The sequence below is a fragment of the Peromyscus maniculatus genome, chromosome 11 (assembly GCF_049852395.1).
Source record: "Peromyscus maniculatus bairdii isolate BWxNUB_F1_BW_parent chromosome 11, HU_Pman_BW_mat_3.1, whole genome shotgun sequence".
Lineage (NCBI taxonomy): Eukaryota > Metazoa > Chordata > Mammalia > Rodentia > Cricetidae > Peromyscus > Peromyscus maniculatus.
Window position 1 is genome coordinate 81,611,139 of NC_134862.1, and position 141,168 is coordinate 81,752,306.

General features: G+C 48.0%; 5 protein-coding genes and 1 pseudogene across 8 annotated transcripts; 4 read left to right on the forward strand and 2 right to left on the reverse strand.

Moving 5' to 3' along the window:
• The first annotated feature begins 964 nt into the window (after positions 1-964).
• Igsf8 (immunoglobulin superfamily member 8) lies at positions 965-8,448 on the forward strand. 2 transcript variants are annotated; one of them, XM_042258633.2, is made up of 7 exons: positions 991-1,287; positions 4,724-5,101; positions 5,900-6,361; positions 6,641-7,048; positions 7,159-7,572; positions 7,859-7,989; positions 8,147-8,448. In XM_042258633.2, the coding sequence occupies exons 1-6, from the start codon at positions 1,212-1,214 to the stop codon at positions 7,972-7,974; spliced, it is 1,854 nt and encodes a 617-aa protein (XP_042114567.1). In that variant the 5' UTR covers positions 991-1,211; the 3' UTR covers positions 7,975-7,989; positions 8,147-8,448. The 2 variants fall into 2 exon arrangements, with proteins under 2 accessions (XP_076404099.1, XP_042114567.1); XM_076547984.1 differs by having other exon boundaries at positions 965-1,287; positions 7,859-8,448.
• Positions 8,449-9,078: 630 nt separating this feature from the next.
• Kcnj9 (potassium inwardly rectifying channel subfamily J member 9) lies at positions 9,079-32,561 on the reverse strand. 3 transcript variants are annotated; one of them, XM_076547986.1, is made up of 4 exons: positions 32,424-32,561; positions 16,534-16,633; positions 14,420-15,288; positions 9,079-11,895 (listed from the first exon to the last, which is right to left on the reverse strand). In XM_076547986.1, exons 3-4 carry the CDS (start codon positions 15,267-15,269, stop codon positions 11,564-11,566), a joined length of 1,182 nt encoding a protein of 393 aa, XP_076404101.1. In that variant the 5' UTR covers positions 15,270-15,288; positions 16,534-16,633; positions 32,424-32,561; the 3' UTR covers positions 9,079-11,563. The 3 variants fall into 3 exon arrangements, with proteins under 3 accessions (XP_076404101.1, XP_076404100.1, XP_042114568.1); XM_076547985.1 differs by lacking the exon at positions 32,424-32,561 and adding an exon at positions 17,655-18,082 and having other exon boundaries at positions 16,534-16,663; XM_042258634.2 differs by lacking the exon at positions 32,424-32,561 and adding an exon at positions 17,655-17,879.
• Positions 30,132-71,177, forward strand: Kcnj10 (potassium inwardly rectifying channel subfamily J member 10). The gene is made up of 3 exons (XM_076547987.1): positions 30,132-30,371; positions 60,263-66,567; positions 69,969-71,177. The coding sequence occupies exon 2, from the start codon at positions 60,263-60,265 to the stop codon at positions 61,400-61,402; it is 1,140 nt and encodes a 379-aa protein (XP_076404102.1). The 5' UTR covers positions 30,132-30,371; the 3' UTR covers positions 61,403-66,567; positions 69,969-71,177.
• Positions 67,977-71,177, forward strand: LOC143267828 (uncharacterized). The gene is made up of 2 exons (XM_076547988.1): positions 67,977-68,411; positions 69,237-71,177. The coding sequence occupies exons 1-2, from the start codon at positions 68,254-68,256 to the stop codon at positions 69,490-69,492; spliced, it is 414 nt and encodes a 137-aa protein (XP_076404103.1). The 5' UTR covers positions 67,977-68,253; the 3' UTR covers positions 69,493-71,177.
• Positions 71,178-73,618: 2,441 nt separating this feature from the next.
• Pigm (phosphatidylinositol glycan anchor biosynthesis class M) lies at positions 73,619-78,669 on the forward strand. Its single transcript, XM_042258636.2, has one exon. The coding sequence runs from the start codon at positions 73,799-73,801 to the stop codon at positions 75,068-75,070; it is 1,272 nt and encodes a 423-aa protein (XP_042114570.1). The 5' UTR covers positions 73,619-73,798; the 3' UTR covers positions 75,071-78,669.
• A 56,394-nt stretch (positions 78,670-135,063) lies between these two features.
• LOC102925941 (FK506-binding protein-like) lies at positions 135,064-136,111 on the reverse strand (annotated as a pseudogene).
• Positions 136,112-141,168: the final 5,057 nt, after the last annotated feature.

Below are 141,168 nucleotides of genomic sequence, written 5' to 3' on the forward strand. Positions count from 1 at the left end.
GTCAGCTCTGGCCTGGACTACTTTCTCTCTGTGTACCTCACTTTCCTTAACAGGGGCAGTAAGCGGAGGAGGGAACAGGGATAAAGGGAACTAGTTGGGTGTGGAGGTGAGGGACCTAGATGTATTCTGGGCCACTTCCCACTAATGGCCACTTCCACAGCCTTGGCTTTGCGGGCTGGCCTGTCCCTTCTTCCCATTCTGGCTCCACCCTTCCAACTCTCCGCCTTTTTCACAGTGGAGACACAGCACAAGAGACTCCTTCCCTTCTCCTACCTCCAGGCTAGCTCCACCCTTCCCAGCAGAGAGGTGTGTCCATATCGTCTCATTGCCGACTCCAATTGGTAGAAAGCAGTTTAATGCAAAAACAAAACACCTCCATAGTTACCGTGTGCAACCAACGTATGTGCCTGATCTCAGTTAATTATCACCGCAACTCTTGAGTGTTTACAATCTCTCTTCCGTATGTGGAGGGGGGAAACCGAGGATTGAGCCGAACAAGGATCATCCACCCAGCTAGGAAGTCTGGACGGCTAACCCACTTTCCTTTCGCTTTGCTTTCTAACCGGGTATTAGAACAGATTTCAGTGATCTTCCAGGGCCCCGATGCCCCTTGAGCCCAACCGCTTCACGTCCAGGAAGTCCTGGGTCCCGCCATGCCCACATAAGTCAGCAGCGTTTGCTGCCAGGACTCAGCGGCCCACATCACCCAACTGGATTCTGAGTGCGCAACCACAGTCACCCCATTATCCCCAGAGGGCCCTGCGAGCACCGATGCTCCCGGAAAGGCTGGCAGGTGCAGGGCGGGGTGCGCTCTGAGCGAGGGTGGGTAGGGACAGGAGAGCCTAGGTGCCGCCAGTTCGCCCAGCCTGCGGCCAGGGGCGGAGCCAACTGTCAGGGTCGAAGTCTGGCCGAGGCGGCGGCCAGGGGCGGGGCGGGGCGAGGCGAGGGGCGGGGCGGGCGTGTGGGCGGGGCCGGGCGGCGGGGCGCGGCGGGAATGGTCTCCCGAGCTGCGGAGGGCGGGAAGAGCGACGGGAGGAGGGGAAGAGGAGAGGAGGGGCGGGGAGTTGGCGGCTCCCGCTCAGCTGGGCTCTGCGCACCCACGCTTCACTGCTCCCGCTCTCTGCCCCCCACCCGGGCATGTGCCCCTCGCGGCCCTGGCCCCCCAGAGCCCACGCCGACCCCCGGAGCCTCCCCAGAGCCGCCTACGCAGGATGGGCGTCCCCAACCCCACGCCGCTGAGTTCGCCGCCGCCGTCGCTGCTGCTGCTGCTGCTGCTGCTAATGCTTGGTAAGCCTGGTGGTGGTCGCTGCGTCCCAGTCCCGGCCGGCCGGGTAGGTGCCTGATGTCGCGCATCCAGCCAGCGTTTTGGAGCTGATTGCATCCCTACTTCTCCGTCAGGCGTGTCTTGGGTCTCTCTGGGATCGGCGCCTCTCTTCCTTCTGCGGCCGCCTGCCCAGTCGGTTAAGGGGAGGGTGGTGACGCCCTAGGTTTAGGCCCCAGCTGGGGCATATTGGCGACCTACTGAGGTATCTCTTGAGACACCCCATTGGACCCACGGAGGCAGGCGCCACTTCCCAGCCTTTACACCCCAGGCCCTGGGGTCGTTGCGCCCAAATACTGTGACAATCTTCTAACCCCATTCTAGGCTCCGGGCCTGGCCTTGGGTGCCTGCTCTGCGTGGGCAGTGCCTGGCGGTCTTCATAATTGCCCCAGAGTTGGCTGGAAGCCCAGGGGCTGATTCTGCCCACGGTCTTTGAAGAAAGTCTCCCCTAACCGCCCCCCCCCCCCCCCCGCGCACCCCGCGCGCCCAACACACACATTTTAACATCCCTCCCTCATCTCTCTCTCCACCCTGGCCAGTCCCTCTTTGCCCTCCTTCCACTCTCCCAGACATTTGGCCGGTCGGTCGTCACACTCAGTTGGTCCCAACATCTTTGCCCCAGGAGAAACGAGGCTCCATGGAAACTGAACCTGAGATCTCCAAGTACCTAGGGTCTGCCGTGATCCGTGTTTATGATGGTGTGATCTGGGCCAACCTTGCATGGCTGGTGTGTGTGTGTGTGGGGATATGGGGAGGGTATACGTATGGGGAGGATTCTGGGGTGCTGTAGTCAAGGCAGAAGCCTGTGGCACCTCAACTAAACCTTCTCTGGCTTAGACCAAAACAGCATGGGTGTCAGAGTCTTGGGTTTCTGGGGCCAGGATGAAAACTCTCCTTGGGGAACAAGGCAGGAGGCAGAGAGTGATGCAGGGAAATGAAGCTCTGGGGCTTGGTTGCCTAGTGATTGCTTCTTTTCCCCAGTGGGCTTTATGGAGCAGGGATGAGCAGAGGGGAGGTCTGGAGGAGAGAGTCTTGCAGAGAGCCACGAGAGGCTGCTGGCATCCGGGCCTACCACATTCAGCACTGACATTCGCTACACAGATGAGGAAACTGAAATCTCTTGTTCCAGAGAGCATAGCTCATGAGGGTTGGGGCTAGGATTTGAACTCGGATCCGACTCCCAAATCAGGCCTTTGGATGTTAGAGAGGAGGTGGCTTGGTGAGAGAGAACCTTGGAGCAGCCTATTTCCCAAGGCTGTGGGGACAACTTTCCCATGGGGATCTCCAGGCATCATCAGCACTTGTGGAGCCAGGAAGGCGGGAGGGGGCCTTCTGAGCAGAGTCTGGGCAGCTGGGAAGGTGTCACCCTGGCTGTCTTCAACATCACCCTGATTATGAAATGTGCCTGGAGCACTGCGGGCCTGAGTCACACACTTCACTGGTTCAACGTCAGAACTGGACGCTCTTAGTTCTTAAAGGGAGAAACTGAGCCCCGGGAGAGGAAAGAATCGGTCCTGTGTTAGTTTCCTGATGCTAGCCTCTGCTTCAAGTGATGATCATGTGTTCTCTGAGTGACGTAGCCAGAGGAAGCATCAAGGAGTAAGGACTAGAGGGCAGGCTCTCAGGCGCCCGGGTATTTTTCCTCCAGTGCCAGTAGCAAGGCTGTGTGTGGACTTCCCCTGGGAGTCCAAATAACACAGCTTGGGAAACCGGGCCTCCCCCTGGAAATGTCTCAGTCTTCTTGGTTTTGTCCCTCTTCGGGGGTGTGTAGAGGCCCTCCAGAGATGGCAAGATCTTGGCCAAAACATCACACTCTATCCTACTTTTCTTATCTGGAAGAGACATGGTTCTCTCCTGAGCCAGTCCTTCCCTTCTGTGTTGGCTAGGAGAGCAAGTGGAAGGCTTTAGACTCAGGTCTGGGTTCAGATCCCAGCCCCAGCACTCCTGAGATGTGCTCTCCAGGGGAGTTACGTCATTTCTCTCATCGGTGAGATGACTGCCAGCCCTCCTTGCATTCTGGGGTTCTGTGGGCTTTTCTAGAAGTAGCTGTGGAATGGTGGAGAGAAGAAAGCCACCGAGGACTCCAACGTGTTGGGACTGTCTGTTGGAACAGGGATAGGGGTAAAAGGGGTGGAGAGAGAGAGAGAGGCGGGCAGGGTCTGCCGGTGCCTAGGGTCTCCTTACAGAAAGGGCGCCGATGTAAATGATGTGCAGCACGTGCAAATAATATGCAAATGAAAGCTTTTGTTGGGGAGGGGGGGGTGCGTGGTGCATCATCTGGACTAGCCAGAAGGTTGACAGACTCTGTGGCGGGGGGAGGGGATCTTCTGCCCCAGGCCAGGGCAGAGCCTGATTCTTGCCCCAGAAGCCGCAGCTGCCTGTGTAGCCCTGTGGGCTGGGAGAAGCAGTGAGCTCATGGCACAGCTGTAGCGGAGAGGGTATTGTGTGGTGAGAACTGACTAGGCCCGTGCCCTGTTCAGCATGGTGCCCCATCCAGCCTGGGCCACTGGCTCCATTGTCTAGCCCAGGTGACAGCTAAGCCGAGCAGCCGATCTGTAAGATTTTGCCAGGTCCCCGCCAGCAAAGGTCTCAGACTCCCTTAGCTAGAGGCTCCACCTGAGCACCCCCCCCCCACACAGGAATGGCAGGATGAGAGCGCTAAAGATCCAGTCGAGAACTGGGGAGTCAGGAGTCAGACATGCTTCTTATTTTAAATTGTGCATTTGAGGTGTGTGGGGGGGTGCGTGTGTGTGCATGGGCGCAAGTGCACATATATGCGTGTCCATGTAAAGGCCAGCGATTAACCTCAGGTGCCATTGCTCAGGAGCCATCCACTTTATTATTAGTAGTCAATTATTATTTTATATGTAGAGAGGGAGTGCATGTGTGTGTGTGTGGGGGGGTGTGTAGGTCAGAAGACAACTTTCAGGACTCCTCCGTTCTTTCCTGCCATGGTGTATTCTGGGGATCAAACTCAGGTTGTCTGGCTTGTGTGGCAACTGCTTTTACATACTGAGTCTTCCCACCAGCCACCATTCCAAGCTTTTTACGTGGTTGCGGGGAATTGAACTCAGAAAGCATTTTACTGGGCTGTCTCCCCGGCCTCCAGATGCACTCTTTGTCTACGTAGATGCTCTACCTCTAGTTAGCTAGAGATAGAGTGTTCCTGTGTTCTGAGGTGGATCTGGGCTTACGTTGACGCCTGAGATGCTGATGTCTCACGTTCCAGCGTCTCTTCCCTGTTCTCGTCTGTGTTTTATGGCCCAGCTCTGTTCTCCCTTTCCCTGTGTTTCCTTTTGCTTTACAGGCAGCTGTCGAGAATGGTGCTTATGGTACACGGGCATCAAATCAGGACCTGGTCTTTCTAAAAAACATTCCAATTCTTTCTGCCTTTCCCCACAGGAGTCAGGTGCAATGCCCGCCAGGTGCATGTCCCTAAGGGGCCTCTTTACCGTGTGGCCGGCACCTCTGTCTCTATCTCTTGCAACGTGAGTGCCTATGAGGGCCCTTCCCAACAAGACTTTGAGTGGTTCATGTACAGACCAGAGGCCCCAGCTACGTCACTGGGCATCATCAGCACCAAGGATAGCCGGTTCTCATATGCCGTGTTTGGGCCTCGGGTGGCTTCTGGAGACCTGCAGGTGCAGCGCCTGAAGGGAGATTCCGTAGTGCTCAAGATTGCTCGTCTGCAGGCCCAGGACTCTGGCTTTTATGAGTGCTACACCCCCTCTACGGATTCTCAGTACCTGGGCAACTACAGTGCCAAAGTGGAGCTGAGAGGTACTGGGCTCTGAGCTGGGTGGTGAGAGAGCCTCTCAGATTTAGATTTTCTTCTTCCTCTTCTCTACTTCCTCTTCCTTCTCCTCTACTTCCTCTTCTTTCCCCTCTACTTCCTCTTTCTCTACCCACCCACCCTCCAGTCCTGGAGACTGAACCTATAGTGTTGAGCGGTATACCAAGTGAAGTCTTCTACTAAGCTAGATCTCCTGTGCTGCTTTTTGAGATTGGCTCTCACCCTGTAGCCCAGGCTGGCCTGCAAAACCCTAGTCTTGGTTGGCCTGTCATTCGTGGAGGTTCTCCCACAATTCAGTGTGGCGCCCCGGTTAAAAACGCACAGCAGTCTTCCTGTGTCAGTCTCCTGTGCCGTCAAGACGACCTTTCCAGCACTTTTTCTTTTTCTTTCGTGGGGTCCGGATGCAGAGACTTTCCAAGTTGTCCACACTGGCCTGGAACTCGCTCTGTAGCCCAAGTGGGCCTTGAACTTGACCCTTCTGTCTTAGCATCCTGGGGAGCTGGGGTTATAGGCCGGCACCATCAGGTCCAGCCTCTTTAGAGAATTACTTTTTTTTTGAGTATTTAAAACGGGTCAATCCCAGACGTCAGAGTGGGTGTCAATAGGCTTGCTCTGTGAAATCCAGCAGGTATTTATTGAGCATCTTGGTATGCCCAGACTGGGGTTGGCACCCCTGAGTTCTCCAAGTCCTTGCCCTCCAGTAGGTAGTGGAGTAGGCCACACACACAGGACACAGTGGGGGCCGCCAGCTCCCGGCCCTCTCTCACTAAAGCCTTTCTCTCCAGTTCTTCCAGATGAGCTGCAGGTGTCTGCTGCCCCTCCAGGGCCCCGAGGCCGCCAGGCTGCAACCTCCCCCTCACGCCTGACAGTGCATGAGGGGCAGGAGCTGGCGCTGGGCTGCTTGGCTCAGACGAAAACGAAGAAGCACACACACCTGTCGGTGTCCTTCGGGAGAGCCGTTCCCGAGGCGCCAGTTGGGCGTGCCACTCTACAAGAAGTGGTGGGGCTGCGCTCCGACATGGCGGTGGAGGCTGGAGCCCCCTATGCCGAGAGGCTGGCTGCTGGGGAGCTGCGGCTGAGCAAGGAAGGAGCCGATCGCTACCGCATGGTGGTTGGGGGTGCCCAGGCCGCCGACTCGGGCACCTACCACTGCACTGCCGCCGAATGGATCCAGGATCCTGACGGCTCCTGGGTCCAGATCGCAGAGAAGAGGGCAGTCCTGGCCCATGTGGATGTGCAGACACTGTGTGAGTGTCACATGTCCCCCTAAGGGGGCATCAGGGGTGGTGCTACATGACCACTATCTGACTACAGAACTCTTCTTCCATGGAGCAATCTTCTAGACATTATTCACTCTCTATCCATGTCTCCACTGCTCAGAGATTGGATGTGGAGAGACAAGGGCTATGGGGAAGGGTGAAATTCAGGTCCTGGGGTGAGGGACAGAGAAAAGGCCTCTAAATTTTTGCCGAGAGGTGTAATAGATGGCATCCCCGTGACCCCTCCCTTCCCCTGCTGTATTTCAGCTAGCCAGCTGGCAGTGACTGTGGGACCAGGTGAACACCGGATTGGCCCAGGGGAACCCTTGGAACTGCTGTGCAATGTGTCCGGGGCACTGCCCCCACCAGGCCGCCATGCTGCGTACTCGGTGGGCTGGGAGATGGCTCCTGCAGGGGCTCCTGGGCCTGGCCGCCTGGTGGCCCAGCTGGACACCGAAGGGGTCGGCAGCCTGGGCCCTGGCTATGAGGGCCGGCACATTGCCATGGAGAAAGTGGCATCCAGAACCTACCGGCTACGACTGGAGGCTGCCAGGCCCGGGGACGCAGGCACCTACCGCTGCCTCGCCAAAGCCTACGTTCGAGGGTCCGGGACCCGGCTTCGTGAAGCAGCCAGTGCCAGGTCCCGGCCGCTCCCTGTGCATGTGAGGGAAGAAGGTGAGAGAGAGGTCGAGCCCTCGACAGGCTTCAGAGCTTGTAGAACTTATTTCCTGACTTCTTAGCCCCTGCGCCTTCACCCGGTAACCCCCTTGTCCTTTGCTCTGCAGGTGTGGTGCTGGAAGCCGTGGCATGGCTCGCAGGGGGCACCGTGTACCGGGGAGAGACCGCTTCCCTGTTATGCAACATCTCTGTGCGGGGCGGTCCCCCGGGGCTGCGACTAGCGGCCAGCTGGTGGGTGGAGAGGCCAGAGGAGGGCGAGTTAAGCCCTGGGCCAGCTCAGCTTGTGGGTGGGGTCGGTCAGGATGGTGTGGCAGAGCTGGGAGTCCGGCCTGGAGGGCGTCCTGTCAGCGTGGAGCTGGTGGGACCCAGAAGTCATCGGCTAAGACTGCACAGTCTGGGGCCTGACGATGAAGGCATATACCACTGCGCCCCAAGCGCCTGGGTGCGGCATGCTGATTATAGCTGGTACCAGGCGGGCAGCGCGCGCTCCGGGCCTGTCACAGTCTACCCCTACACGCACGGTAAGTGACAACCACCCCCCCACTCACCTGCTCCAGCTGCGTTGACCCACTTCCGTTTTCCTGTTTTCCCTGCTATCATCCACCCCCCCCATCCCTTTGCATGAAGAGCCCCAAGCTGACCTCAGTGCCAAGTGCGGTGGTTGTGGGTGGACTCTGTGGCGCTCTGTGAGTCTAGAAAACCTGCTGGGGAGAGTGCCAGAGACCTGTACGACAGACAGACAGACAGACAGACAGCGGGGCGGAGGACCACGGCACTCCCTGAGTAGAGCCGTCTTTTTTCCTCCAGCTCTGGACACCCTGTTCGTGCCCCTGTTGGCGGGTACAGGAGTCGCCCTAGTCACCGGCGCCAGTGTCCTCGCTACAATCACCTGCTGCTTTATGAAGAGGCTGCGGAAGCGGTGATCTGTAGCGCCCCAGGTGAGGGAAAGGGACCCCCAAACCTCCCCGTCTTCCTCAGGCTTCCCGTGTGCTCCACCTGGACGAGAAACAGCCAGCTCAGTCCTGCAGGATCGTGATGCAGGGTGAGGGCGGAAAGGGAGCCTGTTCCTCAGCCTGCTCCACATGCTCTCTCCAGTTCCTGCAGGTGTCAACTGTCTTCCAACCAGCGACAGCCCTCCTCCCGTTGCCTGGGTACCCTCTCCCTCCTCCGTCCAGCCCCTCCTTTAATTTATTTGACCTGTCCCTACCTAGAGTGGGAGATGTGCGCCCCCCACCCCCACCCCACATTCCCCACATCTTTCCTCGAGGTCTTCCTTCTGGTTCTCTGTTCTTGGTCTCACACTCATGCTGTAGGAAGGCCAGTTCCTGTCCTCCGACTAGTTGTTGTTGTTGTTTTTTTTTTCCTAAAATGTGAATAAACTGGTTTTATAAAATCCAGGCCTGGTTGTGTCTTTCCTTGCCATGAAGCTATAAAAGGCGGCGACTGGGGGCGGGGGGTGGTGGTGGGGAGGTTGCTGGGGGTTGACAACCTATTCTGGACAACCCAGGCCTCTCTTCCCACCATAAACACCATCTGTCCTTCGTGGGCCTTGCTACCCACCCACGGCAGGAGGGGATGCCCGGGTCCCATCTGTTGCCGAAAACGTGAGTGCCGAGCCAACTCCTAAGGGGCTTCTGTTTGGGACAAGGGACATGGGAAGCAAGGGTGAGTTCCAGCTGAGCTTGGCCCCTTTCACAGCCTCCGGGGACGGGGGATGAGTCTTCCTGAGCTCCCCAGACTGGGGCACACCCTCCTCCTCTCATTCTCCTGGTTGGGCTAGTCTTGGACCAGACTCCTCCCAGCAGGCCTTGGGGCCTCCCTGACCTTAATTATTCTCTGATGGCAGCAGAATAGGAGCCTCGGAATACAGCTGCCTACTTAGGGACCACAGCCGTCGGGAGGGCCTGTGTCCTCTGTGTACACAGAGCCGTTGCCCCGGCTTACACAGGCTGTACCGCCCTGCCTAAGGATTCTCTGGTCCCGAGAGTCTCGGCTGTTCTGTACTTCAAGTGGCATCCAGTCCACCCTTTTCATTTAGTAATTTAACATTTATTGAGCATTACGAGTTTGCCAAATATCTTTTTTTTTTTTTTTTTACAGAAAAGGAAACTGAGGCCCAGAGAAGTGATGTGTCTTACTGAGAGTCATAGAGGTAATTAGTGACAATCAGCGTTTGGCACTAGAACCCAGGTCAACTGACTGCCCTGGACAGCGGTGCCCTGAGTGGTGGCTTCTCAGCGACTTCCAGGAGCAGCTTCAACATCTCCATTCCAGTGCTCTGTATGAGGACGCCAGGCACCACCCCCTCTTGCGCAGACTCGACCCGTTTCCCCCTGAATTCCAACCCCGGCCACTCCCTGTGCTCAGAGTGTCTGTGGGGGACTGCAGCAGATATGTGTTCACGGACCTCATTTGTGAGAGAGACCCGGGTGGTCCTGAAACCTGAGTCCATTGTCACACTGAAGGGGAGAGGCAACAGCTGGCGTCCTCTGAGTGGACCTAAGCGGAGGTCCACTGGGAGGGAGGCGCAGTGCCCCCATTGGGTGCTGGCTTCTTAGCCTGGAACAGCAGACCTTTATTCGAGGGCAGGAGTGGGTGTAGCCAGGGCCAAGGTTTGAACCATCCCCATCAGAGGACGTGTTCATCTGGGCTACACTTAGTGCCCAGCCTCAAGTGCCTTGACTGACCTTCTGCTCCCCAATCTGCCATCGCCATCCCCTCATCACCCCAAGATGACTGGGGACAAGGCCAGGATGCAGCGGAGGTGGGTGGGGTGGGGGTATGTATCTCCAGGGTTCCCTGTCCCGGCGGGACAGATGGCGGGCGGCAGATACCCGGAAGTGTAAGCTCCGTTCTCTCCCCTAGTCGATGCTGCCTTGTCAGTCCTATTAGAGGGTTCGTCCTTTGTCATAAAAGCCCATTCAGCTTCAGCTCCCCACTGCCTCCTCAGGGGTCCCCCAAAGGCCTTCGAACTCTTTCCACCTGTCCCTGATGCCCTCTCATCTTCCCAGGTGCCACCTCAGTGTCACTGGCCAGTTACCACTGACGTTTCCGTTCTTGGACCCAAAGTTAAGCTCTTCGGCCTGGACCACGGTCCCTTTCCCCGACATTTTCCTTCTTGAGGTTCCTCGGCTTCCTTTCAGCTTCTCCTCCGCTTAGATGCCTCATCCAAGCATAGTCCCCAGACCAACAGGGTCAGCACGATCTGGGAACCTGTTAGATCTGGGAACTAGTCAGACGTGCAGATTTTTTTTTTTTTTTTTTTTTTTTTGTTTCCATCCCGGACCTACTGAGTCAGAATGTTGGGAGTGGGACCCAGCAATCTGTTTTAACAAGCCCTCCAGGTGAGTGACGCAAAGCTCTGTGACTGATGGTTCCCACCATTCCCCCTGCCTTACTCAGCCCTTAGCTTCCTGGTTGCTACTGCCATGTCACACCTGGCTCTAAGAGCTTGTGTGGGCTCCTAGCGTGAGCTCCTAGTGTGAGCCACACTGCCTTCAGTTGCTGTGGGGGGCGGGGATTTCTGACCTCCACCTGTGCTGCGTTCTTGTGTTAGGACCAGGTCTTTGGAATGCCACCCCTGATGCCCAACCACCATTTTGAATGAACCCCTGTCACTGTGCCCCAAGGATAAACTGCTTTCCCTAGGGATCAGGCTTCCCTCATAAAACCACTTATTAAGTCTCCCATGGCCTTTCTTCTGCTTCAGAATCGCTCTGTTTTCTTGCTTCCATAGCAGTGCCTGCAAGGTTTCACTCCACGGTCACAAAATAGTTGTCCCTGGGTCGCTCCTGGTCCTGCTCCAGGGCCCCTGCTCAGCATCTACCCCCATTGCTTGTCTGCCTGTCCCCTGAGGATTAAGGCTGTAGACACCTTTCTGAGCCTGTCGGAGTGGGACAGTGAAATTGGGGAGGGTCACATTTATGCCCTCCTCCACCCCGTTTCCTCTTCTCTGGCCCAGCGGTGGCCGCTTTGTCTAGACAGGTGCATCGCACATAGGGAGGCCAGCTGAGGAAGAGAGTGGGGGCAGCAATCCATCGGACACTCTACTCCCTAAGCCACGTCCCCTGGTTTAGCCACGTCCCCTGGCTTGAGGCTGCCTCTGTCTAGAAGAAGAGGGTACAGGCGGGTTTCGCACAAAGGCATGCTGCAGGTTAAGGCAGCACTAAGTTCACCAACTCTTGATTCATTTTGCCAGCCAAGCTATCCACTGGCTGCCTCTGTCTGCCCCACCTTCCCATTCAACCCCACGAGCCCGTCCTCGGTCCATCCGTCCACCCACGAACAGATGGGAAGGTCAAACACAGACAGACTGATAGGTTCTCTCGTTCCCGCCCTCTCTTCTCTTCAAGCCAGGGCTTCTTCCTTCGCTACTGGATCCTGGACTCAGTGAGCCTCTCCCAACTTTAAGCTATTCCTTGGGACATGGCCTGCCTCCTCCCTCTTCTCTCTCCACTTTCATGTTCCTGTGCCTAGCCCCCTGGTCTGCCACAGGGGTTTGGAGAAAACCAGTCACACCTTGGACTCACTCTCGGGGGGTGGTAGGCAGCCGTTCTGCTCCTTGTCAGCTCCATCTCCCCCACCTGCCCCCTCCCCCGCCCCCTCTTCCTCCACCTTCTCATCCAGCCTGCTGGGGATGGACCAGTAGAGATGGGCATCAAGGCGGGCTGCAGCTTCTGCCAACTCCCGGGCGCTGCATGAGGGCGTGGGTACTTCAAAGGTCTCGTGGAAGCTGGCATAGTCCACCTCGTAGAAGCCGTCCTCCAGGGTGAGCACAGACGTGAACCGGTGGCCCCACAGCACTTCGTCCACCAGGTAGGAGCTTCGAGCTTGGCATGTCATTCCTGCGGGGAGGGGGAGAGGTGTCAGTCAAAGGGATCCCAGCCTCCTTCCCTCTTCTGCCTCTTTACCCCGTAACCCTCTGCTTTTCCCAAGAGTCCCACCTCTCCTTGGTCGGCTCTCTTCTCCATTTGCTCTCTTTTTCTCTTTATTTCCCCCACTCTCCTTTGAGAAGCGTAACCTTAAAACTAACCTTAGGGATCATCTAGTCCAGCTTCCCACTTCCCACAGAGCCTCGACACCTCACCCCCAAAACAATGGGCAGCTGGCTGCATTGATTACCTCCCAGGATTGAAAGCCCACCACCTCGTTAGAAGTCCAGGCCTTTGTGTATTGCGTTGATTTGTGTTTCTGTGCATGGGTGTGTGTGCATATGTGCCACAGGATGTATGTGGAGGTCAGAGGGCAGCTTTGGGAGTCGGGTCACTCCACAATACGAGACCTGGGGATCTAACTGAGGTCCTCAGGCCTGGTGACAAGTGCCTTAGCTTGCTGAGCCATCCCACTGGCTCTGGGTTGTCTTTTATACAAAGTAAAACCTGTCCCCGAGGGTCTCTACCCCTTGGTTTCATGTCCTTCCCACCTGACACTCCCCTTCGGGCCTGTAAACACAGACCCAGGTCCCCTTAGAGCTCTTCCCCAGATTGAACTCATGACCGTTTCCCACTTGATCTGGCTTTCGAAAAGCTTACTGTCTTCATTGCAAATGAGAATGGCCAGGGAGGACCAGGTAAGGGTCCATCCGAAGTGTGCCGACGTTTCCAGTTGTGGCCTCCTCTTTGCATGAAAGAAGGCTCACCATCTCTCCTTCTGGCCAGGATGCTTTAGCGAAGTGGCCCGTGATTACATTACATAAACGCCTTTGGAAGCTGCATCACGTTGCTACAGCAAGCCTGTGAGCCTGTGGCCAACTCAAACCCCCAGTTCTTTCTCCACTAGAGGCTCTCCATGCTGCGCTTACATAAGTGATTTTTTTTTAAAGCCTAAATGTAGAATTTTATATTTATTCCCTTTAAATGTCATCATGTTGGGTTTTTTGGCTCATTATTCTTGCTTTTCAAAAGCAGTTTGAATCCCAAAATACTACCGTCCTTCCCAGCTTTATCTGGAGAAAAATCAAACAAGCTCCCACCGCCATGTCCTTTATACTGCCCTTCTCAGGTCCTGCCCTGGGTCTGTGTCCTGCCTTCCCTGTTGGGATTTTTTGCACCCTTCCCTCAGGGCAGATCATTTTGTTCCTACTTTAGAGTCTCCCCAAACGAATACCATCTCAGAAACAGAGGTGGGAAACCTTCACCAACCAGAGGCTGGTTGACATTGCAAGTCCGGCTCTGAGACTTCTTGGGGGACACTGGTATTCTTTGGCAAAGCTGGAATAAGACCTATCCAGTGAAGGTGGGAAAGCAGAGGCTCCCAGGGCCTCTGCAGAGAGAAGGCCCGAGAAGCAGAGTTGGGGCTGGGGGGGAGTAGGGGTGGGTGGGAGGTGGAGGAAAAAGTTCAAAAGGACCCTGTAAGAACACAGCCCAAGACAGTGTGAAAAAGGAGGGACAGCTGGAGAGACGGAGGGAGTCGTGAGGAAAGGGGAAGGGTTAGGACCAGCCTGGTCGGAGGGAAGGAGGAGTGGGAAGTGGGGAGTGGAGGGAGCTGAGTTGGTGATGGAACAGAGGTTGCTTCCGCAGAGGACCGGCAGCCAGCTTTCAAGGCTAGCTGCAGGGAGCAAGTGCGTCAGTAGCAGCGCCGCAGCTCCCCCTAGTGGCCCTTTGGTTCTCCGCCTGCATTTCCCTTACCCTCTTGGGTGGCTAGGACCTCCTAAAGGACCTGCTTTTTCTCTATTCTGGTCCCAAGCTCTTGACAGTGTAGGACTGAGTGAAGGTACTGAAATCACAGTTCCTTCTGGAAAGGGGCTAGAAATAGCAACATCAGGGGAAGTTAAGCGTGACAGATGGGGGTAACTGGGGCCGAAGTGAGACCAGTTCTCACCTCCCCACACCTGAGTTTGCCTCCTTGGGGAGTAACTCAGGTCAATCACATTCAAGGGCTCTGGATCTCTGGGCATCAAGAACTCTGCACTTAACCTTCATCCCAAGGCTACACCAGGAGACACTGAAGATAGACTTCCCGTGTTCAATCTAGGCTACGCTATTTATTGGCTGTGACAGAGGGGGCCTATGGGACCTTTCCTTGGGGCTACTCATTCTCTGAAAAGTGAGCACAGTCAAAAGTAACCTCCAGGGGAGCCTCGCTGAGAGTAAATGAATTCAGAGCTGTTGAGTGCTATTCAAAGTGACATACGTGTCAGGCCAGGGCCTCAAGCTAGCGTCATTTCATAGAACTCTTCCCAGCCTTTTCCTGACTCTGCAAAGTCACCCTGTCCATCCCGTTCATTTCTAGCCCTGCCCCAGCACCGCCACCACCCCCTCCGCCTGTCACCCTGCACTCCACTCTCTGTCCATCTTCCTGCACCTCCCCGGGCTGCTTTTCTTGCCCTTGTCCTGCATCAACCGCTCCCGTCCTCCAGCCTGCCCGCACCCGTGGCCTCCACCATGCCCTCGAGAATGACTACGATCTCGAAGTCGTCCCTCTCGAGGGCGCGGCGCGACGCCTCCCAGAAGGGGCTGGCGGCATCGATCTCGTGGCTGATGACGAGAGGCGAGACGAGGAAGAGGCGGTCGTCCCCGGTGTCGAAGCCCACGCTGAGGTCGGTCTGGTGCAGAGGGATGAACTCGCCCTCGAGCGTCTGGCGCGAGCGGATGAGCTTGGCGCGGATGGAGGCCTCCACGATGTGCGAGGATCGCAGGTCGCCCACGCGGAACATGAGGCAGAGGCGCCCGTCGCGCAGCGACACCACGGCGTGCGAGGAGAAGACCAGCGTGGCGGCCCGCTTGTTGGGCTGCGAGATCTTGACGAACATGCAGCCCACCATGAAGGCGTTCACCATGGAGCCCAGGATGGCCTGCAGCAGCAGCAGCACGATGCCCTCGGGGCACTGGTCGGTGATGACGCGGTGCCCGTAGCCGATGGTGGTCTCGGTCTCGATGGAGAAGAGGAAGGCGGCCACGAAGCCGTTGAGGTTGTTGACGCACGGCGTCCACGCCGTGTCCTCCAGGTGCTCCAGGTCGCCGCGGCCGTAGGCGATGAGCCACCAGATGGCGCCGAAGAAGAGCCAAGTGAGCGCGTAGGCGAGCACGAAGAAGAGCAGGCTGAGGCGCCACTGCAGGTCCACCAGCGTGGTGAACAGGTCGGTCAGGTAGCGGTAGGTCTCGCGCACGTTGCCCTGCTGCACGTTGCAGCGGCCGTCCTTCTCCACGTAGCGCTGGCGGCCGCGGCGCCGCGGCGGCTCCTCCGACACCGGAGAGAAAGCGGCATTCTCCTGCGCCATGGCGGCCGCAGCCGGAGTCCTGCGGGGGGGGGGGGGACTTAATAAAGGTGTAGCGAGTTGATGGATCCGCGCCCCCCGATCTCAGGGTCAGCGCAACGGCGGCGAGGAGCCCCTGAGCGAATCTCCCCTTCCTGGCTCTTGGCCTCAATTTTCCCCGCTAGTGGAATGGGAACAACCCTAACAGCCCACAAGCTCAGAAAGTTGGGGGGCCGGGAGGGCTGGAGAGGTGGCTCAAATGGCTCACGGGTTGCAGTTCCAGAGGCTCTCTGGCTCTGATTCCCAGCACCCACATGTGGGCTTCCAACCGGTTGTAATTCCAGTCTCTCGCCCTCTTCTGGCCTCCGAGGGTGATGCACAGACATACATAAGGGCAAAACACCCATAACACATAAAATACAAAATGAAGGTTAAGGAAAAGTTGTACGGATCACACAGTGTAATGAACACGAAGTGCAGCACAGAGTAAGTTCAAATGGATAGGAGGCGTTAGAGATCTCGATGTCAGAGATCTCGGTGTCACCACCTCAAGCCTGAGCGTGTGGCACTTCACAGGCAAGCCTGGACCAGGCCCCTGGGATTCTAAAACCGTAAGAGGTGGGCTCCTTGGCAGTTTCCTCTCTATGCAGAGCCCTCCCTGCCGTGAGGACTCACTCTTTCCCTTGCTTATATGCCTTCCCCCAGGACTCTTCTTCATCATCCTACCCAAAGACCCACCTGAAGACTGTTTTGAAGTTCACAACCAAGACTCTTCCTGAATCTCATGCTTTCCACCTTGTCCTACGACTTTTCTCCACCCCAGACTTACCACGGAGAAAGAAAATGCAAGCTATGCACAAGAAAAAAAATCTCCAACGTGCAAAGGTTGAACGTTCCCAACATTAGGAAATGGCAGTTCTGATTGCTTAACCGTGGTCACTGATGCTCTGGTATCAGCCCGTTTCTCCTGGGCTCTTTCCCAAAGGAGACGTGCCCAAAAGGGTTGGCAATAGGGGGGCTGGAGGCCATGTGAGATCAACTGCCCAGAGCAAGGATAAGGGAAGTACCAGGCCATCCAAGGTTACGCTAATCTAGCACGTTCCATCCTCTATACTTCCTAAGAGATAAGAAACCAGATCGAGTGAAACACGGAGCGCCCACATCCACCCCCTCCCAGTTTCCTGCTTTGCACTTACTACCTACCCTAACACCAGCCCACCCACAGCAGCCATATGTCCCCCGAGCCCACGTCCCAAGCAAAGCCCAGATTCCCAGCAAAAAAACCCACCTGATTTTGTTTCAAATTCTTCCCACTGAGACACACTCTGAGTTGCAGTCTTCCCTGAGAAATGGATGTCCAGAGTCCTTCCCTAGGCGCTTAGGGTCCCCTAAGAGATACGGACCGTATGAAGCAAAGTCTGTAGGACAAGGATTTAGGGATCATCAACCTTCCTTTCTCTTTTCTGGGATTTGTCGTCCCCTCCCATTCCAAGGGAACCTGGGGTGGAGGGAGGAGAGGCAGGGAGGCTGGGGGGGTGGGCAGGAATGTGACATAAGGTTCACAGATGGCTTAGGTGACCAATTCCTAGGGAGAAACTGCATGGATAGGTAACTACAAGCCCGACGTTCCAATTTTTTTAAATTTTGGAGAGAAGTGTTCTGCAGCTAGACCTTTGGAGGGTGTGTGTATGTTAAATAAAAGGCAAAAGGAGAAACCACAAAGAGATGGGTTGTCTCCCAAGGGCCCCCACACTTATTTTCCACTCGAGTCAGGAGACACGGCCCAGGAACACCTTGGCAGTGGCAGATTTGATCTTCCCCTCCCCCAACTTGCTTTCCCCTCTCTGCGGCTCAGGGTGTCCTCTGGAAGTGATCTGTAAGTACTCAGTGCCTCAGGACCCCAGGCCTCCTTCGTCCTAGCGTTAGCTTCAGGTGGGCTTCTAGACGTTCTTCTTAGGGTCTTAGTCATCTGACCTCCATCTGTGCCCAGAAATGGGGAAGGGCTCCCAGTGTCCGGTCATCCCCCAAACGCTGATTGCCCAGGGAACCTTCCGATTGTGTCCTGGCTCTTGTCATCCTGAGGAAGGGTCTCTTTTTCATGGGACAGGAAAGGTGTGCACTGTCCACTACCTGAAGAGTAAGGTCTTCATTTCTGCCTTTTCCCTCCAAATAACTACAGTTCTTCCAACCACAGTTCTTGGGCATGCTGTGACCCCTTTCAGTAAGATCCCGGAACCACATTTTCTTGGTGCTCTCTTCCTCCCCCTAGAGAGTGCTGGCCAGTACTGGGGGGCTTATCTTTTGGAAGGAGGTCTGTCGGGTGGACACTCCTTCAGGAACCAGCTCCACCCAAACCCCACTTGCCTTAGAAATCGGGGCCCAAACCCCAAGTCCCACAACTCAACTCACAGAGCCTGGAGAAGAGAGGAGCCGGCAGCAGAGACCCTTGGGGGTTGGTGCCCATGTCCCTGACACCATCTCCCCCCACACCATGGGTCCCCTCTGAGAGTGGGAGCCGCAGACAGGGCTGTTTCTCCTAAAGGTAGCGGCAGCTCAGACTAGGACTTGGTATCTGTGTCATCCCCACTTCCCAGGTTCCCCTGCTCCTCTCTCGTTTCCATGGCAACCAGTCTGGCTACAGCTCCACAGCGTCTCCCTCCCTTTCCCAGTCCTGGGTACCACTCTGGCTGATCCACACACGCCATAGCTATTTTTAGCCAAAGTCCCTCCTCCTGGACATTGAGAGTTGTCTCCTCACCCCTTTATAGGGGGAAACGCGGAGGAGGGGCAGGGGGAGACCTGGCATAAGGGTCCTTTTCTAAGAAGCTCCTCATTCTGGGACAATAGAGGCCTGGTGGTGTTGGGAATAAAACGTTTGGTTTCAGGGGGTCATCTGGGAGCTCACAGCTCATGATCCCCCGCAGGGACCGCTGGGTAAAGGTGCTGCCCTCACCAGCCTCACCACTACGGGCTCCATTTCTGAAGAGACCTCTGATGCAGAAAGCAGCGGCCAGAAGGGAAAGAGGTCTGTGGAGGTAGGGGCTAGGGGCAGGGTCAGAGAGGTTCCGCCGTTGTCACCGTTACACGCTGTGACTGAAGTCCCTCCACTTCGCCGAGCCATAGTTGTTGTCTGTCTCAGAGTGTGGGCATGGGCAAACACGCCTCTTCTGCCTGCGCCACATGCGGTGCCGACCAAATTAGGCAACGGAAAACAAGGGTTTTGAGATGTGTTTTGCTAACAGCAAAAAGTTGAGGAAACCCTCAACTGTCCCAAGGAGAGGAGAGTTTAGGCTAGCTCTCACTATCAATAGCCCTTTGCGACCCAAATGATACACACTGTGCTAGGTAGAGGTGATGATGAAATGAAGCGGTCTCTGCCCAGGAGCAGCTTATGACGTCATGGGAAGGAAAAAACACAGAATTGCATAGGGCTACTGCTGCATGCCGCTATTGCTAATCCACCAAGCATCAGCGCATTCAGTTGCTGCTATTGCTAATCCACCAAGCATCAGCTCATTCGATTCCCATGAGACAGTTATTTTTTTCTATTTATGGATGAGGAAAATGGAAAAAGTAGCTTATTAAATTCCAGAGTTGGACAGAGATAAGAGCCACACATCTTGTCACTGCCCTCAAGCTTTTCATTTAAAAGACTCGTGATAGTTTTTGTTAGGCATCCCCCACCCCCACCCCCCACCCTGCGCCCCCACAGCCCAGGTTGGTTTCAACTTCCTCAGTGTTGGCATTACAGGCAAGCACACAAAAGATGTTTTTCAGAGGGTAGTTTTAATTTTACAGCAAAAAGAAAAAAAAAATTAAGAGAGGAGCCTGGGGAGATGGTTCTGTCCGTAAAGTGCCCTACAGACGAGGACCTGAGTTTGGATCCTCAGCACCTGTGTGAAGAGCAGGGACCTGGTGGCAAGCACCTGTAATCCCGGCACGGGGAAGGTAGAGACAGGAGGATGCTCACTGGCCAGTTAGCCTCACTGAACTGGTGAGTTCCAGATATAAAGAGGGACTCTGCCTCAAAAAAAAAGCAAGGTGGAGAGTGATCTAGGAAGACACTGATTTCTGGCCTCTGTGTGTACACACATGTGTACATGCGCGCACACACAAAGATGTATGCACACAAAGAGTTCCCTGTGTCTTCTGCCTGGCATGTACATAAGCTTCCCCGCCTATCAGCATCCCCAGTGAGAATAGTGGCTTGGTTACAACCGACAAACCTTAATTGGCACAGCATGTTCACCAGCCTCTAGTTCACATTGGAGCTTTCTCATGGCGTAATTTCTCTTGCTGTAAGTCTGGAACAGTATATAAATGGCATGAATCCACCATTACAGTGGGGTGCGTTCCTCCATGCTCTGCTTAGTCATCCCGTTCTCCTGTTTGGCAATCTCTGATTTTTTTAACCGTTTCCATAGTTCTGCCTTTTCCAGAATGTCATGGAGTTGGAATCTTACAATACATAGCTCCTCAGACTGGCTTCTTTCATTTGTACATTTAAGGCTGTTCCATGTCTTTTTATAGCTCCATAACTCGTTTCTTTTTGATCCCGAGTAATAGTCTATTGCCAGGATGCTACCTACCTCAGTTCATTCGTCCATTCACCCACTGAAAGACATTTTGCTTCCAGTTTTTGTCCATTACAAATAAAGTTGCTATAAACATCTGTGTGCAGGACTTTTGTTTGGAAAAGTTTTTAGCTTGGGGGTGGTGGTAAATACCAAGGAGTATGGTTGCCATATCATAAGGGAAGAATATGTTTAGTTTTTCAGGTGACTGCCAAACCTTCTTCCAAAGTGACTGTGCCATTTTGCAGTTTCACTAGCAACACATCCTTTTCCTGTTGCTCTACATCCTTGCCAGCGTTTGGTACTGTCAGCTCCATCTTTACATCACCACGGGAATGTGATAACTGCGGCATTCGGTATAACAGGTTACTGCAAAGTCGTGGCAATCGGTATGTTTATGTGTGAGAATGTGCATGTAGATAGTGCTGCTACATAAAAAAAAGTAGAGCATAAGCTGGAGTTCAAGACCAACCTGGGCCACACATCATGTTCAAAGCCAGCCTTGGTTACCTGAAAACCTGTCTTTAAAGAAGGAAGGAAGAAAGGAAGGAAGGGGAAAGGAAATCAAGACATAAAATATCCATACTAGCTGATTATGGTTATATGAAAACAACTAAAAATGACTGATTAAAAATTAAGAAATGTGCTGGGTGGTGGTGGCACAGTCCTTAATCCCAGCACTTGGGAGGCAGAGGCAAGCAGATTTCTGTGAGTTCGAGGCCAGCCTGGTCTACAAATCGAGTTCCAGGACTACACAGAGAAACCCTGTCTTGAACTATGCCCCCCCCCAAAAAGGAAATGTTTTGGAGAAATAAAACAATTTCAATGTTAATTTCCCCCTGAGGATTTATTTATTCATTTACTTATTAACTGCACTGCTGTGGGTGGAACCCAGGGCCTTGTACATGCTAGGCAAGAACTGTGCCCCAGAACTACATCACTGTCCTTCAGCCACCAGCCCCAGGGAAATAAACCAAAGAGCGGTATATAAATTCAAGCTGGTATTATTACTATCTCAATATTGTTATGTGTGGGATGCTTTCGATGCATTCTCCTTAAGGTTTCAAGGTCACATAATTAGAAGAGTGGAAATAGAACTGCACATTAGAAGGCTAGAAGTTTCTGGAACACCCTGACAAACTATATCTGGTGTGTGGAGTCATATCAGCTTCAGAGGCAATGACTGGAGTTCAAATCCTACTCCATCTGGTAGTAGATACAAGACTTTGAACTTCATATTCTTTTTTCTCTTTCTTTTTTGTTTTCTTTTTCTCTTTCTTCTCCTCTCCCTTTTTCTTCTCCCTTCTTTCTTTTTTCTTCTTCTTCCAAAGTCTTGTTATGAATCCCTGACTGGCCTGGAACTCACTATCTAGTCCAGGCCAGCCTTGAACCTGTAGTTTCTCCTGCTTCTGCCTCTCTGGTTCTGGGATGACAGACATGGGCTACCGTGTTTAGAAAAAATGTTAGTTTTCTAAATCTAAGAGATGAGAATAACCATGTTGTATTAGTCATTTTTTTTTGCTGTCACAGAATAATGGAGCCAACTTAAAAGATGAAAAGTTAATTTTGTTCCCCAGTTTCAGAAGTTTCAGCCCAGGGTTGTTTGGCTCCATTTTTCTCTGGCCATATGAGACAGAGTGTCGTGGTAGGTAACAGGGAGAAATAAACCTTATGGAGACCAGAGAGGTGGGGGGTCGGGAGAGAGAAGAGAAGAAGGGGAACACAATGGAAAAGGAAAAAAGAAGAGAGGCCAGGAGAGAAAAAAAGAAGAGAGAGGAGGAAGGGGCGGCTTCTAGAGCAGAGGTTCTCACCCTGTGGGCTGCAACCCCTTGGGGGTAATAGCAGATATTTACATTGCAATTCATAGCAGTAGAATATTACAGTTATGGAGTAGCAATGAAATAATGCTTGGGGGTCACCGCAACACGAGAAACTGTGTTTAAGGGCCAAAGGATTAGGAAGGTTAAGAACCACTGCTTCTACAGCATGCCACTGGAAGCCTGCCTCCTCCAGGTAGCCTTCAATTCCTTATAGTCCGTTCAGGGTTATTCAATCAATGGGTTAATCCATCAATGAAGTCAGCTCCTTGTTCATGATCTAATGACTTCGCAATAGCACCACAAGCTGGGGCCCTAAAACTCCAATGCCTGGGGCTTTGGGAAGGCGCATTTCCTTAATAAGTAGAATCCACTTCTTAAGGATTGCTTACATAAAGGCTGACATATTGTGTTTTCCTCTTTCTTCCTCTTCTTTCCCCTTCACTGCCATTCTCCTCCTCCTCCTCCTCCTCTCCCTCCTCCTCCTTCTCCCCCCCCCCATATCCTCATCGTCTCAGGGGACTCCTGAGAACCCTGTCCTCTGTTCTGACATCACCCAGTGAGACCTGCAGGGGGCTCTCCTTGTTCACTGACCTCTCTCCAATCCTGTTGGCTGTTTCTTGTTGTTCCAAGTGGAAATATCAGGTTTTTGCCCGAGATTGGCATCAACAGCGCTGTTAAAGCCCCAGTCAACATCCCTGTCTCCTGGGCCTGGCCCTGTCACCTGAGCCTGGGGACTGCTAGCTTGCTCTTCTCTGCCCTGCCAAGTGGCTGCTCACGTTGGTTCCACTGTGCCAGGCGCTCAGAGAGAAGAAACCAAACCCCTGGGTAAGAACATGTTTGCATAGAGCTGGCCCCTTTTTCTAGAGGGACCGTCACAGAGCTGACAGTGCCCTTGGGTACTGTCCGCCAGCCCTCCGACTGCACGCTGGCTGTCCTGAGCCTACCTGACAGACAACAACACTCTCTCAGCTGGTTTCCAGATCCTCCAGGTCCTAGGCTTAACTTGTTAGGCTTAACCTCAATTCCTTGCTTATTGAACTTGAACTGAGGCAGGAGAAAAGACAGCTTCACAAGTCCCCAAGGTCCAGAAAAATAGGCAAGAGCCTAGATTTTATGTACCAAAAGAACAAAAGCAGTTCTGCAAGGAATCTAACCCGATACGTCGGTGGAGTTGTGATAAATGAAGATTGGAAATAGAGGACACTGGGGACAGGGAAGCCAGCTCCGGAGTCACACTGCTGGTCTATAAAGAACCTTGGTGTAGAGCTGGGGAGATAGTGCAGTGGGCAAAGTATTTTCGGAGCAAGCATGAGGACCTGAGTTTGGATCCACAGCACCTACATAGAAGTTGGGCATGACAGTGTATATCTATAGGCCAGGCACTGGCCTCTAACCTCTACATATGCCTGCATGGTGAAGGCTAACACACACACACACGCACGCACGCACGCACGCACGCACGCACGCACGCACGCACGCACATGCACATGCACACATGCACCCACACACCCACACTCACACACTTTGGTGTAAAATAGAAAAACAGCTCTCTCCAAATATCTCAGTTCTCGTGGGGAGCCTAAAGAAGAGGTAGGGTTGGAGTTTCGTTGTTGCTATTTTGAGGTGAGGGTAGGGACATTCCCTTCCTCTCCCCGACAGCTCTGAGGTTGGGTGCAAGGCGAGTGCAGTGCAGCCTTCCGCTCATGCTCACCCAGCTGCAGCTGCCTTTGCTGCCAGCTATGGGGTCAGCCAACGTGGGAAGCCTTCCTTGACCAAGATCATGAGATCATGAGACTTCCTGGGCAAAAGTGTGGGGATGGGGGAGGAAGAATGAAAGCGAAGGCAGGAGATGGTTGAGGATGTGAGTTTAGTGGAACAGGAAGGTCAAGCTAGTCCAAATAACAACTTGTATAAATTCAAGGGGGTCTCTGTGTGGCGATGCACGCTTTTAACCCCAGCACTTGAGAAGCATTGGCAGGTGGATCTCTATGAGTTTGAGGCCACCCTGGTCTGTACAGTGAGTTCCAGCTCAGCCAGAGCGACATAGCAAGACCTCATCTCTAAATAAATAAGCAAAGGTGGGTTTGGCCCTAGAAGAATCACACATCGGTTTATTTTGTCTGCCAGTCTATGGGGCTGGCTGGAGATAGACCAGGACTTCCACACCAGTATTCAGAGGTGGTCCAGGAGCAGCCCTCACTTTGCAGATGAGAAGAGGGTCTCAAGAAAAGAGTCAGGGCTGCCGGGCGGTGGTGGCGGCGCACGCCTTTAATCCCAGCACTTGGGAGTCAGAGCCAGGTGGATCTCTGTGAGTTCGAGGCCAGCCTGGTCTCCAAAGCGAGTTCTAGGAAAGACACAAAGCCACACAGAGAAACCCTGTCTCGAAAAACCAAAAAAAAAAAAAAAAAAAAAAAAAAGAAAAAAAAAAGAAAAAAAGAAAAAAAAGAAAAGAGTCAGGGCTAAGACCTAGCCTTCCCAATCCCAGGCTTCTGGTGGTTTCTTGACTTCTTGTTCCTTACCTCTCCACAGTGTATTTGGGTGTTAACAGAATTTTCATCAGTGGACCCAATTACAGAGGTACTAGATAAGCCTTATAGTTAAAGAATGTTTTCCCTTGCCCCTCCCCTTCCTCCCTTCCTCCCTCCCTCCCTCTCTACCTTCTATAACCCTTCTGTAATGTAATTAGTCATTCATAACACAAGTCTTAAAAACATTGGCTTGTGTATATTATACATACTTAAAGGTAGCAACTTACCTAAATAGTGACATGCTCTCCTCTGTGGCCTGTCATCCTGCTACAAGTTGCTCTACTTTGAGTGGAACTTGTTAATATTGTGGGACCTAGGCACAAACCTGTTCCTTGGAGTTGGAGTACCCGGGATTCACGTTCATGTCTCATTCTTTCTAGCCAGCTCAAAGCCTAGTCAAGTGCTGCCTGTCCCGAGGATCCACCTCACCTCTCAGGGCAAACTTCTTTGCCTTCCCTTCTTCCTCACTCACCTGCTCTTCCCATCAAAAGGCCCCTTGCCCCCATGCCCACTTGAGAATTCTCCTTCTGCAAAGGTCATCACACCTGTCCCTCTTTTGTGCTGAGGGGGGGACTGACCCAATTTTGAATGAGGTAAAAGAAGAAAGGAGGCCAATGGTGAGAGGATTAAGTTTGAACATGGCAAATGGATCCAAACAAGGAAGACACAGTTACTACGTGAGAGAAAATGAGGTCCTCAAGGAAAAGGAGTCCGCTGTCCTCTCGTATGGTCAACACTGAACATCATACTCCAGCAGACTTTTTTATACTGACATTTTGCCAAGAGCCATAACCTCTACCTGGGAAAATGAGGTTATGTTTAAATCATACAAGGTCTCGCTACTATTACTCTTTGACAAACTGTGGGGTCAAACAGGTGGATTTGAATACAAGATTTAACACTTCCTGGGCATATTACTGTATATAGGCCAGCCACCTAATGTCTTTTGACTCTGGGCTTTCCCATCTCATGATCTATCATATACAGTTAGGTGTGGTGATGCACACCTATAATCCCGGCATTTAGGAAGCCGAGGAAGGGGCATCTCAAGTTCCAGGCCAGCCTGGGCTATATAGTAAGACCCTGCCTCAAACAGAACAAATGGAAAGAAAACAAGCAAAATCCAATTTATTATGCACAGTGAGTAAACACCCAGAAGCACTAATTTGCTAAGCACTTATCACCAGTGATGCTGTTGTTTTTATAGTGTGTTCCAGGACTTCTCTTTTTCAAAAAGTTAAATATTAAAAACCGACGTGATCTAGGCAGAGAATATAGTTGCTAATAAAGCATGATTACTGAAGGATGGAAGCCCGATTTAAGTCACTCAGAATGAGACCATGACAGTACCAGGGAAGCGGCTTTTCTCAGAGCCCTGCAGCCCCATGGTTCTAGACTATCTAACCTTTTCCAACTGCCCAGTTCCATCCCACACCACCCTCACTCTGAGCTTCAGCAAATGACTGCTCTTCGCTCTCTCTATGGAAGGGGCTTATCCAGACAGTTTCTCTTCTTTAGGGTATCTGTTTTCTGTCCTGCCCTTTGGTTCTCTCTTTCCACCATCCCTTCAAAGGAGAACCCTAAATGTTAAGCAAAGGAGACTGGACTAGTAAGGTGTGTGTGTGTATGTGTGTGTGTGTGTGTGTGTGTGTGTGTGTGTGTGTGTGTGTGTACAAGGTCTTGCTATGTAGCCTTGGCTATGGCAGGCTTGCAACTGGTTATGTAAACCAGCCTTGAACTCCCAACGAGTCTCCTGCCTCTGCCTCCTGAGTGCTGAGATTAAAGGTGTGCACCACCATACCCCACTTTGTCCAAGGTTTCAGTTCTAGGGTTTATGCAGGACTTCTTTAATGGAAACAGTATGTTTCCTTTTGAGACTGGAGAGAAGGGCGAAGGATGAGTCAGGTCCTGGGCTAGTGGTAATCTTCATGATTCTGGCCATGGAAATGACAACTTGCATCCTAGAGAAGTATAACCAAGGGAGGCTTAACAGAGCTTGATGGCTGAATTGGCATGCCCAGACACATGGGACACAGGGCAAATATAAAGACCAACACTTATTGTCAGTTTTCAGTCTGCTTGGCAGGAGTTATACAGAAATAAGGAAGCTGTGGGTATTCCAACCTTGGTCAGGGAGGTTGGGGGGGAGGATGGGTTCAGTCTGGGGTCTGTCAAGTGAGGGTGGAAATCCCTTGCAGGTACTGGAATGGAAGTAGAGCTCCAGAGAGAATACAGGGCATACTAGAGATTTGTAGAACACTCAGGCTGTGTGGCCAAGAGTCAAGGAGCAAGATACAGAACGCAAGACCCAACCATGGGTGTTAGGTGTTAGGGGAGGACGCTGCTGTAGATTTGGATGTGAAGGGTCAGAGGAAGACAAGAGTAGAGTGGTGTTAGGCCAGGTTACATGAGCCTTCTGTTCTATGGTAAAGAATGTGGATTTTAGTTACATACAATTGCACTTCTTGAAGGTTTTGAAGCAGAAAGTGGCGAGTCAGAGTAGAGTTTTAGAGAGCAATATATTACTGATGTTTAATACTTTTTTAAAAGTTACAATCCCCCCCCCCGTGTGTGTGTGTGTGTGTGTGTGTGTGTGTGTGTGTGTGTGTGTGTGTGTGTGCCACAACACACACACACAGAGGTCAGAGGACCACTTTTGGTAGTTGCCTACCATGTGAGTACTGAGATTGCTCAGGTCATCAGATTTGGCAGCTCTGAGCCATCTTCCTGGCCTTAATTGTTTTTACTTATAGGAATTCATGAGCTGAAGGATTATTATTAGAGTGTAGGAAAGCTGGAGGGAATGAACCAGTTGGAGGGCTGCTGCAGTAGCCGCGCTGAGAGGTGCACTTGCTCCATACTACAGCAATGATAATGGCCTAGGGAGGCAGGGGACAGTGTCCAGCGGCTGAGAAAGGAAATGCTTTGGTCAGACAATGGACTGGGGGTAAGGAAGAGTAGAGTCTGGGATGACTGTTGTGGTTCTAGTTGGATGATGGTGACATATTCACTGTGGTTTGGAACAAAGAGGAGCACACCCGTGAGCAAGATGATTCCATCTGTGTTGTACTAAGTTTGAAATATATATTCAGGTGGATTAGAGTCATGGACACAGGGGTGGTGATTGATGCCAAATGCTTGGGTACCATTTTTTGGAAAACAATAAATTCATGATAAATGTCTTGTGGTGATTTCATAAACCAGGATGGTTCTTTGGCTTCTCTTCCCTGCATTTGTTCTCCATTTTATATTGTAGTCTGGGCTCAGCCTCCAAACCCTCTCCATCTCTGAATGTCAAGACTGTGGGCCCAGCTCAGTTGTCCAAGCTGGCCTTGAACTCTCTCTGTAGCTCAGGAAGGCTTTGAGGTTGTAACCCTTCTGCTCTAGCTTCCCAAGCAGCCAGCATTGCAGGCCTAACCCACCATGTTTTCAGACCATCTTCCTGTAGCCACTCATCTCTATGTGCTTAGGAGCAGAAGATATCAGATATTTGAAAAAGAAAAAAACAAACAAAGCAAAAATCAAGCAGGAAGATAGTTCCTGGCTCATTGCTTTGGCTCTGATTGTATTTTTCTCCTCTCTAAGCAAAAATCCTTAAAAGGGTGAATGTTAACATTTTCTCACTTTCTAATGCAGCACCTTGTAATCTGCTTCCCCCTTGGATCACTCTTCTGAAATTGCTCTCGATAGGCAGTGATGGCGCACGCCTTTAGTCCCAGCACTAGGGAGGCAGAGGCAGGTGGATCTCTGAGTTCAAGGCCAGCCTGGTCTACAGAGCGAGTTCCAGGACAGCCAGGGCTGCTCAGAGAAACCCTGTCTCGAAAAACCAAAACCAAACCAAAACAAGGAAGCAAGAAAGGAAGGAAGAAAGAAAGCATCTGCTCTCAAATGTCACCAATGACTTCTTTTTGTCAAACCCAACACTTCTTTCTGCGTTGACTGACACTGTCCTAAGTTCCTCTCTTTGTCCATTCTTCCTTGGTCCTTTGACATCCTGCTCTCTTAATCCATCCTTTGGTGGTCAACTGTGACTTTTTAGAAGCCTTTCTCCTTCTGGTCCTTGAATGTAAGTCTCTGCCACTCTTGGTCAGTCTGTCTGTCCACCATGCATGTTCCTAGCTGAGAACCGCCTTGCTGTCGTGGCTTCAGTGTCGCTTTGGCAGCAGCTGTCAACTGTTTCCTCTTCCCTCTGACCTCCGCCCACCCCTCCCGGCTCCTAACTCGCCATCTCTGCCTCAGTTACCTGTTTCTTCAACAGGCTGGCTGCTCCCTGGAATTCAGTGATCTCGTAGTTTTCCTGGTGTGTAGAACCCAGAACCAGTGTGATCCATGAAACCTTTCTTTCTCTTTGCTCACCGTGCCAGGTTGGTCCTTTGGAGTCTTTTTTTTCTCCTGGCCTTTTGACACCCTGGTCTATTTTCTATCTCACTTTTTGCTGAAACCATGTAGATGCAGGCTTTCTTCACGCCCACATTATTGTTAATACTCTGTCTAATCTACTCGCCTCTCATTTCTCCTCAGATTCAAACCAGCTTGCTCACGTGCAGATTAATCTTCCCAGCTTCTGTGTGTTTTTACCTCCTCTGTTTGAGAACTCTTGGTTGTTTTCCATGGTCTATAGAGACTCTGGGCTGACCATATTAACAACCATGTATTTACTCTGGGTCTTCCCCATACGTCTTGAACAAGCCTCACTTCTAAGAACTCATCTTTAGCCAGTCGTCTCCTTGGCCAATGAGGACTTCCTTGCCTGCTTCTCTGCTTTTTCCTCCCTCCCTCCCTCCCTCCCTCCCTCCCTCCCTCCCTCCCTCCCTCCCACCTCATATTCTTCTTTCTGTCTACCACTCAGCTATCCCCTCAGTCTCAAGGAAGGCTTTCCAAAAGGCACATTTATTCATCTTATGAATTTTAGAGAGTTGAGCTAAACTAAAATATACAATACATCGGCTTTTAACCCTGAATTTATATTAACATAGTAATTAACTAATGCTGGCTATTGATAAGTAGTTCAGTGTCTATTATGAATAAAAACGGGAAGTCATTATTTTCTTCTTTAATACATGCTATACACGAGGCAGTGGATACAAACCACTGAAAACACAGACTCGGGTAACGAGAGCAGTCTTGGGTGAGGGTACTCTAGTGTTATGGGATAGTTTGATGCTGTTTCCTGAGCCATTATGTACTCCTGTGTCCCCTCAGGACTTCACTTAGGCAGTTCCTCTGCCATAAGTGTCCTTCCTGCCACCTCCTAGGACCTGCGTCCCCTCTGGCCCCTAGGGCTTAAGTAAATGTTATCTCTTTCCTCGAACATTTTTGGGGAACCCCCTAAATAGAACGGACTTCCTCTCTTCTTCCACAGCTTTGGGTGTCTCCAACACTTTGCACTAGACTGCAAGCTTATTTTTCCTTCCAGATGCAGCTGCTGAGGGTGGAGATGGTTTTGGGCGCGCCTTTTGCACCCAGCACCGCACTCTCTAGACGGGCAACAGCAAATAACCTGGAAATTGTTACGGGATGCCAGAGCCCTGTAGCCCCAGGAGCCCAGGCCAAGTCTGCCAGTCCCGTCCCAGTCGCAGCCTGTCCTGAATTCATTTCCACCTCATTAACTGGGGCCCAGTCCCGCCCCCGCGGCCCTCGCCCTGGTTCCTCCATTCTGACACGGCCGCCTCGCTTTTCTCCTTTCTCTCTCTCCCCTGTCATCTTGCCAGCTCGGCTTCTATCGCTTCTCGTATCGTCTCCTCATCTCTCTTTCTCTGGGACTCTGTCTGGGTCTCTCTGTCTTTGGGTGTTTCTGCGCCCTAGTCAGTCTGGGTTTGCGCTTCCTAGCCCCCCTACGCCCCGCCCCTGGCCCAAATCTCTCCAATCCCCAGGCTCGGGCTAGGCGCTCCGCTCTGCCATTGGTCGGCGCCGAGCTCCCCCGCCCCCGCCCTCCCGGCCCCCGCCGGGCCCCTCCATTCACTCAAAGTTTGGCTCTGGCGCTGCAGAGGGAGGGGGCGGCCCGGCCCGGCCCAACTCTGCCCCCGGCCGGCCCGACCCCGGCCCCGGCCCCCGGACAAGCCCTTATCTGATCCCAGCTCGGGGTTTAAGAGTCTTGGCCCTGCCCGTCGCGCAGCTCCGCTCGTCACTCCTGCCCGCCCCATCTGTTCATCTGTCCGGCTGCCGGGTGGTCCATTCCTGCAGCATCTCCACCTCCGAGCCAAGGTAAGACTCTGGCCCTGATGAAGGAGCGCTGCCGCCCTGGCCGGGGTCCTATTCACTTAGAGACATCGGGGCCCTTTAGCCCTTTGGTCTTTAACCAAGGTTGACTGGCCTCAGCAGAGCAATCCGAGTCTCCCTCCTTCAGCCTTAGCCGTCACAAGTGGACTTTCCTGGGAAGGACCCCTCATCAAGGGTACTTTGCTTAGGCTAGTCACCTCAGGCCTTCCCTGCAAGAAAGGGGCTTCCGTGATGTCCCCGCTTCATCTGGCATACCAGCAGTTGCATGGGGCTCGTCCAGTTACTAGAATGATTATTAGACATAAGCCTGCACCCACCACACAGGCATACCGACACTGCTCCTGCTCCCAGTAGCAGCGACAGGTTACTCCTTCTCCCAGCCCTCCCCCTTACAGTGACACTCACATAGTGACTGACACTCATTGACGACGCTCTGATCAACAGTTTACACATGGGGAGGAAAACAAGCATTAGATCAGAAGACGCCGTCAGCCTGGTGTGCCAGGGACCCTTCTCTCTCCTCTTTCCCTTTTCTCTCCTTTCCATTCCAACTTGGTTCCCACTTCAAGACACCCCTCCCTACCGACACTCCTCAAATTGCCTCACAAGGAGAGAATTTCAGAAGGAGCAGGCTGTTTCTTCTGGAGTCAGAGGGTAGTTTAGGGGCCTATGAATTCAGCCTCCAGCGAGTTTCCCTTTCCCATTCTATCTCCCCCAACGGGGACTAACCAAGGGCACTCGTGTTAGGAAAGAACTGATTCTAGGGAGAGCTGAGGCCCAGGATGGTTAGAAGGTCAAAATAGGAAGAAGAAGAAAAAAAGGAGTGGGGTTAGGTCTTCTGGTATCCTGGGATTTCATTCCAGTAACTGAAGTGTCCTGGGGAGGCTGAGGATGACCAAGAGGTGAGGGTGTAAAGAAACAAAAACAGAGTTGGACCCAAAGGGGAGGCAAGCTTAAAGCCTGGTTAGGTTGCTTATCAACACAAACTCTGACCAGATTTCTGGCCAGACTGCCCTTGCTGTGGTGTTTGAGTTTTTTTTCTTTCCCTATGGAACAGACTGCTTTATGTAGTCTGAGAGGGCAGGAGATGGTGAAGGAAGGGTTGGGAGCCTCCTGTTTGGGATAACGTGGAAGGCATTGAGAGACTAGCGTCATGAGCTCCCAGTTACCGTGAGCTCAACTGAGTTTCATTGCGAACACGTTTCCCTGATCTCCAAGGAGTGTTGAATATGTTCCTGGAATGATGGCAATTCTGCCCTCTGCCAAAGGGTAGGGCTTGTCAGTTCCCCGGGGTGTAGACTGGGTATGGGGACCAAGTCTGGAAGGAACCAGGTGTCCTGGCTCATGGCTGGTTCTTCAGGAAGGAGGAAGAGGGGGAAGCGGGGAGAGAGACAGCATCATGCCAGGGGGAGGGTCCAGGGCTGGACCGAAGAGGCAGTAGGCTTGACCCAGGCAGTGCCAATCTCTCCACCCACCCGCCCAGCCTTTGGTGGTGGTGGCATGGGAGGGAGGGAAGGAGGGGGAGTTAGGGGTGATCTGGGCCAGTCCAGCCTCCCAACGCCCTTGCCAACCTGGGTCCTGAAAGGAACTGCTGTTTTCTGAGCCATCACCCCAGCCCCCATCCAGAGCCCAGAGCAGCCAAGTTGTCTCAGCGGATATCAAATGGCATGACTCCACTGACTGGGGGGTGGTTGGGGGGGGGTATGGACCCATTCCGTGTGTAGCCCTAATGCAGAATCCTACTGCTTTCCCTTACGCGGTGGGGGGAATAACATCTCTCCAACATGTACCCATACATCTTTGTGGGGGGTTTATCTATGTTTATGTAGAGGATTAGTTGGTATTCCCCAAGCTCTCTCTGTGGCTTCCACCTGCACTCTGCATGAGTGTGCTCATGTACACTCTCGCTTTGCTGGCTTGGGCTAGAAGGGAAGGTGATGGGGCAGAAGACCCAGGGACCTTCCTCCCCCTCTTTCCCCTAAGGGCTAGGGAGGCTGGGATGTTCAGATCTGGGTGGGTTCGTAGGCAGTTCTTTACCTTTGTGCTGGGACTGGTGGGGTAAAGAATTTCAAAGGCACTGGTGGTTGAGTTGTGTAGCAAGGTCCATTTCCGTGAAGGACATTTCCGGGCCTCCCGGGCTGGGTCTCTGCGCACAAGATGCAAAGACAGGGGGTTGAGGCGCGATGCACTGGTGCGGAGATATGAGCCCCTAAATTTTCCTGTAAAAAGTTATTTAGGATGGAAGAAAAGAAGAAGAAGGGGGGGGGAAGCAACTCCACTCTCCCTCCCTTCCCTGGCCTAGATTCTTCTCTTGCCTGACTAGTCAGTGCTACTGTCCAGACTGAGGCCAAGTTGTCCAGGACAGTAGCGAGGCCCTGGAAAGGGCAGAGAGAAGGAATAACATGAGGTACCCTGCTGAGATTAAACTGCAGGAAGACTGGCCAGAAAGGGGAGTTTTGGACTCCAAACGTCTTAGCACAGAATGAAGGGCAGTTGCCTAAGGTCACTCCCAACAGTGGGGGAGTTTTTGCATTCACCTCCATCACCTCAGTCTGAGGCCAAGGGCTTTTTCCCCTCCTCAGAGACTAGTGTCCATGTTGTCACTATTCTTCATAGAGAGAGTACGTCCTGGGTGGCCCCTCTCCTCCCTCCCCCCCCCCCAGAACCTTGAAAAGGCAAAGAGAGAAGGATTGTGGGAGCAAGCCTCCTGTGGGTGTCTGCCAGCCTGGAGCCCGGATTTGAGGTGGTGGGGAAGGGAGGGGCTGTCTTTGGAATGTGGGAGAGAAGTCAGAGCTCAGCTGTGTGGTCTGCAGAAGAAGCTTGGAGACGTGGGGGGGCTCGGGATGACTGGGTTAATACATGGCGCTTCTGTAGTTCTTCCAGTGGCAGAAAACCCAGGGAGAGAGTAGGTGCCAGAAGAGAAGAAGCCCCGTAAAAAGAAGGCATTTGAAATTATGACTGGGAAGGAAAAGGAAACACATTTCTGGAAGTTTAAAAAAAAAAAAATAGCTCCAGGGGTTGGAAAGACGACTCAATGGTTAAGAGTACTTGCTGCTCTTGCAGAGGACCTGGGTTCAGTTCCAGCACCCACATGGCAGCTCAAAGCCACCTGTAACTTCAATTCTAGGGGATCTGACACCCTCTTCTGGCCACCCGCACACATGGGTTGCATGCACTCACGTACATATGTGACATTCTCCCCACACCATGATAAGTAAAATAATTAAAAAAAAAAAAAAAGTCCCAACCAAAAAGCCCATCATTAAGCCTTCCGAAAGGAGCTGAGAAGTTCTGAAGTATAGGACTTATGTAACAACTGTCAAGAGGCTCCTCCTGGATGCCGGTGTGACCCTACCTCGCCACCTCTTCACTCTGAGAGATGTCACACACAGAGCAGAGCCTCGGAATCCCCCTTCCTGGGTTTAAGTCCTGGTTTTACCAGTTAGTAGCCACACAGCTTTCCTCATTCGTTTGTCGGGGCTAATAATAGTTGTGAGGATTACAAGAGTCAATATTTGTAAAGGATTTTGAAGGTGGGTAGCATGTAAAAGGTGTGGTGGCTATTAGCTTTCTCTAGCCTCTAAGCCTTTCTACTTTGCCATCTTTTACTGGCTCCTGGGACTGGCCCCAGCCCTCCATAGTGGTTTTCTGAGCCTTCATCCTAGATCTGGGAAGGCAGAAGAGTTATTGAGAAGTTAAACACAGGGTTCCTGTTTCATGCCATAAGACTGGCTCTTACCAGAAGCAGGGCCTTCATACCACAGCCCATTCTTCCCATGAAATTGGTGCCAAACAGATGTCCTGTCTTCAATTCAGACTCAGTAACTGTGATCTGTCAAGCACCCACCCCTTTTCCAGATAATCGCTCCTTCCTAGCAACTTCTGCTTTTTAGCCAAAGATGCAAGTTTCTACCCCCTACTAGATCTGGTGTAGCTCTATCTATCTTCATGTATTTCTTTTCCCACCCACGCATGGCTCTGTCTCCCCTCTCTTCTGTATGGTACATGCATGTGATCATGTGTGGATGTGGGTGCACTGATATTTGCAGGAGTGTAGAGGGCAGAGGCTGAGTTGTTGAGTGTCTTCCTCGGTCTTTGTCTGTCTCGTATTTGAAGCTAGGATCTCTCATTGAAGCTGGAGTTCATCAATTTGGCCAGACTGACTGGCCAGCAAGCCCCAAGGGTCTTTCTGTTCTCCCCAGTACTGGGATTATAGGCATGCTCCCTGTGCCTGGCTTTTATGTGGGTGCTGGGTGTCCAAACTCAGGTACTAATGCTTGGGTAGCAAGCCCTTTCCTGATTGAGCCATCTCCTCAGAACCTTGGGGTGGTGGTGGTTGCAGTGTGTGTGTGGGTGTCTTATGAAGCTTGCTGTGTTCAAGGATGACCTTGAACTTCTGATCCCATCTCCACCTCTTGAGTGTTAAGGTTATATAGTCTTTATCACCTCACCTCCCTCCAGGCCTGGTTTGATGTGGTGCCGAGGGTGGAACCCTGTGCTTTGTACATGCTGGATAAGCTCCCTACCAGCTGAGCTGCGTCCCTAGACTTCCTGCCTGTCTCTTGGTCTCTTCACTTCACATCTTTTCCTTCTCGGCTGGCTGAGGTGGCCTTCTCTGCGTCTGTCCGCTGATCAGCCTGTCAGTCTCGACAGCTTCGTTACTGATGATGGCCCCCATCACGGGACTTCCCTGACTCTGGCCTCTCTCCCTGATTCCTTCCCTTAGCTGCTCCATGTTTGGCGCTGTCATCACGGAGCAGTGGTTTTTATCTCGCCGCTTCCATTCCTGTTAGCACTAGAGGGACATTTCCAGTCACAGGATTCAAGCGACTTTCTGCTGAAACACCCCCCTCCTGAACCCCATCTCTTGTGTTTTCCAGGGTCTGACCCTGAGGGACACGTGCAAAGACAGTTAGTCCCCGAGTACACTCTTCCACCCACTCTTGGACATCAACAACCATTCCAAGGTCCACCTGCCTGAAAATTACCATACTCTTTTTTTTTTCCCTCTTCCTGTTCAACCATCTTGCTTTATCTTTTCGTCTTTGACTTTTCCCAGGATGCCTCATACATGGCAAATGTTAGAGGGGATATTCCATCTTTCTTACTTGCTAATAAGTTCCTCTAGGACAAGCCTATGACTCTATCTTATTGAGGACCACCTGAAGCAAGGGCAAGACTTCCCTCTTTGGTCCCAAGGATGCAAAAAGGCTCTGTCTATCTTGTATCTAGGCAGGACTCCGCTCATTTGGGATGAGTACCCTGATTTTAGAGATTTAAGTGTGTGAGACCCCATTCCCAACTCTCTAGGGAGCTTCAAGAATGATTCCTCATCGACCAGCCATTTCATCCTGGTGAGGACATCTTCACCTTGAGAGTAAAAGCCATGGATGCTTGGACTCCAGTTTCTTGTCCCATAAGCACTGTTGGTCCCTCAGAGGGAGGTCTGACTCCAGCTTGAAGCTGGGTTTGTCAGCTAGTGTCTGGGGTGGAAACAAAGCTAGAGGTCAGAGTCCAGTCTGGGACAGTCACATGGTCTTGTCCATACTTCTGAGCAGGGATGTCCAAGGTGAGACTGTGGGGACGCCACTCGGGGGGGGGGGGGTGTCAGCCTGGCCTCTCAGTGTTACATTCTCCTTAGAGTAGGCCCCTCAGCTCTTCTCTTCCCAGTCCTAACTCTGAGACCCAAGTACACACCTCACTCCATGTCTAAACCCTGGCTGATCCCATGATTTAAAAAGACACATAGGAAGCTTATAAAAAGTAAAGATGAGTGTCTAAGGCTGTCTAGAGCAGCAGCTCTCATTTTTTTCTTATCTCAGCATCCCTTTACATTGAAAATTTTCTGAGGACTCCAAAGAGCACTATTCGAGTGGGTTGTATCCATTGATATGCAGCATGTTAGAAATGAATGCTGAGGAGACTTAAGACCATTCATAATTAATTTAAAAACAATGATAACCTCATTGCTTGTTAATGTGAGGTTTTAAATGAAAATAGCTATGTTTTTTATAAAACAAAGGTTTAGTAAGAGTGACACTACCTTTTATCCACACAAATCTTTTTTAATGTCTAGCTCAGGAAAAATTAGTTGGTTCTTTCTGTTTGCTTCTGCATTTAGTATGTTGCAATATCACATGCCGTGTACCCCTGGGAAACCCCACTGATCACCCTTGAAATAATGAAAGTGGAAGAATAAATAATGCATTGTTAGCATTATGACAAGGTTTGACTTCAGAAAGCTTCTAAAAGCGCCTCCAGGAACCCCTGTGGGTCCCTAAGATATCTCTCCAGAACTGCCAGTTTGAGGAACTGCGGGGACATTTATAAAGGTGAGTATCTTGACTGGTGTCCCTCAGTGGGGTCTTCTCAATGTTTCCACTGGGCAGACAGGATGGGGGCAGTGGTTAGCCCATGTGGGGGCTCTGGGAGATGCTGCCTTTTGAGGTTGAATCTTAGCTCCTCTATCCACTAGCTGTGTGACCTTGGGCAAATGCTTAATATCCTTGCTTCTGTTTTCTCCTCTGTAAAATGGAGCATTTAAAAGGCATCTGCTGCCAGGCGTGGTGGTGCATGTCTTTAATGCTAGCATCCAGGAAGCTGGGCAGCAAGATCACAAGTTCAAGACCTGTCTGGGCTACACAGTGAATTCAGTCTGACCAACTTGGTGAAACACTGTCTCAAAATGAAAAGGGTAAATAAGGGCTGGGATATAGCTTACAGGCAGAGTACTTGTCAAGCATATACGAGACCCTAGGTTCACTTCCTACTATAGAGAATAAATAACTTAAGCATCTATTGTTTAGGATGCAGAGAATGACAGGACATTGGAAAAGTGCTTAGCATAGTACTTGGTACAAGTGCTTAGCACAGTGCTTGGTACTGGGAGCTGCTGCGTTCCAGCGTCTTGTCTCTGTATTCACTGCCTATCAGACGAAGAGGTGGTAAGGACCGGAAGTCGTCTTTCCGTGGTACAGAAGGCATCTCTTGGCTCAGAGAGCAAGTGACTCACGCAAGGCTGCAGGGCAAGTTGGGTTGTCTGGTCTTGAACCAGGGGTCTGATTTGGGCCTAGCCTTGTGTTCTCTCTACCACACCATGAGTTAGGCGTTAGTTTTCAAAGTGGAAGGTAACAGGTCTTACCCACCCACCCCCTTGGTAAGCTCAGGAGAAGTACCCGGGATAGAATGTGGGAGGGAGGACTTCCTAGTATCAATTGAGAAGAAAGAAGGCAAGCTGGGAAGACATTCTTACGCTTGAGATTTTTCTCTCTCTGTGTAAAGCATCCCCTACCCTCTCTTTGGGGGCTTGCTGGTCCAGGCTAGAGGAATTCTGGTTAAACTATACAGCAGTTCAGTGGGGACCCTTCCCCTGCATGCTGCCCGTAGTCTCTTGCCAGGTTCTTACCCTCTTCCTCAGAGCCCCTATCAACCCAGGCCTCTGAGACCTTGCCCTGCACCCTGCCCCAGGTCTAGTTGGTGTGTGCTGGGGGTGGGTTTGAAGTGGGAACAGGTGCACCCCCTTGGGAAGGGTAGCCTGGCTTGGCTTGCTGGTCATGTGGTTAATTCCCTTTAGCTGGGCGGCTGATATTACTTAGTGGGTTCAGACCGGCCTCCCCGGAAGATCCCAAAGGGCAGTGGCCCTTGTTCTCAGTCACCACACTTGCCTTCTCTGTCCCCACAGCTGCCCCAGCAGAGGTCTTATAAGAGGACAGCACTGGACTAGGGAGAGGGCTCCACAGGAAGAGGGCTTGCTGTGCGTGAGGCCCTGAGTTCAGATCTCCATCCCCCATGTAAGATCTGGGTGTTGCCTGCATCGGTGGAGACAGGGAGCTCCCTAAGATTTGAGGGCCAGCCAGCCTACCTGAGATAGCAAGCTCCAGCTTCACTGAGCGGCCTTGTCTCAAAAAAAATAAAGCTCTAGCAGAAGTCACGTGACATCAGCCTCGGGCCTCCACACTCCCAGTCACCTACCCACCCATGCAGAATCAGAGGGCAGGAGCCAAGGAAGCAGAAGACCAGAGGATTCCCCCCACCCCCCAAAATCTGAGCATCCTGAATTTCAGAGGTTCAGATCCCTCTGTTCATGAAGCCTGGCCATTCTGGCCCATGGCCTTCACCAGCTGTGGCTCTGAGCTTCGGCTTGGGACCTTGCTCTCGCATGCTGGTGTTCACGGTCCTACCCACAAAATTCCCTTGACTACATAGCAAAATAGAGGTAAGGGGTGGGTGGACTCAGGCTGCCCCGCATAGCCCCTCTCCCAACTCCCGTCCCCAAGGCCTTCCCTGTTCAGACTGTCCTTGGTCAGTGGCAGGTTTGGAGGCCCTGCGTCTTCCCCTGGCTCTTGGTCAGTGACCCCAGGGGAGCTGCTAGGGCTAAAATTGCCTCAGTCTCAGCCTTGCCCCACCCTGTCTCCCACTGCCAGCAGCCCCCCAGCTCCCGCCCCTGGCCTGTGGGACAGTGAGAGGGCTGAGGGGCTGGCTCTGCATACTAATGTCCGGCCCATTGTCAAAGCCCCTTTGTGTCCGAGAGCTCCATTGAGGCGGCTCTGGGGCGGGCACAATGGGGGCTCTGTCCCCAAGTTCCCCCAAACAGTCACCTGCTTTCAGAGCCTCCCCCAACCACCCCTCACCCGCCCCAGTGTCCGGAGAGCCCAGAGAGCATGCGGGGAGTGGACCCGGGGTGGGGGGGGAGAGAGTATGTGGGCAGTACGACACTCCCCCCACTTTGGGCAGGCTGGGGAGATGGACATTTGGCAGGGCTGACTGTGGAGGGCAAAGTGTGGACCACAGGGCTGGGGGTGGTCTGTGGAGGGAGTTGGAATGCAGGTCTGTGAGGCCCACGACAGGACAAGGCTACACACACAGCCTGCCCAGGCCTCCTTCTCTCTGCCCACAGCCTGGACCAGTGGCTGCCCAGCCCCTTCTTTATCCCAGCTCCTGGGCACATGGCTCATATATGCAGAGACACACAGGCACACACTCTCATCTATGCGGCCCCACACCCGCTCCAACCCCACACCCAAGCAGATGTGCCCAGAGAGAACATGCAGAGCCGGGCTCCCAGGCCACATGTCCACACCACCTTCGGTCAGCATGTATGCATGCATACCTCCTCTCTCCGCTTCACTCCTTTGCCTCCTGACCTCCTCCGGCGGTTGCTGGCACCTCGGTACCATCCCCCTCCCTGCCCCTCGCTGCCCTCTGCTGCTCTGACACAGGTTTTAACAAGTTTGCACTTGTCGCGACCTCAAGAATGTGGCCCTGGGGCGGGGAATGTCCTGCTGCCCCAGACTTTACCTGCTTATACGTTAACCATGGACACAGCCTCCGCCGAACCTTGAGTACAGCTTTCCTACCTCTACCCCAGCCGTGGAGGAGTGAGGTCAGTGGACCAGGACCCCATCCTGGCATTGAATCAAGTATGTATATATATGTGCACGTGGCTAGCTAACACACCTTGATCTGGTGCCGGCCCTGGGGGACTCTCTTTTGCATTTCCCCAGAACACTCCCCACATCCCAAGCCCTCGTGGCCCTGAGAAGTAGACGGGACAATTATCATTTTTTTCCAGCAAGACTGAGACCGTGAGATGAGGTGCCCAGGTAGCTGGTGACAAGGTGGGGGCTGGTCCCTTGCCTCAAGTTTTGTTGTTTGTTTTGTTTTATTTTTGTTTTGATACTGGCTGTTTCTGGCTCTACTCAGACCGTCCGTCCTCTGCTCCTATGGAATTTTACCATAGCTGTCTTTACTCACCTTTCTCAGAAAGTTGTGGGCATGGGAACAGGAGCAGAGAAACAGCAGGTAGAGGGACCTTCGCTAGGCTTCTGGGTGTAGAAAGGGTTTCGGAAGGTCACTTTGAGCAGGGTGCACCTACCTCTCTTCACTTCCTACGCTGTCGCTGCCGTGGGCCCTTCTCCTGCTGCTGACGCTGGGGAGCTGCCGAGATGAACTGCTCAGCTTCGCACCTGGGTTCAGAGCTGGAGACCACGTTGGCTGCCGAGTCTTCGTGGTACCCAGCTCTGCCCTTCCCGGCTCATATATCCCAATCTGTATAACTGTGCTGGGTGCCTGTGCCTTGGCTAGCGCTCTGATCTGGGGCGCCTTTCTAGTAGCTTGGAGTAGATGCCGTGAAGGGGGGGAAGAAAGAACCCCCCCACCCCCCCACACACACTCTGGGGACTTCAGGGCTGAGCTGACTTCAGAGGTGCACTGGGTCCTGGGAGGGTGGATGAGGTCCCAGTCGCGGGAGCTCCGGCAGAGAGCGAGCTGGTTAGTGAACACGGATCTCCCGGATGCTTCCCTTACATAAGAACTGCAGAGGAACGGCAGGATCCTTCCATTCCTATTTCTTCCTCTACTCCTGATGCTTCCCTCTGGCCGCGGGATTCAGCCTAAATCACCTTACCCACTGGTCTCTGGGCCTCATCCATGCCTCCTGGTTGTGTTCTTCTGCCTCGAAATGTCTTGTTTTGGTGAAAGAAACCTGCCCACAAGCCCTCCTGCTTACTGGAGCAATTAGTTGGGGGCCCAGCGCTCTGTGTGTGTGTGTGTGTGTGTGTGTGTGTGTGTGTGTGTGTGTGTGTGTGTGACACAATCAGACACCCTTCTCTGAATGCAGTTCTGTATCTTTCGGAGTCTGCATGACACCCTCACCACAACCCCATCCTTTTCAAGTGGAATGTGGTTAAAGAAATTGGGGGGAGCCGGGCGGTGGTGGCGCACGCCTTTAATCCCAGCACTCGGGAGGCAGAGCCAGGCGGATCTCTGTGAGTTCGAGGCCAGCCTGGGCTACCAAGTGAGCTCCAGGAAAGGCGCAAAGCTACACAGAGAAACCCTGTCTCGAAAAACCAAAAAAAAAAAAAAAGAAAAGAAATTGGTGGGGAGAGTTAGGAAGAAGTAGAGAGACTGCCTCCAGGGTGAAGGTGGACTTCCTGGGACTTCAGGCTGCTTTCTGCGTAGACAGAACAGTAGCCTTGAGAAGATGATGGAGCCGAGAGGACCTGTCCAGGAGGTGGCTCAGTTCCCTGAGTATGAGTAGAGTGCCCATGGATCTCCATCACCACCAAGGGTGTGAATAAGAATAAATTGCTTGCCACCTTAGTCCCGGCACTCAGGAGGCAGAGGCAGGTGGATCTCTGTGAGTTCGAGGCCAGCCTGGTCTACAGAGGAAGTTCCAGGACAGCCAGGGCTACACAGAGAAACTCTGTCTCCAAAAACAAAGAGAGAGAGAGAGAGAGAGAGAGAGAGAGAGAGAGAGAGAGAGAGAAGAAGAAGAAGAAGGAGGAGGAGGAGGAGGAGGAGGAGGAGGAGGGAAGGAGGGAGGAAGAGAGAGAGAGAGAAGGAGGGAGGGAGAGAGAGAGAGAGAGAGAGAGAGAGAGAGAGAGAGAGAGAGAGAGAGAGAGAGAGAAAGAAATTGCTCAAGAACAGCAGGTAACTTTTGCCTTAAAGAATTTCCTGGGTGTGAGGTGTTACTATTCACAGGAGGGGGCAGAAAAAGGAGAAAGTCTATGTCTCTGGTAAGATGATCTCTGTGTAGTCACCTACAAAACAAAGGTTGGGTGGCCTAAGTAATAGCTCACATGACTATCAGAACCCCTGTGGGGAGTGGGATTTCTAAATGTCTCCGAGGAACTTTCTGTCCATTTTTACAGCCTGCAGAGAGAGTACCATCGAAGGTGTCCCCAATTCTCTCTAGGGTTGGCACTAATTTGTTTCTGGGTTGACTGCTACAGGAGGTGAGGGAGGCCCTAAGGCCCAATGGACGGGAAAGCCAAATCAAACACACCCCAGGTTGGGTGAGCACAGGGAACAAGCTCCGAGGATAATATTTCAAGTGCAAACCAACTGTCACTTCAGGACCCCGGGGCCAGATCTTGTCGGGAGAAAGAAGGTGGGATGAAGGCCAGGGCTACTGCTCTGCTGCCCATGTAAAGCAAGGTGTCCCACTGGCAAGCTGTGTGATCTTGGGGACCTTGCTCATCCTTTCTAAGCTGTGTCTCCTTTTGTCAGTACATTGAGGGGACTGAATGGGAGGTGCGTGGAGGCCTCCCAGCACCCTGTGACTCAGGGCGAGATGACACCCACAGACTGGGTTCAGCTTGCAGTGCCAGCCCTCTTAGTGTGTGTAATGTATGTATCTCTTGTTTGTTCTTGCTGGTTGTAATTCTGTTTCTGTTTAGGTTATTACCTTTCCCCTCTCCTGGACAGTACTTGATAATCATTCCTATTGTATTTAGTTTTGTATTAGGTTAGAACTCTCTGATTTAGACAAAAGGGAGAGAGGTAGTGGGTAGCTGTTCTATGATCTTGAAGCACCAGCCCTAGAGATGCAGCAGGTAACTACTCCACCTGCCCATGACCTTGAAGTACACGCCCCTGGGGCGTGGCCTTGAGGGCCCTTATGATCTGGGATGCATGCAGGCAGCTCTCTCTGTGGTTTTGGATGCTGAGACAGACCGGGCAGAAAAACGGTGTGGACTATAGTTCAGCTTTCCAGGACCCTACGATAAATCTCTTGTGCTGTAGTGAGTTTTTATCCCCTAACAAATTCCTTGCCCTTTAAGCAGACTCCGTGGATTTCTTGAATTATCTTAGCAGCTCTCTGGAGCATGAGCAAGCCAACTAACTCTCTAAGTGTGTTTCCATGCCATTAACACGAAGGCAATGCTATCGCCAGCCTCCTGGGGAGGATCGGTCCGCGCATCACATCACATGGAGCCATCAGCAGAATAAGAGCACGTGGGGAGGGTTGGGGTGGGGCCATTGGTGACACTGTGGGGACACAGATGAGGGTGCAACCCACACAGGGGCTGGAGGCCTTCTGAATGGTCTTCAGAGAAAGTGACATCCGAGCTGGATCTTGATGGAAGAGAAGAAACAAGACAGCAGAGTGGGGTTAGCAGAGACCCTGTTTTGCAAAGAACCGTTCGTAGGTTTATGTTCCAGAAGCCAAAGATGTTTGCTATGGCTGGTGGACAGAGGATACGTGTGAGAAGTGAATGGACAATAGAGAACATTTCAAAGGTCAGGCTGTAAGGGATGTTGTCCCATCTGACCTTCTGGGAGCTTTAGAGACAGGTCCCTCAGCTTCTCCTCAACCCTTTCCTTCCTTGCCTCTCTCCCTTTCTCTCAAGACTCTCTTGCCTTGGTCACACTGCCCTGGGGGCACTGATCTGCCTGGAGGACCTCCTGATCTAGGCGTCAGCAGTTTTAGGTCCTGGCTTGGCGTTGTTCCTCTCCCGCCATGAAAGAACGACCCACTTCCCACTGAGAACTGGATTTCTGGCATTAAGGCATTCCTCATAAGCAGACTTCCGACTGTATGCAGCCTCAGTGTCTCCATATGCCCACCTCCACCCTGAGGGCAGGGGTAATTCTGAGGAGGTGAGGCTAAGGCTGACCTGCAGCAAGGACCGGGACACTAGATAGAGCAGTCCAGAGTAAAGGCTGAGGGGGGGACTGAGTCCGCATCCCCCCAAGCACCCAGAGATTCTGTAGGAGTCTAAGAGGGAGGTTGTGCTGGGATAAAGCATGATACACACCCTGCAAGAGCAGCCGAAGGGAAGGAAAAGTAATATATGGAGAGCTAATCATGTGTGCATGGGTGTGTATGCGTGCGTGGGTGTGTATGTGTGCGTGGGTGTGTATGCGTGCGTGCGTGGGTGTGTATGCATGGAGGACAGATGACAGCCGTGGGAGCTGGTGCTCTCTCCTTCCGCCATGCAGGTCCCAGAGGCCAAACTCAGCACCTCCACCCTCTGAACCACCTCATTGTCCACTTGGGCTCTTTTAAGTATAAATACCAGGCACTGGGGAAGAAACAAAAATGAACAAAAAACATACAGAAAAAGAGTCAAGTCAGGTGGTGGCGGCTCACGCCTTTAATCCCAGCACTCGGGAGGCAGAGGCAGGCGGATCTCTGTGAGTTTGAGACCAGCCTGGTCTGCAGAGTGAGTTCCAGGACAGGCTCCAAAGTTACACAGAGAAACCCTGTCTCGAAAAACCAACCCCCACCCCCCAAAAAAAGAGTTGATTCAGGGGCTGGAGAAATGGCTCAGCAGTTAAGAGCACTGTCTGTTCTTCCCGAGGACCAGGGTTCAATTCCCAGCATCTCCACATGGCAAATCACGATTGTCTCTAATTCCAGTTCCAGGGCATCTGAGGCACACACATATATGCAGACAAAACATATATACTAAAAATAAACATTAAAACATTTTTTTTTCAAAGAATCAGTTCAGAAGAGCTTCGTATTTGGGGGAAGATGGAGTTGGCTCTTAGTGCAAGGAGGGGACAATAAAACAATCCCTTGGGGAGCTGTCCTGGGTGCCTCTACACTAGAGAGTGTCTCTTCTGCCTCTCCTTTTGCCTCTTGGGCCCTCCATCAACCAGGTCAAGCCCTCCCTCATCACTAGACAACATAACTTCTACCTCCACCTCCGGAGTGCTAGGATTCAAGGCATGGCTCTTTCTCTTTTCTTTTCTTTTTCTTTCTTTCTTTTCTTTTTTTTTTGTTTTTTGTTTTTTGTTTTTTTGTTTTGTTTTTCGAGACAGGGTTTCTCTGTGTAGCTTTCGCCTTTCTGGAACTCACTTTTGGTAGCCCAGGCCGGCTTTGAACTCACAGAGATCCGCCTGGCTCTGCCTCCCTAGTGCTGGGATTAAAGGTGTACACCACCACCGCCCGGCTCTTTCTCTTTTCTAAAGTGTGGATTGTGACTGGGCTCCCAGGACTCCCAAAGAATAAGTCCTGTCCACTCAGAGCCTCTCTAGTGTCCTAGATGCTGGTGATAGATCAGGTGCCAGAATATAGTCTTCTGAGGACTTGGACATCCTAAGCCTGGAGGAGCCTGCTAGCTTCCTGGAGCCCTAAGTTTGGAAGTAGGTGAGGGGCCAGAGAACAGTCTTAGAGGAATTCAGCTCTGTTCAGCGTTCCTTGCTGTATGCTTTCTCTTGCTCTTGGCAGGCTGAGGGGGTTCTGGAGGAAGCTTCATCGGGAATAAGGGGGGTTGGGGTAGAACAGTGAATTGGAAGCACCTTGAATTCTGAGGCTATAGTAACTCCTATCCACCAATCGCAGTTACCCTAGGGAACGCGGTAATAAGGCCTTGGTTCAGCTTGAGCGGCATCAAGCCCTCTGGGGTACGGAGAAGCAATATGAGTAAAAACCCTGTGAGACTTGGAGAGAGCTTCTGGCTTGCTATTAAGTAAATGTCAGCAGTCACCTCACCTTTCTGAGTCTTAGCTTCTTTAATTCAGGGGAATTTTTCCTTCATCTGCAAAGTACAACAATAATGATATCTTTATTTGCATAAGGGCCTTACAGATTTCACATACTTTCTTATCTCTGGTAATCCTGAGCACACAATCGAAGTTTATTGCCTCCTTCGATGAGGAAAATGAAGCCTAGAGGGATTAAGAGATTGACTGAGATTCCCATAACCCGTAACTGACGAAGACCAGAATGGCAAACAGTGGCAATGGAGAACAGAAAGAGAACTGGGCTATAACATGGAGGCACTGGGATAAAGAATAGGTTTTGTTTGTTATACTAACTCCATTTGAAAATGGTTTTCTGTGTGACTTATGTTAGGAAGATTCTGAGGCTCAGCCAGAAAACAAAAAGTGTACTTTTATGAATCAATAATATTTGGTGTGGTGTGGTGATGGTTCATACAGGCTGTATGTATAGTTGACACCTATAGCTCAGAATTCATCCTGAGATATCAAATTTAAGTCCTTATACACTGAACAATCAGGTGACTTTTGAAAGCAGTAGCTTAAAAATATGCCTGAGATAAAGTCTTTGACTTCAAAAAGCTGTGGCAAAATGTCCCATGAGCACAGAGGGAGTCTACATTTTCTTTCTTTCTTTCTTTCTTTCTTTCTTTCTTTCTTTCTTTCTTTCTTTCTTTCTTTCTCTCTCTCTCTCTCTCTCTCTCTCTCTCTCTCTCTCTCTCTCTCTCTCTCTCTCTTCCTTCCTTCCTTCTTTCCTTTTTTGTTTGTTTGTTTTTTGTTTTTCGAGACAGGGTTTTTCTGTGTAGTTTTGGTGTCTGTCCTGAAACTCGCTCTGTAGACCAGGCTGGTCTTGAACTCACAGAGATCTGCCTGCCTCTGCCTCCTGAGTGCTGGGATCAAAGGCGTGCGCTGCTGTTGCTGCTGCTGCTGCTGCTGCCGCCGCCGCCGCCGCCGCCGCCGCCGCCGCCGCCGCCGCCGCCGCCGCCGCCGCCGCCGCCGCCGCCGCCGCCGCCGCCGCCGCCGCCGCCGCCGCCGCCGCCGCCGCCGCCGCCGCCGCCGCCGCCGCCGCCGCCGCCGCCGCCGCCGCCACCACCACCACCACCGTGGAGAACACTAGGCCTCCAGGGATGAAAATGTTTTAGAGGGGAGAGAGGTGTGGAAGAGAGTTGGGGACCGAGAGGTATTCCATGGAGGCAGCCGCAGAAGCAAGGGTGAGGAGACAGGGTGGGAGGGTGGTGGGGTTGGCGGGAGTGGAGGCAGCATTCTCCATGGCCGAAACAGGAGTGTGGGGAGGAGGAGGCCAAGAAGAGGCTTCCAGAGTGAGCTGGGGTCAGATGGCGGCGAAGGATTCTTAGTACCATGTCAAGTGGTTTTGTCATGAAAGCCAAAGAACTCATTGAAGGATCTCAAGTCTGAGCCAAGCGATGGGTCATCCTGGGCTGTGGGGCTCTGTGGCAGCTGAGGGGTGGGGGTGAGGATGTGAGGCTGGGGTAGGAGGACCTGGAAGTCATTGTATCATTTCAGGTGAAAGAGACTGTAAGCCCGAATGATGGAAGCCTGAGAGAATGTGGGTAGACTCAGGAAAAGGAAGAATGGATAAGGCCCTGTGACCGATGGGCTGGGGGGCAGGAGAGAGACCAGATATCCAGCTTGGGTACTGAATGGATGATAATTCTCTGAACAAGAGAAATCACACAAGCGATTCTTGAGGAAAGGACACGGGTCTGTACACTTTAAATTGGAATGTTCCAGAGAGAGGGAGCCTGTAAGTACTTGGGCGTACAAGGTAGAGGTGAGGTGGAGTGTGCAGAAAGGGCTAAAATAGTGAGGACAAGGAGGGTAGCATTGTTAGGAATGATAATCAAGTGTGTGTGTGTGTGTGTGTGTGTGTGTGTGTGTGCGTGCGTGTGCGTGCGTGCGCATGGGAAATGCCATCATGAAGGGGCAGAGGAGAGACCTCCTCAAAAGAGATGGACCAAACGTAAACAGAGGGCAGGTGAGCTGGCTCAGTGGGTAAATGAGCTTGCTGCCAAGCCTGACGACCTGAGTTTGACACCTGGGAACCTACATGGTGGAGAGAGAGAGCTGACTCTTACACGCTGCCCTCTGATCTCTCCGTGTGTGCTATAGCACCCTTATGAATAAATGTAATAAACTTTTAAAAACAGAGACAGAGAGAACCTAGGAAACGAGACGTCAGAGAGAAACAAGACAGCCTTCTCAGCACCCTAGAGCTCGTGAAGAGCTCCTCCATGCATGATCTCATAGAATTCTCCCATCATCTCCATGTCATCAGGCCCCTTTTGCAGATAAAGGACACAGAAGCCCAGAATCTTAAAGCCTAGAAACGCTACAAAATCACGAGTCTCCATCACACTGCAGTAGAAACAAATAACGAAACACAAAGAGTGTTGCCAGGACACGAACGGACCGCCTGTTAGTCTCAAATGCTGATGGGAGACTGCTGGGGTTGAGAGCTGAGAAAACACCCTTGGATTTAACAAATGGAATGTCAGCTCTGACCTTGGAGAGAATTACCAGTTGCCTTAGCCTCTGCCCAATGGGGCATCGAACAGAATGGTTCTAAATTTGTATAGGTGCTTCCTCGAAGGCAAACTTCTGCTCTCTAGAAGGTGGTTGCTATTGCTACGTGAATTGCTAGTGTTATGGAACCATTTGATGTGATCTGTTTATTTTTCATTTGCGATTATATGTAGTTCAGCCTAATAGTAAAAGGACCGTGGGCTGGTGTATTGGTAGTGGTTGTGAGAGTCTATGAGCGCAGCCTGCCAGGCTAGAGAGCCCTGCCCCCTGGTGGCCAGGACTTAGATCTGCAGCATAGGGAGAATGGCAGGTCACCTTCAAGCTTGAAGTTGTAGTTTTGTAGTTCTTTCTCTGTCCTCCTCTGTAGGCGTGACAGACCCATCTGCTTAGCAAAAACAGGTGGAGGTGACTTTCCTGAGGTGGGGTTTGCCTGATATCTAAATGAGTTTGATCACCACCATCAATAGGATTAGACAGGAGTTGGATTAGAATCCCTAACTGGTTTGAGACCTAGGGCAGAGGTGACTGCCTCACAAAGGAGAGGATCCTGAACAGATATGTTGTTGGTCATCCAGTTTCTTCCTAACTCAACCTAGCCTCCAGCTTTCCCCCGGGGTCCTTGGGAACCGTTCCAGCGTCTCCTATCTTACTGGTAGAAAATAGAGGCTGTGGCAGTAGCTTAGTTGATAGAGTGCTTGCCTAGGAAGCCTGGCTTTAGCCCCCAAACACTGCGTGGACTGGGTATGATGCTGCACAACTGTAATCCTGGCATTTGGGAGATAGAGGCAAGAGTCATCCTTGGCTGGACTATAAGGATAGCTTGGACTATATAAGTTCCTGCCTCTGCAGGGGCACAGTGGGGGAATGGAGTTTTTCCTACCCATTGTTTCCTGCTAAATCATACCGTTACTTGAACTTTCTGGTTCTTCCCGTCAAGGTGAAGGAGGACGGGTTAACATCTCTAAGTGAATGTTCTGCGGTGAAGACTCGCACGAGGCCAGGTCTGGAGGCTCTCCGGACCATTGACGCTGAGGCTGACGAGGAGACAGTGGTACAGCCCTGTCCTCAGTTGAACTCTATCATAGTGCCAAGTCCTCACAAAGGACCAGTTTACTGAAGAGCTCAGGATGTGCAGTTCTGTAGTCCCAGACAACAGCTAAGAGCAGATACCATGGCTGGACCACAGCTCAGGGAGGAAGTATGCTGGAGGTGATGTGGGGGGTCTGAGAGGGCAGATACACAGGAGGCAATGTCCCATACAGTCAGTCATCCCCCCTCTCCAGCCAGGGACAATGGGTTCTCTGAGACGTCACCCTCTGGAGTTCTCTGCAGGAATGCACTTCCCTTCCCGAAGGGGGTCAAAAGGCATGTCTGGGGAACAAGCTGGAGGAAGGGCCAGTGGTCCCGATCAGCCCACACTGACAGGCAGTGGTGGTGTCTAAACACGGGAGTACATCTGACATGGCCCCATCTCTTTGTCCCTCCCACTCTTGACTGGAAAACACGGGGGGGGGGGTCAGAAGGGCCCCGGGGGGAGGTCACAGACTCCCAGGAAATGCTTTGAAGGCTTTTATCCTTCTGATCAAACTCTGAGAACTTTCCAAACGTTGACACAAGGGAAGAAAAGCCTATTCTTCCCTGGGCCAGGGCCTTGGTGTCAGGCTGGGGCTAGAGGATGGGAGGGCCGGGGGGGTGGGGGTGGGGGGGGAGGAGGCTCCAGGGTGGGAGGCAGAGGCAACAGAGACTCAGCTAGGCTCCTGGGCACACACACCGCCCCCTTTCTCCTCACCTCCAGCGTTGTGAGCATCTGGCTCCATTTCTATTCGCTCGCTCGTTCTCACTGGGGGAAGGACAGGAGCGAGAGGGATGAATAACGACACCGAGCTTTAGAAGGACCCACATCCAAGTCCATTCTTCTAACCTCCAGGCCTTACATAACCCTCAGAGCTTTTCTCGCTGCCCTTCCTCTTCCTCCCCTCTCTTTTCTCTTCTCTTCCTCTCTTTCACTAAGAACACTTGGAAGCCCAGAAATGCTTCTTTTCAGGCCCAGCCACTCTCCTCCAGGAGGCCTCTGAGATCATTATTTAAGTGGGATTTGGTATTCGAAAAGGCTGGGGAGAGAAGATGGGGCAGCTGTTTCCTTTCTCCAGGGGGAGGAACGGGGCCAGACCAGGTTAGCAGGATGGTGGGAGTTTTCTTTTATTTCTTTCTGAGATAGGTTCCTTCTGTATAGCCCAGGCTGGCCTCAGATTCATCCTCCTCCTGCCTCAGCCTCTGGAATGCTGGGATTATAGGCAAGTGCCACCATCTCATCAGATGGGGAGTTTTTAAAGCAGAAAGTGGCCTCTCCTTTCTTCTGGCACCACACCTCCAAACAGACCTAACTGTGTTCCGAATGACAGAAGACAGGAACGCGTCCACAGATGAGCTGCACGTGACATGCACTGGGCATCTTTGAGAGCTGTTTTGGTCTCCAGGAACATCAATGTTTCATTTTGTTCCACTGTGCTTTGCTTATATAACATCAAATATTATTTTCCTAAGATCTTTATCATGGGTATCCATGGAGCACATACTGAGGTGAATCCCGTGGCTATCGGTGTCTCTGGGTGCAGACAGGTGCGTGCTAGAGTTGGGGCAGTGGGGAACTGATACAACTTTCTTCCACAGTGAAAGATCTGGAGGCCTTGAGGGTTAAGAGCTTGTCCGGGTTCACAGAGAGTCTCTGGCAGAGTTGAGGCTGACACTATCTCCTGCTTCCCAGTCCAGTGCGTTTCCCAGCAGGCAGAACTGTGCTCTGTTCCCAGGCTGGGCCTTCCTCATTCTTGTGCCCAACCATCTCACTTCGTCTCCAGAATGTGATGCACGAACACATGTCCAGGTCATTTATTTAGGATGCGTCTTATCTGACGATGACGACGACCTGGCCACAGGTTCTGTGGGCCGGCTTGTCTTAGTTACACACACCTTGTTGCTGTCACCCAAATAGCTGAGAAGAAACAACCTGGGGGGAGAGAGGTTTGCTTTGGCTCTTGTTTGAGAGGGATCCAACCCATCATGGGAGGAAGGCACAGTGCTGGGATGGGACGTGGGAGGTCACATTACATCCAGAGTTAGGAAACAGAAAGGCAGCTGAGTGCCCGGATTCACCGCTCTCTTTCCTGTGCTCCCCAACCTTAAAAAAAAGAATTTTTTTTTTTAAAAAAATTCTGTCTCTGATGTTCCCAGTGCTGTATACACCTGTCCCACCGGGCTCCTTTCATGGCGCATGCTTTTTTGGGTTCCTCCTACAGAACCCCAATCCCATTTTGCTCATCCTTTCGACCCAGTCACCTTTCTCTTTGTATTCTTCCCTGAAAGACACACTTGGGTATAGCAGGAAAAGCCCAGTCCCTGGTTGCTATCTATATTTCCTGGTCCTAATAGCAATAATAACATTTTTATATGGTGACTTGGAAATCATATTAACCAACAATTAAAAATGTGCCCCTCAGTCCCGCATCTACCACACAAGAGATGGTCAATAATAGTGACCTCCCACCCCTCATGCCTGGAGCTAGATGTCACCTTTCCCTTCACGCACATGGATCTCTACATCCCCGCTTCCTGCCTCTTTTATGGTTGATTTCCTTCTTAGACTCTAAGGTCTTCAAGGAAATTAATTTATATCTGCTTCATCTCTATAATTCCAGTGTTTTGTTTAGAATGTGGCACCCAGGAGATATTACAAAGAAATTTATTACACAACTGTATGAAAATAAAACTCACATTGCATGGTGAGCAACACCATTTCAGATGGAAATACTTTGGGTTTTTTTTCCCTCATATTTAATAGTGATTCTAATTAGCTATCTGGGGTTTCCATGTGTACAAGAGGAAAAAACAATCACAAGAAAAATCAAGAGAAGACACAAACAAGACAGGCAGAGGAAAAGGTCCCTGAGGCCCTAGGCCAGAGTAGCGTCCCACTCATTCCACAGAGAACAAGAGGCTCCACATTTCCCCAGCCCTACAGGGATGGCGGCACCTTCTCTTTCCCTTAGAGCAGTGGTTCTCAACCTTTCTAACGCTGAGACCCTTTGACACAGCTCTTCATGTTGTGCTGACCCCCACCCGTAAAAGTATTTTGTTGCTGCTTCATAACTGTGATTTTGCTACTGGTATGAACCGTCATATAAATATCTGGTATGCAGGATATCTGATATGCGACCCACAGGTTGAGAACCACTGTCTTGGATTGACCTCCACAGCCAGAAAGGGTTGTACTCTCTCCTGTTCATTCATTCTCCTGCAGCGTGCTTCCCGAGTGCTCACTGTGCGTCACATGACGGTTAGCTATGTCCGTCAGCTTTGTGTTGCTGTGACAAATACCTGAGAAAAACACTTAAAGGAGGAAATTCTGAGTTGCAGTCTGAGATATTTTGTTCTGTGTGGTGACCTCCTATGCTCCAGAGGCATGGCAGAAACATCAAGGTAGAAGGGTGTAGAGGAGGAAAACAGCTCACTTCCGGGAAATCGGGAAGCACAGAGGAAGGTATGGAGGACAAGATATATCCCTTCAGGTCAGGCCCGGTGACCTATTTCTAACTAGGCCCCACCTCCTAACTTCCAGTTAATCCACTGATGAGTTAGAACTTTCGTGATCCGATCACTCACATCTCAGGTCTCTACCTCTGAACACTGCTGTAGTGAGGACCAAGGCCTTCAATACATGAGTTTTCCTGGGATGTCTAAATCATACGACTCAAATAATCAAGATATAGAAGACTTGGGTGCTTCCTTCAACAAACTTGTTTTTACTCAATAGATACATATACACGGAAATTCAGGAATAGGCTGTGGTTTTCAGGGAAGATTTTATGGAATAGGGGTCGTCTGAACCAGGCTCAGGTAGCGTGGAATACAGAAGGATAGATGAAGGCAAGAAAGCCTGTGTGAGTACAGCAGGGCTTCAACAGCAAGGCGTTTGTTCGCTGGAATGAGCCACAGGAGGGAACCTAGGCAGTAAGGCAGGGAACGTGGGTTAGACTCAAGTCACAGAACTCCTCGGGTGCTGGGCTCAGTCTGGTCTCTCTTTGGTGTACAGTGAAATACTTTCTTTGAGGTGGGGAAGGAACTGGGGCAGATATAATGTGATGAAAAGTGGGTGGGTTTGGAGCCAGAGGACTTGATTGTGAATCCAGTTCCGTGATTTAGGAGCTACACCACCTTGCTGAGCCTCGGTTTCTTTGCTCACAAAATAAGGACTGGGATTTTTTTCCAAGTTTTTTGTTTGTTTGTTTGGTTTTTTGTTGTTGTTGTTGTTGTTGTTTTTATCAGACCCAGAGCCTTGGGCATGCTAGGCAAGCACTTTAGTATCTTTTAGCTATGCTAGATCCTCAGCCTCAGGACTCTGATCTTTTTTTTTTTTTTTTTTTGAGACAGGGTTTCTCTGTGTAGCTTTGCACCTTTCCTGGATCTCGCTCTGTAGCCCAGGCTGGCCTCAAACTCACAAAGATCCGCCTGGCTCTGCCTCCCGAGTGCTGGGATTAAAGGCGTGCGCCACCACCGCCCGGCAGGACTCTGATCTTACTTTTTCCCAGGACTACCACGAGAATGAAATGTGCACGTGCTTTGGAAAATACCAGATCAGTGTTCACTGATTCATAATCAGAAGTATAACAGAGAGTCACACACACAGGAGCAATGTAGGATGAGTTTGATTACAAAAAAAAAAAAAAAAAAAATGGAGCGATGACTGAACAGTAGGTGACGCAGGGCTTCATTAAGGCCCTGAAGGATGGGAAGGAAACAAAAGGGAGGCAGCAGGAGGGTCACATCCACAACACGGAACATTCTGTAGTGAACGGAAAGGGGAGTGCGGAATGGTTCAGGGCTCTGAGTGTGAGCTGCTGGGAGAATGATGGCGCCTTTAGTGATTTAGGGAACCGAAGAGGGGGCAGGTTGGAGAAGAGTGAGAAATTGTCTCCATTTGGAAATGAATGAGTTCAGTGTTCACATCCCAGAGCTCCTTCCTGTTGAGTTGCTTTTGCTTACAGAGACGCTTTTTCTTTGGGGTTGAAAGGACCCCCCCCCCCCCAACAGGATAGGTCTCAGGAAATGGTACAGTTTATCCCCTGCCCTTCCGCCTGCTGTCTCTGGTGTGGAGTTGAAGCATCCTTTCTAACCACCCAATATAGCATAATAAACGTTAGTGGTAATTAATCAACTTGATAATTTTTTTTTAAAAGATTTGTTTATTTATTATGTATACAACATTCTGCCTCCATGTATGCCTGCATGCCAGAAGAGGGCACCAGAGCTCATTATAGATGGCTGTGAGCCACCTTGTGGTTGCTGGGAATTGAACTCAGGACTTCTGGAAGAGCAGCTAGTGCCCTTAACCTCTGAGCCATTTCCTTGATTGTGGTATTATAAAGTGGCGTTCAGGCAAGAGCATGCTTAGAAAACTCGTGTCAGGGTGACGCAGGGGCAGGGACACGGAGAAAAATCCAGTCCCTTGATTTTTGAGACAGGGTCTCATGTAGCCCAGTCTGGCTTTAGACTTTCTACATAGCCAAGGATAACCTCGAACCTCTCATTCTCTCGGCTCAACCTCCTGAGCATTGGGATGACAGCTGTGCCACCATTGCTGCTTTTATGCACTGTTGGGGACCAAATGCAAGGCCTCGTGCATGCCATGCAAGCCCTCTGATAACTAACTTAACCTTCCCAGTCCCCATGCGGCAGTGTTAAAACCCACTCTTTTGCCCCGCCGCCCAAGTCAGCTGACCCACAGAAGGGTTGGCATTCAAGTCTCTGAGCTGTCTTTCCTTCACCTTCTGAAAGGATCTGCAAACATTTGCAGCATTTAGTCATGCCTGAGTGAGCTTGGACCCCCTCTTCCCTGTCATGGCTCCTCCTGAAGGTCTTCAGGAAGTCATCTCCGGTGTGGTGCATCAAGGCGGCAGCCCCACTCAGACCTGTCCAGACGGCGCCTTCAGTAGTCATCTCTCCCTCCGTCTTAAAAAAGACTTGCTTCTGGTGGAACAGATGCAGGCATAGTCCATGGCCTTCCATTAAGAGTTCACAGATGGCAAATAAAGGCAAATAAACATTGCAAAGCACTGTGGTATTATAAAGTGGAGGTCAGGCAAGAGCATGCTTAGAAAACTCGTGTCAGGGTGACGCAGGGGTAGGGACATGGAGAAACACTATTCCTCTGAGGGTCAGGAAGGCTTCCAAAGGCATCACTAAACACTTGGTCCAGGCTTTGAAAGGCAAGCGGGAGCTGAGCAGTACAAAAGCAGATCCAAAGGTGGAAAGAATCAGACCATGGGGTTTTTCTGTAGAGCTGAAGTCTAAGGATGTGGAGAAGGCTGTCAAGGGTAAGGCCAAGAAGTGAGGAGAAGCCAGGTGTGGTGGCTTTAGTTCCAGCACTCTGGAGGCAGAGGCAGGCAGATCTCTTCAAGGCCAGCCTGGTCTATATAGAGAGAGTTCCAGGACGATACAGAGAACCAGGGCGATACAGAGAAACCCTGTCTCAACAAACAAACAAATAACAATAAAAGAAAGAAGAAAGAAGGAGTAAGCAGAGGCTAACTCACCTGGACTGCCAATGCCAAAGGCTTGCAGTTTAACCTAAAAACAATGGAGGACCTTGGCCAATTTCAGTCACAAGAGCTGTCTTGTCTCAAGCACTTGAGAAAGGCGGTGATAAATCCATTCACTCTGCAAGCATACGTGGCTGGCATAAAATAAAAGTGCCTGTAGGTTAGGAAATCTAGCTCTAGGGGGAGCTGACAGTGTGAAACCAAAGATAGGCCTCAGTGTTTGCTGGAGGAATGGACATCACCGTCCTCAGGACTGACCTTTGCTTAAGGGAAAGAATTAGCTCACTTCTCATAGAAGAAAGGAGGCAGATAGCCGGATTCCATCGGCTCACTGTTCAGTGACTGTGTTGGAGAAAGCGCACCCTCTAGAGGAAACAGGATGTATGTTTTTTGGTCGGGCAGCCGCAAACCACTTCCAGAACTTTGGCTGGCTTCTTTTCCCCCAGAGCCCTGGCCAGCTTGGGGGTGGAGCTTGCTGATTGTTGATCTGTTTCTCAGTCTGGCCACCCCTGAGAACAAAGTGGCTTGGCTGTAGGAGGTGGCATAACAGCTGGGAACTTCGGATCACAGCTGGAGGTGGCAGATACAAGGGCTGGCGACCTAGACACACAGTTGGAGGCGGCAAACAAAACAGCCAGAGGCCACAAAGAAAAGCTAGTGGGTAGCCCAAGTCTCTAGGGCCCTGGAGTCTACAGCCTTACAACCCTGCCTTCAAAGCTCCAGGCTCTGTCTTCTCTGTGTCAGCAAAACTCCTCAGGTCAGGGTACCAGGTGTTTTGGCCCAGGAGTCGGAAGACCTGGGTTTGGCTTCCCATTTTACCTCTAATTTGCTTGGAGTAATTTTTCTCTGAGCCTCAGTTTTCTAATGATGTCTTTCCTGTCCACCTTACAGTGTGGGGATCAAATTACATATTTTATAAAGTAACAAATAACCATAGGCTGTTGTTTGGAGACTGATAAGCTAGGTTTTTGAGAGCCTCCATTCTTCCTGATATGTGGCACCTCCTCTTAACACAAAGCGAGGGCATAAATGAGAGATCCCTGAACCACAGAAAGTTCAGGGGTAGAGGTGGAGAGGAGGAGGCCGGCATTCTTATTCAGCATAGGTATAGCTGGAAGTTTAATCTTTCTTTCGCGATCCAGTGAGAACGTTCATCTCCTCTGTGAGAGCTCTGAAAATAGTGTATAACTTATCTTTGGACATCCACGGACAGCATGTTCTGTACATTTCCAGGGACTCTTCACATCTGGACAATCCTGATTATAGTGGTGTCTGCCCCCCCCCCCCAATATAACTCTGGAATCTTCCTCCCTATAGTTCGAACTCACTGGTCCTGTTGGTTCTTGGAGCTCAGAAAACTAAACTGACCTTTCATTCATGTGACGGTCCCTCAAGCCAAGTATTTTGTACACATCTGTTCTTTCTTCAGATCATCCCTTCTCTTGACAAAATCCGCCTGTTCCCTCTAACCGTTTCCCATGCATGTGACCTGGCCTCGGACTTTTTCATCTCTTGATTGCTGCTTGAGATGGAATACTGAAGATGCAGAATGAACCAAGCAGAGTGGAATCAATTACCTCCTTATTCTAGAGACTTCATTCAACCAAACTAGCTTAAGATTGTATTGCTTTTTGGCATGAATAACTCATACTGGATTTTTTTTTTTTTTTGCTAAAATGTTTAAATCTCTCTTTTTACCCCCATGGTAACGTGACCAAATTACATCTTCATAATCTTAAACTTTCCCAGATAATTTTTGGCCCGAATGCATAATCCAACATTTATCCTTTTCATTCGGTTTGGCTCACTCATCTGGTTCTTTTTAGGTCCCAATTCTGCCCAGTCCTTGTACACTGTCCCAGGTTTGTGCCATCCACACAATTGATGGCCACAATGTTCTCTAGTTTTGAATGAAATTAGTGTCAAGAACATTGAATAGGGCAAGATCAAGGATAAATCTCTTAGCTCCATCAATAGGAAATGAATTCTAGGCTATGGGGCTCTACTTACCAATACCACTGACGTTTGAAAACCACTTCATTACATTATCCTTCTGGTCATTTTCTCTATCTTATCCCCAAAGGTATAACGATAGATTTTGTTAAAAAAAAAAACAAAAAAAACAAAACTTGCTGAAGTTACACATTATCTGTACTTTGTTGATTTGCCGATTTAGTAACCTCATCATAGAAGGAAATTAAATTGTTTTGATATGACTTGTTCCCCGTAAACCCACAGTGAGTCTGACTGACAACTTCCTGTTTTCTTGTTCTGTCTAGTTACACATAACCCTTGTATTTTATTTGAGAATCTTTTCTAGGATCAGTATCGCCCATTTCTCTATAGCTTATGAAATATGTTTCATTTTTATTTTATTTATTTTTAAAGATTTATTCATTTATGCATATGAGTGCTCTATCTGCATGTATGCCTGCATGACAGAAGAGGGCATCAGATCCCATTAGAGATTGTTGGGAGCCACGATGTGGTTGTTGGGAATTGAACTTAGGGCCTCTGAGGGAGCAGCCAATGCTTTTAATCGCTGAGCCATCTCTCCAACCCCTCACTTTTATTTTTGAAAATTAAAATTATATTCTTTCATATTTAACTGTGCAATTAGTTTGTTCCCCAACAGTCCTTAAAAATCTCATGTACAGGTTTCACATCCTTAAGAGTTTGATGATCAAACATTCTTATGTGCAGACTCTACAATGGTATATATGTATACATACACGCACACCTATATATGTGGATTGTGGTAGGTGGTTGTTATTATTAGCACTTTGGAGCATTAAGCAGGGCTTTATTTAAGTTCTAAATAGGAATTATTCAGAGTTAGAGAGCTTCCTTTTTGCTTCAAAGGAACCAAAGCCATAGGCAGTGAAGAGCACTGGGGTCTAGCTGAGTAGCAGTCTCCCATGGATAGGAGTTTCAAATGGTCTCCAGGCTGGTAAAATGGGCACACTGGCTGCCTCTGGACGTTCTCAGGACCCTCATCCATTGGTGATCTCCTTTTCAGTGCCCATGTGGGTAGGAGTACATGGACAGGACCATATAACTTAGACTCTTCCAGAGGCAAAGGAATGGGGAAAATGCGCGACTGTGATAAAGAGCAATGATGAAACGCAATGGTTCAGACATACGGGCTGGGAATACAATGGCTGCTCTGATCTCCAAAGAACCCCAAATCCCAGAAATCATCTTCCTCCTTCTCAGGAGTTCCAGATGTCGGACTCAGAGTCTAAGTGATTAAAATCTTCTCTACTGGAAAAGTACAAAGTTACTTTTTGGGCAGGGATGCCAGACACCTTGTATTAAGTGAACTGTCTCCTGTTTCAGCGCCTTGTCCCACTTTCTACTGTCAGGACGAATAGCAATCTTGAATTTGAGCTCCTGCAGACTCTAACTAATATGGAGTCCACCTGCACCTCACGCAGCCAAGACAGTTTTGCTGCCTACAATCTGGCATCACTGCGAACCTGTGGGGGGATGTCTGGGTGCTGACAGGAAGCTTCAGCTGGTTGCTTCCTTCCTGCTTTTAGTCTTTGCTGAGATCGTCTCTATGCTCTTCCTAACACCAAGCGAGACCCTGACTCAGACTTAACTTCTCCCAGGTAGTGCAAACAAATGGTGGTGATAATGGCGGCAAATGAAGGAGACTGGGTGCTTGAGCAGTAGAAGAATGGATGCCTTCTGCTCTTTTCTCACCCGTGGTTATTACCTCGGGGCTGGGAGAGAGAATAGCGAAATTAAAGGTATACGTGTATCTTAAGCCATCTTAAGTAGGACTGTCCTAGAAGGACTTCAGTGGAATAGGTTTTCTTGCCTTGGTATTCATCGGCAGGGAGGAGTTTTACTTTGAATTAGGTATCTCCACAGCAGTGGTGTGTGTGTGTGTGTGTGTGTGTGTGTGTGCGCGCGCGCGCGCGCATGCGTGTGTGTGTGTGTGTGTGTGTGTGTGTGTGTGTGTGTGTGTGTGGAGATCTGTAGCGCTCTCATCACTACTCTCAGAGACCTGTGCACTTCCTATGCTTCCTTCTCTGTCTCACCTTCTTCCTCAGATCACAAACATTATTACACTGTATTGCAATGATGTGTTTAACTCAGGTCCTCGCTAAGCTGTGAGCTCTTAGCAAGAATGATGTCATTTTCACCTTTGACCTATCAGTACCTGGCATGTAACAAGTGCTCGGCAAATATTTGCTAGGGTAAATGGCATCCAAACGAAAGGTTAGGGGCTGCTGACAAGATGGCTCTGACTCAGCAAGTAAAGGCATTTGCCACTGAAGTTCAATGCCCAGGGCCCACGTGGTGGGAGGAAACAAATCCTGCAAATTGTCCTCGGGGCGTGATACTTAAGCATTCCAGCCCCCCCCCCGCCCCCCATAAAGAAATATAAGGGATTTAAAAAGGAAATCTTAGTTAGAGCCTCCTCCCATTGGGTGGCGTCTAGGAGTTGGCGGGGTTTGGGCAATAACCTCCTTGATGTTGTCCTGCTCCCTGCAGATGACATCAGTCGCCAAGGTCTACTACAGTCAGACGACTCAGACAGAAAGCCGGCCCCTCGTGGCCCCAGGGATACGTCGGAGGAGGGTCCTGACGAAAGACGGCCGCAGCAACGTGAGGATGGAGCATATTGCGGACAAGCGTTTCCTCTACCTCAAGGACCTATGGACGACCTTCATTGACATGCAGTGGCGCTACAAGCTTCTTCTCTTCTCCGCGACCTTTGCAGGCACCTGGTTCCTCTTTGGCGTGGTGTGGTATCTGGTGGCCGTGGCCCATGGGGACCTGTTGGAGCTGGGACCCCCTGCCAACCACACCCCTTGTGTGGTGCAGGTGCACACACTCACTGGGGCCTTCCTCTTCTCCCTCGAGTCCCAGACCACCATTGGCTACGGCTTCCGCTACATCAGTGAGGAGTGCCCTCTGGCCATCGTGCTTCTTATTGCCCAGCTGGTGCTCACCACCATTCTTGAAATCTTCATCACAGGTACCTTCCTGGCAAAGATCGCCCGGCCCAAGAAGAGGGCCGAGACCATCCGTTTCAGCCAGCACGCCGTGGTCGCCTCCCATAACGGGAAGCCTTGCCTAATGATCCGAGTTGCCAATATGCGGAAGAGTCTCCTCATTGGATGCCAGGTGACGGGCAAACTGCTTCAGACCCACCAGACAAAGGAGGGTGAGAATATTCGGCTCAACCAGGTCAACGTGACTTTCCAAGTGGACACGGCCTCGGACAGCCCCTTTCTCATTCTACCCCTGACCTTCTACCACGTGGTGGACGAGACAAGTCCCTTGAAAGATCTCCCCCTCCGCAGTGGGGAGGGGGACTTTGAGCTGGTGCTGATCCTCAGTGGGACAGTGGAGTCCACCAGCGCCACCTGTCAAGTTCGCACTTCCTACCTGCCGGAGGAGATCCTCTGGGGCTATGAGTTCACGCCCGCTATCTCGCTGTCAGCCAGTGGCAAATACGTCGCTGACTTTAGCCTTTTTGACCAGGTTGTGAAAGTGGCTCCCCCTGGTGGTCTCCGTGATAGCACTGTCCGCTACGGAGACCCAGAAAAGCTCAAGTTGGAAGAATCATTAAGAGAGCAGGCTGAAAAGGAAGACAGTGCCCTTAGTGTGCGCATCAGCAATGTCTGACTTCCTGGTCTCTCCTCCCCAGCCCTTTGGCCTTTTCCTCTTTCAGTGCCTTGGGAAAAGGAGACTATCTGGGTTCCCTGGAGAACCCCAGAAGCACCCATCCTCTACTTCCCCTTCCTTAACCCAGTGGCCTGTCAGTAGTCCAGACCAACTGGAGTCCTACGTTTCCCTCTCGCTGTCCCCTCGCGCCTTCCTCTACTACTATGCCAAGTACACGACTCTTAAGCCAGGATGGGGGAAGGAGAGGGAAGATTAGGCTGAAATGGCTTGGAAGGCCTCAGCCATGCTTGGAGATTCACATTCGGAGGACCATGTGATTGGATGGCTAGACTCCCCCCAACTACCCACTACTAGGAAGTGTGATGACTTGAGACCCGAGCCCCTCAGTCTCTGTTTCCAGCTAGTAAGTCCCCTAAGGCAAAGCTCTCTTGGAGAGTCACTCGATGGACTATGCTCTCGGAAATAAAGGAAGCTGAAATCAGTTTTCCCGGGGCTCTCTACCAAATCCTGAAGAAAGAAGCCAGGGTTTGCCATGGTGTATTTCATTTCAGCTGGTAACTCCTGACATAACCTAGACTTTTGCTCACCGGCTCGTTTCCCCTTCCCAGTTCTCAAGTGGACCTTCTCAGGATTCTCAGTTCTCCCTCAGCCTCTGTTCCCACAGAATTGGGGCTGACCTGAGAAACGTCAACAGCCACCACCCCTCCTGCACCCATTCTGGGTTCTGAGGAAGTCAGTTTTAGAACTATTGTCCAAAACTCTGGCCCTGTCCTGAAAAGATTTCTTTTACTGTGTCCTGTGAATGGGAAAACCTTAGCCAATGAGCTAGCGCTCTCTCTCTCTCTCTCTCTCTCTCTCTCTCTCTCTCTCTCTCTCTCTCTCAAAATATTTTTTGAGACAGGGCCTCACTATGTAGCTCTGGCTGTCCTTGAACTCACTCTGTAGACCTGGCTGGCCTGGAACTCACAGAAATCCACTTGCCTCTGTTTCCCGAGTGCTGGGATTAAGGTGTGAGCCACTATGCCCTGCCGCCAATGCTCTCTAAGTCCAGCGCTCAGGACCCATGACAATATCTAAAACCACTCCAGATTACACTGTACAGGGCTCCCCTTCTTCCTTTCCTATCCATCCCAGACCCTTCACCCCTTCACCCAAGCTTTTGAAGAATGACAGGGAAACACAGTCATTTCCTTTCTTAACACCGATCCATTAAAACTAGTCACACACACACACACACACACACACACACACACACACACACACACACACACGTCACAGGGCACAGATTCCCCAGGAAAGTTGAACTGACTTCTCAGATTTGCAGATTGCTATGCAGAGCCTCTGGGAATTTGTGATGTTTTTGTTAAGGTTTGGACTGAAGCAGAGCTCGGGCTGACAGCCACTATTTTGTTACATCTCCTGTGCCCTTCTGAAAAGTGCCAGCTCTTTTATGAGGCGATGAGGAGAGGGGAGGAACTTACATTCTGATCTCAGCCATTCTGACACGGCATACAATGATGAAAGTCAGGGTCACCTCTACTCTGCCAACGGGCCAGTTTCAGGCAAGTTAAAAAGACAAGATCAGACCCAGGCCATTCCTGCTTCTCTGGTGAGGACCGTGGCCAGGGTCAGGGAAGGGCATCATCAGCACCAGGTCCTGTTCTAAAGCCCAAAGCACAAGCGAGTTCTGGCTCCACTTAGGTACACAGGAACCCCCACAAGGTGGTTTAGCAGGAATGCCAGCAGGGATGACATAATTGTTGATTTAGGGTGGACTTGACAAATGATGACAAGCTACACACTTCCACAGAATGTATACACGCATCTGTGCAAAGCCTTGAGGAGAAACCAGGAGGTCCTGAGGCTGAACACACCTCAGCTGTGCACGGTCCTCTTAACAGTGGTCTTTCCTTGAACTCAATTAACGGTGGCTTGAAAATGAAGAGCCTTCGCTCAGCTTCTTCTTACTGTAAAAACTCTCCACTGTCCTTAAACTCCCATCAAGACGAGAACCAGAAGAACCTGAACGTCTGAGACAAAGAGCAGCAGGCGAAGAGCCAGCTTCCGTGGTTACAAATACACCCAACGCTGTACTTACCCCGTGCTGGTCGGTGTGCAAGGACCAAGTGTACTGCGTGTGTCTCTTCTCACCCACTGGCAATTTTTCCTCTGTCTGGTTTCTTCTGCACAGTGCTGCTTCTCCCCTGAAGGAATTACTCTCTTCCCAGCCCCTTGCCTAAGGCCCAGCTCTCCTCAGATTCTTGGATAACAACGAGAGAAGAGAACACTTTCTGCCTTAACCCTTTTTGAACTTCCTCTGCAACCCCAGGCTTTTCCCCTAAGCTGCACTTTAAAACCATGCCGCCCTGTTAATTCAGAGTGGCACCCTTCTCCCAGAAGCCCAGTGCTCTGCATGCAACCACCCCCACCCCCAATTCTAAGTGGTTCTTCGGATCACAGCCTGGGTCCCCTGACCTGGAATCCCTTTTCAGGGTATAGGACAAGCTTTCCTAGCAGCTGGGGCTGATGAGAAATGGGTTCCCAGTCTGTAGCAGCTGTAGATTTGGAACGTCAGGAGGGTAACAGGTGAGGATTTTAGGTGGGGTGGGAGATTTCAGGTGGACAAAACAACCCATGGGGAGGGATATCTAGAGTGTGAAAATGAGAAAGATGAGGCTAAGGGACCTAGTGATGAACCCCAGAGTCTTACTTATGACTGACACAGAAAAGGGTGGAAACTTGGGAAATTGGGATATGATATATATGTTTATCTGAGAAAAACAGAGATAATATATTGAGAGATATGTATATAGATGTACATATACCCAAATATATGGAATGTACAGAAGGAAGTACTCAGACTTTAGCAAAGGGACAAATATCTTGCCTTGGTTTTATGGAGTAGGATACCTGGATTTTCTGTGTTATGGTCAGCAGAGCAGTGAGAGTAGCTGATGGTTTTAAGTTTGATTGATGGAAATGGGAGGGCCAGTCCTGTCCCTTTCATAAATAAAGGAGCACCCATTGAGGTCTGATGGACCTGTGCTGATAGGACAAGAGAGGAGCCAGGAGGAAATGGGGCAAGGAAATGCCCTACCCACAAAGATCTAGGAGAACCTACCACTCACACTGTTTTACCTATCCCCGGCAATAACATGCCACTGAATAACTTCTAAAGCAAGCAAGCAAGCAAGCAAGCAAGCAAGCAAGCAAGCAAGCAAGCAAGCAAGCAAGCCAGCCAGCAATTTTCCTCTCCTGAAGTACACTCTGTGTATTTCCCCTTCTTCCACCAGGGGAGGAACTCTAGCTCTAGGCCTCATAATTAAAAACCGAGACGCTGAAAATTCGGTATTTGGGAAACAGTAAGTGGAAAACTTACCACTAGAATACAAATGCCAGCACTGATGAGCTGTTGAGCTCAAGACACTCCCAAGACAGAGGCCCGAGCCTATGCACAAACATTCTAAAGAGGGTGCTGTGTATATCACAGTTACAGTCCTGGTGGGGAGACAGATGGAAGCCTTTAGCTTGGAGGCTCCTCTATGAAGAATGCATTTTTCATCTTCCCTACAGGATGATACAGTTCTAGGGGAGGCTTCTGAAACCACTAAGCCGTGTTTCACTTCATTCCTGCTGCTCCCTACTGCTCCCTCCCCCCTTCCTGAAACCCACTCCAGCTAGTAAAACTATGCAGGGGTTTCCCTGAGGTCAGCAGAGAAAGAAAAGCAGTCATAGTGTAGCTACTGTCCAGGAACATTGCACCTTCTCCATGGCTGCTACCGCAAACCTTTACCCCTGCTAGCTAACTTAGTTTCTTTGCAAAAATAACACATTACCTAGGCTGTACAGTTATCGGGGCTTCCAGGCCCACTATTGGCCAATGCTACTGAAGCAGGAATATCTAGGGATGATTTTTCTACGCACTGCATTAAAAACTAAACCAGGTCAAATGTATTTAGAAACAAGATGTGTGAGGTATTTTTGGTTTATTTTTTGTCTGTTCAGAAGAAACTACTAAATAAACTGGATGCATCTCTTGTTCTCACTGTATCTTCTTTTAGAAATCACAACCTTTCTTGTTACCGAGGTTTGAACTCATAGGCTGACTTATGGGAGAGGAGGGCTCAATTAGGCTCTGCTGGAAGAACTTCTGGTCATGAGGCCAGCCTTTCCTGCTGACTTTCCCTTACACTCATCATTTCACTAATACTATCTCCCAACCCTTCAAATCCTTTTCTTGTGCTTGCCCTTATTAAGACCCTTTAACAAATAAATTCCAAACTCAGTTTTTAAATCTTTAAAAATATTATTTATTTATTTGTTTATAGGTGTGCAAGGGCTTGTGGATATCAGAGAACAATTTTCTGGAGTCTGTTCTCTCCTTCCACTACATGGGCTCTGGGGAGTCAAACTCAAGTCACGTTTGGCTGCAAGCATCTTTACCCAGTGAGCCAGCTCTATGGCTTGAAAATCCAGTTCTTCTTTTTTTTAAATTTATTTATTTTATGTGTATGTGCATTTTGCCTGCATGTATGTGTGTGTTTGTGTATATATATATGAAAGACCCCCGCTCCATTATGAGGATATGGGGCGTTGGGCCGATGTTATGCCCCCCCCAATAACTTGGCCTTAGAAACGCCATTCTGCAGGAATCAGAAAAACAGGAGTTCACAGCCATAGCCAGCTACCCGGCCTTGACAGAGATAGCTATGGCCAGCCTTGAGAGAGATAACTGTGGTCAGCAGCCTTGGGAGTAAGACAGTTGATATTTTATGGCGGGCCCCTGGCCTTGAGGAATAAGCAGCTGGCCTGGACAAGGCCAAATCAGCCACACACATATGACCCCAAGTTCACCCTGGCCTTCTTTGAAACAACCAATAGGGACCCTGTAACTATGCTTCTCGCTTCTGTAACCGCGCCTCTGCCCCTGGGATCCCATAAAAAGTCCCCCTTGCCCTAGGAAAGCGCGCAAGTCCTCCAAGAGACTTCGCCCCAGGTACCTGGTCTAAATAAACCCTCTTGCTTTTGCATCTGATCTGTGGTTTCGGTGTGTTCCTTGGGTTTGGGGTCTCTCCCGGAGAAAGATCTCAGCCGGGGGTCTTTCATTTGGTGGCCCGTACGGGGATTGAGACCCCTCCCTGGGACCACCGACCCACCATCAGGAGGTAAGCCGGCCGGCCTTGATTTATGTCATCCCTGTCCAGTCTGAGGGTTGTCTGTTTGTCTGAGTGTTAAATGTTGTTTGTTTGTCTCCGCGCCTGCGTCTGATAATCTGTCTGTGTCATTGGATCTGAAAGGGGGGACCGACGGGTCTGGACTTCGCCACTGAACCCTGGGAGACGTCCTAGGGGAATCTGGGAACCTGGAAGACGTTCCACGGTTCATCTGAAGTGCCCTCTGTGGCACGGTCTGAAGACCCCTCTGGGGGCACGGTTTTTCTGGTTTTGCTTTCGGTTTGGAACCGAAGCCGCGCAGCGAGTTTTAGTCTTATTTATATTGGTCTGTCGTTTTTTTTGTTTTCTGTTTAACCGTTCTCCTCTTAAAAACAGCCATAGGACAGACTGTCATCACCCCCTTGAGCCTCATGCTTAAACACTGGTCAGACGTAAAGAAAGACACGAGCCAACAACAAAGGAGTCGTAATCAAGAAAAAAAAAAAAATAGATCACTCTTTGCGAGGCCGATTGGGTTAAAATGGATGTAGGATGGCCTCGTCAGGAAACCTTTAACCTCAGTCTTATTTCACAGGTGGAAAAAAAAAAAGTTTTTGCTTCCAGTCCCCATGGCCACCCGGACCAGGTCCCATACATTGCCATGTGGAGACTCCTGACAACAGAACCTCCCCCATGGGTTAAGCCGTTTCTCTTCCCCTCAGCCCCCCGGCGGCAGCAGCGCTCGCCGAATCCCGGAGCCGAGGAAGCCAGATCGGCGGATCCCTCCCACTCCCTGTTCCTCCCTAACCCCACACCAGCAAGTCTTTTCCTCTCCCCGCGGGCCGCTGCTCCGGCGCAGGCGGGCGCGCGGGCAGGCTTGCAGGCGGGTGCGGGAAAAGGAAACGCGCAGGCAGGGCTGCCGGGAAGCTAGGGCGCCCGGACGCCCCCTGCCCAGTCCCCGCAGGCCGTCAGCGGTGATGGCGGTGGCGGCGGCGGGTGCCGGAGCTCCCCGCGCCTCCTCCCGTCCGCGCGGCCGCGGCGCGGTCGCGGGGGTCCGGGACGGCGCTGGGGGGGGCTCCCCTCACTCCCCGCTCTCCCCGGCTGTCCATGTCTCCCGTGCGGGCGGAGGAGTCCGCCCCGCCGGGCCGTGGTTTTCCGCGTGGCGCCTAACAGCGGACTTGGAGCTGGTGCAGACCAGGGGAATCTGATCGCGGAGGCCCGGGGCGGCGCGGACATGGGCACCAAGCAGAGTGGCCCCGCCGCCAACGGCCGCACCCGCGCCTACTCGGGCTCGGACCTGCCCTCCGGCGGCGCGCGCGCGCGCGCGCGCGCGGCGGCCCCCGGCGCGGCTGGCCGGGACCCGGGCGGCGGAGGCCCGCGGCGACACAGGCGGGGCCAGGGGCGGGGCCGGCGACCAGCCGGACCCGGGCGGCGGGGAGCCAGCGGCGGCGCAGGCGGCCTTGGTCCCGGCAACGCCCCACAGCCGCTCGCTCGGAGGGGCGGTGGATAGCGCGATGGGCGGCCGAGCGGCACAGTCGGCAGCGGCGGCGCAGGCGGACACGGGATGTGGCAGGGACACGCAGGCGGGGCCGGGGATGGGGTCGGCGAGGGACCGCCCCCTGGCCGGCGACCCACAGCGATGTGCCACGACCGGCTCCGGCCCAATATGGGAAAGGTGACTAGGGGGCGGCGTCACCCATGGACGCCGAGTCACCCCGCCCCGAGTGTTACAACCCCCCCGACAGCGCCGGAGGGACCGGCGGCTCCTGCAGCGGCCCCCAAACAGCGGAGGATGAGTTCCTGCTTCCTCCCCAATTGCCGGTCGCCTACGAGAAAGGCGGGACAAAGCAGCGAAGGTAGGGAACACCTACATCTCTGGCCAGTTGCTCTTAGCGGGTCTCCAGGGGCTCTAACCCCCTACCGATTGGGCTCAGGTTACCAGAAAGAGACGCCGGCAGCGCGTTTTTAAAAAAAGAACTTAGAGAGACACGGAGGGAGAGGAAAAACAAACAAAAAAGTCCTGGCCACTGTAATGTCTCAGGGACAGGTCAGAGAGGGAGTTAGGAAGTTAGGACGGGAGATCAAAAAAAGAACACTGCTTGACAAAGACAAAGTGCTTACTGTAAACAGAGAGGACATTGGGCTCGTGACTGATCAAAAAAAGCCTCAAGGGTCTCGGAGACCTAAGCCAAGGGTCCTCAATCTGGAAGATTGGGGAGGTCAAGGCCAGGAGACCCCCTCCCCCCGACCTAGGATAACTCTCAAGATTAGGGGGCAGCCAGTGACCTTCCTAGTGGACACCGGGGCTCAACATTCAGTCCTGACCCATACCGGAGGCTCTCTCAATGACCGCACAGCTTTGGTCCAGGGGGCCACAGGTAACAGGAGGTATCAAAGGACCACCGAAAAAAAAAAAAAAAAAAAAAAAGGTTCAGCTGACATCTGGACAGGACCCAAAGGGAGCCCCCTACAAGTCCTAGCCCTTTAAACTGTTCGTGGACGAGAACTCAGGCTTTGCAAAAGAAATGTTGATACAGAGACTGGGGCCATGAAAGCCCGGTAGCTGCAGGATGGCCCGCCCCCCTGTCTACATGTGGTAGCCATTGCTGTTTTGCTCAAGGATGCAGGGAAACTGACTTTGGGACAGCCATTAACTGTGTTATCCTCCCATGCGGTAAAAGCTCTGGTCCAGCAGCCCTCAGATCGAATGGTGTGCAGACCAGTTGTCTCCCTCAACCCCGCAACCCTGCTGCCTGGTTCATGGATGGGAACAGCTTCCTCCAAGAAAGAGAACGGAGGACTGGAGCAGCCGTCACCACCGAATCGGAGATAGTTTGGACCTCACCACTGCCACCTGGAACATCGGCCCAAAAGGCAGAGCTGATCGCGCTGACCCAGGCCCTCCGGATGGCGGAAGCCCGGAGGACCAGGAACTAACAAAGAAAATGGGGGCGAAATAAAGCCCCGAGCGACACGCTTACATCATAGATGGACAGAGGCCTTGCCTACCAAGAAAAAAAGACCACTAACGTGGTAACCAAAAAACTCCTAGATGACATCTTTCCCAGGTATGGAATACCCCAGATATTGGGGTCAGACAATGGGCCCGCCTTCGTCTCCCAGGTAAGTCAGGAGGTGGCCAGGCTACGGGGGATCGATTGGAAACTTCATTGTGCATACAGCCCCCAGAGCTCAGGACAGGTAGAACGTGCAAATAAAACCATTAAGGAGACTTTAACCAAATTAACGCTTGCAACTGGCACTAGAGATTGGGTGCTCCTACTCCCCCTAGCCCTTTACCGAGCCCGGAACACTCCTGGGCCTCATGGCCTAACCCCGTTCGAGATCATGTATGGGGCTCCCCCACCAATTGTAAATTTCCTTTACTCTGATATCTCCTCTTTTGCCACTAGCCCTCCAATTGATGCAAAAGACGGTGCAAAAACCCCTGCCTGCCGGGAGCAACTGAACCGCCCGGTGATGCCTCACCCATTCAAGATTGGGGACTCTGTCTAGGTCCGACGCCATCAATCCAGGAACCTAGAGCCGAGGTTGACGGGACAGCGGCTTGGGTCCACACGTCACATGTAAAGACTGCCAAGGAACCCGACGAAGCTGAGGGCACCGAGGCATCTAGTTCAACGCTCTCCAAACCCACTAAAGATAAGACTCACCCGGGGGTCCCCTTGATCCCCCTAATAGTCCTCCTGACATAAGGAGGGACATCACCAGAGAGCCTGTTTCCCTGACGCTGGCCCTGTTACTGGAAAAAAATTACCATAAACAAAATAGCTGCTGGGGTAGATACAGGGACTGCAGCCCTTATGGAGACCGGCCAATTCAGACAGCTCCAAGTAGCCATGCTCAACAAAAATGATTTAAAAGATAGTTCCAAAGGTCACCGTGGTTTATGACCCTTGTCTCCACCATTATGGGCCCCCTAATCGTCCTCCTGCTCATTTTATTGTTTGGGTCATACATCCTCAACAGATTGGTGCAATTCATCAAGGATAAGGTTTCTGTTGCCCAGGCTTTGATCCTAACCAAACAATATCAAAGGCTCAGACAGTCAGAGATAGAGCTAACCCCTTATTCTCCATCCTAAAATGAAAGATTTCATTTGGTACAAAAGAAAATGGGGGAATGAAAGACCCCCGCTCCATTATGAGGATATGGGGCGTTGGGCCGATGTTATGCCCCCCCCAATAACTTGGCCTTAGAAACGCCATTCTGCAGGAATCAGAAAAACAGGAGTTCACAGCCATAGCCAGCTACCCGGCCTTGACAGAGATAGCTATGGCCAGCCTTGAGAGAGATAACTGTGGTCAGCAGCCTTGGGAGTAAGACAGTTGATATTTTATGGCGGGCCCCTGGCCTTGAGGAATAAGCAGCTGGCCTGGACAAGGCCAAATCAGCCACACACATATGACCCCAAGTTCACCCTGGCCTTCTTTGAAACAACCAATAGGGACCCTGTAACTATGCTTCTCGCTTCTGTAACCGCGCCTCTGCCCCTGGGATCCCATAAAAAGTCCCCCTTGCCCTAGGAAAGCGCGCAAGTCCTCCAAGAGACTTCGCCCCAGGTACCTGGTCTAAATAAACCCTCTTGCTTTTGCATCTGATCTGTGGTTTCGGTGTGTTCCTTGGGTTTGGGGTCTCTCCCGGAGAAAGATCTCAGCCGGGGGTCTTTCATATATATATATATATATATATATATATATATATATATATATATATATATATATATACCATATGCAGGCCTGGTACCATGGATCCCCTGGAACCAGGGTTACAGACAATTGTGAGCTGCCATGTGGATGCCAGGAATTGAACCCGGGTCTTTTAGAGGAGCACCCAGTGCTCTTAACCACTGAGCCATTTCTCCAGCCTGAAAATCCAGTTCTTAAAGGGCAAGACTTAATCAATACTAAGACTCAAGAATCTGAAAACTGGCTCAAATAATTCCAGGAGTCAAATTGGTCTGGATCTGGGACACTGTCTCTTAGATGGTGATGTTTGAGTCCATTTTTTTCCCCCTTTCACACTAGGAAATGCTATTTGGATGGTTTTCCTTATACCCTCAAGGGTCTGGAAGTCCAATTTAAGCAGAAGGCATTTCTGTCCCCAAGTAATGGATTTCTCAGCTATTCTTACCTAGTATGAGCCTGAGAAAGTCGTGGTCAATATCCAACTCCAAACACTCTGGCAAGAAACAACAGGTTATAGTCACTTGACTCTTGGTCCTTAAGATGGAAGGACAAAGGGGGCAGGGGAAAATTGGGTCCCTCATCAACAAGTGAGTCATAAGACATATTAAATGTACAAGATGTATGAAGTAACCAGATTTCAAATCTGTAGTTCTTACATACTTGTGAGAAATAAGTGATACATAACAAATATAACCAAGGGTGAAGCATTTAGCATATGCTAATACAAAATAGATAATTAACATATTCTAAAACATAAAATCAGTGGAAAACACTTCACAGGGCCGGACACTAAAGGCAGGGAGTGACATCTGTTCAAGAGTTCTGCTCTTTTCTGCATCTCACTCATCTGACTCAGGGACAGGCTGTTTCTTTTGATTTGTTGTTTGTTTATTTTCCTGAATTTTGTGTTTCTCCTATTTACTAGGCCAGCCCTAAAGGATAATTACCTGGGGCTTTTCTGCCAAAATACCGAAAACAACCCAGAAGAACCCTTACTTAATCTCCAGACATCTCTCTCATATTCTCTACTGACGCTAAGCTTCACTTACCTATAACTCACAAAGGAAAAAATAACAAATCAGGGATAGAAAGAGTAAAAATGAGAGAGGATATCAAACAGATTTCAAGATGAGATTAAGAAGATAAAAACAGAGAGAAACTAGAAGTTGCAAATCAGCATTTTACCTGCAAGTTCATCACGCAACAATTAAGATATGTTGGGTTAGACAGACCTACTTTCAATTCACTTCTGCTACTAGTTGGCTATGTGACCATGTAAACATTTTCCTCATTTGGTAAAGGTAAAAATATCTACTTTCCATTAAAAAGTAATTAGTACGTCTGACAATTGTAAATAAATCCTTAACAAACAACTATTATGAATCATAATGGTTATTTGAATGGTAATGTGTTATCACTATATATATGGCCAGTGCATGGTGAAAAATAACTAGAAGTAGTTATTAATCTACAACGTATACTTACATCAAGGCATATTAAAGGGTAGAAATATCAGAATATAAGGTTAATATGGCTCCTTCAAAGGATAAACGTGAAGTGTAGGATGAGAGATGCATGTCCAGACTGAGTGGAGCCACCTCTATACTAAGCTACAAGACTTTCCCTAGGAGCAGGCTCAATTTGTAAGATCAAGCCAGTCAGCCCGTGTCAGAAAAGTACAAAGAAATAAAGATACCCTTTCTACTCTCAAGAACACTACAGTGTAGTTGAAACTGGAAATACTCTAAAAGTATGAAGTTCTTAAAAGCCGATTGTAATAAGTGCATTAAGTAACCAGAAGAAGAAGGAAAGAGCTGGAGTCCTTGGCAAAGAAATTAATAGCGGTAGGGTAGAACCGGGTGGATGAAGGGCAGATTTTGACTTCGGTGAAGGGTGCTTGAAAAGATCGGAGTTGACGACACTCCAGGGCACTCCGGGGGTGTCAACATGGACAACAAGTAGGAGGAACATTGCCATCAGGGGTAAAAACCTGAGAACTATTTTAGGTTTATTTCCTTTCCGTCTCCACTTTTCACTCAGTAGCCAGCAGGTCATGGCTCACTCTGGGCCACAGGTCCTCCTGGGTTGACCCGAGCTGGGAACGCGGGAGCACCGGTTGCTAAAAACAAAGTTCACTCCACTCCGCTCCACAACATCTAAGGCCACTCCGGGCTTTCGGGCCAGCGGAAATGTGGCCAATGAGGGACCGGAAACCCCTCCTCCGCCGGAAGCGAGGACGCTAAGGGGTGGGGTGAGGGGGGCAAGACAGCCAATCCCGAGGAAGATAATGGTTCCGCCGGGGCGGGGAGGACGGCGGCGGGGAACCCGCGCGAGGCCGGAAGTGGCGTGGGGGGTGGGGTGGGCGGGGGCTCCGTGCCGGAAGTGGCCGTCCCTGGCTTGTGTCTGTTTGCACCGCAGCGGAGGAGATGCTCGGGGAGTCCGGGCGGAGTGAGCTGGAGGACGGCTAAGAGAGAGAGAGAGAGGGGGGCGCCGCGTGGAGCCGGCGCCGGGGCGGCTGGGCCCGCGGCCAGACCATGAGCTACCCCAGGCCCTGGGGGGAATGGTTCCTGAACCTGCGGGTGCCCCCCGCCGGGGTGTTCGGCGTGGCCTTCCTGGCCCGGGTGGCCCTGGTGTTCTACGGTGTCTTCCAGGACCGGACCCTGCTCGTGAGGTACACCGACGTGGACTACCATGTGTTCACGGACGCCGCGCGCTTCGTCACGGAAGGGCGCTCCCCGTACCTGCGGGCGACGTACCGCTACACCCCGCTGCTGAGCTGGCTGCTCACCCCCAACGTCTACCTCGGCGGCCTCTTCGGCAAGTTCCTCTTCATCAGCTGCGACCTCCTCACCGCCTTGCTCGCCTACCGCCTGCTGCTGCTCAGGGGGCTGGGGCGCCGCCAGGCCTGTGGCTACTGCGTCTTCTGGCTGCTGAACCCCTTACCCATGGCGGTGTCGAGCCGGGGCAACGCCGACTCCATCGTCGCCTCCCTGGTGCTGGCGGCCCTGTACCTGGTGGAGAGGCGGCTCATCGCGTGTGCCGCGGTGTTCTACGGGTGCGCGGTGCACATGAAGATGTACCCGGTGACCTACATCCTCCCCATAGCCCTCCACCTGCGACCCGAGCGCGAGAGTGACGAGAGTCTCCGGCAGGCCCGCTACTCTTTCCAGGCCCGGCTGTACGACTTCCTCAGGAGGCTGTGTAGCTGGGCCGTGCTGCTCTTCGTGGCGGTGGCGGGGCTCACGTTCTTGGCCCTGAGCTTCGGCTTTTACTATAAGTACGGCTGGGAGTTTGTGGAGCACACCTACCTGTACCACCTGACCAGAAGGGATATCCGCCACAACTTCTCGCCGTACTTCTATATGCTGTACTTGACTGCGGAGAGCAAGTGGAGTTTTACCCTGGGGATTGCGGCGTTCCTGCCACAGTTCATCTTGCTTTCGGCCGTGTCCTTTGCCTATTACAGAGACCTTGTCTTCTGTTGTTTTCTCCATACCTCCATTTTCGTGACTTTCAACAAAGTGTGCACCTCTCAGTACTTCCTTTGGTACCTCTGCCTTCTGCCCCTGGTGATGCCACTCGTGAGAATGCCTTGGAAGAGGGCCGTAGTCCTCTTACTGCTGTGGTTTATAGGGCAGGCCTTATGGCTGGCTCCTGCCTATGTTCTAGAGTTTCAAGGAAAGAACACCTTCCTGTTCATTTGGTTAGCCGGCTTGTTCTTTCTTCTGATCAACTGTTCCATACTGATTCAGATTATTTCCCACTACAAGGAGGAGCGCCTCATAGAGAGACTCAAATATGACTAATGTGTGTTCTGGATCTTCTGCAACTTCGATCGCATCCTGATGATTGTGTATGGACGAGAAAGGCTTTGCAAGTTTTTTCTCCCTGAACATTCTAAGCACTCCAGTGAAAGTTCCTTGGTTCCAATAGAAATTAAAACCAGTATTGGCCTTCTATGTAAAGGGGACCCGATAATCAAAGTCCATCCTTTAGAAAGTCTTAGGACTCATTTGTTTGATGAAAAGTAAAGGTTTCTTGTTTGACCGTTGAAAAGCCGATGAACCTAGAAGACAGGAGAGAAACAGACAAAAGGTTCCCAGCAGTGTGTGTTCCTGTTACAGTGTGCCGCTGCTGTACCTTCAGCCCACCTTTTCGTTCTACAGTTCCCAAAGTACAGCATTTTTACATATAGAGTATGAACACTACCATGCTTAATTGGGAAAGTGTTAAATTTTTGTATTAAATGTCGGGGCTTAGAGATAAACAATCCAAAGAATTTAAATTGTGATTATGGATTTGTTTTGTAATTCAGTTTTTCAGTGTTAGTACCATTGGTATTCATCTTACACAAAAAGATTAAATTTAAACTCATCCATCTTTAGAGCCGAGTTTTTAAAAAAGAAATTGAATACTTACGATATTTATATACTTATCCTTTTCCTAATTGCTAAAAAGATTTTCATTTAGGGTTTAAGCTGAGTATTGTCTGTTTTAAAAGTAGTAGAATTTAGGTGATAAAACCTACAAGTTTTGGTAAAATTCCATTTGCTCTAGTCTGGTTTTTATCACCTAAATTGTTATATTGTTCATAAGGCGTCTCCCACTTTAAATCCTACACTCTGAAAATTCCGTGACGGGAGGGAAGGCAGACTCCTGGAAAGCGTAAGAGCATCCTTAGGACTCACTGGTCTAGATGAAGAGGCTGCAAGGGACGTGAGAAATTGCAGAAATGAGGCTTTGGTGGGCAAGTCTTTTTACTTAACACTGTAACATTTCTTGGGGAGGGGGCTGCTTTCTCACCTGTATGAATAAGCATCCTGGGATGTTTTTAGAAAAGATAGAGCCCATCTAAGTTGAGGGCTTCCTAACAGTCAGTCAATAGATGAGTATGGTTTTATGAACATGATTTAAAAAAACTAGTAAATTGTTTTTTTCAGAGTTAAAAATAACAACAGCCACAAATTCCCAAAAACAAATATTGCTCCAGAAAAGTAGGGGTTTTTGTTTTTGTTTTTTATTTTGTTTGTTTTTTAATGTTAAGGCAAGCCTAAAAAACCTTTGAGGATAAAGTATTTATAGGCTGGTCATAATTAAAAATTGTGTTACTGGCAGCGTTTCTTTGCTGGGTTCCTTTTGGGATTTGGTTTTAGAAAGAATAGGTAGCTTTTCTGTGGCTGCCTGTGTGTAAGAAAAGCAGTCAGTTGTAGAAAACAATGTCCTTTCCTAAAACCTTAAGTCCCCTATTCCTCCTGAGCTCATAACTCAAGAGCCCATTGTTTAAGACAGTTTGGTGGCATTCCAAGTATGGTACATGACCCTTTAAAAATTATTATGGGCATTAAAACCAGGGCCTCAGCATTCTAGGCAAATACTCTGCTACTGAGCTATGTATCCAAGTGAATTTTTGAAGTGAAAATTTGAGGAAGGAAAGTATACTTCGGGTGTTTGTATAGGCCTGACTTCTTTTGTTGTTAGACGATCTTAGTCCAGGCTGGCCTCAGACTTATTTTATAGTCCAAGATAACCTCAGCCTCCTGATCCTCATGCCTCTACCTCCCAAGGGCTGGGATCACAGTCCTGTGCCACTGTGCCTGGCTCAGAAATTCTTTATCAAAGAAATGCAGGTGTTTCTTAAGAGATGCAGTGTACTTGCTGCAAAACATTTATTTTTTTATTACTTGTTTCATGTGTATGGGTGTTTTACATGTATGTCTGTGTGTCATGTGCCCAAAGTACCCAGAAGAGGGCACTGAATTTCCTAGAACTAGAGTTACAGATGGTGTTGAGCCACCATGTGGGTGCTAGGAATCAAACCAGATTCCTCTGGAAGAGCAGCCAGTGCTCTTAACCACTGAGCCAACTCTCCAGCTCCCTGTTGCAGATCATTTAATAAGTTAATTGGAGAAATGACTTGATTTGGTCTCATGGATTTTACCTTTTGTTTTTGTCTTTCGAGACAGGGTTTCTCTTTATAGTTTTGGTTCCTTTCCTGGAACTCGCTCTGTAGACCAGGCTGGCCTTGAACTCACAAGAGATCCGCCTGGCTCTGCCTCCCGAGTGCCGGGATTAAAGGTGTGCGCCCCTGCCGCCCGGCCTGGATTATACTTTTGCTTTGCAGCTTTTTAAATTTTTATTTGGGGACCAGGCACAGGTGTCATGGCCTGTGTATGGAGGACAGATGCACCTGTGACGTCAGAGGGAAACTTGTGGCAGTTAGCTTTCCTCTTTCCACTGTGCTGGCCCTGGGGATCAAACTTGGGTTGTCAGCCTCGGCAGCAGCTGGGCCGTCGGATCGCTTTGGCTTCTTTTCAGTGCTGATCCCTGTTGTTTCCTTATTAGTCCTTGAGTAATTCCTTAAACTTGTGTATCTCTGGCTTGTTTTCTGCATAATTCTCTTGTTCCTATACTACCTGCGTTATCTTTCTGTCACTGTAGCAAAGGCCTCGTGTAAATCAACTTGTAGAGAGAAAGGCTTGTTTGGGGCCGTGGATTTAGAAGTTTCAGTTGGAGATTGGTTGGCCCTGTTGCTTCAGGCCTGTGATGAGGTAGCATATTGTGGCAGGGAGAACGTGCTAAGACAAATTATTCACCTCACTGGGGGTGCAGAAGATAAGAAGAGACGGGTTTTTAGTTCCCTTTGAGGGCTCCCCAATGCCTTAAAGTCTCCCTTTGGGCATGACCTAGTTTCCACAGCTTCCCAATAGTGCCACAGGTAAGGGAGCAAGCTTTTGCTACACGGGCCTTTGTGAGGAGAGTTCAGATCCATGCTACAGCATTACTGTGTAAAACTGATAAACTGATTTACAGACAAGCATTAGTTATTCGATTAAGAAGAATGTTCTCCAGATAGTGTTCTAAACAGAGCGCTGTGTATTTTCTTCTGTAACTGCTTTTTTTGACGTCTCCAAAATGTCCTTAAAGGCCTCCAGTTAAATTCCCTGGATTAGGTTCATTATTGTCTTTGTTTTGCTGTTGTTGCTGTAAGACATAGGGTCTCCTGTAACCCAGGCTGGCCTCAGACTTGCTGTATAAAGAGGCTAGCCTCGAACTCCTTAGCCTCTTGAATCTACCTCCCAAGTACTGGGATTACCAGGTGTGCTGGTTGTTTGGATTAGTTTCTTTGGAAAAGCTGTGATAATCATCCACTACTGCCAACTCAGCAAAAGAACTCTTAAAACCGTGGATCGCAGTTACTGACTTCTCACCGTCCGGGTTTTATAAGTAATATAATAATGTTTGATAAGTTGTGTAAAACTTGTCCTTTAGTTAATTTATGGCTGAATATATTGTTTTGTTTTTAACATCACTGTTATATTACCAACTCTCTTGCCATCTGTGCTGTGAGTTACGAGTAGAAAAGAAAAATATAAAAAATTCTACTTGTGGTGGTCTTTAAATGAAATCTCTTGTCATTACCCTCATGCTTTACTATTGTGTGTGTGTGTGTGTGTGTGTGTGTGTGTGTGTATGCGTGTGTACGCGCGCGCGCAAGTGTGCATCAGCCTTGGTTATCATTCCACAAGCACCATCCACTTGATTATATATTTTTTTCCCAGAGCTGAGGATCGAACCCAGGGCCTTGTGCTTGCTAGGCAAGCGCTCTACCACTGAGCTAAATCCCCAACCCTGTTCTTGGGTTTTTTTGTTTGTTTGTGTTTTTATTTTTTGGAGCTGGCCAGGTTGGCTAGGTTGACAGTCTGTTTTTTTTTCCCGAGACAGGGTTTCTCTGTGTAGTTTTGGTGCCTTTCCTGGAACTCACTCTAGCCCAGGCTGGCCTCGAACTCACAGAGATACACGTGCCTCTGCCTCCCAAGCGCTGGAGTTAAAGGCGTGCGCCACCACTGCCCGGCTCTGCCTGTCTCTGTTTTGACAGCATTGGGATTCTAAGTAAATGTCACCATTCCTGCCCCCCCCCCCCTGTAAACATTAGCCACATAACCATTACTTTTCCTAAGAACCTCCCCTTTCATAACTGTGGAACACATACTTTTGTGAACAATTTTGTCTCTCTCTTAAGAAAACATCCCCCATCCCCCAAGACAGGGTTTTACTGTGTAGCCATGGCTGTCCTGGAACTTACTCTGTAGACCAGGCTGGCCTCGAACTCAGAGCGCTGCTGCCTCTGCCTCCTGAGTGCTGGCATTAAAGGGGTATGCACCACTGCTTGACTAGAAAACATATTCATCATCCTTGTGTTTTATGGCAAACTTTATAGATGAGAGAAAATTTAATATCCATCCTTTCCTCACTCAGTGACAATAGTTGCTTAATTGATTTTGTATTGTGTTAATGGTTTTTCATGGTTAATCAATTTAGGGTATTACTCTGCCACAGCTTAATGTTTATGAGAACACTTCAGAGTTGGTATTTGTACTTAGTTGTACTTGTTTTATAGATGAGCAAAGTTTTAAAGATTAAATGACTTGGTAATAAATGACAGAACTAGAATTTTAACTGAATTCTTGTGACTAAAATAACATGCCCTTTTCACTGTGTTTTAGATTTTTCAGTGACCAGACCCAGCAGACAATTTCTGCAAAATAAATGGGACTCAACACTTAACTCCGGCAGATGTCTTGCCGGTCAGTTTGACCTTCCTGATGTGTATTTGTATAAGGGGCAGTTCTTCAACTGTACCGTGTGTGTGTGTGTGTGTGTGTGTGTGTGTGTGTGTGTGTGTGTGTGTGTGTAACTTTGTTATATCTATGAGTTTTGCAAACATGTATATCTACCATGTGTGTGCTTGGTGCTCCTCAGAGTCCAGAAGAAGATGTTGGATCCTCTGGAAATGGAGTTACAAATGGTTGTTGTGAAGGGGCCCCAAAATAGCTTGACCAGACAGCAGCCATGACAGGCGTAGGGGCCTAGACACAGTTTCTGGGACAGGCTTACTGGCAGGCAACACCCAGATCCAGGAAAGCCATAAGCTCACACCACCCAGGGATCCACCCAGGGGTGAGGAAGTACCTGACATCCTGAACATTCAGATACCCCTAGACAGTTGTCAGCCAATCAGGGTTCTGGACCCTGGAAATCCCCTCACCCCCACCTCTGCTAAAAACAAAACAAAACAAAACAAAAACTCTGCCCCACCTGAGCTCAGGGCTCTCGGCTCTCACCGCTGTGTTGGACAGACAGAGGGACCAAGCTCTGGAGCTTGAAATAAAGCCTCTTGGCTTTTACATGCGGGATTTGGTCTCCGTGGTGGTCTTTTGGGGGTCCCCGCAATCTGGGCATAGCAGTTGTAAGGTGATGGGAAAGGAGCCCATGTCCTCTGGAAGAACAGCAAGTGCTCTTAACCACCAGGCCACCTCTAGCCATTTCTGTTGTTCTGTTCTCTCTCTCCGCCCCCCTCTCCCACCCCCCACCCCCTGCTGACTCACCTGGAAGCCGCTCCAGTTGACTCTCAGCAGTTTGCATCCTCACCTGGGTTAGTTTTCTGACTTTAGTCATTCTGACTAGGATGAGGACAAACCACACTGTACACTGCAATGTGAAATCGCATAGTTTAAAGAATGGACATTCATATAGTTAGAAAAGTGTCCTAGGCTGATGAAGAGAGCCCGGACCATACAGCCTAGGTTTAGATCTTGAACAATATCTTCACATCTAGATACATGGTTTTCCATCTGTAAAATGGGGATGAAAATATAATCAGAGAATTGCTTGGTAAGAGTTAAATTGAGGTGGGCATAATGGTGTGGGGGGATCCGCCCCCACCTTTTTCCCCCAGAGTACTCGAGTGAGGGATAAGAGATTTTATTAGATATACAGAGGGGAGGGAGACAGATAGAAACACAGAATAGTCTCGAAGGGACTGGATCCTTAACTATTGGCCCCTTTTGTCTCTTCTAAAGGGCTTTTTTTTTTTTTTTTTTTTTTAATTATTTATTATGTATACAGTGTTCTGCTTGCATATATCCCTGCAGGCCAGAAGAGGGAGCCAGATCTCATTACAGATGGTTGTGAGCCACCATGTGGTTGCTGGGAATTGAACTCAGGACCTCTGGAAGAACAGCCAGTGCTCTTAACCTCTGAGCCATCTCTCCAGCCTCCTCTAAAGGGCTTTTTAAAGGAATGCCAAGGTGTGGAGCAAAAGGCCTCCTCCCCCCAGCACAGCCAAGTGCAGACCCTTCCAAACACCTGGTAACCACGCACATGGTCAAACAATTCTCTAATGCAGCTCTGCTGGGTAAAGCAAGCTCTGATCTCACTAGGAAACCACAGTGGTGCACACCTTTAGTCCTAGCACTTGGAAGGCAGAGGCTAGCAGGTCTCTGTGAGTTCAGGGCCAGTCTGGTCTACGTAGTGAGTTCCAAGAACAACCAGAGCTACATAGTGAGTCCCTGTTTTGACAAAAGTTGAATTAATTCGCCCAGCGTTCTTGGCTGGCACAGAACAAGCTACTAAATATTGGAGGTAAATATGTAAAGAAGAAAAACACTGCACACACTCTAGTCATCCAATTAGTAAACGGGCAAGTGAACTGAACAGCAGTTCTTGAAGAAGCAAACTGACAATAAACACTTAGAGGGAAAGGCAGGTTTAAAACCATGCTCGAAGTTCGCCCTCACTCTAGTCAGAATGGCTGAAGTTGAGAAGACGAACCCAGATGAGGATGCAAGCTGCCGCTGAGAGTGACTGGAACAGCTACTGTGGGAATCCGTGGTTTCTCAAAACAGCAGAAGTACCACATCGACCAGCCCAAAGTCGCACTTAGGTTCTTCCAGAGATCCTTGTTCATTTATGTTTATTGCTGCACAATTTACAGTTACATAGGAAGTATGACCAGTGAATAAAGAAAATGTGATACACACCCTAGGGATTTTTTTTTTTTGATGCAAAAGCAGGAGGATTTATTAAGCTTCTGTACAGAAGGACAAACTCTGCTCCTAAGAACAAGAGCCGCATCTTACTGCAGCCTCATGGGGGCTTATAAAGGAAAAACCCACAAAACCCATAAGATTACAATTCCCATACAATTTTGTTTCACAAGATCATGGTCTGGCTACAGAGTGATCACAGAGGGGGTACAGTTACGTCAACAGGTACATTCTTCCCGAAACCTCAAGGGGGGATATCAGGGCGGGAGTGGAGTTTACACAAAGGTCACAGTGGTCCTTCCTGGAACACCTGCAACTATCCCAGTTACAGTTGAGCACATCTCTTAACAGAAATCTTTTTACATTGTTACATTGAGTAGTGGCTGAGTCAGGTTGCCCTTGGAACTAGATTTTTAGGTTCTCATTTCCTTGTGCTTGAAGTTTCTCTTTTCCTGAGGCTTGACACCCCTGAGTTTTATTCAGCCATAAAAGTCATGTCATTTGTAAGGAAAAGGGTTGAATGGAATTATGTGTAGACTATATGTACATGTATGCACACACACATTAGATGGTGGGATGAGAGGAACGGATTATTCTAGAGTTCCAAAGGAGACCCAGTCTTAAAGCTTTGTAGGTGTTTGCTTTTATTAAGCCTTCTTAAATGCGCATCAAAGAAATGGGCTTCATTATGGCATTCATATGTCCTTTTTTGTGGGTCTCTCCCCTACCCCCTGCTACTGGTCTCCTCCTCTCTAGTAGCCCTTCTACCTTCATGTCACATTTCTTTTTATTAAGTTTTTTGATCTTTTGAAATGGTCTCACTATGTAGCTCTGGCTGTCCTGGGACTCACTATGTAGACCAGGCTGTCCTCGAACCCCCAGAGATCCACCGGCCTCTGCTTCCCAAATACTGGAATTAAAGATATGCAGTACCACGCCTGGTCCTCGTGTCACACTTCTCTTTCTCCCCCCCAGAACCCTGAAATTCTTCCCCTTATTATGGTCCCCTTCCTTTCTCATGACCTATTTCCACCCACTCACATACATAGTTAAAATTTAGGACCTGCATTATGAGAGGAAACATAATTTCTAGTTCTATCCTTTTCCTTGCAAATGCCATGATTTCATTTTTCTAATTTGGGTGGACCTGAAAGTAGTATAGCTGGTTTTATGGTAGGGTGTATGTGTGCGCGCGCGTGCGTGCGTGTGTACGCATGCGTGCGTATGTGAGTGTGTGTGTGTGTGTGTGTGAGTGAGTATGCATGCAAGGAACTTGGATTTATATAAAAATTATTTGACTTCCTGTTTTTATAAATTTCTTTTCATCTTGACCTAGTAAGTCAGTAGTTATGTTCACAAAATAACAGATCCTTCAAATGTCTGGCTCAGGCTGGATAGATTTGTACTTCTGTATCCCTGCCATATATTAGCTGATTTATTTATTTATTTATTTATTTATTTATTTATTTTTTGTTTTTCAAGACAGGGTCTCACTATGTAGCTCTGGCTGCCCTGGGACTCACTCTGTAGACCAGGCTGACCTTGAACTCAGAGATCTTCCTGCCTCTGCCTCCTGAGGGCTGGGATTAGAGGCGAGCGCCGCCACCGCCGCCGCTGCCACCACCACCACCCAGCACTAATCAGTGGAAGTTTGGTATGTGCCTCCAATTTACATAGCACTTTTCTCTGTTGTGTTGAGTGGGGTAGGAGGTCATTCAAAAGCCAGTGTTCCGCAGATGGAAGCACATGTCTTCTGCCTGGGTCAGACGTCTCACAATAGCATGAGCATGCATTCAGCCCTGCTGTAGCAGAACCATCCATTTAGTCAAAGCGCATTCACAGTCATTATCCTGAATAAAAACCAGACTGAATGGTAATGTTTCTGGCTGTACAGACACTCTGCTAATTGCCATGTCTGCTATCTAAAATGAAACGACACTTACAGTGCCTATTTAAAATAATTTGCAGCGTGAATATTTGAAGTTCAGTTCATTTCACAAAGGAAAATTTTAACATTCTTTGCTCTCTATTCTTTTGGCAGTTATTTATAGATCCTGGCCATGTGTCAAATATGGTAATAGATGAGTCAAATACTCTGCTTTTGAAGAGTTACCAGTAATATCGGAAATGTGTTCTACTAATACGATGTTATGTGAGACCCCATTAAGTTCCATAAAAATACTGTGGTTTTTACAGTGAGGGTGGGTGGGGGCTTGGGTAGAGGATGCTCCTATGTTTGTTTTACAGGTTAAAAAATTCTACTCAGAATAAAAGTGACGTTCCAAAACTAAAGAACTGGTTAATGCAAGCCCCGAGTTGGACCCCAGCACTTCTGATTTCATTTATTTTATTTCATTTTATTTTTTTTGGTTTTTCAAGACAGGGTTTCTCTGTGTAGCTTTGCACCTTTCCTGGAACTTGCTTTGGAGACCAGGCTGGCCTCGAACTCACAGAGATCCGCCTGCCTCTGCCTCCCGAGTTATGGGATTAAAGGCATGTGCCACCACCGCCTGGCCTATTTTTTTCTTTAATTATTTTGCAAGTTTCTCTTAATGCTACATGAAGATGGCTGATTGCATGGGAAATTTTCATTTGTATAGTAAATGTCGCTCCTTTGACCAGAGTTTGATCCTCAGCACCCACACACTACAAAGAGAACTGATTTGTGAAAGCTGCTTTCTGACCTCCACACATGCACGGTGGCATGTATGCCCGCCCAAATAAATGAATTAATGAATTACTTAAAATATGTATGTTTTGTTCAATGTCCAAGACAGTACATTGGGGAGCACTAGAACCCCGATCTTCTGGGACTTCCATCACTCCTTCCTCTGGTGAACATTTAGCTATGGTGAACAGAAGATGATCCACTGGGTTCTAGAAGGCCAGAAGTGCAGGAAAAAAATTGTTCAGTGATCATTCATAGAGTGGATCCTAGGTGCCAACTTTGGCTGTATATTCAGATAGGCTCTGGGAATAAAGATGGTGAAAATAACAGTCAGTTCTGCCTTAAAGGAAGTCATAGCCAGACGCAGGCGACTGGTGAAAAGGTGATTGTAGCTCACAGTTCAATGGCTGGGGTAAAATGTGAACATAGTTCACCCACTCTTGGTCTGGATAAAGCTAGTGTAGAACGTGGGATAGATAGGCAGTGAGATATTATCTGCTTTCCTTTAATAATGGATAAATACCAGTGGCTGAAAAACTTTCCTGCTTAAAAGCACTCAATGACCAAACATACCTGTGGTAGTTTGACTGTAATTGGCCCACATAAACTCATAAGGCGTGGCACTATTAAGAGGTGTGGCTTTGTTGGAGTAGGTGTGGTCCTGTTGGAGGAAGTGTGTCACCGTGGAGGCGGGCCTTGAGGTCTCATGCATGCTCAAGTCACGCCCAGTGGTTCATATCAATTTCCTGTGCCTTTGGATCAAGATGTAAGGGCTCTCAGCTCCAGCACCATGTCTACCTGGATGCTGCCTTGCTTCTTGCCATGATGATAATGGACTAAACCTCTGAACTGTAAGCAAGCCACCACAATTAAATATTTTCCTTTATAAGAGTTGCTTATAGTGGTCATGGCATCTCTTCACAGCAATAGAAACCTTATCTAAGACCATACCTTTAAAAAATAAACATGACCTTTTCTTGTAATTTATTTAACTTTATTTTTATGTGCATTGGCGTGAAGGTGTCAGATCCCCTGGAACTGGAGTTATAGACAGTTATGAGCTGCCACGTGGGTGCTGGGAATTGGACCTGGGTCCTCTGGAAGAGGAACCAGTACTCTGAGTCATCTCTCCAGCCCCATAAACATGACCTTTAAAAAACACTTTCTGAGGCAGCCTCATGTAGCTTAGCTTGGCCTTGAACTGGCTATCGCCAAGGATCATCTTGTCTCCAGGTCCTCCTGCCTCTACCTCTTGTGTGCTGGGATTACACGTATGTGGCCCATGCCAGGTTTATGCATTCTGATGCTTAAACCCCGGGCTTTGTGTGTGCTGGGCGAGCATTCTCCCAACTAAGCAGTGCTCTTCCCATGGCCTTTTATGATCGGCTCTCTGCTGTTCTGCTTCATCTACCTCATCCCGACCACCTTCCTAAGTTTTACCATCTCTTCACACTTCTAAAACATCTGCTGCTCCTGTGGTTAAATGCCCTGCCTGTGTCTCTCACCAGTTCATGTCTCATTTAAGGGTGACCTTTGCAAAGCTTTTTCTGCTACAGCACTGCTGTTTTACAGGGCTGGTCATCTTGTACCGTGGTTTCAGTGTGTGAGCATGCCAGCTAGACCATGAGCTCTGTAGGGACTGGGACTATTTCTTACTGCTCTTATGGTCCAGGGGTTTCGCGGACCCAAGCAAAGATGGGCAGGAGTAACCAACTTCGCTGAGCTACTGGGGTGCTCCACTGACTCCCAGTTTTGCTGAATTGAGTTATACAAGACTCTTGTCAAGCGGGAGCTGGGGAGAGTTGAGTCCTTCGCACAGTGTCCAGGGCGGCAGCTGTGGAAAGGAAAAGAAAGCGGTTTCTTACTGCCTGTCATTTCTAAATGCCATCCGTGTCTGCCGAGTTTTCCAAGGTAGGAGTTTATAATCACTCCCCATTCCTCTCTTCCTACCCGCCCCCACCTAATCAGTCACGAAACCCTGTCAGCTCTACCCTTTAACGTCCCCAGAGCCCGCTGGCGTCTTGCCATGGCCGTTACCCGTTCTCCAGTGCCGGTCCTCATTATCTCTCCTCTGGAATCGATAGCTCTGACTGGTCTCGCTTTCTCTCTCTCTTGCCCTTCACTCCACCTCTCATTTATCCTCCCCGCTGCTGCCACGGTCTGCTTTCTAAGGCGCATCTGTTCCTGTCACCATTCTGATGAAAGCGTCCTGGGAGGCTTCGTGACCTGCAGGACGTCCAAATGCCTTGGCACCTTCTGGCGTGCCCCGATTTCCCCGACTCAGCCTTGCTCTAGCTCACCGGATAATGCCGTTTTCTGAAATGACCCCGGTGTGGAGTCCTCACCTGTGCTATTTCTCTGCCAAGTGGGCTTTCTTCTCTCCTGGCTTTCAGACTGGGTGCCACCCATTTTTCAAGGCCTAACTCACAAGCCTCTTGAGTTATGAAAATTGAGCTCATATGGAGAGGTTAACTATTAAGGAAAAAATAGTTATAAGGCTCAGTAAGTAATATCTTTAATGTACTATTATGTTTTTGTTTCTTTCAAAGTAGATTAGCTCCTGAGGACTATTTGTGTGCATGCGTGTGTGTGCACGAGTGTGTGTGTGTGAATGTGTGTGCTCTCGTGTGTGCTCGCATGCACTAACAAGTGTGTTAAGCAAGTGCAGTGGGACTGGGAAGGAAGCAAATGTTTGCTGAGCACCATCTGAGAGCCTATGTGCTTTTCATGGTTCCCTGCATTTAATTCAACTGCCAAAATAATTTTTTAAAGATATATGTTATTTGTTGACAAAAAAAAAACCAAAAACCTCAGAGGAAATAATTCCAAAGCTAAAGGCACTGGTTTAAAGAAAGTTCTGTCCAGTTTCTGACCTGCATGCAGTTTTATGATTCTTTTTCTTTCTCGTCTACCTAATCTTTCTTCTTTCCACCTCTCTGCTCCCTGCTCTTTCTTTTCTAATTTATCTTGGAGAAGGCATTCCAGAGAGCTCCACCAGTTTCAAAACTCTTTTCTAATTAGAAGGTGGAGACAGCCTGTAAGAAGCTGCAGGTTTTAAACGGCAGCCTCTGGAATCTGGGAACAAGGCCAAAAATGTCACCCTCTGAAATTGACGGCAAAAAGCAGATGAGATTAATCACTATGATAATCTTCCCAGGAAATAACCCACCTAAGAAATTCTCGCTCAGTCTGTTGCTGATAGGATTTGGCTGTTTTGTGATCTCCGCTAGGGCCCAAGAATGTCTCCCTAGCAAGGAAACCATTTAAAATGCAGCTTACGGGAGGTAAACTGTAATCTAGGAAATTACAAGTGTTTGTCCTGGGTTTATTCTAATGGGGAAGCAGCTAATGACTTCTAAGTGTGACTACTGCCTGTAAGTGTGTGTGTGGAGGGGGAGGGTCTTTAGTTTCTGCTCTTCGCTCTCATAAGGGAAATAAGTCCCAGGAGGGAGAAACTAGGTTTGTTTTGTCACTCTGTGACAGCAGAGGCATGGGCGAGTCATTGCTAGAGGGAGGAGGGGTCACTAGTGGTGTGGGATGTGTTAGATGCGCTTACAGTTGAGATGTTTGCTCCCAGCCAACTACTAAGGGATCCCCTTAGTCTTCTGTGGGGGCGGGATGTGGTACGGTCTGTAAAGATGGAGACTAAGGGAGGTCTTAGGTCATGGGGGCATACTCTTGGTGGGGACTGTGGGGACACCCCCCCCCCCACCTCCTTGGCTTTTACTGTGTGACTTCTCTCCTTTACCTACATTCTTGGAATGATAAGGTGGTCACCAAAGCTGCGTCAAATAAACATTTTGTCTTTGTATAGTTAGCTTGCCTTGAGTATTTTGTTGTAATGACCCAAACTGGACTAATAAAGCTGGGGATGTGGTTATTAATCAGAATCCCAAGAATCTGGGTTGTATACATAATTTTATGTACACATGCCTTCATCCCCCCCCACCCCCGCCCATGACAATGTCTGTTGCGCCCATCAAAGGAATCCCTGACCTCTCTAAGGCTAAGCCCTTGCTCTGGTGGTTAGAGTTACTGGGTACAATGAAATAGAAGAAAACACAGGAAAGACATAGATAATAGCTCCTCCTTGGAGAGAGAAGATGCCTTTTTACTGGCTTTGCACGCACAGGGCCCTGTTGTGTATACAGAGAGAGTTCCCGATACTCTCACAAAAACTGTAAGCGGGTGGAAAAATGAACTGTGTGCAACCTTGAGAGCGAACAGGAATCCAGCCTGAAGGCTGTTGCGGGAAAGTACAAAAGGGTGCTGAGGAGACTTGGAGAGGAAGCAGGTGTGTGCTCATGCACATGAATGCAAACACACACACAAACACATACATATTAAATTGACCCACAGGTGCCACCATTAATGCTGAGTTTAGATTTCATTAGATGCTCTGGGGTAGCCAATAGTTACTGGTAAGAAAAGAGCTCATGAGGCTTAACTCTAGGTAGCAGATAATTAAAGTAATTAATATGGGGCTCCTTTTAAGACTTTGTAGATTGTAAATTACAGAACCCAAGTTTAGCTAAAGGGTGTATTTAAAGACTAAGGGCCAGTTAATAATCTCTAAAGAAAGATATGAATAAGCAAGTGTGGGAAGGAAGAAATTGCGTGGTTTGTGGACTTCCCCGGCAGGTGACAAGCTCTAGGGACCCCCCAGTCTTTAATTTTCTATCTTAGGCTTTATATTTTCAGGAACAGAGTTAACTGTTGGGACTGATCTTAGAAAAGATCAGCTCATTAGCCAGGGAATTACATCAGGTATTGATTGACCACACTCGTGACCATTACTGGCTTGGAGTGGGTGTCCTGTCTTGGAAATAATGGAAGACTAGTACACAGGTTCCCAAGTCTTTAGATTATGGGCTTCGCACTGCAGGATTTCCATGCATTTCTTTCTTTTTGTTTTTTAATTGAAAATGTATTTTTTTTCATATGCTATATTCTGATCACAGTTTCCTCTTCCTCATCTCCTTCTAGATCCAATCTCTACCCCCCCTACCCATTCAACTCAGTCTTTTTTTCCCTCTCTTTGGACAACAAACAGGCATATAAAAAAACAAAGCAGACTAGAAAACAAAAGAAAGAGCACGAGAAGCACATACACACAGAGACACACAGAAAGTTCATAAAAATACAAAATTGGAAAGCACATAATATATAATATACATAATATATATACACATGATAGATATAAGCAAAAGACAATTAAAAAATACTTAATTGTTAGCCACTTACACTTTCTCTTTTGAGAACGGAGGTCAATTCATTTTCCCATTTATTGATTGTGTTATTTGTTCTATTAGTGTCTATAATTTTTTTGAATTTGAATTCTTCATATAAAAAATGTGAGTGGCCCATAAGTGCATGAAAGACATTTTTACTCTCCTTAACCATCAGGGAAATCACATTAAAATGGCATTGAAATTCTGTCTCACTCCAATCAGAATGTCTATCATAAAGAAAATGGGCTGGCCAGATGGCTCAGTAAATAAAAGTCTTTGATGGGTCAAGGCACTAACTGCACCAGCCTGATGACTTGGGTTTGATCCCCAGAACCCAGGTAAAGGTAGAAGGAGAGAACCAACTCTACAAACCTCCACATGCCATGGAAACATGCACTCTTCTCACCTCTCATCATCATCATCATCATCATCATCAAATTTTAAGACAGAAAACAAATGCAAGTGAACATGTGGAGGGGAAAAAAACTTATAAACTGTTGATGGGAATGCAAATTAGTCCAGCTACTATGGAAATCATGGAGGTTCCTCAAAAAACTAAAAATAGAACAACCATATCATTCAACTATACCACCCGCCCCTTGGCATATGCCAGGAGGAATCAAAGTCTGTGTCTCATTGAGAAACCTGCACACTCATGATTTTTACAGCATTATTCACAATAGTCAAATTACAGAATCGGCCTAAGTGCCCATAAACAGATAAATGGATAAAGGGAATATGGGGTGTATACACAGTGGAGGTTTATTTATCCATGAAGAGGAAAAGAATCATGCTATTGGGAGGAAAATGGATAGAACTGGTGCGAGTGTTAAATAAGCCAGACTCAAAACCAGACATACTCTATGTTTTCTTATGTGTGGAATCCAGATTAAAAACTAGTCAACAGATGAGCATGAAAGCTGAGAAAAGTACCGTTAGGAGAGAGGAAGAGGAACAAAGTGGGGCGGGATGGACATTGGAGGAGAACATGGGATTGGGGTGTGTGTGAACATTATCAAAGAACACTAGGAGCACGTACGAAAATGTCATGTTGAAACTCCATTTTGTACGGTTAATTTTTGCTTTAAAGCTCCCTAATTAACAGAGAGAAAAGGGAGAGGGAGGGAGGGAGGGAGGGAGGGGACGAAATCCTAACTGCTAAGCTGTCAGGGAACATCAAAAACTCCTAATTAATGGAGGCGATTGCTTGGCTTCAGGAGACCAGTGCAACAGTTAACTCTGGAGTGATAAAACCTAAAGATAGAAAACTGGAGATGGGAGGTCACGGGAGCTGGTCGCCTGCTGTGGAGGTTCAGCCACAGTCCAGTTTCGTCCTCACATTCCTTCCTGCTTCCTTCCTTCTCTGGAGCTAGCCAGCATTCCTTAAGTAAGTCCTTTGGCAGAGGTGTGGAGAGGACACTTTTAGAAAGGGCAGCAGCTTTCAGGGAAGAGGAACCTGATATTCTAGAACTGGGAAGGAACCCTGGGGCCAGAAAGAACTTACGCAGGCAGGAGTGAGGCTTGACCTCAGCATGTTGCCTGTGGGACATGGGGCGTACAGGCTTGTTTTGTTTTATTTTTGTCTCTTCTCATGTGTAATAGAAAACCACTGGAGAGATTTAAATAGAAAAGAGTTCTGTGGGTTTTTTTTTTTTTTTTGGTAAGGCCCCATCCCTAGATGAGCTATAGGAGAGAGAGAGAGAGAGAGAGAGAGAGAGAGAGAGAGAGAGAGAGAGAGAGAGAGAGAGAGAATGAGAATCAGTGTTTCCCTTGGATGAACCCCTTATGGTTATCCAATACCAAGCGGTCATCTCTGAAACTAAACGACTCAGCAGGTTGTATATACATCTAACCCTCTGGGGGCCGAGGAGACAGCTCAGCAGATCAAGTGTTTGCTGCACAAGCTTGAAGTTAGGAGTTCAGACCCCCAGCACCCATATAAAAGCCAGGAAAGTGTGGCAGTTACCTGTAATTCCAGCACTTGGGAGGCAGAGGCTAGTGATTGCTGGAACAAGCTGGGCAGCTAGACGAGGTCGAATTGGAGAGCTCCAGGTTCAGTGAGAAACGTTGCTTAAATAAACTGGAAAGTGGTTGAAGAGAACATTTAACATCAGCTTCAGGCCTTCACATGATGTGCACACATGTACACTCAAACCTACACACATGCAGATAGATACACATGCCACTCATGCACACATGCACACAACACACATACCACTCTGGAGCTGAACATAATGCTGCATGCTTATAATCCCCATATTTAGGAGGCTGAGGCAAAATGACTTCCTATGTGATATAATGAGATGTTGTCTCAATAAACCAAAACCAAATCAGACCATCCAACCAAATAAAGCAACAAAATGGGATGTAGTTCAGAGGTAGAGCTCTTGCCTAGCATGCTAACATGTTCATGCCCTTAGGGCAGGTCCCTAGCATTGAAAAAATATGAAAAGGAAAGGGAAGGAGAGAAGGAGGAAGAAAGGGAGGAAGGGAGGGAGAAGGAAGGCAGGCATTCAAAATCACTGTAGATCCTTACCAGAGCATGGGTCCTGCTAAGACCAACAGGAACTTGTTGCAATACCCAGATAGGAGATGGTGATGGTGGCTGTCCTGGCTAGTTAGTTTAGTGTCAACTTGACTCAAGATATTTGGGAAAAGAGACTCTCAACTGAGAAAATGTCTCCATAAGATTTCCCTGTAGGCAAATCTGCAGTGCATTTTCTTAGTGATTTTCTTCATGTTGGAGGGACCAGCCCATTGTGGGTGGGGAGGTGATGGCCCTAGAGTGTAAAAGGAAGCAGCCCTAGCTAGCCAGGGGGAGGTCGGTAAGCAGCCCCTCCATGGCTTCTGCTCCAGTTCCTGTCCTGAGTTCCGACGCTGGCTTCCTTCAGAGGCAGACTGATCAGCTGTAAGGTGAAACAAACCGTTCCCCCCTCAAGTTGCTTTTGGTCATGGTGTTTTATCACAGCAATAGAGACCCTAACTAAGACAGTGGCTTCAACGCAAGCATTAGTACAAGAAGTGGTGAGACGTGGCTGGGCTTGGCATGCATTTGTGTGTTTTGGAGAGAGAACTGTCAGGCCTTGCTGATGAATTTGGTGCTCAGGAGAAAGAAAAGGAAAAAAGGCTTTTTGGTTTGGTCAATGAGATGGATAGTGATGTTCTTCCCTGAACTGGGAAGATGGATGGGAGGGATAGATTTAGGGAGGAAGACAGAGTCTGGAATCGATCCTGCCAAGTTTGAGATGTTGATCTCTTAGTTAAAGTCAGGGGGCAGTCAGATACACATTTGGGAGCCGCCAGACTACAGATGTACTTACAAACAAGAGTCCGGCTGAACATGTGTGGGAGGGTATTTGTGAATGAGCTCAGGGCAATCTAACATGAAGAAGTCTGTCTTGGGTGCTGGGAGCAGGAGGATAGCTCAGTTGGTAAAGTGCTCAGTGCAAACACGGGGACCTGAGTTCGGATCTCCAGCCGCCATGTACAAGCCACGACTACGCCAGCGCTTGTGGGTGGGTGGTCTAGAGGCCGGTGGAGAGTTAAATATTGCTTTCTGGCCACTCTAGCCAGATTGGTGTCCCCAGGTTCAGTGAGAAACCCTGTATCAAAAGGTAAGGTGCAGCCAAGCAGTGGTGTACGCCTTTAATCCCAGCACTCAGGAGGCAGAGGCAGGTGGATCTCCGTGAGTTCCGGGCCAGCCTGGTCTACAGAGTTCCAGGACAGCCAGGGCTACACAGAGAAACTCTGTCTTTAAACACACACACACACACACACACACACACACACACACACACACACACACACAGAGAGAAAAAGATAACGTACAGGGTCAGCAAGGTGGCACTTGCTGCCAAGCCTTACAATCTGTGTTTGGTCCCTGGGACCCACATGATGGAAGGACTCCTGAAAATTGTTGTCTTACTTTCACAAGTATGCTGTGACACACATGTGCCTACATACTCCCCACCCCCCCCCTCCACATATAGTCTTTTTGGGCCCACAATGGGCAAAGGAGAGTGACCAGTTAGGCCACACAGATACCATATTATGTTAGAAGGGTGAGCTCTTGCCTTGTCCTTCTTTTTTTTTTTTTTTTTTTTTTTTTTTGGTTTTTTTCGAGACAGGGTTTCTCTGTGTAGCTTTGCGCCTTTCCTGGAACTCACTTGGTAGCCCAGGCTGGCCTCGAACTCACAAAGGTCCACCTGCCTCTGCCTCCCGAGTGCTGGGATTAAAGGCGTGCGCCACCACCGCCCGGCCGCCTTGTCCTTCTTAATGTACAGAAGTTTATAATGTGATACTTTGTTTCAGACATCTACACTCTTATTTATGAATGCACTCTTCGATTCCTGTAGTAAATGTCACAGCCTTTGGAGGGCAGACTTTCCCCTCCTTGAACCATTGGGAAAATCTTTCTGGCTTTTCTTTCCATATATTTGAGGAGTTGGCAGGAATCCACTGTTCACTGTGCCTGGAAGGAAGGCCAAGTCTGTCAATAAATCTCTTTGGACCTGTAAATACTTGTGTGAGTGCATTAACTGTACTAAGTGGCCACGATAAACCAGGTACGTTACTTACACGCTAGTCTAATGAGCCACAGGCAGAGAACCCACTCTGGATTATTGCAATAAAATTCAGAAATTTCACAGTGTTAAATTAAAGCCTGTCTAAGTTCTCTCTGGGTTTTTCACTTATTTCTGGGGCGCTTTCTTTATTAGCATTCAGCATATGAGTTTATTTTAGAAGTGGTCTAAAACAAGTAGAAAGGCAGGCCTTTTATATATTTAGTAGAAACACACACACACACACACACACACACACACACACACACACACACACACGAGACAGAGAGAGAGAGAGAAAGAGAGAAAAAGAGAGAGGGAGCATGAAAGCTTATAAATGCTATCTAGCTCCTTCTAGCTCCTTCTCACAGCTAAGTAACCATAGCAATCAATTAGTTCATGTGCCGACTCCAACTTGCTTTATTTTTAAATAAAAATAAAAGTGCCTCTTGTTAGCAAAACAGTATGTTCATTAGGAAAAACAGGAAGAAGAATTTTAAGTGAACATTTAGGGCACAGTAACATAACTCCACAGTCCAGTGAGAACCACAGCTAATACCTTTGGTGCATTCTTTGAGATCATTGCATAGATCTTAAGGTTCTCTTTACATAAAACCTGAGCAATGTATTACTGTATAGCCTTCAATAACAGTCTTGAAGACTTTCTTCAGACTTTAAACATTAAGTATTTCATAATACATTTTGTGTTGCATTGGTTTTAGTTATCTGCTAGTGACATTGTTGGGTGCCTTGTTTCTTTAGACTAAACTTTTAGAAATGGGCTTGCTGAGTCAAAGTGTTCTGACATGTATTGCCCAATTGTTCTACAGGGTGTATTAATGTAGACAACCACCAACAATAAACACCTTCGTCAACACTGAACCGAAAAAATAATTTTAAGAAATCTTTGTCAAGTCAGTAGGGAGAATTCAATTTGATTTCTTTGATTACTAGCGAGATTGAACATTATACTCATTGGCCTTTGGCATTTTGTATTTTATGATTTGCTTTGCCACAGCCTGTATTCAGTATTCCCTGAAGATACCTGTTATTGATTTCTGAGACCAGCTTCTCTATATAAGGGATATTGATCTTCTGTGTTTAAATATTTTTCCTTACATGAATCGGTCTTTTATGTTTTGACCTGAAGTGGTGAAAAAAAAGTATGTACTCAAGGTCTGTTTTTCCTCTGTTGATTTTTGTATCTAATGTTACTTTTAGGAAACATTCTCCATCGATTGTGTAGATGTTTATCTGTCTATTTTTGCTATTGCTCACTTCTCCTCTTCTTCCCCCCCTCCTTCCTCTTTCTCCTCCTCTTTCTTCTGAGTTAATATGCCATATGTCCAGGATGACCTTGACTTTGCCATGTAGGTGATGCTGGCCTTAAACTCTTGTCTCAACCTCTTGAGTGCTAGGGTTATAGGCTTGCTCCATTATACCTGTCTTAGTTTCATTTTTTTTTTTAACTTATGAACTTTATTTGGTGTGACAGAGACGTGCTTAAATATATTTATTTCAAAAGGTCCATTATTAGAGAGTTAACCAATTTTGCTTCATTTTACCTTTCTCCTAAGATATTTGCACATTAGCTGTATAATAAAGCACTAACCAAAAGTTGCACATTAGCAGGGTGGCGGTGGCACATGCCTTTAATCCTAGTACTTGGGAGGCAGAGGCAGGTGGATCTCTGTGAGTCTGATGTCTGTCTGGTCTACATAGTAGGTTGCAGGCTGGCCAGGGCTACACAGTAAGACCCTGTCTAAAAAAATATTGCACATTGGAGGCCCATAGTCATATCTAGCCTATGGAAATATGTATGTTCATGTTTATCTATACATATATATGTGTGTATTTTGTGTGTACATGTTTTTTTGTGGGTGTAAGTGCCTGTGCACACGTGTATATATGTGTGTGGAAGCCAGAGGTCAAGGTCAGGTATTTTCTTCCATCTCTGTTCACTTTGTTTTTTGAGACCTGTTCTCTCACTGAATGTGGAACTTGCAGATTTTAGCTAGCCTTTCTAGTCAGAAAGTCCCAGAGAGCCTCCTGTCTCTGCCTCCCCAGGACTGGGTCACAGCCTCACACCTGGAGACTCAGGCCCTCCAGCTTCTGTGACAAGCACTTTGCGGACTGGGCCATCTCCTGAGATCCTTGCCTATGGATACATTTTGTTCAAGTAGTTTTGAATTGGTTGTCTACAGATAAAACCCAGGAAGTTTTATTCCACAATCCAGCTTTACAAATGTCTCTTGAAGAGATCACTCTGGCGGGCAACCAGGCATACAATTGCTCTTGACAGACTTGTGGAGCTGGGAACAGTTACTTCTAAGAACATCCCCACCCCACCCCTCACCCTGCCCATCCATGCCCTTCATACATTTTTGGTGTCCACTCAGTTCCTGGTGACATTTAATTACAACCACTGGTGTTCACATCTGAATCTACACACACCTTGCAACTGGATGGATTATGAGAATTAGGAAAGTTTGAAGTTAGTTCTGAGTTTTCCAGTAGTTACACACACACACACACACACACACACACACACACACACACACACACACACAAATGACAATTTTGTCTTTTCTTTTCAGTTTGTATACTTCCCAATACTCTTTTCTTGCCTTATTATATGTGGCTAAAAGCTTTCTAACAAAGGTCATGCATGCTAGCTGGCATCTTTATATTATACCTGGCTTTAGCAGGGATGTCTTGGCATTTGAGTTTTAAGTGTGAAGTAAGCATTTTCCGTTGTCAAAATATGTGCATTTTGTGGTTTGCTGATGCTCTGATGCTTTATTAATATGTCATGCATGTTGAATTTTATCAGATCAAGTGACTTCAATATCTAGTGATATCCTGTGGCTTTTCTCAAAACTTAATGCTTTATAATAAGATTTTCTAATGTTCAACCACATGTGCCTTTTTATTACAAATCTTAACAATATTTAACACTACCTAATGTACCCTAGTAATATACTTATTAATTTAATTTGCCTTTTAAAAATAATTGAAAAATTTGCATCTCATTTCAAAGTAAGATTTGTCTATTGTAATCCCCTCTCTTAGCTTTTTGTACTTTGTCAATTTTTTTCTTAAATGTACATAATCTTAAATTCTCACTGTTGCTATGATTCATTTTTTATTGCATTGACTGATATGTTCCTTAGTTTCTTAGAAAGTTAATTTATATGGCAGTGACTAATTTTATGTGTCATTTGGCTGGGTAAAAAGTTGCACAGATAGCTGGCAAAATACCACCTCTAGGTTGAGGTTCCAGATGAGACTAGCCTTTGAATTAGTCAACTGCTTAAAGATTTCCCTGCCAATGTAGGGCTATTTCCCAGGGTGTTGAGGGCCCAGATAGAACACAAAGGTGACGAAAGGACAAATTTGCCACAGGTTCTTGAGTGAGCACACCCCTCTTCTGCCCTTAGTCATGTTCTTGGCTCTCTCCAGTCTGGATGCAGATTGGGACTGATAAACTCGGGAGACCTGGTTAGAACTACATCTTCTTGGGACTTTAACCCACAGAAGGCAGCTTTAGGGGCATCCCTGATTCCCCAATGGTACAAGCCAATCCCTTGTAAGAAATCCTTTTCATGTACACCTTTTTTCTGTATACATCCTCTTGGCCTATGTCTCTGGAGAACCATAATAGACACTATTTTCTACTTGAATTAAAAAATGATCTTATAGCTGGGTGGTGGTGGTGTACACCTTTAATGTCAGCACTCGGGAGGCAGAGAGGCAGGTGGGTCTCTGAATTTGGGGCCAGCCTGGTCTACAGAGTGAGTTCCATGACAGCCAGGATGACACAGAGAAACTCTGTCTTGAAAAACAAAAACAAATCAAGACCCCCAACTCTTACATTTATTTGCTTATTTATTGTGTGAACGAGGGAAGGGGTATAAGCATGTCATGGCACATGTGTAGAGGTCAGAGGATGCGTTTTGGTTCTCTCCTTCTCTCTGTATTCAAGGGTTCAAACTCAGGCTGACAACCTTGGCCACAAGTGCCTGTATCTGCTAAGCCATCTCATCAGCCTTTTAAAAGCAGTCTTCATGTGACACGCATCATATGTATGGAATGACCTATGGCATGCATTTGTGTAGTTTATTATTTTACTTATTTCGTTTTTCAAGACAGGGTCTCACTGTGTCACTCTGACTGGTCTGGAACAGTTATGTAGACAAGGGCTGGTCTTGAACTCACAGAAATCCACTTACCTCTGTCTTCTGAGTGTTCGTGTTAAAGGTGTGTGCCACTATGCCTGATCGTTTGTATAATTTTAAAAAAAGTCTTATTTATTATGTATACACTGTCCTGTCTGCATGTATACCTGCATGTCAGAAGAAGGCATCGGATCTCATTATGGATGGTTGTGAGCCACCACGTGGTTGCTGGGAATTGAACTCAGGACCTCTGGAAGAGCAGCCAGTGTCCTTAACTGCTGAGCCATCTCTCCAACCCCCGTTTGTATAATTTAAAGAATAATTATTTTAAAAAGTACCCATACAATCACCACCCAGACCAAGACGTAACATATCACCTGTACTTGGAACTTGCTTCCAACTGTCTTCCCTTTCCATCTCCCCTAAAAACCGCTGTACTGATTTTTGAGGTGATATGGTCTTGATTTGGGGTTACAGTTTTTTTTTTAACCTCTTACATGCGTATCATTTAACAATATGTTCTTTAACTGGGAGTGTCTTAATCTTTCATAGACGTTTTTATGATGCTCCCTTTGCTCGGTACTTTGTGTATACCACACACCTGAGCAGGCTCCTGTCAGGGACTACACTCATTTTTACTGCTGTATCATTTTCCATTATATAGATTTATCATCCGTTCTATGATTGAGTGACATTGTTGCATTTAAGGTTTCAGAAGAGAAATCTGCTGTTTGTCTGCGTGAGCAGCTTATTTTGTTTTGTTTTCTACCTGGATGATCATAGGATCTTTTTTTTAAGTCTTTGACAGTCATAATTTACTAGAACAAATTCAGACAGCTCTTTTCAGTCTGCCCGGCACTCTCTCTCTTCTCTTAACTGGTCCTTTTTCTCCACGCTCTCTTCCTCTCTGCTCGTCTAGATTAGAATGGATGACGACGGTTCTCCTGGAGATTATGGGTCTCTGCGGAAGTGTTTCAATCTCAACGTGGGAAACAAATTTATATTTTCTTCACTATAACCACTTCGGAAGTGACCTGGCATGTGAGGGGTGGGCAGCTTTACCTAAGCCAGAAGGGCTCCCCCGTGTGACTACCATGGCACCCCAACAAGCTTACGCTCCATCCCTACTCTCTTCCCCGACCCCGACCCCGACCCCCTCCAGCGCCTCTCTCCTCCCACCCCAGTCACTGTCTGCCACATGGCAGCTCTGCCTGGAAGCCAATCTCTCCTCTCCTCTCCATGCTTTCAAAGAACAGAACAAGCATTGAGCAGGCCTGGGGTTACCTGGCCCTCCCTGAGCACTCCAGGTCCCCTTCTGAGGGTGGCGTTGGCACCACAGCCTCTGGATTCAGGCTCATCTCTGGTCTCTGTCACACAATGATGTGTCTGTCCTCTTCTACCCTGCAGGTCTTTCATCAGGGAAACCCCGAGGGAAAGCATTAAATGCATTGATTTGGGTTGTCCCTTGGGGCTGGAAATACCACCTATTTAGCTTGTATTGATCCTCAAATTGAAAAGTGGGCCTCTTGTGCAGCACACTGCCTCCCGGAGCCTGGTGGAGGGGCAGTGTGGATAGAGAATGATGGACAGCCTCTGTTTTCCAGTCCATACCTTGAGAAAAAAAAAACCCCAGCTTATTTAGCGGGTTGGCAGGGAAACTGAACACTACCTAAGATTTATAGTCGCCCGAGGGACAAGCTCTTGTTTCAATGTTGAATAGCACAGTTTCTTCCTCATACTACCTACAACAGGAAGGGAGGCCAATCATTTGCCAAACATCTTGTAGAAAGGGGAAAAAAATGCATCAGATGGGAGACTGGACAACGTCCTTAATATCCTTCCTTTCCGGAAATCTTGTGACTAGTGTTTCCTTTCATTGCTCAGGGCACATGCTTCTGTGTGTGTGTGTGTGTGTGTGTGTGTGTGTGTGTGTGTGTGTGTGTTTGTCTGTCTTTCTTTCTTTCTGTCTGTCTGTCATTTCTCTAATCCTAGAGTCCTGAGTTGTTCCTGCTTCAATGCCACCTAAAGCTTTTATTCGGTGTTTGAAGGGCGTGTTGTCTCATTATTGCATAGACATTTTTTTTTTATTGCCATAAGGCTCTGACAAATTAGGGATGACATTCCTTTTGGAGGATCTCTGGTTCAATTCTCCTTTGTGGGCCTTGCCGTGCCCGTGATAGTCATTCAGCATGCAGTTAAGACTTTCCCCTTCCTCCTGGGAAACAAAAGTGATTAGCAAATTTTGACTTCACTTATTGTTCTTAAGTAAATTGCATTAAAATTTATGGGTACCTTTCCAAGGGAAGACAAATTATACATATTACAAGAAGGGAAGAAAAGACACGGTGATTATGAAATTCCTTAGAGAAAGGCTCTTTGTTTTGCTTGCTACATAATATATCCATCAGAGCAGACCCATCCTTCAGTGGGTCTATGAGGCCTGTGAGTTCTGACGGGAGAGCCAAGTTACTGGCCCTACTTCTGAGAAGATAATTGAAAAGTTAGACATCCCTGCACCCGTGGGGAATTGTCTGTGTCCTTGGAGTGAGTGTCTTCCTCCTTGACTAGAGACAGAGGTAGGGTGGGGTAGGGAGGGTGCTCTTAGACAAATCATATTTTGAAAAGAAAAATTTTTCCAGCCCAAATCTGGAAACGACATATTATGACCCAGTGTTTCTCTCTCTCTCTCTCTCTCTCTCTCTCTCTCTCTCTCTCTCTCTCTCTCTCTCTCTCTTTCTTCTTCTTCTTCTTCTTCTTCTTCTTCTTCTTCTTCTTCTTCTTCTTCTTCTTCTTCTTCTTCTTCTTCTTTTTATGGTTTTTCGAGACAGGGTTTCTCTGTGTAGCTTTGCCCCTTTCCTGGAACTCACTCTGAAACCCACAGAGATCCGCCTGGCTCTGCCTCCTGAGTGCTGGGATTAAAGGTGTGCACCACCACTGCCCGATGACCCAGTGTTTCTTGAACTATCCTGGGTGGAGAAGAAAGGGGAGGAATAAAATCACTCTGATTTCTTTGCAGCTGCTGGAATGTGGCACCTGCCAGTACTTTTCCTGTAAGACCACCCAAGTGGGCCCAATCTGGAAAGAAGACAACCTGATTGATAACGTTACAGAATATTCTACGCTGTTCCTTTTGGTTGCAATAAGTCATGGTGGGCAGGATGCTACGAATCAGAGATGCCAAAAGAAGTTGACTCTCTTGTGTTTCCTTCTTAGTGCATATGCTGCTAGGCAATGTTCAAGTATTGTGTGGAAGGCAGATTCTTTGATTGTCTGAAAGGTCACCGAGCCCACAGCTGGGTGCGGAATGACATCCAAGGTAAGACACGTGATCTGTGGGAAGGGGGAGCTGTTCTAACCTCTCTCTTAAAGATTATCCCAGGACAGAAAGTCTACACTAGTCAACTATAACTTAATGGATTATTTAGTAGATGTGCCTCAGTTTCCTTTTCTGTAACAAGGGGACAAAATAGGGTACTTTCTGGCAATGCTGTGAGGATTAAATGGGCTGTAGTTGTTAGAAAAACCTCAGGACCAGAGAAAGTGATTAATATTAATTAGGACATGATTGTTGTCCTATTTGGATCTTTGAAGAGTAAATTCCTTCCCAGTCTTTGGTAGAAATATTAAAACAATCAAACGAGCTGGTCTGTAAGAGAAGATGAACTATCGCGGAATATTTGCTGATATTTTACATGTCTGCCCTTGGTGGTAGAGAATGGACGTCTGCGCGGGGACACCGGAGTCTTATGTACTTTGTTTAAGCCCCATAGATGGTGCCCACGAGTCTCTCAGTTGCATTCAGCTCCCACGAGAAGGAACACTGCTGCACAGTGACGGCCGAGCAGCTCAGCTCCGTCAGGAGTCCTCCCCGAGAGACCTCAGAAACACTGGCTTTAGAGCAAGGATGCCTTCCAGCTAGATTGGCTATAAAAAGATCTCTCTCTCCCCCATTGACTTTTGTTATAAAATCAGAGATATGACCCCACGGGAGGCGGGAAAAAAATCCCCCAGTTGATGGACGAGATTGTTAAGGAATGAGTAGATGATGTGTTTGCTTTATTCTATAACCAAGATCTACGTTCTCAGCTGGGACGCCTGCTTTTATAGCTCATAAAGATTTAGTGCAGAGGCTTAAAAAGTTGTAGGTGCAGTAAATGTTGATATGGGTTGATCATGTCCTGTAGGACAGAAACTATACACATACACATATATATGTATTATATATATACATATATATATATTACATGTGTGTGTGTGTGAAATTTATTGAAGTGTGGAATTCTTTGTGAAAAAGAACCTTATTCAAAAAAATTTATATGTGAAAGAGATAAGACATGCCTACATGAGGGTCTGGAGAGGAGGTCACAGCCCATAGCCTAGCCTCTTGTGGAGGGCCCTGGCAGTGACCTTAGTGTTTTAAGGAACACAATTATAAAGACTCTCTGTATGACCCAAGATGGGGTTCTTGAGATGGAGTGACCTACCAAGTCTGTACAGTTAATTATAGAAAACCTGGAGCAGGACTTAGCACTTTGGCCGTGCTAGGAGATGTCAAGGTTGCCTTTCTGCTTTCTCTGCAGGAAAAGAATTTCTGTTGCTTTGACATACAAAGGAGACAATAGTATTTAGCACCAACCTGCACTTTCCAATGCCAACCCTAGATGGCTGCAATACTACAAATCTACCAGTAGATGACGCTACAGGCTACATTATTGTGTACGTCTCCAGCTGTCTTTTTTTTTTTTTTTTTTTCTTTTTTTTTTTTTTTTTTTTCAGACAGGGTTTCTCCGTGTAGCTTTGCTCCTTTCCTGGATCTCGCTCTGTAGATCAGGCTGGCTTAGAACTCACGAAGATCCGCCAGCCTCTGCCTCCCGCCATTTGTTGCTGGAGGGCTTCTCTCCAGGTTCCCCAAGCCCCGCAGTCCCACAATCCACTTATAAAATAATCACTCAGACGCTTATATCACTTATAAACTGTATGGGAGTGCTGGGATTAAAGGTGTGCACCACCACCGCCCGGCATCCAGCGGCCTTTTACTTGGAATTTCGTCTTTAAGGGGAGTCAGCAGACTCCTTAGAATCCCTGCATGAATTTGGGGGAATCGAAGAGAAACACAAAATTTTTTAAAGATCATGCTATAACAGTGGTAGAAAATCCAAGAAGTTGCTTGGCTAATTAATAAATGTACAGCTTAGTTGAAATCAGTTTTTAACAAAAGGGAAAAGGTCTATTTAAAGCTTAGCCTCTTGGATAGAAGCAGCCTGTGGCTCTGAGTGGCCCTCATCTCTGTCCCATTCAGCAAAGTCTCCTTCTGCTTCACAGAGAGGACTTTGAAGGATTGAAGTGTGAGATTCAGAGCACACTGCTTGGCTGTGCTATCCTGGACTCCTTAGTTCACCTCGTCTGGCTTTGACATAATAACATCGATTACACTCTGCTGTGAGGGTGATTGAGATGATACGTGAAAACAAAGATTAGCTGTCACCATTAACTATGATTGTTTCACCCAGGGAAAGCATTTTTTTTTTGTAGCCAGAAACATTTGAAAAACACTTACTAGTTTAAGCTTTCATTTTAAAAAAGTGGGAACCGGGGACTTAAGAGGCCGTGTGGTTGGGTTCGCTAAGTTTCACAATTTCATGATACAATACAACTATTTATGTAAAACAAGACTCTCGGGCGCTCCTAATCTTTTACAGGTGCACCTTGCTCCACTTGGGGGGAACTTGATATTTCCCTCTTTGAGTTTAAGAAACTCACGGAATGCAAAAACAATCCTTTTTATCATTTAACGTGCCCAATAGTTCCCTTTAGTTTTAAATGTAATATTTATTTGTTCTACGTGTAAAAGTAATAATCCAGAACAAATTTGTAAAATTTCACCGACTGATGTGCTTTATGCAAGGATTCTGTTAATGTGGTTAAAACAGTTTAATCAGTAAATACAGATGTTTTCACAACTTCCCAGCGGCTGAGCCAATGCTTTGATTGAGCTGATTTGTTGATTAGAAAAATATTTTTAAAAGTTCTCGTTTACTGCCAAGTGAAGGCTTCCATGAAGCGGGAGTGCTTGGTATGAGGCCTTTGGCGCTGACCGCTTTCGTGAATTTTTAGATGGGTCATTCAAAGTTTGGTGGGTCCACCCTCATTTAGTTTACCTCTCTGTTGAATTCCTAGTTATATGATAAAACAAGGCCTATGGTGTAGCCCTAGCTGACTTTTAATTCATGGTCCTCCTGCCTCATCCTCTCATGTGCTGGGATTTACAGGTGTGTGCCCAAGTTTGGCTGTGACATTCAATTTTATAATGATAGAATCCCACTCCAATCCCGTGTGCTCTTATCACAGGGTCAGAGAAATCTCTAGATTCTGGAACTAACAAGTCAAGGGTTGGCTGGATGATTGGATTCTGGATGTTCTAGCTATTTCGAGGGTTTCCATGACAGAGAGGCCATCCATCATAAGAATAAAAAGCCCCTAAACTCTTTAGAAAGTGACCTGGGCTTTCCCGTGGTCCTAGAGCCCGTTATTGCTGCTTCTACCGGCAGGGGGCGCAAGTGCTACCGATACAGGATACATGGGCCACACATTAACAAGCTATCTATGGGCCACTGTGATTTCTGGGGATCATGAAGATGTTTGAAATGATTTTAAGTAGAAAGAAAAATAAATATAATAACGAACATTCAACCACGAACCCAGCCTAGATTACATTTGTCTTTATACTAACATACAACTAAAATAGAATTATTATTATTATTATTATTGTTGTTAACGGAATAAGGAGCCCACAAATACTGAAGTGTCTCAGGCCCATGAACAGCATAACGAACCCCAAGTTACACTTCCGAATCCGGAGTTCTAAATTTACTGTAAGGAGCCAGGGCAAGCAGAGACTGCCGGAGGGAGAAAATTCCTCCCTTCTCCAGAGGCCAAACATTCTTCTCTAAACTGGGCCCTGGATGACTAAAAGGAGGAGGTCCCGGACTATCTGCGTTGTTTTAAGTCACCAAACCGATGGGCCAAAGGTCTTTCTGACCTCAAGGCTATCTAACTCTTGACTTCTCACCTCCTCCAGGTGTCTCCAGAAGCAGAGGCAGGCCCTTAAAATAATACGGGTCTGGACGAGACAATGCAGGGCCGGAAACCGGGCCTTCTCCCCACCCAGGCTTCAGGCAACCGTACTTCAGGCCAACAACTATCGGTGACTCAGGAAGTTACTCTGGAGGGCTCAGAGATACCTCTGAAGGACACAGAAGGTCAATTGACCCACCTTCTGGGCGACTAGCAGGCCTTGCCTGGATGGCTGAGGACAAAACGAGAGGTTTCTAGACTGCAGCTGCTCATTCTCGACAAGGGCACTGTGGTCTGATACCCCGAACCCCGGTCTGGCTGCCTGCGGGGAGTACCTGCACCCCTAGGCTGCGGATGCACAGCTAGGGTCTTCCAGGGCTCCTTTTTAGAAGGGGTGCACGAGGCCGGGCAAGGCAAACTGATCGGAGGGGAGCGGGGTGAAGATTCTGACCACCAGGGGGCGCTGGATGGGCGGCCAGCGGCCCGCTGCATCGACAGCTACGGTATGCTAGTGAGGTGGTCTTGGAGCCTGTAACTTCAAGTCTCCAGTCTGGCCCCAAAGAGAAGGGCCTCCTTGAAGCAGTCCAAGGAATAGGCAGAAGATGAAGAGTCATCCCGACAGATGGGAGCAACAGGAAGCCCGGGAATGGGGAAGTGTTGGCCGGGGAGATGTTTCAAGGTCTCTTGGTTCTTGTCGTCTTGAGGGAGAGAATTCAATCAAGAGACATACATAGTTTAAGCAGTTGTATTTAGCAAAAATAAGGAAAGCAAACACTCCAGAGAATTTGGAGTGGACAGCTCCAAGATGGGAAGTAACCCGGTGGGTTCTGATTGTGAGTTTTAGAAGGGTTTTTTTTCTTCTTCTTTGAGACAGGTTTTCTCTGTGTAGTTTTGGTGCCTGTCCTGCCTGGATCTCGCTCTGTAGACCAGGCTGGCCTCAAACTCACAGAGATCCGCCTGGCTCTGCCTCTTGAGTGCTGGGATCAAAGATGTGCGCCACCACTGCCCAGCCAGTACCCTCCTTTCTTATACAACCCAGGATCACCTGCTCAGGGATGGCACTGCCCATGATGGGCTGAGCCCTCACACATCAACCAGCAATCAAGAAAATGCCTCATAGTCCTGTTTGATGGAGGCAATTCCGGAACTGGAGTTCCCTTTTTCCAGGGACTGTAGTTTGCGACAGGTTGGCGAGAGCTAACCTGCTCCCGCCTGCTGTAACACCCGCCTGCAGCCCCGGCCACCCTGCTTTTATGGCGATGGAACGTTGTATGCCCTTCGTTGACTTCTCCTCAGCTAATACCTACATTCCTTCAGGACTTCTCTTCCCTGGAATGCCTACCCTGCGCCAGCACCACCGGTCACAGCTGCCACCACCTTCCGGGGCACACTTCTGGCCCGGTACTTGTCACCGTGAGCCAACAGCCTATTTGCCTTCTGTCTCTCCCACCAGACTTTGAGCTCCTTGAAGGCAGTGGCCACATATTACTCATGTCTGTCCCCAGGCCTGGCTCCACCAAGGATAAAAAGTGAAGCCATAAATGAACACAGGAATGGTGTTATAAGGACACTTCTCCCTGTGGCCTACCAGGGCCAGCCCAGGGAAAAGGCCAATATCCTTGGTGCTATCAAGATGGGGCACCCAGTAGTTAAACAGCCCAAGTTATCGCCTGGTCCTAGGAGTGTCACATAATGGAGGAAGTTTGCTCTGCAAGAGAGGGTAGGAGCAGTGATGTCTCTGGAGATGAGGAAGCTCGCCTACATCCTGCTGAAGCCGCGTTCCACAGACATGTCTCACACCTCTTTCCCTGATAGGTTCTCTTCACATCGCCTGCCCTGTCCCACGGTGCACCTCTGACTCTGGGTAGGCAAGGACTAGACACGAGGTACCTGGAACACGGCAGTTGTGTCCTAGGTAGCAGTTCTGACAGTCAGAACCTACCACCTACCAATGCACCACCCATCTCCTAAATGTTCATTAAACACTTCTAAAGCTCGGCCGGGCGGCGGCGGCGGCGGCGGCGGCGGTGGCGGCGGCGGCGGCGGCGCACACCTTTAATCCCAGCGCTTCACCCCGCTCCTCTCCAATCAGTTTTCCCTGCCCAGCCTCTTCCACCCCTTCTAAAAAGAAGCCCTGGAAGACCCTAGCTGTGGATCCGCAGCCCAGGGGTGCAGGCTTTCCAGTTAAACATTCTTGAAGTGGCAGGCAGTTAACATTGTTTCCCCTGTATCAGAAACTAAGGTTACAGGCTTTCTCCCACACTTGTGTGCTAACAAAGGATCTCCCTCCCCCCCAAGACTTCACATCCTCATAACATCACTTATACTGTGGTTTTTACACCACATGGGAAGAAAGTCACGGGAAGAAATAGCCTTAAAGGTCCTCCATGATTTGACAAAGGCCAAGTGCCACCTACCAATATACCACCCATCTCCTAAACGTTCATTAAAAACTTCTAAAGTTCGGCTGGGCAGCGGTGGCACATGCCCTTAATCCCAGCACTCGGGAGGCAGAGCCAGGCGGATCTCTTGTGAATTTGAGGCCAAGCTGGTCTACATGAGCGAGATCCAGGACAGACACCAAAACTACATGGAGAAACCCTGTCTTGAAAAAACAAAACAAAACAAGAAAAAGAAAGAAAGAAAGAAAGAAAGAAAGAAAGAAAGAAAGAAAGAAAGAAAGAAAGAAAGAAAGAAAGAAAGAAAGAAAGGAGGTTAAGACCACCTGTGTCCCGCAGCCGCTCAAGTAAACACAGAGGCTTATATTACTTACAAACTATATGGCCTCTGGGTCAGGCTACTTGTAAGCTAGCTCTTATAACTTAATTCAACCCACTTCTGTTAATCTATATATTGCCACGTGGCTGTGGCATTACCGGTCTGCTGGCATCTTGTTGCTCCTTGGGTGGCGGCTGGCATCTCCTCGACCCACCCTTCTTCTCTCACTATCTCTCTTGGATTTCCCACCTGGCTCCATCCTGCCCTACCATAGACCAATGCAGATTTATTTATTATCCAATGGGAGCCATACGTATTCACAGCATACAGAAAGACATCCCACAGCAAGTAAGCAGCACCCCTCCCTGGTCTCTGCTTCAGTTCCTGCCTCCAGGTTCCTGTCCTGAGTTCCTGTCTTATTTCCCCCTTGATGATGACTGGAACCTATAAACCAAACAAACCGTTTCCTCCCCACGGTTGCTTTTGATGCTTGTTTGATCACAGCAGCAGCGAGAAGCAGAGTAGAACTAGATGAGGAAGGGAGGGAGATGAGAACAGAGAGAGGCTGGAGGTCATGCCAAGGAGCCAGGCTTTCTCCACCAAAGGCTGGGAAGTTATCATGAGATTCCCTCAGGGTGAGAGAGATGCACACTGTAGGGTATGAATTCCATCAGGGAGGGGAGGAGGTGGGACAGTGACAGGCAGATCATATAGAGGGTTATTGCCAGCAGGAAGAGATAAAAACCTGATTGGGGTGGAGGGGCTGGAGAGATGGTTCAGCGGTTAGGAGCACTGGCTGCTCTTCCAGAGGTTCTGAGTTCACTTCCCAGCAAACCACATGGTGGCTCACAACTATCTCTAAAGGGATCTTCTGTAATGCAAGCATACATGCAGACAAAACATTCATAAATAAATAAATAAAAAAGAAAATGGTATTTAAAAAAAAAACCTGATAACTACCCCGCCCCCCCAAAGATGCCTCCTTACGTTAAGGATTTGCTTCACAAGCATGAGTTCACATTTCCAGTATTTACAAAATCCCTGGGTGTGGTGGTAATCCCTGTGCTGGGGAGGTGAAGACAGGAGGTCCCTTGGGGCTCCCTGGCCAGCCAGTTAGATGCATTTGGACCCTCTGGGCCCAGTGTCTCAAACAATAAGGTGTAAAGTGATGGAGGAAAACACCTGATGTTAACCTTTGGCTCTCACACATGTACACACACACACACACACACACACACACACACACACACACACACTCACCTGTACATGCATACACATGAAAACACACACCTCTAACATAGACATAAAGCCTCTCTGCATGTTTTGCAGCATCTGTCAAACTAGAGTCTGAGATTTATAGACTCAGGAATGAGTTAAGGTCTCAGGGATGGAAAGGGCTTCCCAACTCCTCATCTTGCCTTTCTAGCCCCAGGCGGGTGAGTTAGCTGGACAGTACCCAGTGTGTGTGTGGTGCAGGTGTGTGTGTGTGTGTGTGTGTGTGTGTGTGTGTGTGTGTGTGTGTGTGAGAGAGAGAGAGAGAGAGACAGAGAGAGAGACAGAGAGAGAGACAGAGAGAGAGACAGAGAGAGAGAGAGAGAGAGAGATGTAGGGGTGGAACAAAGGGCCCAGGAAGCCTACGCTAGGGGCCACAAACCAGGTAATGAAAGGGTGGGAAAGAGGTTTGGGGTGAAGTGGTTCCAGGCCCATGGGCAGCAGAGCTGGTTAGAGTGATTCAGCCTGTGAGAGGCTTGGTCTGAGGCGCAGAGTGAGGAGGGTAGCCTGGGCTACCCAACAAGAATCTCTGCTTACTACTTTTCTGTTTATTGGCACAGGGTTTCTCTTTGTAGCCCAGGCTGCCTTCAACTCATAATCTTCCTGCCTGTGCCAAGTGTATGCCAAGTGCCACCATGCCAACCAAGCCAGTACTTGCTGTAAGAGCAAACCTCAAAACTCTCCCACAGACTGACAAGATGGTGTCTGGATGGGCAGGGCAGGCAGCCTGGGATGGGGGTTGAGTCCTCCCCAGGAAGAGGACACTCTTCCCTTCCTGGCCCTTTCACAGCTCAGCTGGGAAGGGGACTTGATCTTTCTGGGTAGTGTTCCCCATGTGTGGTAGTGAGCTCAGTGCGATCTTGCTTTAAGACTGTCCACTCCAATCCTAGACAAGCCAGTGGAGAGGAGTCACTGAAAGATGGAGGGCACAGCCTCCAGCGTCGAACCTGTGATGTGCACATGCCCAGCAAATGCTAATTCCCTCTCACGGAACTCAGATTTCAAACACGGTTTAGTCCTAATTCCTTCCACGTTCCTCCATGTGCTCTTGTGCGGCCTCAAGATGTTTGCTCCTTCTGCCTTCCTTCATCAGCAAATGGTACCCAGTAGCTCCTTGGCCCAGACACTGAATGTCCCCCCCCCCCCCCCAGTGCTTTGGACATAGCATGATGCTGTCCAAATGCACATCAAAACCAAACTGGTAACACTAGCATTGCTCTTACACCCTCTCCCCTTGTTGTTTAGGAGGGTTTTGTGGTGTGTGTGTGTGTGTGTGCGTGTGTGTGTGTGTGTGTGTGTGTGTGTGTGTGTGTGTGTGTGTTTCCTCTAGGAGATTTTCACCGTGTTGGTTATGTTTTTCTTACTACTGAATGACTTGGGTCCTTGAATATATGGCACCGTTTCACAGATGTTCTGCCTAGATGACGTGGGAATCGACTTGGATTGAAAAGACACAAGCAAACAGACCCGCCACACCAGCAACAGTCTGCAAAGGGAATAATCCAGATAATCATCCCGAGTCAGGTAGCTTCACTGATTTAGTAGCCTAAATTTAAATCTCCCCGAGGGCCTGGAGCCACCTCAACCACGTTAGGCACCCTTACTTGTCTAGTTGTGGGGCCACTGGCTTCTGCCTCCTTGGAGGTGGGAAAGTTTCAGGGACATCATCTATAAATTGAATGCTTCCCATGCAGAATGTTTTAAATATAAAAGCAGCTTTTGGCTCCAAGTTACTCATTCTCTCTCTCTGTCTCTGTCTCTGTCTCTGTCTCTGTCTCTCTCTCTGTCTCTCTCTCTCTCTCTCAATGACAAGTAAGTCCTGAGGTGGGGTTCATGCATCATTTGCTCAGTGTTCCAAGTTGGTGTATCACACTGATGTTGCTAGGCCTGAAGTGGTGAACTCAGTGTTCATTTAAATGTCTGCACACCTCTCCCTTTGCTGACATGCCCTCCAGACTACTTGTTCTCAGTTACATGTCCGTCATGATATTCAAGGCCTTAGTATTTTCTATCAGTTGCCAGAGCTGCTGAGGGTGTGTATGGTATTCTCATGAGGAGAGAAAATATATCATGTGAACTAAATGGCTCCCAGATCCAGACCCAAGTGAAGATTCCTCCTGTTCAATGATATTAGCAGAAGTTCAACCCTCCGCCCCACCAAACTCTTCCCCAGCTCTGTCGGGAAGAAATCCATGTTGCCTGTGGATTCTTAGTCTATGCTGCCAATCAACCATATTTCCCGCTTTATCTTTGATCAATTCTTTTTTAAATTAATAGTAAGTTAAAGACTTAACTAGTTATATTTGCAAAGACTCAATTTCCAGATGATAGCCCATTATGAGGCTCCTTGAAGCATGAACTTTGTAGGATGCTGTTCAGCCTGGGACACTCCCAATGCAGTACATGTATCTCCTACATATTTGATCCCAGGCTGAGTCGATGGCCCCTTACATATTTTATGTAGATAAATGGCTGACATAAATATTTTTGGAAAACTAAACACTGAGATTGATAGATTTTATCAAATTTTATCTCTTGTTAAAATTCATGGGCCATGAATCTGGCCAAATGTCAACCCATTTGATTGAATACTACTGAACAGATATGCATGGTATAAATCCAGGAAATATGTGGTATAAATCCAGGGCAGGCTTCACCCACATTTTGGATCTAAGGATCAATCGCCCATTAGTTAGTAGTTGCTCTTATTTCATCTTTGTCTGTTGGCCTCTTTGAAATACATACGTTAGACATTAATTATAGTTGTTTATAAACCTGCTTTTTCTTCTAAGTCTATCAGGGAGGACTGGGAGGTAAAAGAAGCAGAGATGGAATGACGTGCATTTGCATTTGAATAGTAAAATTTTGTAATAAAAAAGAATGATCTTTTTTTTTGGTTGCCACATCTTATTGCTTTAAAAAAAACACATTTTTTTTCATAAAATAAATATAAACTCATTTCAGAAGACTTGGGAAAAACATATTAGCACAAAGTGAAAAGTAAATGTTACTGTAGTCCTAACAATCAGAAGACAATGTTGTTAGTATTTTGGAGAATGCATTTCCAGCCTTTTTTATTTTCTTTACCATATGAACATGTAAAGAGAAAGACCTATATTTGCACATGTGTGCTCTCAGCATTGAAGGCACTCTTGCCTTTTTAAGACAGAATAATCTCAAGGAAGATTTTGTTTGTTTGTTTTTTGTTTTTTTAGGGACACTCCTAACAGTCCTCGTGAAGTTGAGTAGTGGACACATCTCACCCCTAGACCAGGACATGAAAGGAGAGAAGAAACTTACGTTTTATAATTTCTCTTCACAATTTCATATTGAGTGATATGCTGGCAACTCAAGAGATTGCTGCTCTTACTATTTTCTTCTGTTTCACAGTAACCAAAATGACTGATAGGAATAGCTCAAGAGAAAAAGGAGTTTTTGACTCATGGTTTTAGAGGGCCACACTTCCCCATGATCAGAGTTGTGGGACAATGCCGTTCTGTCAGTGGTTAATCATGGTACAGATGAGGGAACAGCATGGGCCAAGCCGGGAGTAGACTGGGCCTTCAAAAGCCCGCCCCAAGTTACCTCCTCCCACCAGCTAGAACCCACCTCCTAAATCAGGCAGGGAATAAGTGCACAAAACATGGGTTGTGGGAGACATTTCAGATCCAAACCCCAACACTGAGGAAGATGAGGACCAGGAGGCAAAGAGGTGAGACATGATTAGGGGAGCCAGTCAGGAGCCCAGAACAGGGTGGCATCTCTGGAGAAGCCCGAGCAATGGCGAGCTTCCTGTGGCTGGAACGTCTGGTGTGCCTTGCAAAGTGGTTTCTTGCTGTGTGCTGTAATTACACTCATCTCTCAGTCCTTCAGTAAGAGTTTGCTAGTAACAATATCCTTGGGTCAGTGCTGCTCGGCTTACAGGAGGCCTGGGATGAAGCGCAATGGAGACAGAAGTGTAGAGGCTGTGAGCAGATGTTAATAAAGATCTAGGATGTTCTGTGGACACACGGTTTTATGGACAATTTATCCACAATTCTCTGGATTTCCTCTGTGTCTGTTGTTATGTCCCCTTTTCATTTCTAATATTGTTAATTTGGATACGAGTTTGTCAATCTTACTGATTTTCTCAAAGAACCAACTCTCTCTTTCATTGATTTCGTTTTTTCATTTTTTTGTTTTTGGTGGTTGTTTGTTTCTATTTTATCAACTCACCCTGTAGTTTGATTATTTCTTGCCATGTAATCCTTTTGGGTATGATTTCTTCTTTTTGTTCTAGAGCTTTCAGGTATGCTGTTAAGTTACTCATATGAGATCTCTCCATTTTTTTTTTTTTTTTAATATATAGACACTTATTGCTATGCCAATTAGAACCACCTTCATTGTGTCCCATAAGTTTGGGTCTATTATGTATTCCTTTTTGAAGACACCCTCACACCATGGGGAGCTCTCCCCTGGACCCTGGATTAGGCACAGACCATACCCAAACACCAATTTCCAACACAAAGAGATTTTTATTAAGCAAGGCAAAGAGACAGGGGGCTGAATCTGAATGGGGCAGAAACAGGAGCAAACAGCTTTGTAGGAGTGATTCTAAGGCGAAAAGGGGAGGTCTGTGTTAGAAAGGGCCAGGGTGAGCGGGTAAGTTTGATTGGGCATGCTAGTTAGGGGAGCCATGTGGCGATTTTTTGATTGCAAGACCTTGATGTTTTGATAGTTGGATGTTGATGATCAGATTCAGGAATGAGTCAGGCATAAGGAAGCTGCCAAATAAGGGAACAGACCTCGGCAGCTAGCTGGAGGAATGTGGAAGTGCCTAAATAAGGGTGTCTATTTAGCAAGGGAGAGGGGTGGGGGAGGCAAGACCTGCCCGGCCATGTTTGCTGTGCTTGGGCCTATCAGAGCCCTTCAATTTTCACTCAATTTTAGAGAGTCTTTAATTTTGTCCTTAATTTCAGTCTTGGCCCACTTTTCATTCAGTAGTAAGTTGTTCAGTTTCCATGAGTTTATGGACTTTCTGTTGTTCCTGTTAGTGATAGATAGGATGCAGGGTGTTATTTCAATATTCTCATATATATATCTATTGAGACTGGCTTTGTTGTCCGAGTATGTGGCAATTTTGGAGCAAGTTCCGTGGGTGCTGAGGAGAAGGTATATTCTTTTGTGTTTGTGTGAAATGTATAGATATCTGTTAGGTCCCTTAGCTTTAACATTTCTCTGTTTGGTTTTTGTCTGAATGACCTGTCCACTGGAGAGTGAGGCACTGAAGTCTCCCACTATTGGTGTCCCAGGGCCAATATATGATTTAACTGTAGCTGTGGATTTTTTTTCCAAACTTGGGTGCCCTTGAGTTTGCATAGATGTTAACAATTGCAATGTCCTCTTGATGGATTTTCTTTGGATGAGTATGTAATAATGTCCTTCCCTATGATGGTTTTTAGCAGTGCTCTTACCCTTTGAGGAAAAGTCACAAAACATGACAGAACCCACTAACTGTGAGTTTTATTAAAGAAAGGAGAAGGGATAGACGTGATCAGGCCTACTGAAAAGAGAGAAGATGAGTGGGTGGGGGATGGGGGTCGCTTTTTTTTTTTTCCGAGACAGGGTTTCTGTGTGTAGCTTTGCGCCTTTCCTGGAACTCACTTGGTAGCCCAGGCTGGCCTTGAACTCACAAAGATCCGCCTGCCTCTGCCTCCCGAGTGCTGGGACTAAAGGCGTGCGCCACCACTGCCCGGCCGGGGGTCGCTTTTTTAAGGACCACCCAGCACATGCATGAAGTAGCATAGATCACATGGTCACACCGCATGCGATTTATGTGACCAAGCAGTGCATGGGCTACCTAGGACATATGACCTAGGCAGAAATGACTAAGTGTCCGGCAGGGGCATTTGCGAACATGGGGGTGTGGCTGGAATTCCTATCACCCTATCTCTTCTGGTTAGTTTTAACTTGAAGTCTAGTTTGTCCAATATTAAAATGGCTACACCAGCTTGCTTCTTAGATTCATTTGCTTGAAATATCTTTTTCCATCCTTTTACTTTGATGTGATGTCTTTATCGTTGATGTTGAGTGTGTTTCTTGGATGCAGCAGAAGGGTGGATCCTGTTTTCTCCTCCATTCTGTTAGTCTGCTCCCCACCCCACACACAGGGTTTCTCTGTGTAGCTTTGCGCCTTTCCTGGAACTCACTCTGTAGCCCAGGCTGGCCTCGAACTCGCAGAGATCCACTTGCCTTTGCCTTCCGAGCGCTGGGATTAAAGACGTGTGCCACCACCACCCGGCCTAGTCTGCCTTATTATTGGGAAATTGAGACCATTGATGTTGGGGGGGTCTGAGGGGGTCCATGGGTGGGAGGAAAGCAGGGTGTTCCAACAAGATCTGCTCAGTCCTCTAGGAATGCGGGCAGAGAGTGAGGAGAGGCCACAACAGGTAGTCTGCCACAGAGCTGGGATGAGACTAGAGGATTGGATGTGGAGGAGAAGAGGGAGAGAGAAGATCTGAAGCTCACCTACCTGCTTCTCTGGCAGGCTTGGCTGGTGAGATCCTGGAGAATGCCTGCTGGAATTAGGGGTTGGGATAACAGGATGAGTGGTGAGGAGGGTTGGAGGAGATCTACATGATGGATGGAGGATGGGGACAGAGAGAAGAGGGGGAGGCTGAAGCAGGTGATCTGCTACAGAGTTGAGGATGAGACAGGGGTGGGGTAGGGGTTGGATTTGGAGGACCAGAGGAAGAGGTGAAAATCGGCAGTTAGACTACCTGCTTCCCTGGTCAGTGTGAGGTTCAAAATTTTTTTCTGGGGTTTTGCTTATGTTTATATGAGACATACATATTAACAAGCTTGTATTTGTTTTTTCTCTTGTTAGTTTTTCTTATTTAAATCACTGTTACTTTTTTGTGTGGTTTTTCGAGACAGGGTTTCTCTGTGTAGCTTTACGCCTTTCCTGGAGCTCACTTGGTAGCCCAGGCTGGCCTAGAACTCACAGAGATCCACCTGCCTCTGCCTCCCGAGTGCTGGGATTAAAGGCATGCTCCACCACTGCCTGGCTGTATTTTTTTTTTTATTGGTTACTGGAAGTGAACTTAATCTTAAGTGATGGGGTTTTCTGTTAGGTCCTGTAATTTATCTGCATGCTCGTGTAACAAGACTGTGTAATTTGATTTTAATGTTGAGGCATATTTTAATATGCAACAATGTAGATCTCTGTATTAATTTCTTTTCTCATTCCTGTGGCAAAATACCCAACACAAGCCACTTTAAGAGGCGAGGGTTTATTTTGGTTCATGGTTTGAGGGCACACAGTCCACCCTGGAGGGGGAGGGATTGGGGCAAGTGTCTCTGTTGTAGCAGAACAGTGTACCTAGGGCCTCCCACAATTCCTGGGAAAGGGAGCAGAGAGGATACAGGAAGAGGGGCCAGGCTATGAAACCTCAAGGCCTGGCCCAGTAACCCACGCCCTCCAGAAGGCTCTACCTCCCAAAACTCCCCCAAACAGGGCTGTGAGCTGGGGACCAAGTGTTCAGACACCTAAGTCTATGGGGGACACATTATATCTAAACACAACAATATTCTTCTTTTTCAATATTTTCTTGATTCTTGTCTTGGGAGACTCTATGTTAATTAGGCTAGCTTATAAAAAAGTTCCTCTGAGATTTTCAATAAAACTACATCAGTTTTATGAAAGAATACAAAAACATTGACCTCTTCCTTCCCCTCTTCTTCCTCCCTCCCCACCTGGCTCTGTTCTTGACAAGTTAAGCTTTGTCATCCATAAATAAGTCTTCCCCAAATAGGTTTGCATTTTTTCTTTATATCAACTTTATATACGTTTTAATGCTTACTAATAAGCATCTTCTTTTGTATTACTTATATTACAAGTGGAATTTATTCCTGTGAATTATTACTATTAAAATAGTTAACTTTTTTGGGGGGCAACTTTGCATGGTGTAGAGAACATCTAAAACAAACAAATAAACAAACCAAGCAACTACAGCTTCCTGGAGGACTGTCCTGACTCCAGAGCCTGCAATCTTACGTCTTAAGCGTTAGGTCTCAAACCCAGGACAAATGGCTGAGGGGCCTATTAACATAGCAGAGTGGACCTGGCTGCCAGGATCTCCCAGCATCCTCAGTCCCTACCTGTTGCAGGGTATGGCTAGCATACGCTGCTCCCTGCCCTGAACTCGCCAGCCCAGGGGCTGGTCCTTATGTAACTCAGCCATTTGGCCGTGCCAATCCTTTCTTTTATTTTTCACCTTTTTGCCCTCTTGGCTGCTAAACTTGGCTCCCCTCTCTCCTCTCTCCCCTCCTCCCTCTCCTCACATGGTCCAGCTCAGGGTCATGCTCACTCTGGACTCTCCCAGATGTTGCTGCCTCAGGCTGTTCTCTCCTTCATATTTACAATGAACTCCTCCACCATACGTAGGGACAATCATGTCCTTTCTTTTTTATCTTTTATTTTTCATTCATCTGGTGCTGAAACCCAGGATTGGCGTATATGAATTCCCTTCCAAGGAACTAGGCATCCCCCAACCAAGCGGTCGATCTGATTCTCCTACCGCACGCAACGCACGTAGGGATCCTTTGTTTCTGCTGGCTCCTGCCGTCCATCAGATTTGACCCCAGATGCCGAGTCAGCCTTCTCAGCGACTTCTCCCCTCCCTGTGCTCTAACCACTAGCCTCTCCTTGTCTAGGCCACAAGTGTCTCTCCGGCTCCTAGAGCCTTCTGCCTGGGTGCTTGTCTAGCATCTCTGGCTCTGACCTGATATTCGGGCATCTCTACTAAAGACACTCAGGGCATCCCTTCCCCTGCCCTCGCACATTCTTTCCTCCCCTGGGAGTCCTCAGCCCCGCTAACTCACTCTCCCAGCTCCCCCTGCAGTCCCGAAGCTTCTGCTCTCAGCTCCCCGCTCAGAGCTGCTTGCTCGGTCTCTTCCTAAAGCCTCCCAGGCCTCTCTCCTCTTCGGCTGCTTTTCTAAGCCGGAGCCCACCTGCGCCACTGCCGCACACTCTCTCAGCTCCCTCTTGGAGTCTATAGAAATTCCCTCCAAGCCTGGCGGTGGCGGCACACACCTTCAATCCCAGTGCTCAGGAGGCAGAGGTTCTACTTCCCACTCTTAAAAATCTTTTATCTCTGTGATCTCTCTGCGCTCCGTTTTCAAAAAACCTTTTCAGACTATGTTGTAAACTCAAAAATTGTAAGTTCATTGGGTATGGTTAAAAAAAAAATCTATAAAATCTGTCACAAAAATTAGCTTAAAACTTATAACCAAGGGCTTACAATTAAATATCTCTGTGTGTGTAATCATAATTTGCTATGATTTACTATATATGTATTCAACTCTTGGTTAGAATATACTGTATATGTAACTTAGATTCAACTCTTGTTTGAAAATAGATTATTGCGCCGGGCGGTGGTGGCACACGCCTTTAATCCCAGCACTTAGGAGGCAGAGCCAGGCGGATCTCTGTGAGTTCGAGGCCAGCCTGGGCTACTAAGTGAGTTCCAGGGAAGGTGCAAAACTACACAGAGAAACCCTGTCTCAAAAACAAAAAACAAACAAACAAACAAACACACAAAAAACACAAAAAAAGAAAATAGATTATTTGAAAATAGATTGAAAAAACAGATGTTTTACAGTAACAGTCATGTGCTGGCAGCCATCTTTACTATGGTAAAACAGGGTGCATGCCTGTGACTTCACTACCATAGGCAGTACCTATAAAACTTCTTAGTCTCACCGAGACCTCGATTTATCATTGTATCTCCTTTTAAATTAAAAAAAAAAAAGCAACATCAGGTTTCCAAAATACCTTGGATTAGAATTTTTATGTGATGGTAAATGCCCAAGGTTGTATAGGTATACTCAGGTTAACAAAACATAACTTAAGAATATATATCTAACTACTTGTATCTTTGATAAATCTGTTTAACACTAGGCTTCTAAAATATTTAAAATAAAAAAACATGTTTAGTAAATATATATATTTCATAAATGAGGTATCTTTGATAAATAAGGCTTACAAATTCCTAAGGTCTACTCAGATTCACAGTGATATTTGTCTGGCCTCTCTGTCTTTGCTCACTTTCTTAAACTTTAGCTCTTTGGATAAGCTGAATTATAGAAAAAAGCTGATATCCTATAATGATACACTATAAAAGGATCAAGAAACTTCCCAGTCTATTATTTGTGGTTTGATGTTTTATTTTGATGCTAAAGAACTGTCAAGTAAATCTTTTACTAAAGTTTTTAAATCTCAAACTAAACAGGAATACAGGAATAAAACTGTAAAATCCTAATCTTATAAGAGCTACCTACTTGTAGACTATTATGTAATTCATTTAGTGACAAGCTTTATTTAGTCTCCTGTGTGTGTTTTCAAGGCTGAGTCTAAAGCAAGTAACTAACTCAGGTATAGCTGGCTAGATGGTCCTCAGACTCTTCCGGGATCTGCTGATTATGATATTTAAAGTGTGTAATGAAAAGAGCTTCCCATAACAGACAGACACACCAGCTCCTAGAGGGAACCCTAAGGTCTCCAAAGAAGATGGATGGAGGAGGACAACTCCGTCTGAATTGTGGTAATACTGCCCCATACCTCTCTGGCCACCAGGGTTCTGCACAAACTGTGGACACTTTTGGGGGGTGATTGCCCTAGTCTGCCTGGTCAAATAAGGTCAGTCCCTCAAGTTCTTCCTGTAATAGAGATTTCTCGGGTCCCACCTGGTCCTGCAGTCCCACAGATGCTTATAAAATAATCACTCAGAGGCTTATATTAATTACCAACTGTATGGCCTATGGAAGGCTTCTTGCTAGCTAGCTCTTTCATCTTAAATTAACCCATTTCTATTAATCTATGTATCGCCACGTGTTCCGTGGCTTTACCTGCGTCCCATTACATGTTGTTCCTTTGGTCTCCGCCCACTCTCCTTTTTCCTCTATCTCTTGGATTTTCCTGCCTGGATCCCTCCTGCCCTGCCATAGGCCAATGCAGCTTTATTTACTAACCAATGGACACAGGATACATTCACAGCGTACAGAAAGATATCCCACAGCATCTTCCTCCACAGGAATCTCTCTCAGACCTGAGCCTGAAGGTTGATGCTGCTCTGTGTGGAAGCTGAAGATGAAATGCTGTCCTGTAGGACAGCTGAAGACTGACCACTGCCCCAGTGAACCCATGGAGACCATGGGAGCCTAGGAAGTGGTAAGAGTCATTATAATGGATAGGCCATTTGGATTATACTTCCTGCTGTAATTTATCTCTCTCAGATCTCTGATGATATTGAATGACTAACAGCGAGCACACCGGCTCCCCCCTCAAGGCTACAGCTGCCTCCTCTTCATTCATAAAAATCAGGCCTCAGGCCTCACTTCCCTAGAGCAATAGTTCTCCAGTTGAGGAAGACAAACAGTTTACCGACCATTGACCTTGCTACCAGATGCTTTTAAAACCCAAAATCATTTTTGGGTTCTCAAGCTTTTACTATGACTCAAAGGCGTGAGTCTACTGCTCTTTCTACAATGTGGATTTCAGTACAGATTATAAACAGTGGTAATGCTAACATAGCTAAAACTTTCCTCTCTTTTTGTAAACTTAAAAACATTTATGTAAGCTTCAGGGAGTCGACTTGGACCCACCTCTCGCAGGGCAAATGGACTCCAGATAAGTATTCCCAAGTTTCCCCACCAGCCTATTCCTGAGGACGGGATCTCTCTCTCTCTCCCTTGGTCTTGTGACTCCCTCCCCCAAAGACCAGGACTGTGGGCCTGGAAGTTTCAAGTATCCCCCCAAGATGAAACATTTACCCTAAATTCCTTAACTTTACCTTTTGTCCCTAGTCTATTTGTCCCAGCAGATTTCAGATTAACTGCAGACTGCTCCAGCAAGTCAGCAGGTCCAGGTGTTCCCTGGGAACCTGCATCCCAGACAGCTCTGGAGTGGCTATCACCGACAGCGCAGCCTCACAAACTGTTCCAACTTGGCCTGCACATCCTTAGCCCCGGGTCATCCCATAGAGCCTGGACAGCTGTGGAAACAGTCTCCTCTCCTCTCTCTCTTCCCGGCCCTGGCCAGCGTTCCAGCTTTCTTGAGTCTCCAATGATGATGCCCTGATGTCAACAAGAAGTAGTCATAGAAAAGATTATGTTGTCCCTTATCATTTTATTATCAACAAAAAGGCTGGGATGTTAGGTATCAAACCCAGGACAAACTGCCAGCTGAGGTGCTATTAACACATCAAAGCAGACCTGGTAGCCAGGTTCTGGCAGCATCCCTCAGTCCCTCCCTGTTACAGGGTCCTCCTGGCTGGCATACCTCACCCTTACCCTAAACTTCTTCAGCCCAGAAACGGGGCTACCCTTCCCTCAGCTGCCCTTCCCTACATAACCCAGACATTTTGGCTGTGTTGGTTCTTTCTTTGGCCCCCCCTGGCCTCTTGGTCTCCTGGTGACTCTCCCCTCCCTCCTCTTCTCACCATGACCCAGCTCAGGGTCTTGTTCACTCTGGACTCTTCCAGATGTCTCTGCCTCTGGATAAGCTCTCCCTCATATCCACAATAGACCTTCTCCACCACACCTAGGAGCAGCCATGTCCTTCCTTTATTTCTTTTTTCTCTTTTTTTATTCATTATGGATATTCATGGATGGACCTTTATGGTCAAGAATGGTGAGGCCTCATATTTGGCCTGACAAGACCTGAAGAAAGTGAAAGTGAACACCGTTTCTAGTGTCTGAAGGCAGGCCTGGAGTGAGGGGCCAAGGATTGCTATGTAAGAGGAATGTCACGGGGCCAGTGAGAGGGCTCAGTGGGTGAACACGTTTGCCCCCAAGCCTGATGAGCTGAATTCGATCTCCAGAACCCACATGGTAGGAGGAGAGAACCAGTTCCTCTGAGTTGTCCTCTGGCTTCCACAGGTGTGCTGTGGTGTGTGCATTCTAATAAATGTAGTAACACTTTCACTAAAAAGAGGAGTGTCCAAAGTATGTCCAGAAGGAGGAGGACAGAGGGAGAGGCAGAGATGCCAGGGTGCACTGACATTTAAGGAGGGTGGGGAGAGTGAGAAAGTCCCTGTGCTGAGAAACGGAAAATGCATTTTATGACTGGGGTATCTTATCCTGGGTGTTGCTGCCTGTTTCTGCGATACATGTATTTCTTTGTTTTCCCAGGTGTCCTGAGGACCAGTCTGTTCTCCACAGCAGTCTTCCCTATCAATGGTTCTTTTCCTCCATGGTTTCGGTTATCTGAGATCAACTGTAATTTTTAAATGTTCAATGGGAAAAAATCCCAGAAATAAATAATTCCCAAGTTTTAAATCACGCCCTTTTCGGAGCGCGGAGTCTCATGCAGCCCTGCTCCATCCTATCCAGATAGACTCGTGTCTTTGCCCAAGGTATCCATGCAGTATGCACGGCTTGCCCATCGGCCACTCATCCACCTTGGTTGTAAGGTCAAGTGGAGGTGTCACAGTGCTTGTGTTGAGGTGACCTTGGTCTTACTTAGCAGTGGTCCCAAAGCACAAGAGTAGTGAGGCTGGCGATTCAGATGTGACAGAGCAGCGGCACAGGGCTTCCTCTGGGAGACAGTGTACATGCGCAATAAGATGTTTTCCAGGGGCCCCATTCACATAATTTGTGTGGCAGTATATTAATTGTTCTATTTCATTATTAATTGCCGATCTTTTACTGTGCCTAGAAATTAAATCGAATCATAGGTATAAGACAAAACATGGAGTGTACAGTACAATCTATGGCTCCAGACTTCCATCTCCTGGGCGTGGTTTTGGAACACGGTCTACCAATGACTAGGTGGAGACCGCCGCATTACACTCTTGGCTGTCGGCGCTTTGGTAAGTGAAGTTACAGGCCCAGCATCTACCGCGGTAGAAAGGATAAAGTTGTTGTGAGAGGCTGTGGAAGAGGAAACACTGGGAATTCAGCGACAGAAGTTACAGCAAGAAGTAAGCCGAGAGCTGGGCGGTGGTGGCGCACGCCTTTAATCCCAGCACTCGGGAGGCAGAGGCAGGCGGATCTCTGTGAGTTCGAGGCCAGCCTGGGCTACCAAGTGAGTTCCAGGAAAGGCACAAAGCTACACAGAGAAACCCTGTCTCGAAAAACCAAAAAAAAAAAAAAAAAAAAAAAAAAAAGAAGTAAGCCGAGGAAATACAAAGTCCCCAGAGAAACACACGTAACGGGAAGGGTGCCAAGTACGCCGTGCGGGCTGGGGGAGCTAGGCGTTCTCTGAGTTTAAGAGATCAGTAATCAGAGAAGGCTGAAGGAGCTGGGCATGGTGTGGAAGGCATGCCTGTAACTCATCAGTCAGGAAGCTGAGGCAGGACAGCTGGGAGTTCAAAGCCAGCCTGACCTATATAGTGACACCGTGTCTCAAAACAAAAACAAAAACAAAACAAACAAAAAACAAACAAAAAACCAAGAAAACAAAACAGAAGGCTGAATAACTCAAAGTAAAAAAAATCTAGGTTGTAACTGCATGCTTTATTTTCTGATTGTTATTAAGGAACAGAGCATGAAAACAGGCTGGACCATATATGATGACAGAATGGTGACCTACGACCTTTGCAGCAAGAGCAGGAGAGCCCAAACCAGCTTTGCTGCATTAATGGGCACAGGAAAACCAGGACTCAGCTAAAAATAGCTTTCCTCCAAGGTTTTAACTCTATTTCCAAGTCAGGGCCAACCAGGGAAAGTGAAATATGTTCCCTGAGACAATCTCATAGATGCTGCTTCCAGTTAGCCCGCCTCCAGGTTCCCAGACCGGCAATTTATCAGCCTTGGTTCGCGTTACTCTGACCAAGCCCCACTGTGTGTGGTTTAAAAGTGATAGATGATTATTTTTCACAGTTCTAGAAGTAGGAAGCCTGGGGTCAGAGTGTGACCTCACTGGGCTCCGGTGAGGACCTTCTTCCGGGGCTGCAGACATCGGCATGTTCGGAACCTCACTTGGGAGGATGGAAGGGGAAGAGCTTGCCCTCTCTCCCACCACCCCCCTCCGCAGTCACCCCCAGATTGTTGCAAAGTTTCTAATTCCATTTATGAGGGCTCTGTTATCAAGATGATTGCCTCCTACAGGCTCCGCCTTTAATAAACACCACCACATCAGGATTAGCGCTTCAACATACGTGGTTGGGGGGCAGCTGGCTGAGGGAGATGGAAGGACAAACATTTAGTATCTGTCAGGGAATGCAGAAACACCCCCCACAACTGTAAAGCTCCCCTCTTCTCCACCTGCCTCAGAATCTTCCAAATGCAAGAGATGACAGCTCACCTTCCTGCTAATAGCAAGCTCAGACTAGACGGTTTCTGTTTTTAGTTGGATGACCTTTGCTTATTTTTATAGCATCTTTGGCTTTTAAGGTAGACAGCTATGTTCCTTTCTTTCAGAAAGCTGTGCATTGTCATGTTTCTGATATGATGGCTGTACACATCTTTTTTTTGGTAGTAGGACATTCTGTCTTATGGTTGTGCCCTGAAATGGTCACAGCCATGTGACATGTCAGTGGTAATAACAACCATTTGGATCTTATTATTAACTTTACTGAGAAGTTCCTCAAGATTGATGTATATATTCCTGTCCTATTAAATAAATGTATTTCCATCTCCAGATTATTTAGTTTTTCTTCTTTTTCTAATAGCAAAAAATAAGCTTTTAGTGTCTATTGCGTTAATCTTTTTATTCATATGGGTAATATCATATTAATAGAAATTCTAATTTTGGTCCTTACTTGTATTCTTATAAAAATAAACCTTCTTGATCATGATACATTATTCTTTTATGATGCTGCCGCATTTAATTGGCTAATATTTTATTCAGGATTTTTGCATCTATATTCATAAGTCAGGTTGGTCTGTAATTTTCTCTTTCTGGTGCTATTTTAGTCACATTTATGACTGGGAAATCTATTCTATCTGCTATTAGTACTACAGACTCTCCTTTTTTGTTAGTATTAACCACTGGCTGTGTGTTTGAAATATACACACATTTGGGTCATGTTAGGAACTCTCGATCCAGACCGGTCGGTCATCTTCTGAGGATACAACTGTCTACCCATGTTTTTCCAGTTTGTCCCATGTGGATTAGTTTTTCAGACCTTTTACATTCTCCTAACACAATTTTGATGATTTATATTTTCCCACACCTCTACCATTTTATGAAGGTTTTTTCAAGTAAGCTGACATAAAATTTTACACGGACACATTGGAAAAGATTAGCCTGTGTGTATGTGTGTGTGTGTGTGTGTGTGTGTGTGTGTGTGTGTGTGTGTGTGCCGATGATCTGTCATTTCAGTCTGTGGTTAAGCGGTGTCGTGGCTGACTTGGATCATTCCTGTTTTCATTTCTCCCTCTCTATAGGTGTAGACCTTTTCTATTATTTATTCTGGGTATGTGAGTGTGGGTGCGCACGCCTGTGTGGAGGTCAGAGGACACTTTGGGGGCCGCACACCTGTGTGGAGGTCAGAGGACACTTTGGGGGTGTTGGTTTTCTCTTTCCACCAGCTGGTCCTGAGGATAGAGCATAGGTCATCAGGCTTGGCAGCAAATAGCTTTACTCGCTGAGGTATCTTGCAGTTTTGGTATAGACTTTAAAAAAATTCAGTGTACAGCTTGGGTCTTCCTATGAGATGAGAATTTGATTTTGATGGTGTAGTTGGTTTGTGCTTGAAGACACTGAAGGGGAACAAGGAGGTGCTCTGGGTATGGGAAGGCAGCCACCACTTATGGGCACTGGGACCAGATCCTGGGATTAGCTGAGGAGCAGATGCCTGCCTTGGGGGCTTCTCCCACAGGGAACGACAGTGAAGTTATTTCTACACACTCCCTAGGGTCACTGGTTGAGGGTAGCTCTGTGTGGAAGGTGGAGTGGGTGGCAAGTGAGGGACTTCATTCCTACCTTAGGTGCAGGCAGAGGGGCCTCCCACAGCCTCAGCAAGGCTGTTGGCAAAAGATTGCAGCTCCTGACAAGAAACTAGCGATGCTCTGTGCATACGGGAGGGGTAGACACCTGCCACTTACGTCATCTGGGGCTCCTGTGTCCTGTGTTCTTCTTCATAGCTTTCAACTAGTTTTTATCTGTTATCTCTGTTAGTATCTTCTTCTCTTTCGGATTCATTTAATTAATTAATTTATTTCTGTGATACTGGGTTTCAACCCAGGGCCTCATGTAAGCTAAGCAAATGTTCTGACATTGAGCCCTACCCACAGTCCTTGGTTTTCACTTTTTATTTTGAGATGAAATCTCATTAAGTAATCTAGGCTGTCCTTGAAGTTACAATCCTCCTGCCTCAACCTTCTGAGTATCTGGGATCATGGGCCTGTGCTGTCAGGTCTTGCTTTTTTGGAACCTTAATTTATTGTTCTCTTTTGTGTGTGTGTGTGTGTGTGTGTGTGTGTGTGTGTGTGTGTGTGTGTGTGTGTGTACATGTATGTGTTTGTGCCTTGCAGGCCAGAGGACAATCTTGGGTGTCTTCCTCAATCGTTCTCACATTTCTCTGTCTGTCTGTTATTAGTTTGCTTTCTGTAGCTGTAATAAAGATATCATGACCAGAAAAGCAGCCTGGGGAGGGAAGGGGGTTATTTGACTGACATGTCAGGATCACAGTCCATCCTTGAGGGAAACCAAGGCAGACACTCAAGCAGGACAAGAACCTGGAGGCAGGGATCTGCATTTCACCTTTGCTTATAGTAAACACTTAAATCAAATCACAGCTTCCCCACCCGTCTTTCCTTCTCTTCCTGTTCCCTCCCCTCCAGTCTTGTCCCTACCCTTTCCTTCTCCTCCCATTCCCTTCCCTCTCTCCCATCTTTCCCCCTAACTTCTTATCCCCTCTCCCCTTCCCTTCTCTTTTCTCCACTCCCTGTCTTCCCTTCCTTGGTCTTCTGGCAAAGGTTCTCCTAATCTATTAGAAAGGGGCCTGGAACTCAAGGTGTTTCTGCTTCAGCCTCTGATGTGCTGGAATTGAAAGTGTGCACTACAGTGTCTCAGGTTAATAGTTACATTTTTTTTTTTTCAGAGCTGAGGATCGAACCCAGGGCCTTGCACTTACTAGGCAAGCGCTCTACAACTGAGCTAAATCCCCAACCCAAAAGTTCAATCTCTCTTTTTTTTGATTTTTCAAGAGAGGGTTTCTCTGTATAACAGTCCTAACCATCCTGGAACTCATTGTGTAGACCAGGCTGGCTTTGAACTCACAGAGACCCAGCTGCCTCTGCCTCCTGAGTGCTGGGATTAAGGGCATGTGCCACCACTGCCCAGCAATAGCTAAATTTTAAAATGTGCTAGAATTAATAATATAATGTGTGTGAGTGTCTGTGTTCGAATATGTGCAGGTGTGCATCTATGTGCAATTGGAAGCTAAAGATCACTTTTGGGGATTGTTCCTCAGCAGCCCCCCTTTTCAACCTGCTTTCTTAGAGCACCCAGACCACCCACAGTGGGCTGGGCCCACCCACATCAATCATTGATCAGGACAACGCACCATGGACTTGCCTACAGGCAATCTGATGGAGTCATTTTCTCAGTTGAGGTTCCTCTCCCCAGATAACTCTAGTGTGTGTGTGTCTGTCATATCTCTCTCTCTCTCTCTCTCTCTCTCTCTCTCTCTCTCTCTCTCTCTCTCTCTCTTATCTATCTATCTATCTATCTATCTATCTATCTATCTACTATCTATCTATCATCTATCATAATCATAATTTATTTATTATCATCTATCTGTGGGTGTATGTGTGGTAAGCATGCATATAGCTAGGTAGCATGCATGTAGCTAGGTAGCGTGCGTGTGTGTGTGTGTGTGTGTGTGTGTGTGTGTGTGTGTGTGTGTGTGTGATTGTGCATTCATCCACATGGGTGTGTGTGGAGGCCATAGACTGGCATCAGAATGTCTGCCTCAATCACCTCTACTTTATATTTTGAGATAGTGTCTCTTGGCAAACCTGAAACTCTCTCTCAGCTCCTGGGATCTGCCTACCTCCGTGCCCTCATGCTGGGTTTACAGAATGACCCACCCACACCTGACTGGTTATGTAAGTGCTGGGAATCCAAACTCAGGTCTTATGCTTGCTCAGCAAGTGCTTTAGTCCCTGAGACATCTCCCAAGTCCTCCAACTTATTTCTTGAGACAGGGTCTCTCACTGAACTTGGAGCTCACTAATTTGTTTAGCCTGGTTGACCAGCAAGTCCCAGGGTCCTCCTGTCTCTGTCTTCCCGGCACTGGGATTAGAGGTGTAAGCTTGCCACACCTGGCTGTCTGCATAGGTGCCGGGATCTGAACTTAGGTCTTCATATTTGGACAGCAAGCACTTTACTGACCGAGTCGTCTTCCCAGCCCCGTCTTTTTAACTTCTTGAGTTACGGACATCTTCATACATTTTCAGTCTTCCTCATTAATAACGCACTAAAAGCAGTTCAGGGGGATGAGGCCAAGGAATCGAGAAATTAGTTTTACAAGTACTCAGCACAGTGTCTGAAATATAGTAAGTCCTCAACAAATATTAATGGCTATTTTGATTAAACACTTTCTTTTGTTTTCTTTTTCTTTCTCTCTTCCTTCCTTCCTTCCTTCCTTCCTTCCTTCCTTCCTTCCTTCCTTCCTTTCTTTCTTCCTTTCTTCCTTCCTTCCTTCCTTCCTTCCTTCCTTCCTTCCTTCCTTCCTTCCTTCCTTCCTTCCTTCCTTCCTCCCTCCCTCCCTCCCTCCCTCCCTCCTTCCTTCCTTCCTTCCTTCCTTTCTTTCTTTCTTTCTTTCTTTCTTGAGACAGGGTTGTTGTTTTTTTTTAAACTCTTTGGTCTTTGGGGGCCTGCCATTCAGCTTCTAAATAATTACACAGAGACTTATTCTTACTTATGAATGCCTGGCTTTAGCTCGGCTTGTTTCTAGCCAGCTTTTCTTAACTTAAATTATCTCACCTACCTTTTGCCTCTGGGCTTTACCTTTTTTTATGCTGTATCTCTTTCTTTCCTTCTTACTCCATGGCTGGCTGTGGCCCCGGTGTCCTCCTTTCCTTCTACTCTTCTTGTTCTTTTCTCCTTTTCTTTCTCCTTCTATTTATTCTCTCTGCCTGCCAGCCCTGCCTATTCTCTCTCCTGTCTTGCTATTGGCCGTTCAGCTCTTTATTAGACCATCAGGTGTTTTAGATAGGCAAATTAGCACAGTTTCACAGAGTTAAACAAATGCAACATAAAAGAATACAACACATCTTTGCATCATTAAACAAATATCCCACAGCATAAACAAATGTAACATACCTTAAAATAATATTCCACAACACAGGGTTTCTCTGTGTAGCCCTGTCTGTCCTAGAACTTGTTCTGTAGACCAGACTGGCCTTGAACTGAGAGGTCTGCTGCCTCTGCCTCCCTAGTGCTGGGATTAAAGGCACGCATCACCATTGCCCAACTTTGATTGAACACTTTTCAGTTACTAAGATTATCAGAGGCCAAGTGTAAATGTGATGGACTAATTAATTTGAAAGAGGATATCCCAAGATGGAATAGCACTCAAGTGGTAGCGTGGATTGTTGCAAACTGCTTTTAGTCAAGTTTATAGTGAGGACTGGGAACAAAATGTAAAGAAAAAGAATTGAAAAGTATGTAGTCCAGCCTGAGAGGGGCAAGCTGAAAATTGTGGACAAGGACAGTCTGTCTGCTAAGGAGATTAGTGTCATTAAAGAGAAGTGAAGTCCTTCCAATGGGACATCAGGATCCGGACTGAATACATTTTGAGCTATGAGATGTGCGTGAGCCTTTGGGTGCCAGGGGTCATTGTGACTTTTTGGTGGCTGACGGAAGTAACTTAAGGAAGGTAGGGTTTACTTTACCTCACCGTTCACAGTGCAGTCCATCGTGGTGGAGAAGCCAAGGCAGCAGGAGCTAGGAGCATCTGCTGACATCACATGTACAATAAGGAAGCGCAAAGAGGGGTGGATGCTGGTGCTCAGCTGACGTTCTTAATTTTATACAGTCCAGGATCCCCACGCAGGGAATGGTCCCGCCCACAGTTAGGATGGATCCTCCCAAATCAATGAACCGAATCAAGACACTCTCTCACAGATGTTCCACAGAGGCTAACCTTAGTGTAGATCTCCCCAAGGTGGGACCAGGGTCTCATCTTCTAGGAGATCCCAGATCCTGTCATGATGGCAGTCAACACTGGTCATCATACTTGGGATAGGATGTTATAGTTTGAAGTGATGTGTTCGGATACCAGGCAAAAATAAAGCATGCCTTAAAAAGACTCAGCCACAGATTCTGGGGGAAGGAAATAATGTGTTTTCAGTTGAATGCTAGATAGTTATATCATATCAGGTGGAATTATGACCTTGTTACTATGCTTGGGGATTTAGCAGGGAATAAGGAGACATGTTTGGGTGTCAGTCTGACAAGGGATGGAATTATGATGGTTATGACTGGATGAGAGATGTCTAGGATGTGCTTTTTGGAGGGTATTTATAGAAACTGACATGTAGGATAGCTTTTACTGTCAACTTATACAACCTAGAGTCACCTTGGAAGAAGGAAATTCAACTGAAGACTTGCCTCCATCAGACTGACTTATGGCCATGTCTGTGAAAGATTGTCTTGATTAGCAATTGATGAGGGAGGGTCCAGCCCACTGTGGGAGGCACCATTCCTAGGCTGGTGGGTCTGCATTGTATAATAAAGCATGAGCCATTGAGTGAGTGAGTAAGTACCATTCCTCCATGCTTGCCTGCTTGAGTTCTTGCCCCAGTTTCCCTGAGTAATGAATTAGGACATGAACATGGAAGTTGAAATAAACCCACAGTGCTTATCACAACAGCAGAAAACAAGCTAGAATAGTAGCTGAGGAGAAAAGATCCACCAAGAGTGTGAGTGCCACCACCCCACAGACTGTGGGCCCAGACACTCTGACAGGTGACGAAGGAGAAAGCAGACCCATGCCAATGGACCTCTTGTTCTGACAATGCCTGTCAATGGGCTGACACCTCTGAGACCATGAACAAAATGATTCCTTGTCTATGTTACTATTTTACTCACAGTAATAAAAAGTAGTTAACACATATACCAACCAGGCACCGGCCCCCATCTTTTTTTCTCTTTTAAACGTTGCCTCTGAACAATGCATAGTTGGATCAAATATGAGAATCTTCTGTCATTTAACAGAGATGCATAACTATTTAGATACATTGTCACTGCTGTGTTGGACTTTCTGGTGGATTTATCTGGATCTGTTGGTGAGGTGTAGTTTAAAAAAGAGGGGGGGTAGTCTTTGTCCTCTGTTCCTAGAAGAAAGCTCCTAAAATCCTTGAAATTTTGTGAGTTATCGGAACAAACTGCATTATGGGTAAAGAGTACTGAAGTCGGACTTTCTTGTCAGGATCACCAGCCCCCAAATAATGACACAGATACTTATTTATTTTGAAAGCTTGGCCTTTAGCTTAGGCTTGTTCCCAACTAGCTCTTATAAGTTAAATTAACCTGTTTCTATTAATCTACATTCTGCCTTGTGGCTTTTTACCTCTCTTCCTTCCTGTATGTCTGATTCTCCCTGTGTCTCGCTGGCATCTCTCACGTCTCCAGGTTCCTCCCGAGTTTCTCTCTGTCCCCAGAAGTCCCACCTGACCTCTCCTGCCCAGCTATTGGCATTTCAGCTCTTTATTAAACCAAACAGGTGCCTTAGGCAGGCAAGGTAAGACAGCGACATATCATTACACAGTTTGCTCAAATATACCACAACCGAGTACCTTTCAATTGTGTCTGTACTTTTTCTAAGGAGGTGACTCTCAGCAGAACCCCCGGATTGATTCAGGGTGGAGGCAAGTCACCAGAGACCAAGCCTTGCAACCCAGGCTTACTCCCATGGCTATAAGCATTGATTTCGTTCATTATGCCTGCCAACGGGAACTTCTCTTAAAAGCCCCTAAACAATGGGGGTGCAAGAGGTTCCTGAATGGCAAACGCATTCATGCACAGGAAGGTGGCATGTCCCAATTCTATGGGGACAGGAGCTGCTGTGCTCAGGACCCTCCTGGGCCTTACCCTATGAAGCCTTTCCCTTTCCTGTTCATTTTGTGTCATTTATTATCATCTGGTAACTGAAAGTAAAGTAGCTTCTTCCTCAGCCCATGTACCATTTGTAGCTAGAGTTTTCCTGCCTTGCCCACAGTCAGGACAAATCTTTGTCACCCGCCAGTCCCACAGCCGCTCAGACCCAACCAAGTAAACACAGAGACTTATATTGCATACAAACTGTATGGCCGTGGCAAGCTTCTTGCTAACTGTTCTTATAGCTTAAATTAATCCATTTCCATAAGTCTATACCTTGCCACGTGGCTGGTGGCTTACTGGCGTCTTCACATGCTGCTGGTCATGGCGGCAGCTGCAGTGTCTCTCTGCCTCAGCCTTCTGCTTCCCATAATTCTCCTCTCTCCTTCTCCTACCTACTTCCTGCCTGGCCACTGGCCAATCAGTGTTTTATTTATTGACCAATCAGAGCAATTTGACATACAGACCGTCCCACAGCAACCATTCTAGCAAATCACTGAGCTGAGATGTGGCCAGTCTGGCAACCCAGTTCTTGTGATTAGTTCCTGAAGGGAACTGAGCCCTGTGGAGTCAGATGCCAACTCTGGGTAGTCTGTGTCAGAATGGAATTACAGACTATCAGGAAAATTGTCTCTCGTATTTAGAAAATACAAAAACCTGCTTTTAGTGTCTATATTTACTAATACTTCAAATGTTTGCCATGTAGATGTAGCGACTGGACCAGACTAGTTCTAATCCAGGCTCACTGACGTAGGGCTGTGTAGGACTCAGGTGAGTCATGTTACTCAGAGTACAGCCCTTTGTTGGTGCTGTTGCCTTTGTTGGTTGTATCTTTGCTTGTGAAACTTACTCATGTCCTGGGCCTTTCCTCCTGATTCTCATGAAGCCTACACAGATTCCATCTGGACCCTTTCCAGAGTGACTTGTAGCCAGTCTTTGCCCATGGGCCTTGTTTCTCTAACTGGGATATGCTGTGGGATGGTCTGTACGTCAAATTACTCTGATTGGTCAATAAATAGAACACTGATTGGCCAGTGGCCAGGCAGGAAGTAGGCGGGACAAGGAGAGGAGAATTCTGGGAAGTGGAAGGCTGAGTGAAGGAGTCACTGCCAGTCGCCACTAGGACAAGCAGCATGTGAAGATGCTGGTAAGCCATACATGGCAAGGTATAGATTTATAGAAATGGATTAATTTAAGCTATAAGAACAGTTAGCAAGAAGCCTGCCACGGCCATACAGTTTGTAAGCAATATAAGTCTCTGTGTTTACTTGGTTGGGTCTGAGCAGCTGGGGGACTGGCGGGTGACAAAGATTTGTCCTGACTGTGGGAAAGGCAGGAAAACTCTAGCTACGGGGATATGTCTGAGATTTTTCACCTCTCAGAGCTAAGGGAAGATAGAACCTACACCTCTTCAGGATGGAGAGGTGAGAACCACCATGAGGCCTTTCTTCAGCCTACTACCACCTGGATATCATCTAGAGGAAGGGCTGATGCTTCTGACATGGGGTCACTGCTTCAGCCATTGGTTAAAACATAATTTTCAAAAAAAGTTAAAACACATAATAAGAAACTAGATCACCCCAAATTTTAGTTTTTATTCAATTAACTACTTAATTAATATAGGAACCTGTCAGAACTGGTTTAAGAAACCTCTGAAAAATTAAAAATATTATATATATTCACCCTAGTACCGAAATGTTAATTTAGGCCTGGCATGATGGTGTATACCTGTCATTCCAGTATTTGGGAGGAAGAGGCAAGAGAATTGTAAGTTCGAGGCCAGCCCCAGCTACATAGTGATCACCAGGCCAACGTGGGCTGCATAGTGAGATCCTGCCCAAAAGACCAAGAACAAAGACATGTGAATAAATTGCAGTTTTTGGGGTTATTTGTTTTGACCTTGTTGAATAAGATGATACCAGTTTAAAAGCTACTTCTGTTGTATAGCGTAAGTAGCTTACTTAGTCCTTGGAAAGTAGACCCAGTACTTCAGACTGTTTATGACACATTTACACTGATTTCACTTATTACCAATTGTTATGTTTGAGTGTGTGAACCGGAGGTGGTGGGATTATCTCGTGTCTTTGTTGCAGTCTTATAGAGAGGATGGAAGAAACTACTCAGATCTCACATAGCTTTCTTCTGAGTGCTTTTTTTCCTTTATCATTGTTGCCTCCTCTCTCTCTCTCTCTCTCTCTCTCTCTCTCTCTCTCTCTCTCTCTCTCGTTTAACTTTTTAATCACAGCTAAACATCTCATGCAGACCCCAAGCCGGTCCTATTTCTTTCCCTAAATGACCACTGTCTCCAGCTCCTCTTGGGTTGCACTTTTTTTTGGCCGGGGGGGGGGGGGGGGGGGGGGAGTCTGCAGCTAGCACTTTCCTGAGGTCATCAGTTGCTTTCTCCAAGTTCCCAAGGGCAGTCTGAGTAACCCCACTTGGGTAGAAGGCTTTCAAATGGCCCGGCTCCCTCTCCAGCACTCGGTCACAGCCCTGGACCACCAACTGCGCCTGCGTTAGCAGCAACAGGCAGGCAACCAGATTGGCGTAAAGGATAGTTTGTTCTGGAGGGCCAGGTGGGAGTAAGGTCAGAAGATGTCGAAGAACCCATCCACAGCATTAGGCAGCCCCTTGAGGGTTCCCAGCCCGAACCAGTTCTGTATCCCGTGTGTGTTCTTCCCTGGCCAGGGCCTCCTTCTTCACAGCCTCTAACTCCCAGGAATCCAGTCTGAACTTGGTAAGAGGTGCAGAGCATTCAGGAAGATGAATCTCTGCTTCCTCACCTTGACATGTGGACTCCAGACATTTTTCTGGAGTTCCCCTTAAGTTTTTTCCCTCCATTGTCCTATGCCTGTGGTTAGTTCTGTCCAGCCCTCTGGCAGTATAGACCCCAAAGGAAACCCCAAAACCAAAACTCAGCACTGGGAACCTAGTTTGGGCTTGGCTAAGCCATGGCCTCAAACTGTGATTTTTCTTCCCAAACCTCCCGTCAGGCTGGTACCAAAGATCAGAAGCTTGGAGACTCTCTGCCATCTCATGGGTTGAGACATGAGATTTATCAGCGTTACCTTCAAGTCCAGCCAGCGGGGTTTCAATCTCTTGAGGATTTTCTACAATTCAGCTGTCTGGATCAGGTCTCGCTCCCAGCTCCAGGGCTTCAGGGGTGGGACCTGGAGACTGCTGCCTGAACTGAATGACAGACTGCATCTGGGTTGGGCTGGGTGTTCTCTTCCCGCTGCTGTGGCTGAGTGGTGTCCTTCTCTGTCACTGGGCTGACAGGCTCCATTTGACCTTTGGATCCCTTCAACAGGAGATAAAGGAACCATTTTGACTGGAAAGTGATGGATCGAGTGTAGTTCATACCCGAGCAGCCAAAAAGCCTGGTAGGGCAGCCTAAGTCACATCTCCTTCATTGAGTGTGGTCCTGAGGCCTGGAGGACGGAGCCTGGAAGTTGCTGGGTCTGACAATGAGCCGTGGAGCCCACGAGACTCAAGTGCTCCCTTCCTTCTTTTCTTTTCTTTTCTTTTCTTTTCTTTTCTTTTCTTTTCTTTTCTTTTCTTTTCTTTTCTTTTCTTTTCTTTTCTTTTCTTTCTTTCTTTCTTCCTTCCTTCCTTCCTTCCTTTCTTTCTTTCTTTCTTTTTTTTTAATTAACAGACTATTATCAGGTTCCATGCAATCTTTGATAAACTAAATGTCTTAAAGTAAAAAAAGAAAAAAAAAAAAACGAAGCTTCCCCATACTTATCACAAATGTCTTGTTAATTTAAAAATGCAAACACGAAAGCTCAAATAAAGAAGCATTGCATGATATTCTCGTCTGACTTAAGTAAACACAATTACAGACTTCAGCAGCAGAATACTGGAAATAGGTAGGGGATTCCTTGCTATTCCGTTCAGTTAGAGCTGTGGGATGTGGGTGTGAGGGAGACACTGTTTCCTTCTTCATAAATCTCAATTTTCTTGTGTGATGTCTTGTTACAATGAATGTGAGTCCAATGTTTCCAAATGCATGTAATTTTGAACAGTGTGGTCCCTAAGTGAAAGCCACCTGCTTCAACTGGTGCTGTATGCTCTAACCTAGAAGAGAGAGCCCGGCCGCTTTCCTGGGGTTTTCATGGATAGTTTAAACATTATGTTTAATTTGCCTCATGGGAAGCTTTTAGAGGTTGTATTCCATTTCTGTTGCTGTGTAACAAACTGCCACATGTCCAGCAGCTTAAAAGGAAGTACACACTGGCTTGCAGCTCCTGTCGGCGCCTCAGCATGGCTTACTGGTGCTCTGTCCAGGGCTCCTGGGGCTCCTGTCCAGGAACTGGGATTTCTTTGTTTGCATCTGGAGACTCCGCTGCAGGGGATCTGCCCAGCTCATGCAGCTTGTTGGCCAAACTGGTTGTCTTGAGATTGCATGATCTCAGAGTGTTGCTTGAGATTGCATGATCTTGGAGTGTTTCTTGGTGCCAGTGGAAGGCAGGTCCCAGGTTCTAGAAGCTGACCCCCTAGCTCTTTATGGTTGAGGGTTTCTCTGACCTCAGGGAGGGCCTGGTTCTTCTTTTACAGGTTTTCATCTGATCAAATCAGACCCATCCCAGATCATCTTCCCTTTTGTGAAAGAAAACCCAACTAGATAGGAACCCTTAACTGTGTTTATGAAGTCCCTTTGTCACATTCTGTGGTCACAGGTGCTTTCCCCACTTAAGGAGAAGAGATAGTTCTGGAATCATGAAGGTCACCCTAAACATCTCTGTGCCATAGAGTGGAAGTCTTCATATTAGTGCTTACCCAGGAAGATAGTAACCACACAAAGCATGCTAACAGAATGTGTTCAGTTGGTGAACTGAGAGAATGAGAGAGCTGACAGACAGACTCTTAGTTGCTGGGGAACAAAGATGTAACGTCAAAATCATCATGCCTTGCAATAGGGTTGCAAAGTCCTTACCCACCTAGTTAAGTCCCTTTCTGACTAATTCTATGGAAGGAGGAGCCTGCCAGAGCTCTGATTTCTAAGCATGGGTGCCACCTGGCTGCTGTGGATGCTCCAGTTGGTGACATGAGGACCATTCCTTCTGAGAGCACTGATGGATATTTCAGATAGACACCAGCCTCCCGGTAGAAAGACCAGAACAGCCAGCCCACAGGAAGGGCAGTTCTTCTCCCTCCTGCCTTCTGTCTCTAGCATCTACCCCTCTTGATAGAAACTAACCGTGAAGAAGCTACCAGTGGATAGGAATGCACTTTGCTGAGTCCTGGACCCAGCACCATGAAACCATCGGAAGCTAGGGAGCTATCTAATGACCAGCATTTCATAGTTTTTTTGATAAGGCTCTGAAACATGGCTCCCTTGTAAGCCCTGATGTGGTCATCTAGTCTGATAGTAGAGCTGGGATAGAACCAACTTTCTTTCCTGTCCCAGTTCTGAACTACCAAGTGAGAATTTCTGTAGTTAGAAACTGGTAGTCAGAATATCAGTTTATAAAGCCAGGTGCGACAGCGCATGCCTTTAATCCTAGCACTCAGGAGGCAGAGACAGGTGAATCTCTGAGTTAGAGGCCATCCTGTTCTAAAGACTGCATTCCAAGACAGTAAGGGCTACACAGAGAAGCCCTATCTCAAAACAAAAACAAACAAACAAACAAACAAAAAAAACAAACAAACCAAGCAACAACAACAAAATCAGCTTGTTTACAAAGTCTCTGGTGTCAAGTGTGTAGCTGATCACCCTTGCTGACCTGCCCTGATTGAAACTTCTTGTGACAAGGCCTACAGACTCAAGGAGAATCCATTTCTCAGGTGGCCACCAGGCTCCAAGGAGAGGCAAAGAAACCATCTGAATGAAGCCAACCATGAAGGAACCTGGTCTAGAGGAGCTGGGAGAGGCCTGGACGGTTTCCCCAGCAGAGGTGAGCAGTAAGAAATATGTTTTTTCAAACTGGGAATGCATTTGGCCACAGACTGGCTCTGCTTATGGGTGCTGCAAAGGTACAGAGTTTATGCCGGAGCTGAGCTTAGTTGGCAAACTGCTTGTGTGGGATGCACAAAACCCAGGTTCAATCAGTGCACCCCATAAACAGGGTGTGGCTGTGCACACCTGTAATTCCAGAACTTGGGGAGTGGAGGCAGGAGGATCTGAATGAAGTTCAAGGCCATCCCTTGATACAAGTTTGGGGTCATCCAGGGATACATGAGAACCTGTTTCAAAAAAGAAAGAAAGAACATATTATTAATGGTAAAAGGGAGTGGATGAAATCAATAATATATTTTATTTAATCTGTTCTGCCCAGGTACCACTTTAGCATACAATAAATATTAAAACTATAGAGCTATTTAACATACTTCTCTAGTTTTCAGTAAGTACACTAGTTGGGGTCCCCCAAAGAACAGAATCAATAAGATATGTATGAAATTATGAGGACATTGATAAATTAGCTTTAATTGTTAAAAAAATATAATTACATAATTTCCCCTTCTCTTTCCTTCCTCCAATCCTTCCTGTGCATTGCTTTGCTCTTTCCCAGATTTGTGGCCTCTATTTCTATAATTGTTGTTACATACATATTGCTATTATATACATATGTATGTATAGTTGTTGTTACATACATATTGTTATAATATACATATGTACATAACAACAATTAAAGAATATACTCCTAGTATATATTCCTAAATATATAAATACAACCTTTTTAGTTCTTATAATGTATTTCAGTGCTGACCATTGGAGAACCAACAGAGGGCTCTTCCCTGGGAAGGACTATTTCTTGTCTTCTCCTTAGTTGTCTGCCCGTCTGTGTCTAGGGTTTGAGGCCTTGTGAGATTTTCCCTTTTCATCTTAGTACGTCTGTCACTGTCATTGTTTAGGCAGCCATGTTGTTGAGATTTCATGGGTATAGCTTCCCTGACAGTTCCATGAAATGAACTCTCATAAGAAGCTTCCTGTTCCTCTGGCTCCTCCAATCTCCAATTAGCTCTCCTGGTCAGAGGCTAAACGGCCCCACAAAAATCTATCTGTCGGTTGGAAAGCTTGGATAAACCAATAGCTGCTCAGCCCAAGAATCTGGGATCCTCAGAACAAAGGGACGCATGCGACAGCTCCAGTCTGAGGTTGAAGGCCTGGGAACCGTCTGCTGAGTTACTGACGCAAGCGTCCGTTCAGTGGCTGAAAAGCCCAAGTCAGTGCTTCACGGGCGGTGCAAGAGCAAAATGGCACCCGCTCAACACAAGTTGAGCATTCGGGGATGCGGTTGTTAGTCTTGCTAACTTGGCAGGGTTTAGAATAACCATGAACACAAACCTCTAGGAATATCCATAGGAATATCTAGGAAAATCCATAGAAAAAGAATTTTCTAGATTTGGTTAACTGAGGTGGGATGACTCACCCAAATGGTGGATGGCACCAGTGCATGGGTCCTGGGCTACATAAAAAAGGAGAGAGCTAGCTGAGCAAGACTTCTTCTCTCTACTTCAGTGTGACCAGCAGCTTCCAGATTCTGCTGCTATACTTTCTCCTCTGTGATAGACTGTATCCCTTCAAACCGCAAGCCAAAATAAACTCTCCCTTCCTTTGGGTGCCTCTGCCTGTTATTTACTACAACAGTGAGAAGAACAGCTAACGCCGTGGGCACGCTCGCGCTAGGGTTGGACTGTGACGTGCCCCCTCCAGGGTCACACGTTTGCATACTTGGTTCCCAGCTCTTGGTCCTGTTTTGTGAGGTCGTGGGACCTTTGGGAGCTGGAAGAAGCTGATGGCTTGGAGATGGCCCTTCACAGGTGTAGCTGGGCCCCACTTCCAATTGACTCCTCTCTTTCCTGGTCTGCAGAGGTGTGAGCAGATACCCTCAGGTTTTTACCTCCGCCACCGACAGGAGCTGCCCCTGCCATCATGCCTGCCCCTGCCATGATGGACTGTATTCTTTCAAACCGTGAGCCAATGGAAACCCTTCCTCTTATAAGTTGCTTTTTGCAGACATTTTATCCATGATGAGAAAAGAGAAAGCTCTTCCCTTCCTCCACTTTTTGATCTTCCCATCTCCTCTCAGTCTATTGGATGGTGCCACCCACATTTAGAGAGAGTGTTAATCTCGTATCTCTGACCCTAAGTTCAGTCTTCTCTGGAAACACTCTTATAGACACATCCAGAATTATATCAAGTTGCTGACTAAGATTAACCATTATAAAAAAAACATCTGAAACTTTGCATTTATTTTATATTTACAGCACACTTTAATTCAGGAAAAAAAAAACACATTTCAAGGATTTAATAGTCATCAATGGCTTGTAGTCACCACGTTGGAGAATCAGCTTTAAGAGATCCAGAAATAGGTCTGGAGATGTAGCTCATTAGTAGAG

Bases quoted from the DNA above. Each gene is read 5' to 3' on its own strand.
- Igsf8 (XM_076547984.1), top strand. From the start codon at position 1,212: ATGGGCGTCCCCAACCCCACGCCGCTGAGTTCGCCGCCGCCGTCGCTG. The intron at 5,102-5,899 runs GTACTGGGCTCT...CTTTCTCTCCAG, and splicing joins TGCCAAAGTGGAGCTGAGAG to TTCTTCCAGATGAGCTGCAG. The intron at 6,362-6,640 runs GTGAGTGTCACA...GCTGTATTTCAG, and splicing joins TGTGGATGTGCAGACACTGT to CTAGCCAGCTGGCAGTGACT.
- Kcnj10 (XM_076547987.1), top strand. From the start codon at position 60,263: ATGACATCAGTCGCCAAGGTCTACTACAGTCAGACGACTCAGACAGAA.
- Kcnj9 (XM_076547986.1), bottom strand. From the start codon at position 15,269: ATGGCGCAGGAGAATGCCGCTTTCTCTCCGGTGTCGGAGGAGCCGCCG. The intron at 11,896-14,419 runs GTGCGGGCAGGC...CCCTCCCCGCAG, and splicing joins GGGCATGGTGGAGGCCACGG to GAATGACATGCCAAGCTCGA.
- Pigm (XM_042258636.2), top strand. From the start codon at position 73,799: ATGAGCTACCCCAGGCCCTGGGGGGAATGGTTCCTGAACCTGCGGGTG.
- LOC143267828 (XM_076547988.1), top strand. From the start codon at position 68,254: ATGGACGCCGAGTCACCCCGCCCCGAGTGTTACAACCCCCCCGACAGC. The intron at 68,412-69,236 runs GTAGGGAACACC...ATGCGGTAAAAG, and splicing joins GGCGGGACAAAGCAGCGAAG to CTCTGGTCCAGCAGCCCTCA.